Source organism: Dermacentor albipictus, chromosome 4 (assembly GCF_038994185.2).
Source record: "Dermacentor albipictus isolate Rhodes 1998 colony chromosome 4, USDA_Dalb.pri_finalv2, whole genome shotgun sequence".
Lineage (NCBI taxonomy): Eukaryota > Metazoa > Arthropoda > Arachnida > Ixodida > Ixodidae > Dermacentor > Dermacentor albipictus.
Genome location: NC_091824.1, coordinates 101,116,160 through 101,260,338, shown reverse-complemented (window position 1 = coordinate 101,260,338; position 144,179 = coordinate 101,116,160). Strand labels below are relative to the sequence as shown.

At 45.2% G+C, this 144,179-nt stretch overlaps 3 protein-coding genes and 1 long non-coding RNA gene across 8 annotated transcripts in view; 1 reads left to right on the top strand and 3 right to left on the bottom strand.

Moving 5' to 3' along the window:
• Positions 1 to 16,610, bottom strand: part of LOC135904602 (uncharacterized) — a 250,725-nt gene extending 234,115 nt beyond the window's left edge. For all 3 annotated transcript variants that reach the window (XR_010565168.1, XR_011514301.1, XR_010565167.2), the window contains exon 1: positions 16,390 to 16,610. This is a non-coding gene — a long non-coding RNA (uncharacterized lncRNA). The remainder of the gene's footprint in view (positions 1 to 16,389) is intronic.
• Positions 16,611 to 31,009: 14,399 nt separating this feature from the next.
• On the bottom strand, positions 31,010 to 94,871 carry Med (Smad/Smad4 homolog Medea). 2 transcript variants are annotated; one of them, XM_065435443.2, is made up of 13 exons: positions 94,471 to 94,871; positions 94,211 to 94,385; positions 93,879 to 93,908; positions 90,857 to 91,036; positions 80,009 to 80,278; positions 60,038 to 60,106; positions 57,201 to 57,296; positions 55,835 to 55,984; positions 50,865 to 50,927; positions 47,368 to 47,551; positions 37,839 to 38,007; positions 37,044 to 37,182; positions 31,010 to 31,300 (listed from the first exon to the last, which is right to left on the bottom strand). In XM_065435443.2, the coding sequence occupies exons 1-13, from the start codon at positions 94,714 to 94,716 to the stop codon at positions 31,089 to 31,091; spliced, it is 1,983 nt and encodes a 660-aa protein (XP_065291515.1). In that variant the 5' UTR covers positions 94,717 to 94,871; the 3' UTR covers positions 31,010 to 31,088. The 2 variants fall into 2 exon arrangements, with proteins under 2 accessions (XP_065291515.1, XP_065291516.1); XM_065435444.2 differs by lacking the exon at positions 60,038 to 60,106.
• Positions 94,872 to 94,973: 102 nt separating this feature from the next.
• Positions 94,974 to 139,615, top strand: Adar (Adenosine deaminase acting on RNA). Of its 2 annotated transcripts, XM_065435441.2 has the most exons (6): positions 94,974 to 95,370; positions 96,365 to 97,556; positions 99,015 to 99,182; positions 107,036 to 107,336; positions 128,378 to 128,398; positions 136,149 to 139,615. In XM_065435441.2, exons 1-6 carry the CDS (start codon positions 95,295 to 95,297, stop codon positions 136,479 to 136,481), a joined length of 2,091 nt encoding a protein of 696 aa, XP_065291513.1. In that variant the 5' UTR covers positions 94,974 to 95,294; the 3' UTR covers positions 136,482 to 139,615. The 2 variants fall into 2 exon arrangements, with proteins under 2 accessions (XP_065291513.1, XP_065291514.1); XM_065435442.2 differs by lacking the exon at positions 128,378 to 128,398.
• On the bottom strand, positions 113,157 to 114,869 carry LOC135904580 (uncharacterized). The gene has a single exon (XM_065435430.2). It carries the CDS (start codon positions 114,867 to 114,869, stop codon positions 114,012 to 114,014), a length of 858 nt encoding a protein of 285 aa, XP_065291502.1. The 3' UTR covers positions 113,157 to 114,011.
• Positions 139,616 to 144,179: the final 4,564 nt, after the last annotated feature.

Sequence of the window (144,179 nt, the reverse complement as noted above, 5' to 3'; positions counted from 1 at the left end):
GCAAATATTTGCCTTAAGTCGCGTGCTGGAACCTTGTCAAAGGAACCAACTGAAGGATGAGGGCTGCTGCAAACACGCTCCGCTGCTGCATTTTTATTGCATTTATAGGCTTCGCCAACACGCTGCGATTGGAATCACATCATCCTACTTCAATGCCTTTCGTAAGAAAAATATTGAAAGCATCCTTCAGAAATACTCAGGCCAAAGCATATTAAATTTCTTGCTCTTTCTCTGTCTCTCGGTCCTTCAATTTCTCTTTTTTTTTTATCGCTTTAACTATTTTTCAGGAGATGAAAGAAGATACACGTATGGCTTTTACAATTTCTGCAGAATCCTATAAGGCTCCTTTGATATCATATGAAATGCGCACGAATTCTCACTCTTGTGGATGTTAGTACACTATCAGAAGTTCAGAAAAGTCAATAAATAAAACGATGGGCTCCCAGAATACCTTGCGATGTATTATTAATTTCGCGATTAAGCAAGATGCATATGAATTTTTGCCGCCTATGGCACGACTACGCGCTCTCTTCCCTTCCGAGGTTCAGTAACTTTGAATAAGAGAGAAATACGTGTGCCATGGTTTTCTCTGGCATTTTGTACGAGAAAAATGAAGTTGCAATGAAAGTTGTGCGGCGCGTTTCTCAAACCGCCAACCCCTTTATGGTCAGTATCTGGGAATGGCTCGTACTAGGGAGGAACGACGATGTTGGCCAACGCAACATACATGACAAAAGCATGGCAGTTGTGAGCTCTGACTGCAGTTCCGTAGACAGGCACTGCATTTCGTTAAAGCGCCATGTTGGCAAGGGACAGGTACTGCCTCGGCGTTGTCGCGTCGCTACTATGAGATTCCTATAGCCCTGTCCCCCTTTCCCCTATTCTCTCTACCTGCATTACCGTATATCATGCATGTCTGACTCTTTCTTCATGGGGTCTTAAACTCATTTCTTTTGCCCGTGTCGGGCGCGTTTCGAGCACATCCTCTCGACGAACAGACCTGACACAAACGTGTAAAATGTCGCTCGTCATGCAAGTACTAAAGACAAATCGCGTTCACGTTTTATCCCAGTAGTATACGCACGAATTAATATATACAGGAGAGCTGACTCTGGCACTCACCAATGCGTTTGCTTGGTTCCCTTAACCATCCTGCGAGCCCACTCACCCTCCGCACGCGCAGCACGACGCTGTGCTTTCTGCCTCTGCTGCTGACCCTCTCAACAACAGGCCTTCGCTAGTGCTTCTCCACTCCTCCTCTTCTCCAGGCTGCTAGCACAAGCACAGCAGTCTAGACTAGTATACTAGCAGCACAGCAGTATATTGTTAAAGGAAGGAAGGGAAGAACTGTACGTCTATTTACAGATGGCTTTTAATGGCGAAGTCAACATGCGTAGAGAAGCAAAAAAACCTAAACTCTTCTTCGTCGTCTCCTAAGCCACCATCAGCGTCCTCTCCTTCCCATATCACAAACTGTGAAATCACCCCCGTCGGAAAAAGCACCTTGTTGGTGCGGCTCATTGGTCCGAGGAAGGTACGGCTTGAGGCGGATGACGTGGATGATGTCAGAGAGAGGTGAAGGCACGGTGGCATCCAGTAGAGGCACTTCGTGTGTGACAGAGGTCACCTGGCGGAGGATACGGTAAGGGCCGAAGTATCGCGGGAGGAGTTTCTCCGAAAGACCAACATGCCCAATCGAAGACCAAACCAACACAAGAGCACCTGCTTCGTATTGCACGTCGTGATGGCGTTGGTCGTATAACGGCACTTCTGGCGTGTCTGTGAAGCAGAAAGACGAATGCGGGCAATCTGGCGTACTTGGGTGGCTGTGGCTATGCCATCCCGAGTGTACTCTGTCAGCGAGTCGAGTGTGGTCGAAGGGAGAGTCTCGAAAGGCAAAGTTGGCTCGCGGCCGAAGAGGAGTTAGAAGGGTGAGTAGCCAGCACTGTCATGGCGCAAGGAATTGTAAGCGAACGTGACAAATGGTATAGCAGGGCCCCAGTGGCGATGATTGGAGGAAACAAACATTGCTAGCATGTCGGTTAATGTGCGGTTCAGGCGTTCGGTAAGACCGTTAGTTTGAGGACGGTAAGCGGTAGTAAGCTTGTGTTTAGTAGCACATGATCGAAGTAAATCGTCGATGACTTTGGCAAGAAGGTATCTTTCGCGATCGGTGAGAAGTTGACGAGGTGCACCATGGTGTAAGATAACATTGTGAAGCAAGAAGTCAATGACGTTTGTAGCGCAAGTGGTCGGTAGGGCTCTAGTAAGGGCTGTATAGTCCGTAGCGGCGGCAATCCACCTATTTCCGTCATTTGATATTGGGAATGGTCCGAGAAGGTCGCCCACGCGAAAAAAGGGTCGGTCGGTAAATACAAACACTGCAGCAGATCAGCAGGATGCATAGCTGGTCTTTTGCGGCGTTGACATGACTCACACCCGGCAACATAGCGCCGGACGGAGCGGTTGAGACGGGACCAGAAAAACCGTCACCAAATTCAGTCATAGGTCCGAGAGACGCCAAGGTGTCTAGTGGTGGGAACGTCGTACAGTTGCTGGGATAGTCTGTCGAAGATGAGATGGAATGATGGATATAGGAGCTCGGACCCATCGGGGTGCGTATTGCGGCAATACATGGTGTCATTCTGTAGCACGAACATGTGAAGGGATGGGTCAGACGGATCAGAGAGCAGACGTGCGATAAGCTGCTGGAACGATCACTGCTGGTTGCTGAATCAACCACTAACCACGAAGAAACCTTGAGGCCAGCGCTACAAAATGATAAATCTAACACCGAATGAAATTGATCTGCAGCAAACGTTACGTATCCTGTGTTCTCACATGAAAGGTGACTATTAGTAGTCCACTCCCATAATCGCTTACCACGCAAATCTGTTCTTAGGCCCCAAGACAAGTGATGCGAATTGGAGTCCCTTGCAAGGAAAATTTCCTTTCTATGAAATGCCACAGCCCTCTCAAGTTGACGCGTACTTTGGAAACCGGTGGGGAAATAATCATTCATAACTGAAAACAGATGATACCCTGAGGGACATAAATCTACCGACGAAATTTTCCAGTCGGGATTCACTAGTTCAAAAAAGAATGTTTTCCCTGTGACAAGTCTTATTTGAAACAAGTATTAATAAACCTCGACCTCGCAATTGTCAATCTAATCGGAAAGACCGAAAATCTTTCAAATGAAAATCTTGGTTAACTTGGTTATATAGGTAAAACAAATCTGTTAAAGCTGGGAATATATAGCGGCAGTTCCACTACTATACTTTCAACTCTTTAATGGTGTTAATCGCACAGCAGAAGCAACTGCCGCCTTTAGGATACTTTTCTTAAGCATGGTTGACTCTTTCTTCATTTTGTTTTCATAATCGTAGAAATTGAAGATCTCATGCGTTTGGGAGCTCCAGCGTCAAGTTCATTACCAGTGACACTAATTGGGAGTCTGAATGAGAGGACTCATGCTCGCCTGGTTGGACTGGCCGAGTAGTGTTTGTCGAATCTTCTACAAATGTAGAAGGCGTCTTTGCCTCGTTGCTAGGCATCCGGGGTGTGGTGTTGGGTACTGAAGATTTCAGCGGTGCCTTAGTGGCCTGCACTATTTGTATAATGTGACTGGAAACGATTTGCGCCAAGCATTCGGATAGGCTGGATATCAATTTATCCACAGCTTTAGCTATTGCTTTTTCCTCGGCAGAGTCGACTGCTTCGGAGAGATTAATATCCGCGCTTGGAGTGTTGCGTGCTGCTGCAGCAGAGTATCTGAAGGCCCTGTCTTTAACTGCAATTCCATCTTTTTGGAAGCAGTGACGGCGGTCGATTACATCCATAGTATTTATTTCTTGAGCACGAGCTCAGCAGTTTGAATAGTCTGCTGGGTGTGTTCCCCGAAAGACGCAGCACTTTTGAGATTATCTGGAACATTCACTTGAAGGATGACAATCTGCACAGGCGCAGCCACGCGAGCTCGACTTGCGTCCTCCTGCGCTGTACCCAAATATCCAGCGACTTTTACGTTTGATTGGACGTGACGCGAGTGATTCTACTCAGACGATAACAGGCAACATCTTTATTTTTGACGGACATGACGTCCCCGCAAACGTGGCAATGACCGATTCAGTCGAAATCCCCTCGTTAGTTACAAGACGATTGCAACGGTAGACAGCAATGACGCCTGCTGCGGAGAGCTCGTCCACGGTTTCAACAGGATTTAAGCGGGAGTCTCCGCCCTGTATGAGACACTTGGTGCACGCAAGGTGAGGCGGGTTCAACGCGCTCACCGGGGCGGAATCGAATGGCACGCATTTCAGTAATGTTCAAACCAGGTTTGGTCTGGTAACCTAGACGCTATACATCCCCGTCCGAACGCCCACACGTCAGTGATGGTCTGGAAGTGGTTGGAGATGGTCTGAAGTTTCTTTTGGATAGCCGGTGGGTTCGTGAGCCTGATAGAACCGTACAGTGGTAGGCACGAGCGCAAAAGTAATTGTGCTGACGCCACTGCGAAAAAAATAAGTCTAAAGGCAATTGATTAGGTGGCAGGGATGCTGACCAGGCCGATCACGCCTGGCCAAGAAATTGGCTGACATCAGAGCAAAACGACTGATAATGAAAAATGCAAATAAGTTAGAGACTAAAGTAAGGTTACTTAGAAACCTGAAACCACCCGATACTTAGCCAAAACGCCACTGCAGTTCATCGAAGCTTCAAGTAACACCAAATGAGCCGAGGCGTCCTCAGTCCTTTCGTGGGTTCGTCTTCTGAAAGAATGCGTGGGTTCTGACCAGCGTCATGTAGATGTAGAGCCTTTGCGTTAGTACCACATACCCATCCTGGGGGATTGGCCAAGAATTTTGTTTGCAGTTATTTTACAATTCTTTCTCCTTGTTGTTATGTGGAACTACCTGGTTCATGATCAGTGCCATGTCTTTCTTCTCCGTCTTCTTTGTCTTCTTCTACTTGCTCTTCCTCTTACCCTTTTTTTTTCTTTCTATACATACCCGTTCGGTCGAACCTACCTTCCTGCCGTTGGTACTGTTCAAATCAAAATCTGTTTTACTTGCACACGTTTCGTCTTAACCTGTTTAAATAATTCCTGTGAAATCACATGCCTCCTCGTTGCTTAGTTATTGAGCCTTGTAGCGCCGAACGACTGCGACAAACTCGAAAGAAAATGCGCTTTGTTCTCGTCTAAACGCGTCACTGATTTGTGCAGGCGAAAACTTTCAGCTGCAGCCGTGATACGCTCTTTTTCATTATCACTCATTTTCTTCCTTACTCCCCCGAGACGTGATCTTTAAAGATTTGCTCCCTTGTTCCCTGTTAGTGCTTTATATTCTCTTTCGCGAGCCCTCAGGGCCGAGCCCGACTCATTTGCTTTGCAAACGCCTATGCTCCCTTGCAATTCCTCTCTCCCTTCAACTCGTTCTTTCCCTTCCTTTCCTGGTTTCCTCTTCAAACTTTCTAACACATACCAACTTCGCCATGATCCCACTCTGCAGTTTTCTTTTTTCCTTTCCCAAACAGAAGCACTTCCGCAGAGCCGCTTGGTGAAGTTCGGCGATCGTAACGTGCCATGCGCAGGGCGACATGCGACCCCTATTGGCAGCTTTCCCCAAACTCAATCCCAGCCCCCTTCCCACCCTTCTCTTTTCCTGTCTAGTCGTCCTTTGATCAATTAGAGGCCTTACCAGGCGTTGAAGATTTGAATCGGGATTAAGCAGCCCCGGGCGACCGCGCGGGAGGGAGAAAACAGGTGGAAGACTCCTCCGATCCTTTTCTGGCGTTGATATGTATAGTTAGTTATGCGGGAGCACTGGTGGAACTTTGAAAAAGAATTTAACCTGAGAAATTGATTTCTGCGGCAGCTTCGTTTCGAAAATCTTTAGAAGGAGGAGCGGTGGCATATTGATTCTGCTTTTTTCACGTTGCCCTCCTGAAGACTGAGAAGAATTGACGGAGGGCCATGAAGACTAATCCTTTCGTTGAGGTCTCTTTGCGATTCTCGGAGTCCTTGCTTCTCATATTTAGTTGAATAGAAGTTCCTATTCAGGCAACCATGTCTTTTTTTTTATTGAAGTGAAATGTTAGGAGAGGTTGGCGCCTTTATGGTGGCACCGGCTACTCCTTGTCACTTGGCAAACGAAACAAATTTACGTAAAAAGGGTGAATAGTGACACAAAATATAACACTCAGTAGAACACTGTGTGAATAAAAACTATACGGTCCAACAGTACATGAGTCGCAAAGTTCTGTGCATAAGTTCAGTCCACGTACACATATATAAAGACAGATGTTTTGAACAGCCAAAACACACAGCACATGTAATACACTGCAAGTACAAAACAGAATCATACATATCGCGTAAAAGTTGCGATCATCACATAAACCAATTATGGACCACGAACAACATTTATGTAACTCATTTAGCGTATTCGAATATCGGGTACCTAATATTTTCCCAAAATGTTGGTGTCCTCCAAAAACGTTTTCAGAGCAAGAAGTGCTCTTTTTTGAAGGCCCGCAGTTGGCCATGGGCCAAGTATCTTTTTAAGAGTGAATGGTCTTCTGTCTAATATACACAAATTAGCTTGCAGTACCGTTCTTTGTGTAGCGTATTTCGTGCATTCGAGGAGAAGATGATGCGCATCTTCGTCTGGGTGGCCACAAGAACACTGCGGACTAGAGGCACGTTTTATTCTGCACAAGAAGTGTTTCGTAAATGCAGTACCAAGACGCAGTCGGTGTACCAATGTTTCAAATTTTCTGTTGTCTCTTAGAGTTTCCGGCATTGATAAGTTTATACAAGGGTCTATAGAGTATAATTCCGAGTTTTTAGTTTGCTGGTCAAACCAGGTAGTTTTACTGAGGCGACAGGAAATCTGTCTCAGGATCAGACGGACTTCACTACGCAATAGGGGAAGATTGGTTGTCTCTGCGTTATTGTGCGCTCTATTCGCAGCTGCGTCCGCTGCAGTATTACCGGGAACATTGCAGTGCCCAGGTATCCATTGAAATGCAATTACGTGGTTCATTGCGTTTGCTTTAGTAAGTTCTTTGAGCGTCTCATACAATAGCGAAGTGTTCAAGGAATTTTTCTTATTGCTCTGTAGTAATGTGAGAGCGGCTTGCGAATCGCTAAAGATAACCCATTTTTGCGAATGTTTTTCTGATGTTATGAAACGCAAAGCACACAGGATTGCAAATAGTTCTGCCATGGTGGAAGATGTCTCCCGGGATAATTTGAATGTTTGCTCTAGCGCTAAATGTGGAATGACGAATGCTGAAGTCGAAGAATTTTTATGACACGAACCATCTGTATAAACGTGGATGTACTGGGGATATAATGAGTAAATTTGGAAGAGTGCTAGTTTCTGTGCGGCTACTATGAACATGTCTCTCTTTGATATAATCCCGTCAACCGATAATTCTATTTTAGGGCATGTTAACATCCAGGGAGGGTAGCGAACATCCACTTTGCATAACTCAAATCTTGGTAACAATGCTCTATGTTCTCGAACAACATCGTGAATTTTGCTTTTGTTTCTTTCGGTGAGCGCGAGGTTTAATGGATGCTTCTCATGTTGGGTTAAGATGCGATAAATATGTCGGCATGTTTCAACCGTTCGTATGACTGGAAATGGAGGGTGACGAGCTTCAGCAATTACTAAAGAACTCGAGGTAGCCTGCGGAACCCCAAGACACACTCGTAGCCCCCTTGCTAGTAAACGTTGAAGACGTTCCTCGGAAGTTTGCGATAATCCATGGAGAATAGGGGCCGAGTAAGCATTTTTTTGTTTTATGAGTGCATTATGAACTTGTAGTAGCGAAGAGACTGATCCTCCCCACGTTGTGCCAGCGAGTCGCCGAAGTACGTTTATTACTGCGTTGGTCTGCTTTTCAATTGCGCGGATGTGTGATGCCCATGTTAGCTGGCGGTCAAGAATAACTCCAAGAAATTTATGCTCTTTCACAAACATCAAACTTTGCCCGTTAAGCGTAAGTTGGAAATTATTCAGCTGTCGTCTAGTGAAAGGAAGTACGGCTGTCTTTGCGTATGAAAGACTCATGCCTCTTTCTTTTAAAAAGGTGTCGATACTATCAAGACCCTCTTGCAGCGTTCTTTGAATGTCTTGTATATGAGATCCAGAGGCCCATATGCAGATGTCATCTGCGTACAGAGAATACTGTAGACCAGACGGTAGTTTTTGTGGCAAGGCTGCCATGACACAGTTGAATAAAAACGGACTGAGAACGCTACCCTGCGGAACACCCTGCGTGATGCTGTGATAATTACTTTCTCCTTCAATTGTTTCCATAAATATTTTTCTATCTTTCAAGAAATTTGATACCCAGTGCAGCGTTCGACCGTGTAGGCCAAGCTCTAACATACCAGCAAGGACGTGTATGTGACTTACAGTGTCGAATGCTCTTTGAATGTCTAAGAATACTGCTATTGTCACATTTCCGCAACTTCGTTCATGTTCGACGCATGTGGCGATGTCTAATACTGCATCCATTGTACCTCGATTTTGTCGAAATCCGGTCATGTGGTCGGAAAACACATTTGTGTGTTCACACCACCATTGCAATCGACTGTCTATCATCTTCTCCATTAGTTTGGAAAAGCAGCTTGTGAGACTGACGGGTCGGTAGGAGTCAAGGCAAAGTGGGGTCTTTCCTGGTTTTAGCACTGGAATTACCCGAGCTAATTTCCATGAATCCGGGAGGGTCTCTTTTATCCAGATATCATTAAATATCTCCAAAAGAGTCATATTTCCTACTGGACCTAGGTTCTTTAGCATCACATACGTAACACCATCTGGGCCTGCGGTTTTCTTTGTACGGCATGACGAAAGAGCACTTTTCAATTCATTTAAACTAAACTCACAGTCAAGTTGAGGATGTTGTGACATAAAGCATGCACGAACCTTCTGGTCTGCTAGTGTTGTTGAACTTGCGAATTGTAGGCAAGTATATGAAATTCCTGGTCTGGATATAAGTTGACAGAATTCGTCAGCAACAAATGTTTCCGGAGTGCTTCGAGCTACGGCAAGGACTCGGAAGGGATGTCTCTGGGTAACTGGACCACTAAAAGATCGCACAACGGACCATATTCTGGGAACTGGAGTAAACGGAGACAACGACGCGCAGTATTCTCGCCATCTTCTCGTTCCTAATTTTTGTAAGCGTCTGCGCGAATTTGACTGAATTTTCTGTGCCATCTTGTAGTCATCTAGCTTTCCACTGCGGCGGTAAGCCCGTTCTGCGCGTCTTCGAATTGCCCTTAGGCATTCATGTTCCCCGTCGACTGCAGCGTATTCATTCGGAACAATGACTTGCTTTGTGCACATCTTGTAAGACTCACACAATATATTTGCAAAACTTTGAAAGTTCGGGTTTTCACCCAATGAGTTACTTAACTGGTGCCGAAAACTTTGCCAATTAGTATATTTTGAGTAGCGCCGGGTCCCCTCACTCCTTATGAGGCGATGTTTTACCAGGATCGGAAAATGATCACTGCCGTGCGTTTCTATGTCTGTTGACCATTCAACTCCATCAAGAAGGTCTTGTGAGCAGAGTGTGACATCTATACAGCTTGAGTAACGAAACCCCCGCAAGAACGTTGGAGAGCTGTCATTTAACACGACAAGATTACTTTTTTCTGCGGCAGACTCTATGATGCTTCCACGGGAATCGTTATATTCACTACCCCAGATGACGTTATGTGCGTTGAAGTCTCCACAAACCATCACATGTGAGTTCGCGATACCAAACACGTTCACCAAGCTGTTTACTGATATTTTGCTAGAACATTGCAGATAAAGACTAATCACTGTGACGCTTGTATTTCTAAAAGATATCTTGCATGCTACGAACTCCGGTATATTTATATCGCTCGACTGTATTAAATAGGACGGTAGGTCTTTTATCACGCATAACATCGCTCTGCTACTTCCAGCAATGCGCGATGATTTATATATAACATAGTTCGAAAGACGAAAGTCATCTCGTACGCCTGCCTCCTGTATACATAAAACAGGAAAGTTATGTTGAGCTAGTAGTTTGCGGAAATCAGCTGACTTATTTCGAAGGCTATTAGCATTCCACTGAAATATGAAAACATTGTTATAGCGATTATTCATTGTAGGCCTGCAGTGGAGCTGTTGGTGGTTGTGGAAGCACCAACGATTCCATAGAAAGCAGTGCTTTTACCTCTGGAAGGTTGTTTGCGTGTGGAATGGCGCTGAGAATTGCACGCAGAGCTGTGAATAGCATGGGCAGGATCATCTGTGTCACGGGTAAAGACGCGTAATCACCAAACGACGCTGAAGCTCCATGTGTGCTCGAAGCAGGTCGCTGAAGAGCGGACTGAGATGGTCGCTGAGATGACAGGTGTGGTTGAGGCGAATGTTGAGGTAGTTGTTCAGATGTTAGGTGAGGTTGCCGTGTCACTGGCAGAGGGCGTTGTTTAGAAGGTCGCCGAAGGTCACTCGAAGCCTGGGCAAGATGAGTAGTGTTCGCTGGTGGTGGATCGTGTCGCTCGCTGTCGGAGCGTTGTCGACCTGAGTGCTTTAGAGCTGCAGAATAGTTCATGTTGACCACTTGTTCTTGTTCTCTGTTGGCAGTTGGAGGCGCGCATCTTACAGCATCAAGGTTGGGTGGTGGCGCATTACGAGGAGGTAGCCTTCCGTATTTCAACTCATGTCTGCGCAACCTTGAGGCAGCTCTGCTCTGAGGGCACCCGGAGAAGGAAGCTGTATGGTTTCCGCCACAGTTGGCACACTTTGGCTGACACACAGACTTGCACTCTGAATGGTCGTGGTCTTCGGAGCATATCTTGCAGCGACGTGGACTGCGACAGTTCTTCGATAAATGTCCAAATCTCTGGCAGTTGTAGCATCTCAGAGCAGGGCCGTGATATTCTTCTACGGGATGACTCGTGAAACCTAAATGCACTCGTTGCGGCATTGGTTTGTCTTCTCTGAAATGGAGAATGACAGTTCTCAGAGGGCGTGATTCTACCGCTCCGTCTTCTTGGCGATTGTAGCGTGCCTGACGACGGGCAGATGTCACGCCAAAATCCTTCAGGAAGTCAACCAGTTGTTCTTCTGTATACTCAATTGGCACATGGCGTATCTTGCCAACATTCTTGGTATAAGATGCCGGAATGAATGGTTTGACTCCCAAACCAGCCACATCGCTCATCGACAGCAGATGTCTTGCAGATGAGACTGAAGTAACGTTGACAGAAAAACTTCCATCTCTATTCACGCGGAATGACTGTACTTTTTCCTTTGCCGCGGCGACAATTTCCGACGCAGCGCGGTTTGGATTCACTTGCCAGAAGTTGCGTCCTTCCTGTGAGGGTCGAAAAACAACTGGAATTCCCTCAGGCCGCTTCTTTTTATATGTTACCAAGGAGAACGGCGTTTCATCGCAGTCTATGTCTTCATCATCACTTAGCTCATAGGTAGATGTCTTGTCGTCGTCAACCCGTGGTTTCTTGGCTTCACTTTCGCCTGTCTCAGCCATGTTCACTGAAGGTGCGCTTGAAGGTAGGGCAGCGTTGAAAACTAGCGTCACCGGCTTGATGACATTGGGCGCGTGTTGAGGCACTTCGGAGTGCGGCGCCGATTCTGCGGCACTCATGCGCCTAGGAACGCGCTGTCGGACATATGGCTCGTGCCGGTGTTCTTTGCTGCCCACCGTCGTGGCAGGCGTAGATGCGCTGCGGAGCGCAGCCAAACCACGCGATATTGTGCGTGATTTTTAGCACACAGGAATCCTACGGGATGTGTGTTCTCCCTGGACAACAGTGAAGTCTCAACACAGCACTGATTCTTCGACGAAAACAGAAAATAATATCTCACCGAAGAAGCAGCGGCCGCTCGGAGGGACTTCTTCTTCTTCTTCAACCATGTCTTCTTCTGCGGGAAGTTCAGTACCCGGCTCCCAGTATTGTTCGCTAAATTTTCTAACAATTTTGCTTACGTATATAGCATTTATAAACATCAAAGAAGGAATAAAGCTTTGTATTCTTCATCCTCAATGTGCCAATTGTTTTCATTGTCTCGGTCTTGCATTTCGGGCTGTTGATGTTCATATTGATATGGTCAGTCGCGCATTTCTTCGTATTCTTTTATTCTCTTACTTTTCCTAGACATTTGAGAAAAAGGGTCGGGGTGCGGAGGGGGAGGGGGGAGAGGAGATTACACAAACTAAGAACTGTCGCAGCACACCAATAGCGTAGTATGACGACTGTGACCTTCAGTGACAGTTATTTCTATCGTGCACAGTAGACAGAGAGACCCAAGACCCTTATTATGATTGCGCTTTTTATGGCTAACGATTACAGGCAGTGTTCCTGAAAGGTAGACGCCACAGGCGGTTTATGCACAGACGCTACTCGAGCTCTTGAGTGCCAACATTTATGAAGTGACATCAGCTCATGATACTACCATCACTCTTGAAATTATTTTTGTAATACCTACCCGAACACTACCAAGCTTCTTTACCTTGCCGAATTCTCGATACCTCGCAGAATGATCATTTGAGTCATCTCCAGATCAACGCTATAATAGCGACAAATGCATCACAGAATAATACAAAGGCAGGTGTTAGAATAGTGCACCGTCTCTAGATTGTTCCTTTTCGATCAGACTGCCTGATTTGACTCCTATCTGTGTAGCGGAAATCTTGGGCGCAGTTTTAGCACAACACAAGTTGCTCTAATAGTTTTCATCAGTAGCTATATTCACTCGAGCGGCCAGTCGCGCGGCAATATTGCGTGTATTCGCAGGCTTCTTTCACGCTCCTAAAAACACTTTTATGTAGCACGTATTGAGCAATGGAAAATTGTATCTGGAGTGTTTCATGTCGCTGCACAGTGTTCTCATTAAGACTTTTAATCTAATGATAATATTTGAGAAGTTGATTAACTAATTTAGACTGATTATGTAATTAGGTGAAATGCAGAAAAGAATCTCAGTATCTCCAAGCGACGGCAAACAACATTATCTTTGTTCTGTCCAGCTACGTGGCATTTGCATATATTTAATGTTTGGCTCAAATTACGTGAATCACCCTGTATATATTTATGTTAGTTATCTATTTTATTTATGGTACCCTCAAGGCCCGAGGGCATTACAGAGGGGAGTGATAAAACGGGAAGCATAACAATGAAATACTAAAAATAAACAATGTAGCATATTAGTAACTCCTAATTATACATTGTTAAGTAATGTCTTGCCTAATAGTTTGCAAGTACAAAAATATTGTAAACAAAATAGCATCTTGATAATTCTTGTTAATACAACGTTAACTAGTGTCGTCCTTAGTCGTTTGATAGCACGGCAAGTAAACGAAATAACATGTTAATAATTCCTAATTATAAAATGTTAGCTAATGTCGTACGAAAGAGTTTTTGTCGATGGTAGAGACAATTTCACAGGGAAGGTAGTTCCACTGCCTTAATGACCTGGGACAAAAATGATGACTGAAAGTATTAGTATTGCCTGTTTAAAACCCGACCTTACGGCGTTGATCGATGCGGCTCGACAGGTAATGAGGCTGAAAAATGAAGTTACTGTGAAGGAAGGCATACTAACTAAATTAACAAGCTTGGTGTCACGCGTGCACAAGCAAACATGAACACATCTCACTCGATGAACGCGGAAACTCGCTCTCAGGACGCTGCAATGAAGAAACGCGGCAGTAGCAACGAGCGAACTGACCTTCGTGCTGCGCCTCCTATCAATGCGAACTAAGCCGAGAAAACACATCGCGCGGCGGAGTCAGTACCGTCGCTGATGGCTTTCAAGATACAGCGGCCCGGTGCAGAGCGCCGCCCCTCCCTACACCCCCCTCCCTCGAGCCTTGCGCGCGACAGAAGACGGCGCGCTTCCTCCCCGCTTTCCTCCCTTTTGTGCGCAAGATTAAGCCGCGATCGCCGGCTCCCCCTCGCATGCTTTCACTTGCAGATACAGCATACGGCGCGCGGCAACAATTTTATTGCCATTGGACTTATATGGAACCTCGCGGTGACGCCAACGTCGACTGCAAAATGAGCTTGGTGTGTCTATAAGGTTACTATGGTAATAGGATGCCAGACGTCAACACGGAGGGCGTGCTTCCGCCGTGCAACTCCGCGGAAGGTAGACGGGACAGCGACAGAGACAAGTGCGTGCGTGCGTGCGTGCGTGCGTGGGGTGGGGAGGGAATGACGGCAAAATGCAAGACCTCTCGTGTATTTAGGTTTATCTTTTGCGAAATAAATGAAATCACTAGGGGTGTGCGTATATTGAAATTTTCGAATACGAATCGAATACGAATAAGGCGAAAAACTGTCTTCGAATATCGAATCGAATATCGAATATATGTGTAGTATTAAAATATTGCAAAACGAGGTAACAATAGCTTTATTACCCTTTTAAAAATAATATTGCATTTTACGAGGTTGCTTCAGGTTAAAGAGGCACTCATTATAGGTAATGCACTCAGGTAATGCCAGGTAATGCTCTGTCAGGTAAACGCTTGTTAGAGATTATCGCGAAGGAAAATTGACTGCTCAACGTGTTCACAAAGTAAGGGCTCTCAATGCACTGTGACAACATTTGTGCAGGTAACATTTTCTAGGTGGATATTTTATTGCGCATACTTACAAAGCCCGAAAGTACATCATATATTGTTATGAAAGAGCCCTGGAATAAAGCTTGGTAAAAAAAATTGAAACTGATCATGTCTCACGGGCCTGATGCAGATAGACTGGAACAGAGCGTACACATCCATAGTAAGGTTCGTTACAGCACTTAAGATCACAGTGCTGTAACGCTGTGTCGTCGTTTGGTACCTTCTTTTGTCCTTGTTTTGTGTTGCGCTGTAACGAACCTTACTATGAATCCCAACCAACTGGCCCAATTTGCCATCTTGATGCAGAGCATACAGATCATGAGCGGATCATGTGAAGCTCTCAGTGAATAAACATGTTCTTAGGAGAATGTGGAGCAAGCATATAATTCGTTACTTGCTAAATTATTCACAGTCTGTCCGAATATTCGCCGTTTCGACCATTATTCGGCCGTCCTCGAATATTCGGGAATTTACGAATATGCATTTCTCGAATCGAATACGCTTCGAATAAGGAAAATATTCGATTCGTATTCGAAATTTCGAATATTCGCACACCCCTAGAAATCACCTACTACGGCGTACATCACAATCAAATCATGGTTTGCCACGTAAAACCCCAGAACTTAACTTTAATGTGACCCGGCCGCTAGGCTGTCTCGGCAACTCGTTATACAGCACTCTAGCTGAGCACATTTCGAAAAGCACTTTCAGCCGCCTCTCGTTAGCACGTGGCCGGTGTGCTCGAACGTTATTTGCCACAATTTTATTTTGTTTGAGCCTCTACCTCGTCTTTTTGGCAGCTTACAGGTACAGCGTATATTGAAGATGACGTAAAATGGCCGGGAGGCAAATGCTCCAGGGGCTGCTTCAACACGTTGTCGGTCTCACTGACACCTAGCTTGTGTAGATTTATGTTAAGAGCAGCAAAATTTTCAAGCCAACCACAAACGCTTCGCGACCTTTCGAAGAAACGCGCCGCAACCGCCGCCCCTCAGTCTAAAGTCGCTGGCTGTACTGTGTCCTTGCTTGCACAGATCGAGCATCGTCCTTTGTGCAGGGCGAACTAACGTACGGCTGCATCAGTTCTTTTTTCGCTGTATTCACCTGCCACGCCCAGCAATCATGCACCCCTGTAGTGACGTTTTGTTATAGCCCTCAATCGACGCTGGCAATGGCAAGTTATTCTTGCTGCCGGAGATGGCCAAAATATGACTAAAAAAAGAAAGAGTTTCTAGCAGTTATGGCTGTGCCTCATAAACCTCCCATCTCATCATTTGGCTCTTATGAAATCCGTGAGCTACACAACTCAGCGTTGGTTCTACTTTTGTGCATATATCAACTAATAGCTTGAACTTTCCTCTTAAACTTACGTAACTGCATATCATATCGACCACAAATAAAGACGGGGACAGCGGAAGAGAACACAAAAATGACACGGGCGGACACGGGCGTAACTATCACTTGGCACGTGTCAGGCGCTTGATGTATTATATCTTCCATAACTGAACGTCATGGCCCCAGTACAACTGTTCAAATATTCAGCATGGTAAACAGCAGCAAGTAAACAGTGTAGAAACCGCAATGACTGATCGGAGCGAGCATTATTGCTCAAGCAGCCGGGATCCGATCGTCGTCGCCTGCAGTTTTAGCAGCGTTACAGAACACTAAATATAGCTTGGAAATGAAGTTCGAAGGTGTTCGGTAACCGCGTCCCGTAAAATGTATGAACATTCTCAACTTACATACCATGTGTGCGTACCGTTCCACGAACCGCCACCTTGATCTTGGACACTTGCTCTGGTAGCATTCGAATCTAGCTAAGAAACAAGTACAATTCAAATACGGCGCAGATTCTTAAGGCCGTCGTTTCCAGCGTGCCAGGCAACGACCGGCGAAGTTACGTTACGCCGTCGACTCCAGGATTGCCGAAAATTTGCGCCTTGCATAGTTCGGTGCATTGAACGTGGCCTGCAGTAGCGCGGCAGCATCGCGATCAGCTTTTGCCGCAGCGCATGCGCAAAGGTGCGCCGTGAGCGTGCGCCTTTGAGTTTGGCTGGTGCGCCAACTGAACGCAGCCTCTTCGGTGCACCCGAACTGCATGCCAGCATGCTGCAGGCTAGCCAAGATAGCGCGCCATGCATTCTGGTCTAGAGGCTCCGGCGTGAAATAGGACATGCTCTATTCCCGCGCTGGTCACGCCAAAGCGCGCCAAACGTCGCCACACACGCTGCATGGCGGCGCGGTGACGCTATGCTCTAGAGCGTCCACTTCGCGCCAGCGTAGCGTAACTGCGACGCGCCTTTGATTAAAGATCGACTGTACCTCGCAGGCGACGTACACGGTTCTCTGATCACCCTGTGGAACATTGTCATCGGATCTATACTGCAGGGTCAGTATTAGTCATGAAGTGTCCTTCTTCTTTCCTTATCTCAACTACGGCGCCTGAGGCCGCCCTGAACTTTCACTTGAGTTGCACATATACGTAGCCCATTGGGTTGGTAGAACGCGCTCAGACATGCATCACTGATCCCTCAAAGTTGCATCACATGTCTATCTTCTGTCAATGCTAATAACAGAGCAGGAAACTGCAGCGTATTCAAATCTTCGGACCCTGTCGTAACACGAGTTCATTACGCTTCCCCTATTCCATATTCTACTTAGCAGGGGCGGCCGATTGGGCCACCTGGCGACCCATTATCGCGTGGGTACAGCGCGAACTTCAATCGGTAGTCAGCGCTTGTCCTTGCCTTGTCTACGTCCACGTTGAACCTTTCCGCTGCAACTCTCACCATGTTTTACTCAAAGCTTCTTCTCACTGCCATTTTTTTCGTTTTGTTTTCGTTTCGTTTCGCCTTTTTTTTTTTATGTCCAGCGCGGTATCTATGCGGTGTGCCAGGCGTCTCGAGAAAAGCGTCAGCACAGACCAGTCCCGACCGTAGGACATGCAGTATAGGACGAGCATATGGTTATCGAATAGACGGCAGTATGGCTGTAAGAAAGGTTTCGAAAGGCCAATATTGGTTATCGATCGTCCTTTCTATCGCTTTTTAGTCGTAAGAGGCTGCATACTTCTTTTGCCAATACAGCCGTCCCCACCTTCCTCATTCTGCAGTGACGCTAAAGCAACTAATCAATACACTCGTGAGAAACACTAGATCAGATCACAGTGACACATTATGTTTCGAAGATCCATGTACATCGATTTAGCGTGAAAGGATGTGTTTGTAGAGGGAAAAATTAACGCTAAACTTTTAACTTCCTTTTGAACTTCCTTTAGAACACGCTGAACTCTATTATTCCATGTAACCGAAAGCATAATTGCGCTGTGTGATGCACTTTCCCTTCGTTTCAAACGAATAAATATTAACAAGCATGATCATTTGAAGTATTTCTATGCCCTTTTTCTCTATCTGATCCTGTGCGGGCTTCGTCTTTGTTCTGGTGTTTCTGAAACGCGCTCTGACTCATAACTACTGCACGAGCTTTGTCTTCACCCCGTCCTAAATTACTTTATATTTGGTACTTAAGTACACCAATCGGGATCGTCTCACTCCCTTTAAAATACGCGCTTCATGTCTTCATACCTTTTACTTCCTCCATTCTATGCCAGTACCTATTACTATTCGCCCATGACATCGCTCAAAGTTGGCAAAATTCGCGTGAGGTTACGTTGCGTGTAAATTTCTTAGACAAACCCCCTTTTCTATGACTGTGTATCGCAATAAAACAGCTAGAATGCCGAAGACCGCTAATGAAGCTGGATATATAACCATTCTGCTACCTAACTCCTGTTTCGTTCGTTCTCGAATTTTGCTCTGAGCGCTTGGCTTTGCGCAATGCCAACGTACGTTGGAGTACCTGCACGCATTGACCCCCCCCCCCCCTTTCCTTCCTTTCAACGGAAAAGCTACTTAGGGAAGCGGACACAAGGTAGTGCACGGCAGAAAAGAACGGTGGCGGCTTCTATCGCCTAAACGGCGAAACAGTCTCAAAAAGATATATATATATATCGAAAAGTAGCGGCACTTTCGATTTCCCAGCAACATAGTGCGCTGCTAAGTCATACATCTTTGGTCAGACCTTCTTCCAAACTACGGCACATCTAGCATTAAAACGCTAAGGAGGCAAATAAGAAAAACCTATGGGGGCACCTAAGCACGCCTTATGCTGTGTAAACGCGAGAGCATTGCTCGTCTCTGAGTGGGTCACTGAGTTTAGCGCTGCGGCGAAATGGTGATGAGTTTATTGCTGTTGCGCTATGTTCCCGAGTGTAAACCCGACACCGGTTTCGGTCTGCCGACTTTCGGCGACGGCGTTTTTTTTTTGTTGTTGTTGTTGTTTTTTTTTTTTTCGTGTCGGCGCCTTTGCCTCTCTGTACCGACCCCGAGCTCTCCGTCAACCATCGGCAGATTGTCGGCGTCAGTCCAGTGTGACAGAGGCGCCGACACGAAGGAAAAAAACACTCTCGCCGACTGTCGGCAGACCGAAATCGGTGTCGCATCGGCCTAGTTGAGTCTTTACGAGGTCGCAACAACGCAAGACGACGAACCAGTCATGTTGTGATCTCTCAGCTTAGTTTTATTTGCGGAGTTCTCATTAAAGTAGTGCTTCACGCGCATTGCGTTGTGTTCTTTCTCGATGACGCCACTTTTCAGCACGATGACACCACTTTGTCAAACGATGACGGCACCTTTCCTGGCAGCACCATGGTGTTGATACTACATTTCATCACCGCGGGTTTGTAGGTGAACTGACCAACTCCACCTCATACTCCGGGGGGACGTCGTAGTTTAGTTTAGCAAGCGTTACGTAGCAAATGAGCATTTAAAACAACTACGTGATCAAAAGATGACAAAGTGACTCTAACGCAATTTTGAACCTCTAGACATCAATTTACATAAGTTTCAAGATAAATCATTCATGCACATAGCCATACACAAATATACAGACCCTTGTGCATTTAAAAACAGTGGGATTGCAAGAATTTTGCTCAACAAGAAAGCAGAAAACTAGTATAACTGCTAAGAGCATGCATTAACAGTCCTATAGAAACAAAACCAATAAGGTCTATGGTTTACTGGTAAGAAGATAACAATATCTGACCATATTTGCGAGAGTTCTACGTTTTTGTGGAGTATGTTTAATGTGCTTGCGCCAGATCAGAAGCAACGTACTCAACTGTGTGATAAACTTAACTCTTAAATGAAGTTTAGGAGTTAAAGAATATGACACAAACAGATACTGCGGACAGGCCAGCACTCCCATAATTCCAGAACGCAACCATCACTTGTTACGCAGTGGTAAATATGACCAGGTGTCTAACAACTGACAGTAAAAAATAATTCTCAAGCAGAATCTTATTCCAAGAACAGGTAAGCAGACAATCCGGACATTCCATGCCTTTTCAGTCAAGTTATCGGTAATCTATAGATCATTTTCGCAGCGTTTCATCGGCCATTCCTCCAAAAAGCATTATATCTTCGCAGTTACGGTGCTAAACTATATTGTATAGCAGTAGTTATTTATAGATGACCACGTTCCCCCATTTTTTTAACAGAGTGGTAGCTTGATCTGCATGGGTGGGCAATTTTCTCATACCAAAGACAGATACACTTGCTAGAAATGCACACATTTTGCTTCCCTGCTTTTGAGATTATCTGATATCAGGCGTTGCTTTAATTCAGGTTTGTCAACTTGTCTATCGACAATGATTGTTCGTTTCTTTTGCTCTTCTACAGCATTTCGAATTCACAACTGCGTATCACACAAAACAATTTCTTGTGCTTCTTATAATTTACTATTCAGTTTACGGCTGCACTTGTTATGCCTGTACTTTTTCTTTCAATATCTATCTATCTATCTATCTATCTATCTATCTATCTATCTATCTATCTATCTATCTATCTATCTATCTATCTATCTATCTATCTATCTATCTATCTATCTATCTATCTATCTATCTATCTATCTATCTATCTATCTATCTATCTATCTATCTATCTATCCCTTAGGTACTTGCTGCTTGCCTCACAGACCAGCCCTCGTGACCTCCTCTTGTATTTAACATGTTTGCGTATTTTCACAGTGAAACTGTTACCCGCAACGGTTTTTATGCTGCGGCGTATGTGTGACAGTGTGGTCGGCATCAAACGTAAATGCAACGCAATATGTGTCGGAGCGCTGAATTTGCTTTGAAAAGTAATGATTGTAAAATAAAGCTTACCGTGCGTAATATCTAATTCGAATATACAGCAACTTATATGCGTGGTTCGTTATTTTTTGTTTTCGTTTTTTTTTTAACAAGTGATCCGTAATTTTTGTTTCCTTACGTCGCGTTGTACCGCGGCTCCACGTTGGAGGCCAACCAAGAATTTGCACGGAAGAGAATAGAAAACTAGGCCAGTTGGTACTGGTTTCATGGCTAATGACCAAAGCGCACTGAAAACGAAAACGAAGAAAGGCGTAGACACAAGCCCTGTCTTTCAACTGCATCTTCATTTTCAGTGCGCTGTTGTTACTATACATGACTTTGTACGGATTCGGAATAGTTGCTACGATCGAGCAAAGCCGCAAGCCAGCAAAAAGACCCCTATAGTACACTCCTTTATAATGTTTAATTCGTATACACACAGACTTGTCGTGTGTATAGGTAGTGTGGATGTAAGCATATAGTATATGTGTCTTTCCGCGCACTTGCCAGGAACACGGATCAAGATGGACTGGTCGAAATGCAGGTGCATTCGGCATCATCGCTCAATCATCATTCCTCATCTCCCTCTACTTTCCTGTTGCTGCTGTTTTTTCCCTTCCCTTTAACCGCAGGGGGGAGTAACAGGCCTGATACACCTTCCTACGGCCAACCTCTCCATTTTTCTTCTCATTAAACCGTGTCTCTCTCAACCTATAACTTTTCCAGGGTGTGAGAACTCGCTTATACAGCTTTGCTGCCCTTTATGTTCCAGTTGTCAGACTGGCATACATCTTTGCAAGACTTCATTTTTCTGATTAATAACACGCTATGAATTCTAGCGAAAATAATATCGACGTCAAAACAGCCCAAATTTAAAGGGACACCTTTGTCCTGCGGCGGCCATTTAAAGAGCACGAACACCCGATTCGTAATACCGGACCGGCAACGTCGCTTCCGTACAATATGGGAGGCGAGAAAACGGTATGCAAGACACTAAATGTTACGTCACCAAGCTGAACTGCACGCGACACAATTCTCCCTCAATTTTTTTTTTTTCCTTTTTCCAGAGGCCATCATGATCATTAGTCTGGTTTGAATTTCACATTTTAGGAGATGCAGTCGAAAGCAGGCCCCGAGGCCAATATTTGAACGTTTACACCACCACGTGCCACCTTAGGCGAGCACTTGCAGGCTGCAATGCCGACGGAAATACCGAGGGTCGACCACCGTCGATCGCCGACGAGTCTGCCTGAAGTGTGCACGAAGCTTGAGGATGATATAGGAGCCCATATATGTCACCTATTGTGAATAAGTGTCCTATGATAATGGCGGCGGGACATCGGAACCACTGAGCGTGTCGGACATCGTCGCCTATCTCAACACGGCTGACGATGGTGTAAGCGAAGAGGAGGTGGACAAACACAAGCGGTCGTCCCATACCTACGCACGTTTGCGGACGCTGTCGAGGCGTTTCGATACCTCGCAAGGCTACTGCTGTATATACACGTCGGCGCGGGAACTGAAGAGGGGCTGCGAATGCTCGGAAACAGTTTTCTTTTTTTATTATTATTATCGAACGCTCGATCTGAGCGACAGATAACAGCCACAAGCTTTATTTAGGGTAAATAATGGCTCAACCGTAAACACACACAATTTCTTTTTTACATTCAATCTGCCCGCGAGGCAGCAATAGCGAACTTTACTGAGCGGGTTTTCTAGTTTGTAGGCTTTCTATTCAACTTCAGATAATTTTTTGTGTAAGCGTATGTTTCTGCAGTAGCTATGGTACTGCCATAATGGAATGTTTTATCGGATGCTGCGTGTTAACGGATCATGCGTTCTTTCCCCGCGATTCGTTAAAGAACGTGCCAACTGGGTTCAGCTATACGTGATATCACACACGCACGCATACACACACACGCACGCACGACGCACGGGAACACATTGAACACATAGACCCGACACGGCAGACATGGAAAACTGCGAGAGGGTAGGCGACAGCATGCTGGTAAGTAGATGGAAGGAGCCCGATGAGCTCTGTGATCGATTGCTTTCGCCGTGTGCTAATCTGGACGGCTGCTAAAATGACCTCTCTCGACGCCGACAACATGACGCCAAGAGCGTACGCACTTGCAACTCTGCACCCGAGAGAGAAAGCGCGCTGGCGATATCCAAGCAGCCTAATTCAGCCATCATTCATATGCATCGCGTCCACAAGGCCGACCGACTGCTGCAGCACGCCACTCCGTCTTCGCGAGGCCCGCCTCATCCTTCTTGGCCTGTCATAGGCTTCGGAAGAATTACGATCGTATATATACTCACTAACCAGGCGCGTGTGGAGAAACTTATTGTGTCCCCCTCCCCCCTAATCTACCCAGGCAGGCCAACATACGTGATGAGCCGCACCACGTGATCAGCTGGAACGGGCATGTAGCTTGTACGACACAGCGTGCTCTCCTGCATATGCAAACACAGTTCTTCGGTGCAAGCTTCCGCTGTCTTCACTTGCCCTTCCGCCAGCAAATTAGGGGCGTGCGTGCATCAGCACCAAACTTTAATTAGTTCAGTGGGCAAGTCGGTGCGTATATACGAAGCTTCCGCAACAAGGGAACTACGTACAATTGAATCTCAATAATACTAACCCCGTATTTACGAATTTCGGGGTGATACGAATTTTGGAAAAATCCAGACCAGAATGCAATAAGCAAAATGATCGACTTCTGTTCCGAGATGCGTCGAAAGCTCCAAAGGGCCGTAGCGGATTATACACATTTCTGACCCGCCATTAATACTTACAGTGTTCGTTTTGCACGACCGCGACACACAGTTGGGAAGTAGGCCTAGGAAACCTTCTGTCTTACACAACTGCATACTACACAACACAAAAATAAGTCAACACTGGCAAGGCAGATGAAAAAAAAAGGTCCATGCGTTCCACAATCAAAGGTCCCCTCGTTTGAGTGGGAACGAAGTTCCAGAAAGTCTTATTCAACCGACAGTAGTCCCCATAAAGAAACAAGAGTATCGTACCTTCGCTTTGATGCTGTTATTGTGTAGTTTATAAATCACACGAATATTTCCGCAATTAGCATCATTTCATACTTCAAAGGATTGGCATTATCTAGATATTTTACTGCATAGGACTGTAAACAATCAAGGGAAACGAACATTTTATATTTGCCAAACCGCGGACTTTAAAATTTGTGAAGAATTCCTCAGACACGACAAGAGAAAGGAAAGGGAGCCATGGAAGGGGGAAGGAGGGGGTTCAGGTTCGACGTGAGCACACAACTTTAGCGTGATACTTACGTGCTTTATTGACTGCGAAATATCTTTATTAGCAGGCCACAAGCAGCTTCAAGCTTGCTATAGCAGAGATTGGCGTGCAACACATAGTTTTTAGATTACGGTGATTTTTTTCGACAACTTTGCTGTTGCCGATTTTGCCTGCTCCAGGAACCTGTTTCAATAAACTTGTTCTAAGCAAGAACACCTCTGGCATATGGGGTCTTGCTCACCCATAAAAAGACGGCGCAACTGCCATCACATTTTTTTTTTGAACTTTTGTTTTTGAAGTCTTGCACCACGTCATCTTTCAATACCTTGCCAACTTGTCGCAAACAGAATTTATTTTTCGATAAATTTGACGCCACGGACACTCGTAAAATCATAGAATGAGCTCGAAATCGTAAACATTACGAAAAACCCGGGAGAGTTGGCATGTATGCGGATTACCTTTTGATTGTGTTCCCTACAAGTGGGCTTAAAATTTCCCCCTTCCTACAGGAAGTAATATAGCAACGAAAGTTCGGCAAGTTCACGGCAGATGGATCGAATTCGTTCTCTATATAAACTCTTGAAAAAGATTACACCGTTCGAGGCATATTTTATCCCCCAACAATAATCGTCATCTGTCTTGCCCGCATTTCCTTTCTTTAGCGCTGCGAGCCCGGTACTTCCAAGTCACGAACGGCATGCGCGTTATCAGCGCGACATAGCATTCTTGACAGGAAAGTAGCGAGCGCAGAATTTTTAACAAAGAAAACGCAAGCAACGCAGATGACGATTACACTCTAAAAACAGTTGCACCCATTGGGGCGTATACTTGCCACACAACGATAATCGTCATCTGTCTTGCCCGCATTTCCTTTCTTTAACGCTGCGAGCACGGTACTTCCAAGTCACGAACGCATGCGCGTTATCATCGCGACATAGCATTCTTGACAGGAATGTAGCGAGCGCAGAATTTTTAACAAAGAAGACTCAAGCAACGCAGATGACGATTACGCTCTTCACTCCTAAGCAAAATTACACCCTTTTGTCACACAACGATAATCGTCATCTGTCTTGTCCGCATTTCCTTTCTTTAACGCGGCGAGCCGGGTACTTTCAGTAACGAACGGCACGCGCGTTATCAGCACGACATAGCATTCCCTATAGGAACGTAGCGGGCGCGGCGTTTTCAAGAAAGGAAACGCAATCAAGGCAGATGACGATTGTGGTTGTGTGGCAGAGATAGACCCCAAAGGGTGTAACTTTACCTAAGAGTGTATGCTCTTATGCATGACATAGCATTCGCGACAAGAAAGTATACAGCGGACGCGGCGTTTTCAAGAAAGGAAACGCAAGCAAGGCAAGCAAAGGCAGATGACGATTATGGTTGTGTGGCAGAGACACACCCCAAAGGGTGTAACTTTGCATAAGAGTGTACACTCTTGAATCTTGAAGATGTCGAAACTATATATTGACATAGCTCTAGCTGCTTCTAGCCTGCTCAAGCTGTATCAAGCTAGCTAGCAGCCAACTTGTACTTCAAGGAGTCCTCGTTTAAACTCTGTCACCACTACTCAACCACTCGTTGTAAAAACATCACTGTATTGCATTATAGGAAAAAAGAAAATGCTACTTGTCCAGTTGTATACCATTTTTAGAAAAAGAAATGATGGCTCTCTTGTAATACAGAGTAGATGTAAGCATGAAATGGCTATTGGCAAAGCAGACTGGTTGGAGAAGATACTAGCCACAATCTTAATATGGGTGTAATGCATGCTCGCAATGGCACACCCCACCACACTGCCCCACTCCATACTGTGCGCTAGTCCATACACGCTGCCCAGCTAGAAGAAAACTGGCTGAAGCCGCACGACAGTTAGCGAAAGACGCCAGGGAGGCAGAGCTCACTGCCCAGCTGGAAGAAGAAAAGCGCCTGAAGCTGCGTGGCGTCATCTCTCGAGGCGACGCAAAACCCACGCCGTAGAACTCACGGACTGCTGGCGTTCAAAAGAGCACAAGCAACCCTCGCTCATCACCAAAAAGGTGACAATGAAATTTATGGTGCCCTGTATTCACCTTTTGAACGTCGCTATTGGAAATGACAAACTTCAGCGTACTAGAAGTTACAGCCTGAGTGATATTGTAAACAAACATTAAGAATTCGGAAGCGATATCTTTTGTAACTTGTTTGGGCAGTAACTGGCGTATGTAATGCGTTCCTGCACAAAACGTTGGGGCCCAGAGGCTGCATTTTCTTAAGTTTTGACTGGTTGGCCGGATAATCTCATTTTGTTCTCGCAACGATGACCGCGGACACCATGCCCGCGGATAAGGGCTCTGGCTTTTGACTCATTGTCACTTGAAGGTCGCCGACGACGGGAGCTAAAAGCATTTCATGCTTAAAAGAACCGGTAGAAATTACCCTTGACAACGACGCGGGCTGTTGAAAAGTTTCGTTTTCGCTCGACTCTGCTCCGTCCGCGCTTTCGCGTTTCATAGTTTCGTTATCGTGTATTGCTGCGCTGGTTTTGCTGGTTCGCGAAACTCGCACAAACTGCAAGTAGCTGGGAATTCCACTTCCATGTGATGTCACGGGACGCCCGAACGGTCCATGCCACTTGACTAAAAGCAGCTGCAGCGGCGAATCCCCCGCTCTCTCGTAGTTCGGTTTCTCCATGGCCCGGCGTTTGCGTTCTGTGCAAGAACACCGTACCACCGTGTGTCGGGTGTCGTTTTACTCAACGACGGCAGCAAAGAGCAGTGATAGCGTATGCAACGTCAACACTCCCCGGTTGGGTAGGGGGAGATTTGAATTGCGATAGAGGCATTCGGACCCTTGAGATGCAATTTTCTCGCAAACTAAGCAATGGAGCGAAACAAGCGTTGCGAGGCTTCTGGAATATTTAAACCGCCCACATCGAGTTAGTATTTGCTTTTAGTGTCCCTTTAACGTAGACGCCACTACCGATTTTGGAGCCTACGACGCGCTAAGCGTAACCCAAACGCGGTTGTCCTCAATGGGGATGTTCGATTAATTTTAAGCATGAAATGCTTTTAGCTCCCAATGACGACGACCTTCAAGTGACCTTGAGCCGAAAGCCAGAGCCGTTATCCGGGCACTCAAACAAGAACCCCCGGGCAAGTTGCGAGTACAAAACGAGTTCGTTCGGGCAACCAGACAAGACCGCATTCCATACGCTGGTTCTCAAACAAATTACAAAAAATATATTGCTTCCGAGTTCTTCCCGTTTGTTAATTCACAATATCACTTAAACTGTAACTTCTAGTACCCTTAATGTTTATCTGTCATTTCCAATAGCGATGTTCAAAATGCAGACACAGGGCACTATATACTTGATTGTCATTTTTTGGCGCTGAGCGCTCTTTTCAACAACAGTGGTCCGCGAGTACCGCGGCGCGTTCGACAGCCTCCGGCGGCCCGCGAATGGCTGTTTGACCGAGACGAAATTTGTAACGAGGTTCTGTCTGCGACAGGGAACTATTGCGTCCACATGGAGCAGTGCCCGGTATAAGGCGTGGTGCGGTGTGGCTATGTGTGACGTTGCGAACATGCACTAAGATTGTGGCTAGTGTCATCTCCAACCAATCTGCTTTCCCAGTAGTCATTTCATGCTTACATTTACTCTCGATTACGCGAGAGCCAGGATTTTTTTTTTTTGTATTCGATTAACGACTAATCATTATCGATCCCTTTCGATGCAGGTTTTTTCAACGATTAATTGATCCATCAAGATTTCTTCCGGGCATTTTTTCAAAGGTTGAAACACAGTTATCTACTTTTGTAGGTCCCTATTTTAATGTTTGAAAGGTAGAACCAAGTTTGAAACAGAAGTGTATAAAAATTTGACAAAGGACAATCTTTATAACTCACTAAATACTAAATATAGCTGGCTCTAGTGGCTTTTGAAGATATCAATGATATATGTTATAAAATGGCCCTTAGTGCAGAATTAAATAAGATCATGGCACTAGTGAATCTCTGCACAGTATCGTTAAACACGAACTAAGAAACATGACAAAAGTGAAAGGTGAAGCCCAACTGAATTATGCAAGGAGGAGAAGGAAATAAAGAGAGAACGCAGGGATGTTAACCAGAAATGCGCCTGCTTGGCTACCCTTAGGGAGACGGGAAAGAGGGAATAGAAAGATAAGATAGAGAGAGGGAGGGGAGGGCGAGTAAAGGCCGCGGTGAGCTCGCGCACGCACGCGGAGGGTCTGAGCGAGCCAAAGACATTCACATAGGCCAGTCGCCTTCAAAGCTTTGGGAAAAGGCACAGGGGAAGAGAAAATTACTGGTTCCAGATTTTAAACCACACGCTCTTTTCTACAGTGCGTAGTAATTTCAATTGGCTGGGACATTTGGGTGAAAGCGACAGCCTTTTTGAATTGGCCCCATAACCACCCTGCGAGAGAGATGCTCGTATGCTGTAGATTTGCTGCAACGTACATGAGCTCAGTCATTATGTCGACTGCATGCTCCAAATCGCGACAGAAGGTAAGGAATGCATACACGGACAGAAGATAAGAAAACGATACAACACAAATGCTGGCATGTTTGTCATCTCATTCTCTTCTGTCCGTGTCTACATGGCTTACGTTGCCACACTGAATCCCTGCCAACTAGCTCAACATGCTTTGTTACTAAGCACCAGACTGGCGTGCATGCTGTGCCACGTTTTTAGTGCACTGGGAATGGCGCAACGATCAACGACTTGGTTCCTATAGTATGTCTTGAAATGCGAGGTCATTTGAAGCCCCCGGCTTCGGGCAGCATGGTGGCATGTGTGGTGCGTGGGAAGGAGTGGGGAAGCATTCGGCTCGGCATCACTCAGGACTCGGGAAAAACTGTCGACAGTCGCTGTACCAGAGTTGCACGGCACTACTCCCGCGCCATTTGTCATATCTGGATAACCTTGATTGTTGCGTGACTGTTATTACCTCAATACTGACCCTGCAACTGATTTCTGCAACTGTAATTATTTTGTCATATCTTTTTCGTTCTTGTTATTATCTTGTATAATCACGTAATCAAATTGTTATATGCCCAAATTCTGTATTGTATAAGATTTAGTATGTAACACCTTATAACATGTTCCTATGTATCACATACAGCCCTTCCTGTTACAATCCCTGATGGGATTCACAGTATCAATAATTTAAATCAATATTCTCGAAAACGATTAATCGAACAGGTGCCATTGATTAAAGTCGATTAAATGAAAGGTGGACATCACTGAAGATTAGTAGTTTTGCAGGATACATTTAATCGATTATTCACTTATCAATATTACCAACCCTAGGCTCCCTAGTCCTCAGCGAGCCACAGTGCGCTTAGCCAGTGGACTCGTCCCGGCACCCTGCGGCAGCCACGGTATCTATGCTGTGTAGCAGATCGCAGCTACGTGCAAACTGTAGTGCGTATGTGCAGCGTTTGTGCATGACAGAGCTTGAGTGTAGGCCTGCGATCATATGTTCCTCTGACCGTGCTAGGTGGTGCGGACTGGGGCCGTATTATGAAACATTCGCCTTCCGCGAGTTTCGCCGCCGATAGTCCCGTTCGATAAATCAAGCGACTGCTTACCCGTAACATCAGCATGCACTACCAACACGCGCTCTCGAACACTTCAGATCATGTGAGAGGGTGCACCTCGCGAGTGCAGAGCCGCTCGGGTGTGTTGTTTTCGAGTGCAGTGGCTGCAGTACAGGTTCTTCACACTGACTGCAGTTGGCTACAGCCGCTTCAGCTAAAATAAATTGAGAAAGGAAGTGTGAAACGTTTTATTTTAAATGAATCAACAACTATCGCCGCCAAACACGTTTAACACGCCACCAGAAAGACTACTATAAACCACCTACCAAACATTAAAAGATGTGTTCGTTGGTTCAATATATGTTGAGAACACCCATCGACATCATGACATTAAAATGTAATAAGGCGGAACTACTAGACGACGCTGTTTTCCAGTTTTGCTAAAACAGCCGATCAGCATGCACCGTTAACGGAGGCGTGGCCTAGGCGTTAGTTTCGCAGAAGGCGAACGTTTCAGAATACGGGACCAGCGTTTCACTTTTACCAGCTTGACCAATGAATAGTAGCCGCATCTAACTTGAACAACTTGAAGCAATATCAATAAGTCTGCCAAGGCATCTAACCAGAAGTGGCCAGAGTGACATATCAATAAGTCTGCCAAGGCATCTAACCAGAAGTGGCCAGAGTGACATGTGCTGGCAAGCATGCATGCGGTCTGGCCTTATGTTTCGTGGGCTTCAAGGCTAGTTGAGCAGTCAAAGCTAGTTGAAACTAGCGAGACGTGGTGGCTACGGCACCAATAAGCAGCATGACCCATGGGTGGCCAAAGTTTAATTGCTATGCAGGCAGCCGGAACTGAGTGTCAGCAGACAACAGTTGGCCTTTTCTGGAAGAACGTAATTATTATTGAAATTCGAAAGCAGATTTTTGCTTACTTCAGCCTGTTTATGAAACTTCGAGAATAAATATACACAGTAACAATAGGAAGAAGCGCACTGATCCAAACATTCTTCATGACTATGTCAGCTGTTGGCCAATACGTAGCAGCTGTGTATGGGAATCTGCTATATTACGAAACAAAGCGTTCAGAAAAGAGTGAGGAGCAGACTTCTGTTGAAAAGAGAGTGCTTGAGAGAAAGGTCACTTTGCACTCCAGTTGTCAGCTCCATGCACTGCGCACGACTGCAAAATTTGGCTGAGATGTTCACAGCAGCATACGCTATCCATGGAGTATGTCTTTTCACCAAGCCCGAGGGGTGGCTCAAGACCACTTTAAGCAATGTTTTCCCTCTCCATCATGTGATTACAATGAGAATGTGAAAGGGCATCCACACATTTGTATTCTTCACAGTCGCTTTTATTTTGATTGAAAATTTGGGGACACAGGGAGGATGGGATGCAGGAGGTGAAGGGGAGGGTGGGGTAAGGAGGCTAGTCATGTGGTCTTGGGTCGTGGATGGGCATGGAGTGGAGCACTTCATCAAGCAGTTGCAGCGAGCGGTGCAGGTGCACCTCAATCCAGCACGGCGTCTCCTTGATGCTCTGTCGTGGGTAGTCAGGGCCCCAGCCCTTGACGAAGCTCAGCCGCAGAATGCACAGCCGTCGGAGGTCATCTACACCGATGCCTGCTGCCGCAGACAGACCTGCACACAACACATCCGTATGGTGCAGCATGAACCAGTCATCTTTATTAACGTGGCACAACTGAAATATCTTGTTTGTCAGAAAATAAGTGACCTTACTTCACAACTGGCCAAAAAAAGTTTGTGAATGCATTGCTTCACACATACAGGTTAGACTGATGGCCGTTGAAGCAGCGTTCAGGTCCGCAGGCAATGAGCCGGCAACTACAGCGAGCACACATACCCAGGTTAGCTCGCATGTGGGCAGAGAACTCCAAACTGTGCGAATCTGTGAGCTTGAATGCCTGTATCCGATACGATCTGCATGCCTTCTGGTGGCTAACTGGCCCTACCTTTGCACCTGCTTTCGTGCTTTTCATACTCGCTGTTTTCGCTGTTCCTTGCGTTTGCATCACAATTGTTTCGATCAGTCCCATTGATGTGGTCAAACCTTGTACCCCTAGAGTTCGCGCGCTGTGAGAGTGCTGCACACATCAAGGCACTGACCATGAACGAGGCTTTAAAAAAAAAGTTGAAATCCATGATAACGAAACCCCACAACAACAAAATTCTCGTCACCACAAAATATTTTCATATCCCGGGTGAACGCCCATAGGATTCAATGCATTTCGTACCTCTCGATAACGAAATGTCACTGTACTACAATCCCGTATCAACAAAATTTGCTGGTACGTAACCCCGCATGTTACCTGTTTGCACAAGGCTAGCAGGCTCCAAAATGTGCTCAAGTGCAATTTCTTTGCACTAAAATTGCGTAAAGTACTCCCACATTACACTTGCGTGGGTGCCGCCATTTTCATTTACAAAAACAACCAAGCGCCAGAAGCGATCACGTGCGCCTGAAACACATCATGGCCACCATTCTTGTTTCATGATTGCCCGTTCGAAGTGGCACGCATGCTGCTACTGGCATGTGACAACGGTTTTTGCACATCTAGTTCAGTGCTTAATGGGCACACTCGATGACCAAAATGCAGCAATAAACATAAAAAAAAGTCCACGTTCCATAAACGTGGAATTGTTTATGGCACTTGAGATGGCGATCACAGCATGAAGTGCCACGCATTGGGCCGTGATAAGCGATCGTCCGGGAACATGCATCCCTTGTTTCAAGGACGCTAGTTTCGGCGCCACCCGATGGGCATCACGTGCAGATTCGACACCAGACATAAATTTGCGCGAAGGAGCTGTAATCTCAATCGATTGCCTTCGGATATACGAGATATGATCACTTTCGTGCTTGGCACCGGACGTATCGGTGTCTACGGGCGACAGCGTGCGCTGGAGAAATGCGGCTGCTTACGTGGAGCCCTGTTGCTCTGCGTCCGGCGCCAAGTTATGCAAAATCTCGCAAAAGTGATAGTATCTCCGAAAGAAATCGACCGAGAATACTGCTCCACGGCAGTGCTGCCCACTGCTGATTGATGCATGCAGCACACTTTGTACTGTCGACAGTGCAGTTCTATATCCTCGAGCAAAGCTTGCCAAGGTAGGCTAATGAAATTTTGACAGTAAAGTTTCGTTCTGCAACGCATTACCTATCTGTACTGTCTCATTTCGCAACAACGAAATTCTCGCAAAAGCGAATTTCTTAATGTTCCCCGTCGATTTCGTTATTGCAAGGGTCAACTGTAGTAGGTATTTGATTGACAAATGAAATTATTAGAATATTGGCTATTCGATTTGTATTTGTATATTCAAGTATTTGAAAACCCCTACTTTTTTTACTCAGTCCAGTAGCACCAGACGGTAGGGCAGGCAGAGTCTGGTTCGCCAAGCATGTCTGAATTATTTGATTACAAAATTACTGGTTGGTAACTGTACTTGCAGCTTGTGACTGTTGCTATCATCGCTGCACAGCAGAGACAACCTGACAAGGACTACAGGCTGTAATTTTAAATTCCAGACTGTCTACCCTAGGATTTGTACACAACAAGGTTTTTTGTGGACTCGGTACCCTGTAAGCTTTTGACGCTGCCAATATGTGTGACAACCACACTATTTTTTCCAACTTTACTTTTCTTTTTTTCAATTCAGGACCATAGCCTGCACCTTAAATCAGTACGGCTTTGTAGACATTTAATCAGAGTGCTTTAAGATACGAACCCAAAATCCATCCTATTCACCTGCTCCAGTGAGTCCGCTTTTATGCTTATGTTGTAACTCCTGGGGGACAGACTGCACACCATATTATTCTAACACATTCGCTAGACTTTCCTGTCCCAAAATATACTGCATTTTACTGACCTGGCTTTCATGTTAGAAGCTTTGTCAATCAAAGTTTCCATGGATAAAAATTGATGCCGACGAAAAAGTAAATCTTGCAACTGCCTTACAGACCCCATGAAAATCAAAAGCAACAGCAACAAAAACTCTCTACTTAAAAAAGGAAAAGAGGTAGTGTAAACAGTGCCTGAGAAGAATTAAGGATAACAAGAAAGCAATATGATATAAACTTAACAAAACCATATACAGTTGATGCCAGTGATAAGGAAAGCCTAACACAAGGAGATAGTCTAGCTGCAACTAAATATTTTTGTTTCCTCATCAAACTCCCATTGGAGTCAATGAATATCATATACTAGCTCTAAAATGAAACACCACTCAACTGCAATCTCATGAACGAAATCTGACAGAACATTGGTCTCCATATTACAGTAAAACCTTGTTAAACCGTACCCGCTTAAACAGTAGTTTCGTTTTAAAAGTAGTAAAGTCAAATCCCCGACTCAGCGACCATGGAACATAATGTGTTTTGTATCCGCATAAACCGCACCAGCTTATTGCGTATGCATCGGTTAAAACGTAGCGTTTCAACTTTTCGTCGCGCAAACACGGCGGCGCGCCGTCTCCATCGGGCGGCCCGACAGAACAACAAGCCTCAGAGATCAGAACGGCCTCCAAGTGCCCTGTGCGTTTGCGCGTGAAGCCACATCAACATAAACATCATTTCGACGCTGCGACAGTGAGCGTTATGGCATCGTGCAAGCGACGACTCGCGTCATTCCGAAGCTCGGATAAAAAAGACGTCAGGTGCTCAGCATAGAATAAAAATTAGACATCGTCCGTGCTATCAAACGTGACACGAAGAAGTCTGCGCTGGCACGTGACAGGGACCTACAGTTGACTACAGTGTGTGGCATTTGGAATGCGAAGAAGTTGCTCGGCAACGCTGCTGCGACCGCGAAGACACGTCGGCTACAAGGTTTGACTTTTCGCCATCGTTGCCTGTGTTGCTGTTGAAGTGTCGACTAGCGACAGTGATGAGGACGACACAGAAAGCGACATAACGGGCGATTCAGGCCTAACAGTGGCATAAGCTGCGCGTTACGTCAGCCTCGTGAATGCGATCGTCGCAACGAGAACAGGGGCGCGATAGCGTAACTCTATTCCAAATGAAAAGTATTCTAAACTCCGGCACCCGGCAATGATAAAGGCGCCCCTGGGACTTCTGCAGCACTACTGCGCACGTGCACGGAGAATAAGTAACGCCAACGAGGAATCTGCCATGTGAGTGTTTGCTGAGAAGATGGGGCTGGCTGAAAAGCTGGCACGCAGCTTCAGTAAGTTTGAGGCCACTGTCGTCGTAGTGCTAGGCCGCCGCGACATCAAACGAAAATAACGTTTTTGTCGCGCGAAGTGAATAAATACTGCACGTTCTTTTCCTCTTTCATCACACTCTCTCCGAGTTCCGTTTTCGACAGGTAAGTGGGCGATCTCGTGCTATTTCGGTGAACTCAAACAGTACTACCGTTTAGTACGTACTTTTTCCGAGCTCCGGCCAAATACGGTTTAACGAGGTTTCACTGTATCTTACTGTGTTCAGAAATTTTGTATTGAATTGAATTATGGGGTTCTACGTGCCAAAACCGCGATTTGATTATGAGGCACACTATAGTGGAGGGCTTTTCTTTAATTTTGACCACCAGGGGATATTTAACATGGCCTCAATGCGTTTTTTCATTTTCTGCACTTCGCACCCATCAAAACGCAGCTGCCGCGGCCGCATTTTGATCCCGTGACCTTTAGAGTCTAGAATAGTATCTACGAAGTCTGGAAAAATGCTCAAATGCATTTCTTTACAAGATCAGCAAAGTGCCTGAAGCAATCGCTGGTGCCGAACGTGCTATGGCCACCATCTTATTTGACAATTGTCCATTTCAAGTGGCACAGCCGCATAGCCATCGACCAGTACTGAGGACGATTTGCATACCACATCCAGTGCGTGCACACTCTGTGGCTCAATGTGCATTGATCTGTGGTATGCAGAAAAAAACAAAACAAAGTGCAATGAAAACGAAGTCCATGTCCCATCGATGTGGAATTTCTTTAACGCTAGCACTTCAGATGGTGGCCGCTGAGCGGGCTGCCACCCCTCTGGCTGTGACTGAAAAGAGTGACCGTTTTGTGTCCCCAAAAGTGATCATCCGAGAAAGAATATGTCCTGTGAATGTGAATCAAGCATGCTTCAGTACCGTCTAGCAGGCATCACATATGAACCTGGCGATTTGCCAGAAGATGCGCATATTTTTGGTACATCCCTGTCAGTGATACGAACAATTTTATGAGGTATCACACATTGGCATCAGAAATGTCGGTGTCTACAAGCGAGTACCACATACACAGGAAACAAGCATTCCTGGTGCCAAGATGGCATGCTTAGCACTGCAGGATTGCTGCTGCTTTAAGACGCTGACACGTCCAATGCTGAATCATGCAAACTCTTGCTAAAGCGATCACATCCTCAAAGGTCATTGATAAAACTTCATGCTAGTGTCGCCATCTCTGACGGAGGCATTGGATACACTTTGGGCTGTCGGGAATGTGACCCTGGATAGCCTCGAGCAAAACTCGCTAAAGTAGGCTAACAAAATTTTGACAGTGACTTTCGTTTTTAAGCACATTTTCTATCTGTACAGTCTTATTTTGGAACAATGATATTCTCACAAAAGCACATTTTTTCGCTAGCCCTGCTAGCCCGCTAGATTTTGTTATTGTAGGTTTTGACTGTAACACACATAATGAGTTAATGGAAATTGACTGTACGCAAACATCCTCTACTTGCCACAGAGAGTGGGTTTCAAGAAAGTTATAAACAGGAAAACATATTGTTGAATATGGTACACTTTGCATCAGAAAAAATTTTAAAGATCCTTCCCAGATGTATGCCAATTTGAGCAATTGGTACATAAGAGACAGTGAAGCTATATAAGTGAATTATAATTACTACTAGGGGTCTCTTTGCTGGATTTTCTTAGTGATGATTCATCACCCAACACCCCGGTCATACCCATATGGGGCTCCCACGCAGGTAGCGTTGATGACCATGCCATCAGTTTCTACTGCTGTAGCCGTACAGACTCTAGCTGTCCTCCAACAGTGAGATGGTAAAATGCAATGTGACAATAAAAAATTATACATTAATGGCTAAATGGAAATGCTACAAAAAAATTTCTTGTCTACTTGAGTGAGGTATACGCAAGGTAACCTACGTATTTATTTTATAATCTTTGATTCACTGTTTCAAAGCAAAAAATCGGGACTTTCGTGCAGGTTGTGTTGCTACTGGCTGATACCGAGCATGCTGCCGCATGCCAGCCTTAACCGCACGAAAACGGCTGCGAAACTCTCCTCAACAGCTGTGGTGAAAAACTTGTAGCAAAGTTTCGATGCGTAAATAACTAAAATTTCCACCAGATGGGGCCAAGTGGTGCCATCCTAAAAACTATCAGGGTAAACTCACTAATGGCAGGGGCAATGCCGCCCACTGACGCAGGCCCTGGGATGTGGCCAGCCACCGCTGCGGCCTGGGCAGCCGCTGCTGCCTGCGCAGTCTGTGCCTGCTGCTGCATTTGGCCATGGCACTGCCGAAGGTCAAAAACCTGCACAAAAGACCAAGGTGACATGGTGAAACAGACCTCAGTCACATGTTTCGATTCAGCATGTGCAACATTATTCTTATACATTTGATTTCCATTCTGCGGGTAGGCTGGGTTCAGTCATCCGGGCCACCAATTCGTGGATTGACAATTTGCATGGCTGGGCTCGGTCGTTCGGGCCACCAATTTGTGGGAGGCAGCGCGAAGAAATAGTCACCGTGGCCATGGTTTATTTGGGCCGGCCCACCCAAGGTGCAGTGGGACCTTGGGAATGGCTGACACTGCGGCCCTTCAAGTCGAGCTCGCTAGCGCGTTCTATTCTTGTGCTACCTGCACACGAGCTCATCTTCACCTTCTTCGGTGGCAATAGTCGCGCCGCTACAAGTTCGACCCTGAGGGGACCAACGAAATTCATCTAATTTTCCAGTGGGAAGTAAACAAGATGCAGAACAAATGCCAGCACACACCACTGATTCCTTTGGATGCAGTTGAACCTCTATATAATGAATGAAGTATTTACCTTTTTATAACTTATTGCCCATAGAACACTACATACTTAGAACCACAATATAACGAAGTGCATTTATAAACAATTTTGATGTGTTAAATATGCTCTCCACTCTGTGAACTGCCTGCGGTTAGGCAAAAACAGTATGGACCTTGATGTAGGCACTTGGGTAGATCTTGTGCACGGCATCTCCGGGCGCCCTGCCAGCCTCCCGGTCTAGGTAGTAGCTCTGCACAAAGACACTGTGATCGCTGAGGCAGCGCAACCAGACGTCCCCTTCACCACGCAGGTCTAGCTGCACTCCTTTGCCAATGTGCAACCTGGGGAAAGAGAATGCATGAGGCACTGTCAGTCTCACGCAAGTAGGCACTGGAGGCTTGCTGGTGCCAATTTCACTAAACTACTGGTTTCCATGGTTGAAAAAAAAAAATAAGAGGCAAATTGAGAGGGGGAAGACTGAGATGACACTGCGATGTAATGAAAAGAGATGCGAGTGATGTTGGCAAGATGGCAATGACAGACTGTTTTCCCAACTGACGTGCGTGTTTCTCCTCTCCACAGTGTACTTCCTTTCCGAACTGGAAGCGGCCGTGATTACCATGTGAACAGATTAAAACTGTGCATTTTTTGCTAGTGAACGTGATTTTGCCACAGGAACCACATTAACAAGTTATAAAACAATAGCTGATGCACACAATACTGTCTATTTGAAAACTGGCTGTGCTCTCATTACCTTAGTAAACTACATTATATAGGGGACTAAAACTCTAGTTTTCAAAGTGAACCGCGATCAGTCTAACAAGCCACGAAAGGAAGTTTTCAACATTAAGACACTGAGTGATTCATAAAACAAAATGGAGTAGTCGTAAATATGGGACTTCGTAAATAATTGGGTCCTACAGTTAAACCTCGATATAACGAAATTCAATATAACTAAATTCTTATTATAATGAAGTATTTAACTTTTCATTGCTGTTTGTCCATAGAACATCATGTAATTAAACCTCAATACAACGAACTGTATTTGAATGCGATTTCAATACAGCAAAACCTCGTTAAACCATACCCGCCTAAGCAGTAGTTTCGCTTTAAAAGTAGTAGTCAAATCCCCGACTCAGCGGCCATTGAACCGAATGTGTTTTCTACCCACATACACCGTATCAGGTTATTGCGTACGTATCGGTTAACACGTAGTGTTTCCACTTTTCGTCGCGCAATCACAGCGGCGCGTCGTCTCCATCGGGCCGCCCGGCAGAACAACAAGCCTCAGAGATCAGAACGCCTCCAAGCCTCCAAGCGCCCTGTGCATTTGCGTGTGAAGCCACATCAACATCATTTCTCCGCCTTGCCAGAAAATAACACTTTTGTCGCGCGAAGTGAATAAATACTGCATGGTTTTCTTTTCCTTTCATAGCACACTCTCCGAGTTCCGTTTTTGACAGGTAAGTGGGCGATCTCATGCTATTTCGGTTAAGCAGTACTACCGTTTAGCACATACTTTTTACGAGCTCGGGCCAACTACGGTTTAACAAGGTTTCACTGTATAACGAAATTTCACTTCTGCAGCAAAGAAATGCCGAGACAATAAATGGAAACTTCCATGGCCGCACATGGTCAAATGATTGAACTACAAGCAAACGCACCTCTCAAACCGCACGCAGCGCAACAAGAGCGACAGCCATCATGTTCCGTATAAAGTCCAAGTACGTTAAATGGCTCTTCACCAGGCCCCGTTGCAAATTTTGGTTATATGCTGAAAGTTGTCAGCTGTCCTCTAGGGAGCGTTCTGCCACAAAAATTTGTCAAATCGGCTAATTAATAGCCGAGACAGAAATATTTCAGTGCCGCGAACCCATGATTTTAGGAGGTGAGCACCACTGCATAGAGAGACACTCCCTCCACTCGCCCTGTCTAGCCTAGGCAAGCAAAAATTCTTTCCCTGCATTCTCCCATACCGTACCTCGAGGATCGCGTAACGCATACGTCATGGGCCCCACCTTCATTTTTTTTTTCTCCTTGCCCTTTTTTTTTTTCCGGTGCTGCACGTGAACTGTTGCAACTGTCTGCTTTTGTGCAGCGCACAATTTTGTGTGCTGTGGACAAGGACACATGACTAGCGGTATAATTCAGTGCTACACAAATACTGAGGCAGAACATGTGGATCGCAGAGCATGACCACACGCCGGAACACGATACCAAATTGCATAGTTTCGGTACCTGTGCACGTGACTGCATGACCGTATGAACAAGCAGACGAAGCGGAAGTACATCTCTCTTGCTTCGGTGCGAAGTAAAACAAAAAACACGCAAACATTCCACTTGTGTGTTATGCGAAGCATACTAGCCGCACAACCACGCTCTTCCTTGCTGCGCCGCGCACGGCCGCGTAGCTACCATATGACGTCATAACAGCTGCAAAGCGGACGCTTAAGCTTCACCTTCAAGAGTGGAACGCGACAGCGTTCGCGTCGACCCGCCAAGGGTTGTAAGACAATGGACTACGGCGCAGCGACTATGCACCCCGGATCGGACGCGGTGAGCGTCGAGCAACGCAGCGTTCGGCGCAACAACAAAATGTGCGCCTGAGCAAGCGACGCACGCCTGAGCCTTAGAAACAGCTTGTTTCTAAGGCAACATCACATTCACTAGAGGCGCTTTTGTACCGCTTTGAAGCATCGAATTCGTGGCTCAGTGGTAACGTCTCCGTCTCACACTCCGGAGACCCTGGTTCGATTCCCACCCAGCCCATCTTGCAAGTTGTTTGTTATTCATGAAGTGCCTGCTGGGATTTATCGCTCACGGCCAACGCCACAGACGCCGACGCCGACGACACCGGCTTTTCTGCGACACGAGCTCCTTAACGCTGTCGCATTAAAATAAAGGCTAGTATGCTTCGCATCCTGGGCTTAACCTTAGCTAAGCCACAGCCATTTTTTTATTATTTCTCTAAACTTCAGTCTATCAATTCAAGCAACAGATGTTGCCTTGAATAATTATCGAAGTCACGTGTCACCACAAGCGATGTCACACTGCGGACCCAACTAGATAGGCGTAGGCATGCAACTACGTCACCGTCCAACTTGGAGCGCAGTCGCCGAGAAAGGAAGGGAAGGCAATGTTCAGATTGAAATTTCAGACCTTTCCGCGGTGCGTAGCAATGTAATTCTTAGCAAACGCGATCGTTAGCGCGCATCGTATGCTGCGTGCTTGTCAGCTCAAAATGGCCAGACCTGGTGAGGGGCCCTTTAAGATCCTATTGTGGCCCACATACTTTGCGCTTTAAGTGCGAGTGAAAGTGCATGAGGGTGAGAAAGAAAGATGGTGGCTTCTCGCACCAGTGCCGTCTCCCCATGTGACCAAAGGGAAAGAGGGGGAGGGAAGCGAGCTCGCGGTAATGTGATCAAGCGCGTGTGAGGGGCCAGGGGGGTAATTGGCATGGATCGCGATTGCTGGCGCACTCATACGCAGCCGCACGCCTTGCTTTAAGACCACATGTACACTTGCAGACGTGTGCCCACGCATGCGCAGACAGTACAGTATGGCTCGTACATGTCAAAAGGCGGTGCGACCTGGGTGAACAGCTCCTCTCTGCTATCACACGCTTCGGCTGCCTCGCATCAGTGCACCTACCTAAGCAGCTACGGCATGGTATATTCAACTCTCAGCAAAGCAGACGTATGTCATGCAAGATCGTGCTTAACCTTTCCTTTTTGTGCTGATCTAACAGCTCTAAAAAAATAACAATTACTTTTTATATATATTGAAGCATTTTGAAACACTGTCGATAACAAAGCACGAAGTGGCGTCTTCCAAGGCATCTGTGAAGGAGCCCAGTGAGCGCACACTGTCGTGCATATTTGCGTCGTGCAAACCACGATTCCTTGCGAGGCACGGCAGGTGCAAGGCATGTAGACGTGAACTAGTGTGCGTCCACATGTGTGCGTGTGGTCTCGGCTTTAGAGGTAATCTGTCACGTATGCAAAGAGTGGCCATGGCACAGTGTAAGTTGTCTTCCAGTGTGTTTACTATTGAAGGTTGCGTAATCTCGAGTTTTGGTGACCCGTTGGAGCGAGAGGCAGACAAAACATTCACTCCCTGCTACTAACGCTTTTCATAATGCCGTCGTCCCAGTGCCCCAGCCCATTCTTATTCTTCTGATTACTGTATTTCAGTCTCGTGATCCGGATCTGCTGTCACTACCTGGCCTAAGTAGATGTATTCCTTACTACTTCCAGTGCCTTGCTACCTATCGTAAACTGCTGTTCTCTTCCGAGACTGTTAAACATTACTTTAGTTTTCTGCAGATTAATTTTTAGGCCCACTCTTCTGCTTTACCTCTCCAGGTCAGTGAGCATGCATTGCAATTGGTCCCCTGAGTTACTAAGCAAGGCAGTACCATCAGCGAATCGCAATTTACTAAGGTATTCTCCATTAACTCTTATCCCCAATTCTTCCCTATCCAGGTCTGAATACCTCCTGTAAACACGCTGTGAATAGCATTGGAGAGATCGTATCTCCCTGCCTGACTCTCGAGTTTTGGTGACCCGTTGGAGCGAGAGGCAGACAAAACATTCACTCCCTGCTACTAACGCTTTTCATAATGCCGTCGTCCCAGTGCGGGTGACGCTATCACAGCCGCAGGGGTGGAGTGCGCGCGAAAGCATGGCTGGCTTCGCTTAATTTGTACCGCCTATGTGAAGATATTGTCGACGTGGCATGAAACCATATCATTCATCGCCGACTCCCAAATTCATCAAAATGAATTGTTTTCTCATTCAAATTTATTAGCTGAGTAAATTCTGCGATCCCTTTCTGTGTAAGAACAATTGATCGGTGACTGTACGTATTTGCATAAAAGGTTGAATTTCTATACAACAAAATTTTATTATAACGAAGCAAATTGCCGCTTTTTACCTACTTCGAGTTTTTTTTTTTACCTATATCGAGGTTTTACTGTATTACGTGCATTGAAACAGTTTCTTCAATATCAGTAATGAATAACATAGCTAATATCGGCAAGTCAGTGGCACTAACGTAGCCATGTCCACTTTGAGGGGACAGAAACAGAGATGCGTGCGCTTAGCTGCCAGTGACACAGAAACACATGGCAGGTAGGCTGTGGAAACTGCGGCATTTATCTTCACTACTATCCTAATACGGCACGTTTCCACTAAGGGTGAGCGAATATCTTAGCTGTGTTACAAGCGTCGATGTGTGGATAGGGTACACTATCAGTGTAAACATGGCTACTATCGTCGCCGCTCACGATATGTTGCGTGCCCATGAGTGCAGACGAAAACCGAAAGGCGCGCCTTTTTTGTTGTTGCTGTTAACCACAACCATTACAAAGCCTACAAATAATAAAGCTGAGACAAGTTTGGTTGTAGCTTTTTTTTTTTTCCGTGGCAGTGTGGAAAGTGATGAAAGGAATGGAATGGGGCATCTGCTTAAGGGTGTTGGGTGCGTGCAGACCACTTGGTATGTCTTTGCGAGTCGTTCGCGTAGCATTTGACAGGATTCGATGTGATCATCATTAGCTAGACTTGGCACACAACATATCGCTGTGACAAGTTCGGGGTGCGATCATTACACGGAAAAGACAAAAAAAAAAACTAATTTTGGCAAGAAAATTCAGGGGTGCAATCATTATCCAAGTAAATATGGTAACGACTCGGCACTGTTTATATAGCACATTTTAAAAAATGCTGGATCGTCCCTAAACAGCTAGAAGCTACAGAATATTCTGGTGCGCTAAGCTGCTGCCAGAACAGAACTTTTCAGAAGAATTTTGAATCTGTAAGCTTATCAAGAATCAAAAGATTCTTTCATCAACCTACGAAATTGCGTGTGTCATCTTTACTTAGACCTGCATCTCCACGGGTGAAGGGCAAATGATGTGTAGCCCTCACTGGATATTTTTTTTTCAACATTGGCATAACTTATCAAGTAACTGTGCAACAATATCGAAATGTGCAAGTAAGAGGAAGAGCTTGTCAAACAAAAAGCCTTACAAAATGAAGGCTTTAAGGGGGGACGCGGGTCTTGAAATCGCGAAAAATGGTCAAAAATGGCAATTTTCAAAAATTGCGTTTTTGAAGTCTTTAATGTCCCAACTATGCCTCTACAAAATATTATGGCGCAATTCCTACTCGAAGTATAAAATAAACGGCAATTTATAAACGTCGGTGAGCCGAAATTGAACGCCAAGCGCGAAGATTTGCCTCATTTTCAAGCTGCCGTAGCTCCGCGCGACACGAACCGATCGGCGCCATCTTGGTCTCGTTTGAAAGCTGGTTTCCCCCTCTCCATTCTGGCGCCCCTCGGCACGCTGTAGACCCTCGTGCAGCGGAGGGATTGGCACCCGTTCTCAAGCGGGAAATCGTCGCGAGACAGCCGCTGATTGGGTGAACCGGGCGCCTCCTCGAGGCGCAGCCCTCTGATTGGCCGTGACGTATGCTTCGCCTTCCGCGGCCGCGTTGTTCGACTCCTTCACGTCGTCTGCTTTCGCCTGCGCGCACGTCATTTTTCGAGCTCCTCTTTGTTTCCTAGTATTTTTCGTTCTGCCTTTTTCTTTATCGTTCTTCTAGATATTTTGGCTATTGGGTCGCTTCTTTTAACCACGAATTTCTTGCTTTTGCGTGCCTGGTGGCTTTGTTCCGCGTGTCACGATGGCGCGAGACGCGCGCTTGAAAGCAAGCACGCGAAAAGCAGTCGGCAAAAAGAGACGCGCATGGAATAAGAACAGCGCTACATCGTCGAGAACTACAGCTTCGGTGATGCCGCAAGCTGCTGTGCCCTTGGTGGATGCGGCAGGACTGAGCTCGCCAACAACAGCTTCGCCGGTGGACGCGGCTGAACAAACCCCGTCGACGCTAGCTTCGCCTGTGGACGCGGCTGGACAGTGCCGATCAGTGTCAACTTCGTTACCGCAAGTCTGTGCAGTGCCGGTGGATGCGCCTGGACTAAGCCCGTCGAAAATGCCAACTTTTGAGACGCTGCAAGTCGCTTCGGATTCCGTGTCGTCGGAAGCGGCCGAGCCGGCTGACCTAAGCCTAACGTTGACTTCGGCGTTTCCGCACGCCGCTTCGGTGCCGGCGGACGCGGCTGAACCGAGCTCGCGTGCTCAACGCTTCGACACAGTGTTTTTCACGGAGGCGGAGTGCGCGGGGCGCGAAAATTACGCAGACAACATTAAAACTTCATTGGCGAAGCAGTCCGCGACTTCCCGCAAGTTCGAGCTAATGAACGTCGGCACAGCAAGTGAAGATGACGATCGCGGCACAGAGTACATCATCGTTGATCTCTCAGTGCTAAAGAAGATGTTTGTGTCCACAAGCTGCAGCAAGTGTGGGATGACCACTCTCCAACTCGCAAAGTGCAGTGAGAGAGAATACGGCCTAGCAGTGAAGTTGGAGCTCACATGCTCAAATTGCGATTTCGCCGAGCGGCACTTCTCGTCGCCACGAGTGCCCGGGAAATCCAACATCACGCCCTTTGAAGTCAATTTGCGGGCAATGAAGGGAATTCAAAGTATAGGCAAGGGAGCGACTGCCCTAGCAGATTTTTGTGCCACCATGAACCTCTCTCACCAAGGACTTCACCACAAGACTTTCAGGGGGCATATGGACACCATGGTGAAAGCTTGCCAGGCAGTAGCTACTGCTACAGAAGCAGCAAGCGTCAAAGTGGTGAAGGACATGTACAAGAACTTCCTGAATCCACCAGGAAATGTAGATGTCATATTTGATGGCACATGGAAAACACGTGGTCACAATTCAAATATTGCAGTAGGCTGCATCATAGAGCTATACACTGGCCTAGTACTGGACCATGTTGTGCTCTCGAGGTACTGTCGTGGGTGCCAAGGGGCACCTGATCCCAGTGATGATGGGTACGGTGACTGGGCTGTGAACCACAAGTGCATGAAAAACATCGACTGCAATGCCGGCCGGATGGAGACTGAAGCAGCTATCATTTTGTTCAACAGGTCTCTGGAAAAAAATGGGTTGCGGTACACAACTATACTTTCTGATGGTGATAGCCGCACCTTTCATGCATTGACCTCAGGAGAAGTGTATGGATATATATCCATTGAAAAGAAAGACTGCTTGAACCATGTCCACAAGCGGATGGGGACGGCTCTTCGCAACTTGGTGGAGAAGAAAAAGGCACAAGGAGAATCTCTTGGCGGAAAGGGCAACCTCACCCAAGATAAGATAAAGAAAATTGCAAACTACTATGGGTATGCCTTGCGGAGCCACAGCCACGACGTTGCAGGCATGAAAAAGGCAGTGCATGCCACGCTGTTGCACATGACCTCGACAGATGAAGCCCCAGACCACAGTTGCTGTCCTCAAGGGGTTGATTCGTGGTGTGCCTTCAATCGTGCTTTGGCGAACCAAGTGGAGCCGTCACCACACAAAAACCCTCTGCCAGGCCACGTTCGCACTGCTCTTGAGCCAATCTTTGCAAGGCTGGGCGACGAGGCCCTCTTGGAGCGCTGCAAAGATGGCATGACACAGAACGCCATTGAGTGCCTACACTCTGTCATTTGGAGCCAAAGCTCCAAGAACACGCATGACTCTTTGCTGGCTGATGAAAGAGCTGTTGTAGAAGCAGTTTCTCGCTTCAACCAAGGAATGGCAGCAACCAGCAGAGCTGTTGCAGCACAGCTTGGTTACAGTCCTGGGAGCTGCCTCATTCGTAGGAGCCTTGAGAAAGATAAGCAGAGGCTGTGCAGGTCTGATAAAAGTCACACCAACGCTGAAAAGGTGAAGAAGAGGATGGCCAAGAAACACAAGCCTGACAGAACCCAGGACTACTGCCCAGGACTTTTGTGAATGTGTGGCAGATTCATAGAAAATAGCAGGTGACTTTTTGAGCTTTTTTTTGGTCAAAGGCCAACGCAATACAGAAGTTTTCACAATCTTTACATGAACAGATTTCTGTGAGTTTGGTGTTATTGTGTTCAGTAATGACTGGGCTGCATGCTAAAGCATTAAATTTTTCCATGTGATAGGTAAACAAAAGTGGCAGAGTAAGCAAAACTTTGAATGCAATTTTCTCAGCTTTGCTTTTTCGATCAAATGCCTTTGCCTTACGGAACTTTTCATAATGTTTGCATCAACTGATTTTATTGAATTAGGTATCATTTTTTTCAGTGAAACCTCAGCTGCATCCTAAAGCTTTCCATTTTTCATTAAACCAAATAGACTAGCAATTAGGTCAGGTGTAAGCTAATTACTCCTGCATTGTTTTTTTCTTCCTACTTTGATATTCATTCATGACCTATATGATGACTTTTAAAAAATTTCTTTAGCTTTAGGATGTGCAGTAGGTCCTTGGAAATGACAGCTATTCTTTAAAACTAGTTTTTTTAATTAAGAAATTACCATAATGGCCCGTAACAAAAGACCTATGTGGGATAAGTTATTTTGCGATATCTTCATTTCTAAATGAGATATATCAAATCTGAATATATATTTGGAATCAGCATTGAAAGATATATCTGCATGCGAATTTTCAGGAAGATACGTTAAGAAATAAAAAAAAAGTTTTCAAGAAAAGGAACGTGTTCTAGGTAAAATGTTCTTGTCACATAAAACGTTGTGCCGCAACAAAACAAAAGCAGCTTTATGCTAGAGCAAACAGAAGAGACAACCATGACTGCATGAGATTACCTCGCTTTCTCGCTCTTCTCTGTTCTATGAACATTGGAGAGGGCACCGAGGCAGAAGCGGTTTCCACCGGATGGGTCAACGTAGCCGTCAATGATGACACCGGAAAAGGTTGATGGCACCTTGAATGTCTCACCAACTTGCTGGTCAAGCTCAAAATAGGCGATTGAGCACCAGTACTCGGGAGCTGCACATACACAAAGAATGTAATCAACAGTTTGACAAAAGACCATCTGGTCGGGAGGACACATTGTAAGTATGGGTGTGCGAATACTTGGATATTCAGTTTCACATCGAATAATGAATGTTCAAATAATTCATTTCGCCAATCGAACATCTAATGTTCAATCTCTCGAATATTCAACTTTTCGTATGTCCATACCTTTGGTGAATGGTTCTGCCGCGTCAGTGCCTTGACGCATGCACCATTCCTACGGCTGTGATCTCTATTAGACAAGGTACAAGGTTCATCCAGGTTTATGATACCGATCAAAACAATTTAAGGCGACTTGGACATAGGGAACTACCACACTGGCGTAGATGGAAAGCACAAGAGCATGTGTGAAGAACGGTCTGATTAGCCGCCAGAAGGCACGCTGACCACACCGAATACACGAGGTCACTGTTCACACATGCCGATTTGCGCAACTGGGAGCGCTCTGCCCGCACGCAAGCGCACATATGAACTTGACACGCGTGCTCGCGGTAGTTGCTGGCTGGTCGACCGCGGCCCTGAACGCCACTTCAACGGCCATCAATCTAACCCGTATGCGTGACTTCGTGACCGATCACTGATCAGCCACACATAGGAACATATAAGTGACAAGCTTTCCGTGATGATTTGCGGCCCGTTACCACATCAGCCGGCGGCAGATTTTTGTCACGGCCACATGATTAACCACACTGTCTAGCTCGTTAGGCCTAATCAGTGCGGCAGCATCGGATGCCGGCAACTAAAGTTGGGTGATTCCATGAGAGATCAACACGGGTCAAAAAACTCATATTTTAGATCGCATTGAATATTTTATATTTCATGCGCATATCACTAGGTAGCCCGAAAGTGAATGCGACTTCTTTGTCAAATGAATATTTTAGGAGGAAAAAAATTGCTAAATTCTTCAGTGTGGAGGCGCCTATTTCATGCATAAGGCATTCTCGCAAATTCAAAACAATGTGAAATACAATATATATTATAGCTACAAATAATATATTTTTGTCTGTAAAAAGTAGACGTAGAGAAGGGTTAGCTAGCGCTGTTTGAAGCTTCCGTGTAAAATGGGAGTGTTTTAGAATAACTGCTTAATTTGTGACAATTTTCAAAAGTTGCTATATTTATGATTTTTTATCAACTATACCAATCCATGTAGTGTTTTAAAATTTGGTGTACTGTGAGACCTCAACCTATTCAACAATTGTGCTGAAATCCCACGGGTATTTAAGACAACTTTGCTGTCCCCTTCAGCTTCAGAGGGAAAAAAACGCATACATATTCCATTGATAAAAGATATTTTCCAGACATTCGTATATGAACTGAGTTGTTATAAGTGCAGGCATACCAATTTGGTGTCCCCTTTAATAAGAGTAGACCGTACTATATGCATCTCGATTCATACCTACATAAATTCCTGATAGCTAGCAAGATTCTTGTTAAGTAATGTGATTAGCCTACTGAGTACGTGCAGAACCGCGTTTTTGCCCAAAATTTGGAAGTATAATGTTTGTGTTAAATTTTCTAATATTCAATATTCGACCCTCTTTTCTTGATTCGATTCAATATTCGATTTGAAATCTACTATTCGGTAGTCGCACACCCCTAATTGTAAGTACTTGAAAGTTGGACACCGACCATAATTAGAAACAAAAATATATTTCAATTGTGAACAAAGCTCCCATGCAGGAGCTGAAATGGCTTATTATAAATTTTTATGATTGGCGTGCAACTTTCAACTGTACTTGCAAAGAAGAGTGCCACGAAGCTAGTAGACACCACCACATTAGTCCAACCAAGGATTGTAACAATCAGTAATATAGTAAAATAAATAAGTAAAGACAGATGGCAGTTTACTCCCTTTGAAAAGTGATCCCACTACCCATAACCAAACCAGCCAGTCTTCTGATCATACTCGGTAAATCACTGCAACATGTACAGTAAAATTTTGCTTAATTCTGTGTGCACTATTTTTGATGCAAACGCACATGCACCATTGTGTACTTAACCAGTGAGAGAACTAATCACAACCATTAGGACTTCTTAAAATACGTCCAAAACAAGGAATGCTCTCAAAACTTAGCATACCCTACTGAGCAGATTTTTGTGCCCTAAGTCTTTCCCTCTTACTCTTCTGCTACAACTGTCTCCACACTGCATTCCTAATGTCCAGAACATTGTACTTCACACTGAGCAACCTGCTTCGCTACTTAGTGTCCCGTGCCGCTTTCTGCTTCTCATCAAATTGGTTAGTCCAAAGCAAGAACAATGAACCTCGGCATATTTTCATTCGTGTGACACTTCTGTGCAACCTCAGCATGAGGTGAGCTGCACTCCTCCATTCATCACTGCCACGCATTTTCTGCTTCTCTAATGATGCTTCGCCAGATGTGTCTTGGCTAGTGAGCACACATACAATGTCTAGCACTTAAATTTAGCCGCATGTTCAGTTATGCACACTAAAATGTTCTGGCCCTCGGCATCCTTACTAATAAGGTTCCTGAACTACATTAAAATTCAAGTATCTACTAATGTACGTAAATGGCATGAGCAGAAAAGGTCTTTAGGTTAGGGCAGAGCTCAGGTCTGTTACCAGCAACTAGTGAGTGCATTGTCAACAGTGTTACCATTCCAACTGCCTCCTGACGACTTTCAGCGCTTAGTGGTGAGTGCGCGAACAAGCCCTGCGAAAACTAGACAGCAGCTTTTGCACTTTGTTCATCTTAGGAAGAGCATCTGTTATGGCTGTCATGTGCTACTCAATACCAGGATGTGGGGGCACTCACTGATGATGCCATGCCGTACCATTTCTGTTAACTGTATTGGTCAGCGCTCAACACTTAGGATGGAATCATAACGCATGGAAGCAGCGACATCACAGATTTCACAGTCTTTACTGAATTGAGCATCTAAGCTCCAGCGCTGCTGAAATCGTTGTGACTTGTAAAAAAATGTATCATCCATATTGTGTTATTTATGAAAAACAAAGGTCATAAAAGTTGCCCCGCTAAGTTCTTGTTTGCACTTTTAAGGGAATACGATCCTCTCTTAGAGCTGCAATGATGCAGCAAGCAGAGGTCGCTAACATCTGACACCGCACGTCACTGGTGTGGAATTTCCAAGAAAGTTCGATACCTACCTTCTGTATTTATCTCTTTCCTAGAATGTACCAACCAGCTGTTCATGCTATAACTGGGACCATTAGCGACTGCAAAAGTGTAATCTACTAACCTATGTTTACTGAACATTTCTCATTAGAGCGAGCCCCTTTAAAAAGAATCTATTTCTTTACCGGGTTGGTTTGAAAGAGTTCCTTGCACTGGTATGTCCTGCTGCATCATGGAGTGGTGCTGCCCTGAAAAAGAATGACAAAAAAATTGGAACACCATTTAGCAGGGTGTGCAAACAGGGCTTTAAGGTGCACTGACATGACAGTTTTGATTCATTTTTTTTTGCATTAGATGAAGGTTTAGGACCTTTAAACCCTAAGTAAATATACTGGCACACCTCTAAGTGCCTTAAACAATATAATATCTTCTCTACAGCTACTTTCAGTATTGTTTCCAGCCTAGGCTTATACAAATATTCAATATTATTGAATATTCAATTGAATGTTATACTATTCCATATTCGCTGCTGCTCGAATGGGAAAATCTGAAGTACTGAAAAGAAGCGAATATAAAGTTAAGAAGATGTAAAATAAAGTTCCAGTTGCAATGAGCAAGCTTCATTGCTAAACATGGCTCACAGCCAAGACAAGTCAGACAAGAATTTGTTTAATATTTGAACCGACTAGAATATGGTTCAACCTCAATATAACGAAGTAGGTAAAATCAGCAACTTACTTTATTACATCGAAATTTCGTTGTATTGAAATTCGACCTTTTATGCAAATAAGTAGAGTCGCCAATCGGTTTTTCTGACACCGAAAGGGGATGCAGAATTTTCCGGGTTATCAGGCAATCGAAAAAAAGCAAATCTGAATGAGAAAATTCATTTTGATGAATTTGGGACTAGCTACGCTTTAACGTGCATTCTGTCCTCATGGCTGATAGCATCGCCCGCACTGGGATGACGCTATCATGAAAAGAGCTGGCAGCGGCGCGCGAATGCTTCGTCTGCCTCTTGCTCCAACGAGTCACTGAAACATGAGATTATGCGACCTTCAATACTAAATGCGTGGGAAGACAGCTTACACGATGCCATGTTCACTATTTGTACACGTGAAAGATGACCTCTAAAACAGAGCGCACGACTGCCTATACTCTCAGCCGCGCTTGCATCTAAGGAGATGAAAGAGAACGAGAACATAGCTTTATTTTTTTATGCTTGAAATGGGCAAGAGCTGGCAGCCTGCCGAAGGAGTGTAATGGGGTTGGGTGGGGAGGTGGCGTTAAGGCGAGAATGATTTTCCAATGACCTTCAATCCAAAAAGTGCCCTTTGATTATAATGCGTGTTCGAAGAGGTCACCATCTGCTGCAATGCACATTTGGCATCTCATAGGCACATTTTCTGAGGCGTACTTGATCATGCTATCAGGGATGAAGTTGCAGACTTGTATTTTTTCTTTTAGGTTCTCTGAGGTTGTGGTTGGCGTTCGGTATACTTGATCCTTGACGTAGCCTCCCCCCCCCCCCCCCCCCGAGAAAGAAATTGAGGGGAGTTAAATCTGCATTTGCACCGTCACGCGATAAAAGCCGCATGCCCAGATACCTCAATAAGCATAATGCCCTGTCGCAGGCCAGTCTCGCTGCAGCCGACCTTGTTCATCCATCGCACGCTTGAGAGCAGCACTATAACAGTGCACGATCGCCCCATCACGAGGTATTTTTTCATATTTCGCAGGCTTTCTATGGGACGTGGAAAAAGGACCACGTGAGATATATCGTGTTGGAAACAATGTATGGAGAGGTTTCTCAACGTGCTCTACAACTTTGAATATAACACTTGAGGTCTGCATCCAATGCCTAAAAAGTTGATTAATGAAACATAACTAACCCGTTAGCTTTACGGGGAAAATAAAAAACAGCCTGAGTAACTTTTGGCAGGTGCCAACATTATGCATTCGTTTCAACTCGCGTCCAGAGTGCCTCTCATTTTTAAAAGCTTGGCTCAAGTTATGTGGGACAACCTGTATATCTACAGTGGATTCTCAATAAATGGAAATCTTTAAATGGAACTGCCCTTAAACGGAACACCATCCTCATGGTTGGTTGATTTTGTGCAGTCGACTCTCGTTACAACAGACCCTAATAATCTGACAAAAAAGCTTCTGTTTTATCCAAAGTTTGCAATATCCGAAACGCCTCACTTCCAAAACTTTCGAATAACTTTCGAAACAATTTTAATGCAAAGAGTGAGCGACAAATGTGCAAAGCAAAAAACAAACAAAAAAGTCGCAATTTCGCCCGAAGCACGAATGCACCGATTGCAATAGCAAATTAAGCAAGATAAGCGCGGCATCAGCGACGAGCGAATTGACCTTCGTGCTGTGTCTCACTTCCACGCGAGCTAAACATAGAAAGCACAGCACGTACGAAGCTACCTGCACTGGGCACACTTTTTGCACATCACAAATCGTTTTAAATATGAGGCCTGCGCGGGTGTGCACTTCATCCGCATCTCAGATCGATTTCAAGATACGGTGGCCGCGCCATAAGCAGCAGCCGCCAAAACAGAACTCCGTGTGCCTTGCGTGCAAACAAAGACGGCGCATTTCTACCCCACCTTCCTTCATCATGCATGCGATATTGAACCCCGATATCAGCTGACCCTTGCAAGTCAGTTGTCAACCCATGTTGACACGGCAAAAGTACGTTTTACACAGCCAATTTTGAAAAAAATTTCCACTAATTTCGTCCGCTGTAGCCGATGGTCTGTTGTAGCGTGGTTCAATAAAAGCAAACTTCGTTAGATTAATAATGTAGGTTGAACAGACAAAGCTGAAATATGGTCCATTATATCGAAAAGTCTGCTGTACGCGGGTCCGTTGTATGAGTGTAGACTGTATTCATGTGATTTTATTTAGCTTTGTCTCTCGGTAAATGGAACTCCTGATAAACAGAACCAATTTTCCTGGTCCCTTGAGGTTTTGTTTAAAGAGGGTCCACTGTATATACATATATGCATCATATACCCAAATGTTATGTTCCCATGTATAATACAGACCAGCACTTTTATAAATGCTGTCTCTGAAATTGCGGATCACTGAGCGAGTGTGGCTAATTCCAAATGGAAATGCAAAGAGAAGGATAAGTGCGCTGGTGTGCCTTGTGAACTATATGCCTATCAGATGGCACCACAGCGTTTACCACTCACCCTACGTTGGCGATGTAGAATGCCTTAAAGTCTAATTTGTCACAGCACCAATAATTTGCTTACCCACTGAAGCACAGCATGTGATAACAGTATGCTAAAATGTTGATTGCACGGTAGTTTATCTTGGTTCTGTGAAGATAAGATGCATGCACTGTGGGCCTAACGTATCATGCAAAGCTAGAAGGCTGAATTTCTGCTGTACATGTCGCTATGGTGGCTAGTGACTCACTAGACCTTGGCTTTAGTTTGAATAGCGACCTATGGAAGTGAGAACTTTTTTTTTTATATAGCAGTTGTGCAATTATAGGAGTTCTAATTTGAGGGAGTTTTTCCCTATTCAAATAGATGCAACTGTGCTGGGATTAACAGATTACCAGTAGCCAGAATGAAAGATTTCAAATGACAGAGATTTAAATGCTGTAGTAGTAATAATTAAAGCTAACACTCTGAGCACATTAAAAGACTGCACATCAAGAGAGCTCTTTCATAGTGCTGACAATGGATTGACATTTTTGCTTCAAAGAAAAAAAAAGACACCATAAAAAAAGTACAAAATGGAGAAAACTATGTGAAAAGTAAAACAAGTTCGGTAATTTCATGAGTGGTAATCCTCTCAAACTGCCATGACCTAACCTTTCCTTTCAATGTAGGGAGGGAGACGAGGGGGAGGGCATGTTGGTGTTGCCATGAAGCAGGTGCCTGTCAATAAATGTATCACTAGGTTTATGTATTTGTGTGTGTGCGTGTGTGTGTGTGTGCGCGCGTGCGTGTGTGCGTGCGTGTGTTTGCTTTTCAGCCATGAGGATTGTGAGCACCTTTTCGCAAACATTGAACAAAGTCCACGTTTGACAAAAAAAGTTAGAGTCATAAAGAGAGGTCCGCCACAATCATGTAGAGGTTCTATGAAAACTTTTTTTGAAATAGTTTTTCTACGAAGAGCCATAGGAACACCAAACACCACTTCACATATATAAAATTAAAACAACTTGTTCACATTTATTTCTGGCGATGGATTTTATATTGTTATCAAGAAAATAGTGAAATCATGATTGTTTAAAGTTAATTATACAGTAATTAATCAATTGATTAGTAACTGATTTGCTGAGCTATCCATAATTTGGATCCATACTTTGGGAGAAAACATCCTCCACAATATCAAATACATTAGTAGGGGTTTTGCGTTGGGTTCCCAGGTTTTTAGGTGTATCAGAGTATCAACAATGATACAATGAGCTTTGTGAGCTTAAATATTGCATCCATAGGTTCTAGAACTATCTGGTGTCTTTCACGCTTCTTAAGCTTATCTTTTCATAAACCAAACAGCATGCCCTCACGTTCATCTAAGGAAGGAGCGGACTCTGCAAGAAAAACAGGAAGCTTAGCCACAATTAATACAACATCTATGACAGCTGTCAGGTTTCCATCGAGGGGGAAAGATTGAGCACAATGAGCCCTTTGAGGTATAAACAGCGCATGATGAGAATCCAACACACACCCCATCAAAATAGATGGACGGTTCTCTCCTCCCCCTTACCCTGTAGGGAAAAAAAATATACTCGTCTGACAAGATTTTGCCTGTCTGTATGACGAGCAGATCAATTAGCCAATGCAGAAGATAAAGTATACTTACAATACAAATTAAAACAAAGCTAAGGTCCCATGCAATAGAAGAACACCCACGGACAGCTGCCAATTTTCTCTCAGGTGGCAAATACCAGAAGAATGACGTGCCAATGGAGATACAAACAAATCACAAAGTGAACCCGACACCTGCCCCATCGAGAAAAAGAGACAAAAAAAAAAAAATTAAGAGAGAACTAATCAGGCAAGGTCCCAACAATTGTCTCTCTGGGGTATATTAAATTAAACGACCAATGAAACTTGGAACAACGACGAGAATACAAGCCCTGCGAGGGAGACAGGAATACAGGAACACAACGTACAGAAAGCCGGATGTTGTTGCTGCTGTTGCTGTTGCTGCTGTTGTTGCTGCTGCTGTTGCTGCTGCTGCCGTAATGAGTTGTCTGTGCCAGCGGGGGGAACCATCGTCTGCGTGTACGACAGGGTGCTGTTCCCCGTCCACGTTCCCCCACCTGGTGAAGCGAACAAATGTAGGCAAACAGGGTGTCGCCTTCTCAGACACTCGCAGCCATTCAGGCGCACACAGACACGCAGGGATAGGGGGAGGGGGGGGGGGGCGCAACCAGATTCAAAGCAGTGTCAGCACACACCTGCCTGCCCTTTCGCACCTCCGTCTGGCGGGAGAAACCCAGACATGCTAACCACCCTCTCCCTTTAGTCTGGGGCGGCAGCTCAGTAGACAGAGCAGCGTGACGCATCGAGAGTGTGCGCAGTTCAAGACGTGCACGGGCATTGTTGTCTGGTTGTCGGCCATGAGCGATGCGTCAAGATGGGAGACAGACAATACGCGCCACCGACCTACACCTTGCCACATATGGCTTAGTGGGCACAGGCGAGATTAATTCCCCGTACTTTTTGTGCAATTATTCTTTTTTTCTCAGTGAGCACACCTATGCCTGCCCCTCCAATACTCTATTAGAAGCTGTAAACTTCGATTAAAAATTTATTATTATATCTAAAAAAATAATTTAAAGCGATGCAGTCACTGTTCCCATCACATACGCTTCTTGCACTGTAAGGAATACGTTGCCAGACAGTTTTCTTTTCCTCGCACATTCACTGTGCCTACATTGTGAGCTCCAACGAACATCATTGGCCATACTAAACCAGAAGAAATTCAGCCTGTCAGCAGCAACTGACGAACACACTGGCAGGATGCCAGGTCTCAATGAATAATTTTTTTACTGCTAACACTGACCAGTACACTCCACCAACAATGCTGAGGCAAGTGGACAGTTACATTTTGCTTTCTCCAGCATATGTCCTAGGATCAATTATTTCCCAGTTAGCCTGCACAACAAATCCGAGCAATGGCAGTAGTTTTTATGTGTGTCCCCAGTGAAGCTGCATGTACTGAAGGAAAGAACAACTGCACTAACTTTACAAAACGGCCCGCCTCAACACTGCGACACTTGAGCTGGTTACGAATGGCCATATTTAATGTGCCTTCATCAATACACCTTTCATAATTTATATCTTCCAGTTGTTGAAAGCAATAAGCTACAATGACATTCACAACTGCAACATTGGTTGCACCTATTGCTACTAATATATAAATTATTATGCAACAACACAAAAGCAGGCATTCATTTTGGAGACACACAAAGCAACGTTCTTGGTCAGCCAGAATGCAATGGTCAACAGAATGAAGAAGAAAAAAGTGTTAACCTGTGCTTGAAAATGGCTGCATTGACTGCTGCTGGTTCATTCCATTCATTCCATTTTGAGGTAAGTGTGGGGAGAGAGGGGCAATGGCTGTGTCCACTAAAAGAGAGGGGGAGAGAGAGAGAGAAATGAAAGAGCGACCATCTTTTTTACATCTGTTATAGCATAAAGTACACACACCATGTGAAGCAGATGCAACATTTAAATAATGCAGGAATACAGACTCTGCAATCGTGGCATTTTCAGACAAGAGAAACCCTTCGTAAAACCTTGGAAGCCTTTAAATTCAGCTAATTCCATAACCTTTAATGTTCAGCTCCTAGAGTTTCTGGGCAAACAGCCTTTCCAGCAAGGAATCTCAAGCAAAATATATTATTTGGCCAAGCATTTTATTGCTTTGGTCGTTTCTACAGGTTGCAGATTTCATACACGTGTTCAAGCTATCAGAGTTAGGTAATGCAGTTGTGAGTGTCTTTGAAGAACACACAGCATGTGGAAACTATGCGCCAGAAAATTTCAGTAGCATGGCTTTCTGCAATCATAGGCTCACTCACTGAGCCTTGCATCTTAGAGCAAGTAAAACACCAAGTTTAGCAGTGGAGAATGAAATTATGCATGTGGTTAAAAAGAAATTAGGGTTGCAGAACAAAAAGGCTTCGACATACCAGTCACATGACATCCGCTAAACATCATCCTATACAAGCTTGTGGGCTTCAATGAAATTCCATAAAGCTTGCATCTCTATCACAGACAATCAGAAGTGGACGCATTTTAAATAATTTCATATAATGTCTTTTAAATGAGTACAATTCAAGGAAGACAAAACAGAAAGAGTAGGTTGGTTTAGACTGGTACAATAACTATTTAAAAACTGTTTCAATTTCCCTGGCAGATGGTGTGATTAGTAATGAGTGAATTGAGCAACAACTTTCTCTTTTTAATTGTGAGCCTGAAAGGCAACGCCAATGACTTTACTACGATAGTATCAATTTATGATAGCAAAATTTCACAGAGACTGTGAAAATGAGCCCTTGTTTGTTTACGAGTGCAATGTGATCATTTATCACAGGATGCTGGCATAGAAAGCTTAAGATGGAACTAATTTAACTCATATTCTTGGGAGCCTAACCTAAAGGTCTAGGCAACATTTGTCTATCGTATGCCTTTAATATCACTGCATTTCAGCTTTTATCTGCTTCACATAGCCCAAATGCCGTATGCATGGGATGTGACAGGGTATAAGGGTATTTACAGGTAGCTTATGTGGATGCCAATTGTACAATCACCGAAGAAAATGAACAGGGTAGGCTTGTCGACAACCCTTCATTGCAATGGTTGTTTGGAAATGGCACAATTAAAGAAAAAATGTAACAATTTTCCACTGTTATACAGCATCTGAACCATGTTTAATGATTACATCACTTACACATAAGGATAAAACTCAGCAGATTGTCTTTATGGCAAACTTGATCAAGCTGGACTGTTTAACAAACAAGATGAACTGTTCAGAAATTTTTGTTTAGCCCTGCCACAGATTCAGAACACTTCTTTTAAGCTGAATCTTTCATAACATCGATACCTTCAAGGCCGTTCATGAAGTTTGTCATTGAGAGTCAAGCAGATATAGATTCTGGCAAGAGTAAAGTCAAATGAACAAAAATTGCTTACCCTGCCAGGTTTGCTATATCACAAGGTATGGTAACAAAACAACAAAGAACTGTGTGAACATTAAATGGGGCAGATAACGGAAATTACGCTGCACATTAAGCTGACTACATCAAATCTTTAGGAGGTCATTAGAAAATATGAAACCAAGAACCAACGCTGCATACAACTTTTAAAAGTGCTCAAACACAGAGTTCAGTTAGTCTGTTTTCAATGCAAGAAACAAAAAATAACAATACTGCGACATTATGACAAGCTGTGAAGTGTTAATGGGGTTCCTTTAAGCTTCAGATAAAATGCACTAATTTCTCGTTAAACAGAACAGCCAAAGAACAAAGATACTATAATCTGTTTCATACATAGCAGGCAACAGGCTACAAATAGAGAGACTTCTCTCGCTGCTTGCATTTGCAACAAAAAGATAATGAATCACCGTACGGAAGAAAGATACAGGTGGACATCATGTAATTCATTGTAATTATAACATGGAAGGTGTCACAGATCTGAGTCAATTTACCATCAAACAAGCAGAGTGACAAACTTCTGCGAACAACAGCCGCAGTGCATCACTTGCGGTCGTGACCAAAACATCACAAGTCACCTACTGGAAGCAAGAAAGCGCACAAGTATAGGTGATCTGACGTAACGTGACTTCCACAAGTTGTAGCTCTAATTTATAAAGTAGCGCCATAGAAAGAGTTGCAGATAAAAATAAAGTGCAGTGCAAAACATGAAGAGCAAGACTTCTACAAAAAACTGTATTTACGTGGCCTCTGCAGTGTTGCCTGCTAAGTACAAAATGGAGTACTATAACAAAGAAAGAAAGCAGGCAGAAAGGAATACAGAAATGCTGAAGTAAAACAGGATGTGCAGGCTTTGTCAGGAGTTTCAATGTAATCATGTGCATGACTGTACAGCCTTAGCCACATTGCTCCAAAGCCCTGGAGAGTTAGAAGGACAGCGCTCCTCTCTCTCCCTGCTGAGGTGATGACATGCTACAGGAGCCAAGGCACAGGGCTGGCATTATACGTTGTCACCCTTGGAATGGATATAAAACTTTTGACCAAGACTGCACAAGAAAACCACATTTGACAAGAAGCAAGCACACCTAAAGACATGCACAACACCACACACAAAACAGGAGGGCAGCGACAGGTTGCATTGTGTGGACGTACCTGAAGACGTGGACGGGGCGTCACGAGAACTAAACGTATCTATGCTTGTGGAGCTCGCAGGTGCTTGGACTGCCAGAGATAAAAGATACACACACAGACACAGGACTACTGACCACATGAAGACATACAGCATGAAACAAGCACAATAGAGACACCTAGCATGCTAGAGTGTATGCTAAATGTTTGTGAAGAAAGCATTGCTGCCTTTCCTTCTAAGTAGCAACCACAATAAAGGGGCCCTTTCCTACGAACACACTGAATACACACAGTTTGCTCATCAAGGATTGGTTTTGTTTGTCCTCAGGTTGCATTTTCTGCTTGAGGCAGAAGACAATTTAGGCATCCATGGGGGCAATGAAATCCGAACTTATCGTGATTTAGTTTGCCTGAGTTATCCTTTTAAGTGGCACTGACAGTGCTAGCTTGCAACTATAACATTCTGTGCCGGCATGTAAGATATGAAGTGTCACTAGAGACAGCCTACCAGAGATTAGGTGCAAACATGCGTTCACATTAATCTTTAACAGTATGTAAAAGCAAGTCTTGCGACTCCTCCGATTGGGGCATGCAGTGATTGCCAATAATAAACTTTGACTACAACTTTGTTCACATTTAATTATGTTTCATGTCATAGGATGTAATCTTGGTTTGAAATTTTCAACACTACAAAAACTATAGTAGGGCCCCTCTGCACACACACCAAACAGACAGTACAGTGAGAGAACAACAAAGTGAGAAGTCCTACACATTCACTACGCTCGGAAGCAGCATCAAGACATTTTAGTCCTAACTAGTAGGCGTGCACCATGACAAGCAATGGGGAACCAGCGCTGGAGTTTTCACAACGCCTCCAGCGCCACCCTGGCGGTCAGAATGTGCGCAATGCAGCCACTCTCGCGGACGAAAATTGCTACTGGTAGTGGCGTTGCATGCCCCGAAAGTTGAAGAAAAACAAAAGAATGTAGACGATACTGTTGCGTATACAAGTGCCACAACTACGTCGGGATGAGGGAGGATGTAACCTTCTGCGTCTTTCCATCTGAACCCTAAGAACAAGAACGGAGGCAGCGTTGGATCCAAGCAGTCAGGCAAGCGGAGTAAGTTCCCGTTTTGTCGCCCTGTCAAGCCGTGTCGGGCTGGTTTCTGAATCGAATTTCACGTGTGTGCTTGGTTTATTCGACGGTCAGCCATGGCAGACAGTACCAAACAGCAGAATCCGCAGTCGGCATTTCGTCGGAAACAAAATGAGCAATAGCATGCACCATCCGGCATATGTACCAACCATTTTTCCTTCGCAATACCACCTACAAGCCCCTTACAACGCCACCGCACCAAGCGAACAATACGAAAGGTAAATATTATCCATTAATTGCCAAGAATTATGTGGTAGGGAAGCTGCTTTGTAATACGAGTTGTGTGCGCATACTGCCTGCACACGCGTGACTAAGCCGCCTATGTGTTTCTAAAGATGCGCATGCGGATGAGGACTCGGCGCTGAGCTGCCCTCTGGTAAATTTATGGAATTAGTGCTAAATGTAGCTAGAATTGTTATGAATCCAGCAGTGGAGCACTCAAACCTTTGCTTGCGCGAGTTAGCTGATGCGATAAAGCTTTCTTCTCCATTGACTTCTGTGGCAAAGTAACATCAGAATATTTTATGTCTAGCCAGAGAAATATGGAATGTCTTCAGGCCAACTAATACTTCCGAAGCCATAGCGCAGCATGACCGGAGCCATAGCTGCTAGATTTGCGAAACAGGCTGCCACGCAAGCATGGCAACGGACCACGGCACAACCGTTAAAGAAACACACGTGCTCGCCGCGACACACTGTGAAAAATATATAAAGCTTGAAAAGCTTCTTTCGTCATTTCTTCACTTGATGGCGCTAGCTTCTTTACGAAAACTGTCCACTTGAAGCGGTGCGAAAACGGAAACATACGAACTATAATACGGCCGCACACGTGCATGTCGTCTGGTCAAGAGGCTGGAATATGTCGTGTTTCATCGCCAGGGCGGCGTGCAATGCACTCTTTTCGACGCGCCGCCTATCCAGCGCTGGTTTCCCATATTCCCAAGGACTTCACCAGGTTTTATACCATACATACACACTTTCATCAGAATGTTACTCTCATTCTCTAATGAAGGCACAAACCACAGTAACTGCAGGTGGCTAATATATTGTGTGTCCCAGCTAACATGGGCCAAGCTGTTCAGAGAAAGGGCTATGGGATACGACGACAGGACCAACAGTGTTATGTTAACAATCATCAGATTTTTGTGTAAAAAAGCAAATGAGAAAATTGATAAATCGACATTAAAACAGTGATTACTATAGAGTGCAAGTGATGCAACTAAAATGACACTTGCGAGGTGCTTTTAATTTTTAGAAGTGCAACAGCAGCAAGATCATTTAACAGCCTCGAACACAATTTGGGAGTTTCTCTTTATATCATTCAACCATGTGAACCAGGAACCCAGCATAAGGTGACTACTGTTATTAAAATATTGCATTTACAGTCTGTGCTAATAAACAACAGCAGTATCTGCCGCAATCCCCTTCCCACCTCCCCAAATTGAGTATAGCAACCGCTCACAAGAGAATTGCTTATCACTAAAGAAGCACACCACTTTGTGATTTAATCCCCAATTTCACATTCTTGCTAGTGTTCCATTTTATGTGAACGGTACTAACTCACTATGATGATTAAACTAACATAGCTACAACTTGAAAGAAAATGGGTGTAAGAGGAAACCAGAGGCAATGTAAATTCATGAGTTTGCTGCCAGTTATAGTTCAGCAGAATGGCTCTATGTCATTTTAACGTGATAGCGTTAAGGAGCTTGTGTTGCAAAAAAGCCGGTGTCGTCGGCGTCGGGTGTCGGCGTCCGCGGCGTTGACCGCGAGCGATAAATCACGGCAGGCACTTCATAAATAAAAAGCAACTTCCAAGATGGGCTGGGTGGGAATCGAACCAGGGTCTCCGGAGTGTGAGACGGAGACGCTATCACTCAGCCACGAGTTTGATGCTTGCAAGCAGTACAAACGCGCCTCTAGTGAATGCGGTGTTGCCTTCGAAACGAGCCATAGAAAGTTATACTGCAGTTTATATCGGTAATTATGAACATGTAACTTACAGAAGTCGCAATTACACGAGTAGCGAAGTGCGTTTCCGCTGCATTTCTTCTGCGCTTTCCGCACACGCAGAGCCATCTTGCGGCAAACACAGAAGACCCCCTCCTCTCCATGTAGGGCGCTGCCTCGACAGATGGCGCGCCACGCGCGCATTGGAGCTGTGGAAGGACCGGTGCGAGGGGGGTCATTGCCCGGACTCTCTCTCCCCTGACAACGCTTCGCCTTGCTCCGTCTGCAGAATCAAGCGTCCTTCCTTTCTTTAGATCACTATCTGTCTATCTCTCTGCCCGTGCCGATCACGACGTTTGGCTGGCGTGCATCATTTCCCCCTCCGAGATACCGAGTTCTTTGGTTCGTTCCGCTTGCTCAGGCGCACGTTTCGTTGCTGCGCCGAACGCCGCGTTGCTCGACCATATGGCTCGACGCTCACCGCGTCCGATGCGGGGCGCCTCGTAAGTGATGGCTGCCCTGTCTTACACCCCTTAGCGGGTCGACGGGAACGCTCTCGCGTTCCACTCTTGAAGGCGAAGCTTAAGCGTCCTCCAATTTTTTTGACAAGATTTGGTGCGCTGACATTTTATTCCTAACAAGTAGGTGTGCACCATGATAAGCATATTCCCAAAGACTTTACCCGGTTTTCTACCATACGTACTCACTTCAATCAGAATGTTACTCTCATTCTTTAATGAAGGCACACACCACAGTAAGCGTAGGTGGCTACTAATATATCGTGTGTACCAGCTAACACGGGCCAAGCTGTTTAAACAAAGGGCTATGGGATACAACGACAGGACGAACTGTTACGTTAACAATTGCCTTGCTCACACTGGTGAATTTTTCGTCATCACTGATTAGATAAGTTTTCAAAATTAATCTTAATTCATAAATTTATTATTAATTCTTTAATCGCATAAGCTTGAGTGTCAAATTGTGCACCACATTCAAAAACATCACATTCAACAGTTTCTATCCCATTATATTTTCCCCATTTAGATTATTGCGATAGCAATTACAGTGGAATCTTTGTAAATGGAAATCGCTTATATGGAACTGCCACTTATATGGAACACCGTCCTCATGGTTGGCTAGTTTATATTCACACAACCCTTCAGCATTGTTATATGGAACTGCCACTTATACGAAACACCATCCTTATGGTTGGTTGGGTTGTACTCATACAATTCTTTAGCATTGTCTCTCAGTAAATAAAACTCCTGGTAAACCAGGGAAAAAAATTTCCGTGGTTTCTTGAGGTTCTATTTAAAGAGAGCCCAATGTATATGGAGACTCCAGACGAATTTCCGCCATCCGCCATCCGAATTTCCGCCAAGTGCCATAAAATCATGGCTGCACACTGCGTTAGGTGTGAGCGAAAGCTCGCGAGGGTGAACCAAGAGGTGTGGCTTGATGCTGCAGTGTCTCCATGTGCTCGTAAGGAAGGAAGTTCGGGAGGATGCACACTGTATTCTGTGCGCAAAGGGGGCACAGCGGGGAGATGTGTGTGCACTAGGAGGGGAGCGGGTGGGGGAAGGTTAGTGCACATCTCCTCTTCTACTCCAGCTGTGGCGCCCGAGTGCTGCAGTAGGCATTCTATCTTGGAGGCAATCTGCGCTGGCTCGACAGCTAGCTGGCCGTACAGCTGATGCCTTCATGGTGCTGTGTTCTCGCGTGCATAGTGTGCAGTGAGAGGCCGCAACGAAGGGGAATTCACTCTCCACTGCTGCTGCTCTTCATCATGCCAGCATTTTTAAGTTAGTAGACGGAAGAGATAAGATGAGAATACTAAAAAATTGCAGCAAGCTTACAGGTACCAACTACAGCATCTCGGAGCATTTCTCACCACGCGTTCAGGCAATCTAGAGGAAGCTGTGAGTGAACACAAAGGAAAACAGAGATAAGGGTGAAAAAATTGCTCTTCTTTTTGACAAACTAAAAATGTATACCAAACAATTCAAATGGGATGATGGAAGCGACATGATGATCCCATTATGCTCTGAATGACAGAATTTTTCCATGTATAATGATGAAGTGCCTCAAAAGAACAACATGACTACCACTGTCACCATACACTTTCCGGAACACGTTTTCTGTGATGAATGTGAACGCGAGGAGCATTTTGCATAAATCCGACGATCTCGAGGGCCTTCATTTTGCATATAACCCAGACGTGACAGTGATTTCTCAGACGTGGCTTCACGATAAGATATCTGATGAGGACACAGTACCTTCTTCACATGAAATTGTTCGTCACGATCGGCAAGCTAGGGGCGGTGGCGTCGCAGTTGTGCTGAAGAAAAGCATCGAGTATACGGTGATACCTCACAATACCGACATTGAAATGTTATGGATTCATGTTCGCCTGTGCCACTGTAATGTTCTACTTGGTGCACTTTACAGATTGGCCTGATGCCGATCTTTCAGTTCTGGAGGAACTGCATGACTTCATGCATGAGCACTGTAAACGAAATGATAATATCAGCCTGTGCGGCGATTTCAATCTGCCGAAAATTAACTGGAATCTACTGAGTGTTTCGTCGTCTTGTCAGCATTCTGAGTTGTTACTTGATATTGCTTTTCGTTTTCTCTGAAGCAACTTGTGGATCAGCCCACACAAGTAACAGCTACCTCTAGCACACTTCTTGACGTTTCTTTTTTGTTTCAGATAATATTAGTAACCTAAACTATGACATGTCCTATTTCCCTGGAATGTCAAATCACAACATTGTCCTTTTTACTGGCCACATGCGAGTCTTGCAAGCTGAAAGCGAAAAAGTCATTAAAAAGTTTCGCGACTTTAATCGAGCTCAAGACGAAAGTATGCTGGACCTCTTGGAACAAGACAGATATTTTTGAGCATGGGCATGCTGCCAGAAATTTTACTGTCGATGACTTGTGGGTTCACTTCAGGGCTACTGTGAATGAATGCATTAGCAAATATGTTCCCACTAGACAAAAAAAAAGGGAAACCGTGAGAATCTTAGGATCTCACGTAGATAATACAATTGAAATGCCGTGTCAACGCCTATCACACTGTGCTGCGAACAGAGGTGTAGTTTCACTACAGCTGCTGCGCGATGAATTGCACACAAAGGTAAAGCTGTCCAAGTTCAATTTTTTTTAACGTGGAAATGCACATTTTTTTTTTAACAACCTGAAAAAGTTCTGGTTACACCTAAAAAGGAAAAACAAAACTATTAGCAATTTGAGACTTGACGACGCTGTCACTAATGATATTAACCGTGCAGCCAACGCATTCAACGATTACTTTTCGTCTGTGTTTCTTCGTGCCACGACTCAGCCCACATCTTTTCAGAAAACCAGTTTTGCTATCCCGGATCTAGACAAAAATGAAATGGGCATTTTTTGGGCTCTACTTGAATTAGACATCAAAAACGCTATCAGTCCGGGTGGCATACCAAATGTGTTCATGCTAGATAGACTGAGTGGTGTGCAAAGGATCTACGTATAATTTTCAAAGAACGCTTAAGGAAAGTGGAACTACCTTTGGAATGGAAAACAGCCAAAGTGGTGCCAAATTATAAATCGGGTGACAAACTTAAAGTAACCAGCTATAGACTGGTATCACTGCTGTGCAGTTGTGCAGCAAAGTTTTGGAGCACTCTGTTTTCAAGCACCATTCTTCTGCCTTAGAAGACAACAATATTTTTTTTTTCAAGCAGCCAGCATGGGCTTCGGCGCAGCTTATCAACTATGACACAGCTCATTCAAACTACAAGTGATCTAATGGCAATAATAGACAGAAGCAGACAGGTTGATATGGTTTTCCTTGACTTTGGGAAAGTTTTAACCGTGTGTTAGATGCCAATTTACTGTTGAAGGTCCGGTGCCTACAAGACAACCATCAAATTGTACAGTGGCTCGACACGTATCTCACAGAGCGCAAGCCATTATAGGCACCTAAAACTCAAAATTTGTATCCATTCTTTCAGGCATTCCCCAAGGAACGGTGCTCGGGCTACTACTTTTTTCGATTTATATTAATGATTTCCCAATTCTCCAGTGTGTTGTCGTTTATTTGCTGACGATTGTGTTGCATACATGCACATTGAGTCAGATGAAGATCAACAAATACTAAGCAACTTCTGATCAGAAATTAACTAGTGATTACTACGGCAAATCCGACTAAACGTTTCCAGATGTGTTCAGATGACGGCTACACGCAAAAAGATACTGCTCGTCTACATCTATAACATCAACAATGTTCCATTAATTGCTGTAGACAAATTTAAATATCTGGTATAATACTTAAACTCTACAGTAACCTGGAACAGTCATGTGAAATACATAGTTTCATTGGCTTTGACGAAGCGTTACATGCTAAGAAACCGTCTAAAACATTGCACTTCTAGAACTAAGCTTGTGGCCTACACGACATTAGACCGTTATTGGAATATGCAGATGCTGTTTGGGATCTGCACACCAGATATGATATTAATTACATTGAACATGCCCAGAAAAAAGCGCTAAGATTCAACTTTAACGTCTATGGCAGGCATGTGTCCGTTACTGACCTCAAGCAACTAAGCGGCCTTCCTACTTTAGAATCACATAGAAAACTACACCGACTACATATACGCTTTAATATTGTAAGCAGTAGAACAAAGATGGAATTCATCAGTTACATGCAGTATAACAGCGCAAGGCCAACGAGATGGAAACACAGCAAGACAATTCTAATGCCATGAGCAAAAACAAATGCATGCCGTTTTTTTTCCCCCTTGGACCATAGCTGAATGGAACTTGTGACGTGGTTGAGTTATCATCAGCCGATACGTTCACATCTCCCATGCAACCTTACCTGTGATATCTATCGGAAATGTTTGTTTTTTTCCATTCATTGTGCATATAGCTTTTATCGTATGCATGTCACTAATGTTTATTCCCTAGGCACTTCTCTGCTACTATTCAGGAAAAGGTTCTGGGAATCTAACCCTATACTCATGTATTACTTTCTGGTAAGCTATTGTTTGTTTACCCTTCTTCTAGATCTCCTTTGTTGATGGTTTCAGCTAACTTCGGGAGTCCTGTTTATTATCTTCATTGTGAACAGCCCTTTAGTGTCTTAGATTATGGCTACAAACAGACACATGTTTTCACACTTCTTATTTGGTGCTCTTTTACCTGCAGTATTGTCTCAGAAAAAATACCATTTCATGAAAGTATGAGCTTAGTGCAGCACTAATGATTTAGTACCTTTTCTTGTTCGCACCTCCAGTCGTTGTTTAGTCACATTTGCGTTCTCAGTATTCGTATGCAATACTATTATTGTTATCAATTTTGTCGACTTGAATGGCTACAGCGTACAATTTATTCTTTATAATATCAATGCACCCACTCCTGCTATGGCTTCCAAAAGGTAGCTGGCAGTATCTGACACATAAATAAATAAATTCTGACAGCGAGTGTCCACAGTCATTGAGCAAGATGTGTTTATGTATGCCTGTGCATGCGTGACAATGTGCTTGTTAATTTAGTTCGTAAGCAAAGGTTTGCAGCAGTTTATGCAGCTGATAAAATGACTAACCTTACCTTGTACGTATAGCTGTTTAATAATTTGCTGTTGCAATCATTGCTTTGCCTGTCAGGCGAAACTGACTTTCCTTTTTTTCGCATTTCAAAGATGTGGTGCAAAATGCAAAAAAGGATGGGAAGTGCATTTCACCTGCACGACAGCAGTGCTCTCAAAAGGGGTTTGAAAAATCAGCATTACTCAATGACCGACTTTGTGATCGGGAAAAAGTGACAAGTCAAAGGTGTAGCAGTTGGCTGTTGCTATAGTAAGCAGTCGCTTCACGTTGTTTACTAAAGCATTGCACACCAGCTTAGAGCAGTGATAAGAAATAAGATTGAAGCGAAGCAAGAAAAACAAGAAACAAAAAGCAAGCAGCAGTTACGTGCAAGGGGCAGCCAACAGCTATGCAGTTACTTTTTCGCTTCTATGCAAATCACCAAGCCATTGAGTAGTGTTGGTTCCTTGAAACAGCTTTTGAGAGTGATGTTGAAGTGTGCAAAATTTGCAGGCCCTCCTTCACTTGGCTTTCTTTTTTTCCCCCCTACCAACTTGTTCCAACTTTCAGTCATTCTAAGCGATAGCAGAAAGGTGAAGAGGAATCCTGTAACAGTGTGCAGGTCAGTTGCAAGAAGTCAATAAACAACACAATAAAACGGGGCCAAAGCATGGACGTCAGGTGGACATCATGTACTTCAATGTAATTATAAGATGGAAGTGTGAAAAAGGAAAAAGTTAAAAAAGTAATGTTGAGCAGAACAATTAAAGCAAGCTTACGCTTATGCTGGCTAGATAACACACAGTGAAACAACGCTTTACAGTCATTACCAGTGAGGAACATAGTTAACATTTCACCCAGAAGGGCGAAGCGAAGTGCACACTTGTTTATAAATGGGAAGCTTGGCATCATCAATTTGCACTGATGAGACAGCTTCAGAACCAGACTGTATCCCTTGCAGTTGCAAATAACTATTTTGAGAAGCAATTCCTGTAAGACAAATTCGGTTCAGTGTGCACTGTGTGCGACAGGCTCTTGTTTCCATCAGATTTGTCTGCGGAGTTGGAGCACAAGTTTACGTTAAGTGAGGCAAGGTGTTTCCTGGTGAATGTGTGTCAACTTCATTGTCTTCTATACTTGCAAATGCTCACTAAACAAGAACAGCATGCCTCGCAAATGTCTTGTCCAGACAAGATTGCCCAGACAAGATAGCTAGATAACAAGACAAAATTGTCTTGCTAACTTGTCTGGGCAACCTCAAAGATTTTTCAAGGTCGTCGTATGTCAATGAAGTTTGCTGGATACAGTCGAACCCACTTATTTTTTTTTTCTTTCACTTTCCACGTTACATCTTGTGGGGATGCGTGATTCTCACGCCTCCCCTGAGATCTAGTTTTCCTGCATAGCTCGTTTCCTGCAGGGCGGCTTCGCCCGCCGCGTGGCCTGGCGCCTGCGGCGATGGGAGTGGTTGAAGCGCCGTACGAGAGATGGCGCGAGTGTTGTGCTGCTGATGCTGCGGGGCTTGGGCACGGGAAAGGAAGGCTCGCGCTCTTGAGCGGCAGACTGCCAACGCGGCAGACGTCCCGCACGTGCGCCGATCCATGCTTCGTCGAGACTGTCTCGCGTGGCCGCCTTCGAGCGCGCCACCGTTCGCGTGACAATACGTGCGAACGACCAGGTGTTATTCGCTCGCTATCCGGTTGCGGTGAGTCGGACTTCTAGATTTGTCGCGCGCCCATTGGCATGTTTTGTGGATAGCAACTCGGCTAGCAGGCATTAATCTATGAAAGGTGCAATAAATTCCCTTGCGATTGTTTGCACTACTGTGTAGTCGTTCGTTTGTCCCAAGAGTATGGTGTGAGAACCCAACAATCTTGGAGGCTGCGCTCTCTCTCTACGAGGTGTTCTGCCAAGAACTGGCACCACGTAATGACTGAAGCATGGCGGCCATGACATTTATCAATGCTCGCAGTACAATAAAGCATAGCCTTTGAGATTCATGACTATTACTCAAAGGAAAGCATCGCTAGGATACGTGTTTGGACGCCACCTATACGTATAGTGGAACCCAGCAGCGTAAGGGCGGCACAGCTACAAAAGTACAATGTAGACCAACGATGCAGGAGGTTGTCGTGCGCTTCGCAAGTGCATTTTAGAGTGTAGCACTTTTTCCTGCAGCGAGCGTCAATGGTGCAAAGGCGTGTTTCTGGTCCGACAATTTCGGCATGCGTCACTTGTGCTGCGCCAGCCAAAATGACATCCTCTCTAGACTTCGACACATGCGTGCCATTGGCTGCTTTATTCGGAGCATGCGCAGAACGACCCCCAACCCGCGCGCTGCTTTGAACAGCTCTCTGCGACCATCGGCGAAGCAGCGTGGGCGCCTTTTTCTCCGCGCCATGCATTGTGGGTCGGCGCAGTCAGCATGACGAATGCACGGATGGAGCAAGAGCCACCTCGACATCGGGCACGTTGGATTGCAGTGGCTGCGCAAGTGCTTCGAACTATAGACACTGTTGTTCTAGCCAACGTGATGTAGCTTGTGCGCGTGCGCCGTCACGCTTTGTCTGACTATATACAAATTTTAACTGAGCGAGTTTTTTTCTCTGACTTTTATTAGTTCGAATCTTGTATAATTCGAATTTTCATAGCATCCCTGCAAAATTCAAATTAACGAGCTTTTACTGTATTGTATTACCTGATGTCACAGGAGTGGAAGGAAATTTTTTGTCACATTTATTGCATTCCCTCCCTTGACATCGATGTGACGGAAAGACTGTGCTTGTAAGTGCAAAATAATGCCCTGGGGGCCAGACTAATACTTACAGGGGGTTTTAACCTGCCTGATGTGAACTAGCAAACATTTCAACACCACACGGCAAGTGCCGTTATACTTTTTGATGTCGTGCTTTTACTGAATCTCAGCCAAATTGTAACAGAAACCGTATGTTTTCCAAGACCTACTTCCAACACATTAGATTTAGGTTTTCTGAGCCATCATTTCTCCTTAGACCAAACAAAGCTTGAATTCATCGAAGGACTATCTGATCTTAAGATTACTTAATGTGTTGCACCAGCTCAGAACACTACACTTTCTACTCAACCACGCATCACTTACTTGGACTTTAGTAGAGCGGACGATACCAGTATTATTGACTACTTAGGTTAACGAACCACCTTTGAAGAACTTTCCTTATGTCCCACCACAAACATGGAAATGTTGAGGCATAGTTTAAAGGTTACCACGTTTCACTGTTTCCAAATATGTAAAGAAACAAAGAAGAACAACCCCTGAATCTCACATGACATCATGCCAAACTTGGGGGCAAGCGCCTAAGAAAATCGATGAAGGTTGCAGTTAAGCCTTCATGTCAAAGTAATCTTATCCTAGCTATTCAAGATATGAAATCTAAAATAAAGACAGCCAAGTCAAACTTTTACTCAAAAACACTTCAAGTGCTCATAGGAAACTCACAGAGCAAGTTACAGAACTAGTACCTTAAACCTAAGGCATAGAGTGATCCCTTAGTGTCACCTGAAACTAACAGAGATAGTACTAATCCACAAAATAACCATTTTTCATCTATCGTCACAACTAACAATGGGAAACTACCTCAAATTGACATCACCATTAATGGCAGACTAATACCCCTGTCACACTGGGAGCTTTAATGAACGGCATTCGGTGCAACGAATGTCATTCGCCCGCGGAGGTGCTACACTAAAAAAATTAATGTCATTTGATGGCGATATCAACGGCGATCATTCCGAAAGAAATGTGGGAACTAAAGTAGAGCAAGGTAGGTATGAAGTGCTTGCATAAGCAATCCATATACTTATTTTTGGGACGTCACTTCACTGCAAAAAAAAAATGTATATATATATATTTTAGTAATGCATATAAAAAAGTTCTATTTCAGACTATGTGGCCACTATAAGCCAGAACAAGGCTTAGCCACCAGAGTAGCCAATAAATTGAAAACAAACAAAATGGCTGACATGGCGACGCTGGACGACGACACTGAGTTGCAGGAGGTGAAGCAATTAGTTGCTACGTACTTTGCATTATGAGCAAGGCGTAATAATCAGAGGAAGCAATTAGACGTTCCATGGCCGACGAGCAGAGGGATGGCGGCATGGGCAGCAGCCAGATGCTGCTGAGCCGGAGAGTAACAACAGTTTGCGACAGCCTGCCACACAGAGTAACAAGTTCATTGAGACATGCAAACATTATTATTTCTATACGAGTATGGTTTTCAATTTGCAAATGTTCTGTCCTGTTTTGCTTTGTTTCTGGGGTTGAGAGTACACAGTAGCTTCAAGTGCGAAGCCGAATGAGTTTCTCGAACTCATTCAATTGCGGAAGTCATTCGGTGCTAATGGCATTAAATATCGCTGTGTAGCAACCGATAATTTCATTCAATGCTAATGCCATTCAGTTCGAATGACATTAAAACGCCCAGTGTGACAGGGGTATAAGCCCTCATGTGGTCACTGAGGTCATAGTACTGAACCTTTATTTATACCTGGACACAAGAGAAAGGACCAGGCCCGGACAAAATACCAAACAATCTTTGAAATGATCTGCAGAATAGACGGCGAAATACCTTATTATAATATTTAACAAGTCATTATCATCATCTGTTTTTCCAAAGGATTGGAAATCTACAAAAGTTGTCCCAGTACATAAATCAGGCAGAAAAGATGACCTGTCCAACTTTCAGCCAATTTCACTAAAGAGCACTGCATGCAAACTTTTTGGACACATCATAAAGCATAGAACCATTTTTCTAGAACGGGCACCTAAGAGCTGTGCTGTAAAAACTAGAAGGTTTACAAAAGAAAGCACCAGGGTATACAGTATAAGCTGGTTACAACGGACCTGTGTACAACAGAGTTTCGGATATAACGGGTCATATTTCAGCCTTAGTTTGTTCTACCTATTTCATTAACCTTTTCAGTGTCGACATTTTTCGTCATATGCAACCGCCCAGGATGAATTTTTTTTATTGCAGATTTAAATTCTTCAGAGACATTAAATTACCGTAATTTTTCCGTAATTACGGTTTTTCCCATATTACCTTAATTTTTCTAGGATGATCGTAAAGTGAGAAAAAAATATTTTGCTTTGGTATATATGTACTGTTTATTCATGAATAATAACAATAAAAATGGGGAATAAACATATATAAGAATAAAAAAATTGATCAATTATTACACACATATTTCAAAGGCAGAAAAATGTGCACATGCGAATATTTTGCAAGTCTCAAATGTCCCTGCTCTAACACTAATATTTAAATCCGTAGCGTAATCGAACTGCGTAGGTAAACACACTCAAGAAAACTGTGGTTGTGTGCCCGTCAGAAAAGAAAAACATGTGACAAACTTCCACTCATGCTTCACCTTATTTCCAACCAGAGGCAATTAGTCCTCGCGAGTCTCCAAAAAAAGGAAATGCGTCTTCGTATGTGCACCCCTGTGAGCAATAAACGAGCGACTAACAGGCGGTCACTCTTTGAGCGTTTAGTAATGAGATGGCCATCAGTGTTGTGAGCACACGAAGCCGAAACCGCATTCGGAACGAAACCCAACTAATCTCTGAGCGCCCGTGTGCGCTTCAATGCGTGAGCGATAGTAAACGGCCAGAGCAAACAAGCCATGCAACGAAAACCGAGAGAAAGAGTTGTGAGAAAAAAATTCCCCGTATTCCTGCGCAGTGGCAGCACATGCCAGGCAAGAAAATGTTTGGAAGTTGGCACGCTTTTCAATGTACAGACGGCACCGTAAATATACAGCATCGACCATTTTGGACTTGTTCACGGTGCCGTATATTTAAGTCATTGACCCTGGAAGTGTTAATGCAATGAAGTTCGCTTTTAACGGACCACGTTACAACGGATTATCCGCTACAGCAGATGAAATTAGCGACAATTTTTGTCAAAATCAGCATATAAAACGAACTTCTGCAATGTTGACACGGGCTGGCCACTCACGTGCGCGGGTCAGCCGATGATCACGGCTCAATATCTTGCATGCGAGGGAGGAGGAAGGAAAGCAGGGTGGACGTGTGCCGTATCTTGAAAGCAATCTGCGATGTGAACAAAGTGCGTGTCCGCTCGGGCCTCTTTTTCAAAGTCATCTGCGATCTGGACAAAGTGCACCCAGTGCCGGCAGCTTCGTATGTGCTATGCTCTCATTGTTTAGTTCACGTTGAAGCGAAAGAGCATGAAGGACAATTTGCTCGCTGCTGCTGCCGTACTTATCTTGCTTAATTTGCTATCGCAATCTATGCTTTGCCTTTCGGGCGAAACTGCGATTTCTTGTTGGTTTTTTAGGCTGGAAGTTCATCACTCACTCTTTGCAATAAAGTTGTTAGACATCATGCGAAATTTTTGGAAGTGAGGCATTTCGGATATTACAGACTTTCGATAAAACGGACGTTTTCTTGATGGATTATCAGGATCTGTTGTAACGAGAGTCAACTGTATATACAATAAACTCAAGTGTCACTCCAATTAAAGCAAACTTATCCCTTCAAGCATTATGTAACTGTAGAACAATCACACTGTTATGTCTGACACACATACATTCAGAGCGTAACACAACACAAATTGCCTCTTGTAACTCCTCTATGTACTTCTAGGTGTCTTCATAATGATTTCAGCCTAAGCGAATGATTGGTAGAACCAAAGCTATTAATTCCTCAGGATTGTCACAAGCCATTGCACTCTGGAATATCTTCCTTATAGCCTTGCCTCCATCACTAACCATGAAACATTCTGCGAGAATTCATACACTTCTTGTAAAGTAGTGTTTCTTCCTGTTTATGCTTTATGTAATTTTGTTGTACTTCCTCCCACGTCGCTCAATGTTCCTATTGGAACCTGTGGCGTAGTTATAAATAAATAAATAAACATAAACTAAGATTTGCCCACCAAAGTACTTAACATTGCCAGAGTCTGAAAACTACAAAACCGAGCAGTACTAGCTCATTTGAAGCTTATGTACCCGCTTATGTAGAGCCTCGCACACGTAATGCGAGGACGTGGGATTGTTCCCCACCTGTGGCAAGTTGTTTTTTCATCCACTTTCATTTCCATTACCTTATAATTTCTGCAGTCCATTTAGGAAGTACAAGTAATTTCCCTATGTTGCCCTTGGTGTCAATGTTTGTCGGCTTCTTATGACATGATTAATAAAAATTGGGCCCCTTGGTTAATCCCCTTTCTTTTAGCTTCTACACAACCAGTTTAACATTGACACCTCTAGATACATCTCCAGAACTGAAACACAGTGAACGCGACATAAAAACACACAAACACTCAATGAGCATTCTTTCTGTAGCAAGTGCTTTAGGAATTCATTCATTCCTTTAGCGATAAGAGACTGGAATAATCTGAGTGAGTCCACTAGTAACAGCTCCTCATTAGCTAGACTTGATAGTTCAGTGTAAAAACATCTGCTCGCCTTACAGCTTTGATTTATTCACCTACTGTGCTTTGTTACTGATCGTCACATGCTAACACTTTATAAGAGCATTTTTACCCCCCCTGAGGTTTTGTATGACGCATTATATGCATGACTGCATCCTGCTTAGCATGTTCTCCACGTATTTCATGTCAAATTGCAAAGAATACAACAAATAAAGCATTATTATGATTAAAGAAACGTGTTTACTAGTTCTTTTCTTGAATTGGTTTATTTTTTCAGAATCTTCTAGGTTATCGTAAACAGGACCCATGCTCTGAATCTGAATATTTACATTGCAGTGGGGAACATTGTAGTAAATTATTTTACCATGGAACATGCATATACATTCATGGTATGAGAGCTGCTCATTATTACACCAGGCTATTGTTAAAACTGGTAATGTTTGAATGTTTTTCCCCTATGGTTTTTACCCTATACTAGAGGCAGCACGAAGCGTATGCTCCCTGCTGCCAGCGCTCTTCACCACTCCAGCATTGTTACAGCGAGTGTTCATGGTCATTGAGTGAGATTGTTCATGTTTGTCTTACGCACGACACCATGCTTGTTAACTTAATCAGTAAGCGAATGTTTACTGCAATTACAGTTGCCTACTGATTTTTCGGACATGCTCGATTATTCGGTCTGCTTCGCGGCACCGCCATTCTTCCCATAGACCATAATGTATAACAACTGCTGAAAGTTCGGGCACCTTGCAACCTCTTGTCAGATTTTTCGGACACTCTTTGAGCCAACTCGATCGAAAGCACCATGTACCGACTCTGACAGGTGCATGGTTCGACTTGCTAACGGCATTTTTGTTTGGAACGGAGCCTCCTTGCTGCCCCACGAAGTGGCGCTGCAGCAAATCCCCGCTCATCATCATCGTTTCTGCCTGGTTCGACAGAGTGGCTACAGCAGTTCCAGTCTCAGCCTAATAAGCCATGTCAAGACAATCCAGCAGCTGATTTGTTTCCTTTTTTGTGCACGACACTGCGAGTAGGCCACGTTTTTTGTTTGTGCGACTGCTGTCGGCGTGACAGCGTGGTAGTGTTTGTTTTGTGTGCTGTGTCGAGGTTGCGGTGATCCAACGCGGCATCCGGAAACATAGCGTTAAGTGTCTAATGGCACCGAAAGTGCCTACGCAGACTGCGCTGGGGAATGCCGGCAAGCAGGTGCCGGGAGGCCAAGGATTTGTCGCCTTCCGATGTGCTCCCTACTGATGCCAAAAATGTTCTGCCGAGACTTGCACATTGGTTGCATAGCGATTCCGGACACCGCCTCATTTGACAGTTTCACATGTGCTGACACTGCTGTACTGACATGCACAGAACTCGACGACAGTGAGACCATTCGTCAGGTTTCTGCTGCACCAGTTGACGATGACTCCCGAGTCGGAAGATGACGCACCATGTGCTATGCTGCCGTCACATGTGGAGTGTGTACAAGAAGTGACTGTGCTTTCAGCCGCCTATAGTGACCGTATGACCCTCTCCCAGATTCAGGCTTATCTGACTGAACGCAAAAGGAACAGCATGCAACGGCGCATTCACGATTTTTTCAAGCCTACTGCCAAGCCCGAATAAGTGTGGAAATAAAGGATTTCTTAATTTTTTCTTAATCTAGTTTTTCGGACACCTGTTTATTCAGACATTTCCACAGTCCCTGTGAGGTCCCAATAAACGGTCGGCAACTGTATATACAGCTGATAAAACTATGAACCTTACTTCATATAGTCGTCTAATATATTACTTTGCTATCGCCATCAATGGTTCGCCTTTCGAGCAGAACTGCGACTTTTATTTTTTCTCTCAGGAAGGACGAATCTCCGTATTTTCTTAGACTTTTGTTTTGAATTTGTAGGCACCATCTGAAAACGGCTACACACACAATGAGTGTGGTCAACCATAGCGTCCAACATTTACAGCATTGCGTGAAGTGCCACATGCAAATCTCGGACGCTATTAGCCATGCTAATGCATTTCTCTCGGCACAATCTGCACCACACATGCCGGCACTCGTAATCACGCAATGATGACGCAACCTTCTTGCAGTAATTTGTTTATAATTGCTGACTAACGAGGTGCTAATGCTCCAGTAAAGTGTCAAATTATTTTTACTGCTGAAATATTAAAGCCTCGGCCAAACAAACAAAGATTTACAGTAGACTCGCAATAACTTAAACCCTGATAAATGTAACATTCAGTAAACTCAAACAAATTTTGGTTGGCCAGCTATGTTTTAATGTATTTTAAAACCACTTAATTCAAACTTTTTGCTTGTCCGCACCGGAAAATATCAGCTGCCTTTGTAGCTTTTAGCTGAACATATACATTCTTATATATTACAAACAGTCGTAAATAAAGATGATTCTCTGCCTACACATGTCAAAGCGGACAAATTAGCCAGACCGTGCACACCAACAATCACAAGTGGATTAAGGAAGAAAGAAAAAAAAACAGAGATGGGAGGTGTGGCATGCACGAAAATGACACGTATGACTCTCAGCTAACTCTTCTTTTCTCGGTGCGTGCATATGCCAAAGCGGCCAAACTGCGTGCTCCAAACGGAATCGCATGTTGACAGAGAGAAGGAAAGAAAAAAAATCCAGGCCACCGAGGAGCCTGAGCATGCTGTATGCTCTATGTGCAAGTGAAAACGTGCGAAGGTGAGCCAGTGATCGCAGCTCAATCTCACGGGTGCAAGAGAAGGAAGTGAGAAGGAAGCAGGGAGGAAGCGCGCAGTCTTCCATTGTGCACAAGGCTCCGTGGGGAGGGTAGGAAGGGGGGGGGAGGTGTCTACTCCGCATGGCAGGTAGGTGTGCCCGCCCACCGAGGCCACTGCATCTTGAAAGCCATCCGAAACGACGACTGAGTACGCCACATGGTGTGTTTTCATGACTCAGTTCACGCTGACGCGAGACACAGCACAAAGGTCAATTCACTTGCTGCTGCTGGTGCACTTTCTCACTCCAGCGTCTTGACAGCAAGTTCCCGCGGTCATTGAGTGAGGTGTGTTCATGTTTTCTTGCGCGTGCACGACATTATGTTTGCAAATCCTTGACCACTGTGGAAAACTTTCGCAAAGAACTGGCTGCCCTTGCTAGCATATAAAATTTTGTTTTGAAGACTCATGCAGCAACAAAGCAATCATCCAATCGTGATTTTTTTTCTCCAAAATGTGCATAGTATTTAAATGTGTGTGATTGTTATGTTATTGAATATATGTGAATGTTTCATTACAATACAAGTTGGTATGTTGCCCTGAGTCATATTTATGTGGTAATTCAAACAAAATCCTGGGGTCCCCTCGAGTTTGAATTATCGAGAGCCTACAGTAATTACATTTATTAAAGGTTTTTCGCTGCAAGTACGACTTCGTTATAATGAGGCTTAACTCTTTTAGATAATGATAGCTTCATATTTACTGTCCATTCCACTTCGACCAGTGCACAAACACAGCAACTCAACAAGAACACGTAGCGTGCTTATGGTGTACCTGTATACAATGCTCATGCCAGCAGCAAAAGGCAGAACAATGTCGTGGCTTTGCCACCGAGCCGACTGAGCGAAGCGTTGACCGTGCACCCACTTTGTTTTGATGTCTTTGCAGACAAGTGCAGACCGCACCTCTGGAAACTTTCTAAACCTTCGTATGCGACCCGCACATGCGTTGTCGAAAGCAGGACAGGACAGCAGCAGTGCCACCAAAGTGAGAATGCGCCTCGGGCACCCGTATAATTGATATCACACTAAAAGTGGTATCTGGCATGACAAAAGATATGTGTAGCTAAGTGGTTACCAAAACACGTCACACAAGAAATGGAATGTTGTGCTTACTCAAAGATGGGCTGTCCAAGACAGATGCAAAATATCCCTGCTGGGCTGTGCTCCCTTGTGCTGAACTGGACGGCGGCTGCGTGACAGGGTTGGCAGTTCCAGCCTGTGGTGGCGGTTGCTGTTGGGAAGGTGCAGTTGCCACTACCCCTGGGACTGGCTGCTGAGGAAGCACGGCAGAAGGGGAAGCTTGTGGCACAGCCGCAGCCGGATTAATGGCCGACTGGCTTGACTGACTTGTGAGGCTGCCATTTGGAGATGCGGCTCCAGGCCCTGCAAAAGGGCACATAAAGAAAATGGAACATCTTCTCAGACATTAAGTTCTCACACATGCAAGAAATACTCACATTGCTCGTACTCCCAATGCACGGCAAGAAAAAATTTGCCCTGTGCATCAGCTTGCATGTTTTGCTTAGCTTTGTCCTCAGCTCACTACGCTTTCTGCTCTCACATAAACAAAACCAAATAGCAACAATGAGCTTCTTGTATGGACTGGTATACAGTGACGATTCCTTTCCCCTTGTTCTATTACTTTCTCAAAATTAAAAATTAGATTCTGGGTTTTTACATGCCAAAACTGCTAATTATGAGGCACACCGTAGTAGGGGACTCCGGATCGCTTTGATTACCTGAGGATCTTTAACGTGCCCCCAATGAACGGGACATGTGCGTTTTTGCATTCCCCCCCCATCAAAACGCAACTAGGGCAGCTGGGATTTGATCCCCCGACCTCGTGCTTAGCAGCACAACACCATAGCTGCTAAGCCACCACGGCAGGTCTACTAATTTCTTATTACCCGCTGCTCACAACCAGCCGAGCCTGGTGATAATGGACGTGGTGTGGAGTTGAAACCAACAACAAAGTGTAAAAATGAATGGAGTTTGGTGTAGAATCATTGCATAATTGCTGCCTTGGTAGATACAGGTAGGGGCTAACCGAAATCTATGGTTGAGGTCTTTGTGTAGTAGAATACTTAACTGCTAATTTTAACAATTTTATAGTAGAATACTTAATTTTCAAAGTTTGCTTGCGATTGTTGTATTGACACTAATAATTTTCCAAGTGTGTAAGGTTAGGGCAAAACAGATTTCAAGAGAATACAAATACAGTCGCTGAGTGATTTTTTATAGCCCAATTTTCCGGACTTCTTAATTACAGTAGAACCCCACTGATGTGTTCCTTAGGAGGCCATAGAAAAATACTATATGATCTGGGAAAGCATCCCATCCCATTATGCATGCAGAAGCAGTACAAATCAGAAAAAAGCTTCTCTCATACAAAACTTTATTTACAGTTTATGGAAAGCCAACAAACTATTCAAAACTTGGTAAATAAAGCTTGCTATCGCTGCCTGGTGGTTAGACTGAACATTAAAATCTTTTTGGAGTGGTTGAGGCAGTGAATCACAGTAAACGAAGGCTGCGATCTTCATTTGGCATTTGAGTTGAATTTATTTGATAATGATAGCCTCTCTTTGAGCACTTATGGTCTTTTTTCACTTTCTGTGAAAACGCGTGTATGGAAGAACTGGTATCGAAGGTATCGAAGGCCATAACAACATTTACAAATGGGGGTGTGGATCAGCCACTTACACCTTTGCCTCTTTTTTACATTCGATTTTGTCAGCCGTGCTGAGCTCGGCGACAGTCAGTGGTTACAATGTCCTGATGTCTGTCGCAAAACATGTGTTCACAATAAGTGACATGGGCTCCTATTAAAGGGGCCCTTAAACACTTTAACTAATCATAGAATGGCCTCACTAAAAAAAGGAGACATCTCACGAATCTCTTGTCGCAAATATTTTCTCAATCGTCTAACTATAAGTGCCGTTGTCACACCAATACCCAGCTTTCTCTCTCTTTTCATACCTCTAGTATGCTGGAAGCTACACAACAAAGCCAAGCGGGCAAAGCTCCAGCAAAAAGTTGAGTGTCGCTATGTAAGGGATGGAAGCAGGCAAGGAATTTCTGGATTAGCTCTGGGAGTGGCAAATTTGGCACATTGGAGCAGGTTTGGAGCATGCTAGGCAATGCTGAACGTGAGTGAAATACAGACGAATCAAGAAAAGATGTTTTATATTTGACATTGCAGAGCACCAATAGGTTATGGCAAATCAGTTCTTCAGAAGCCCACAAGGTGAAGGAAAGTTCACTACAGGAAAAAAATGTCATACACCTGGCAAAGGAAACCTATATATACGTTCCTTGGAAACCACTATTAAAGGGAAGCTGTAGAGTCTGTCGAATTCAATAAGACGCTCATATATGGATGCGGGAACCTTATAAACCATGCAGGCAAAATTTGGGGGGGGATTTTTCACTTAGGAGCAACGCAATCGTCAGTTATAATTGCACTGTAGCTACACCCCCCGTCGAGCGCCGCGCGCTGCTGCTGACGCTGACGATACGAGCGGAGACCTGAAACCGCGGCATAGTGACGTCAGCACTGGTGTTCCGTTCCTTCGCAGCCTCCGCGACCGTGCCTGACTGGGCTTATTTCTGCGTGCGTGCCGTCCTAATCTGCTTCGCTCGACCCAACATTCCTTTTTTGTGTGTATATAGGAGTGGTAGCTGACGTGCACAGCATCAATTGAACTAGTAGGCCGATCATGGCGGCATTCTGTGCAGCCTAAACTTGCACGAACACAAGCGGCCGCGACGATGTTCCGATGTTCCATTAGTTCCTGCAAGACAAGAAGCTTTCAGCTAAGTGGGAGGCTGCTGTGAAGCGAAACAACTTCAAGCACTCAAGAACAACAGTGTTGTGCTCTAACCACTTCCGTGACGATTACTACCGGGGTTTATCAATAATGCGCGCTTTGGGTTCTCCTTCGTGTTAGCACGCTGAATGAACAACACCCATCAACGTACAGCGTATGCCATTCGCATTATGGCCTCAGTTATCTTATTACTTCTTGGCGACATTCAGTTGGCATAGCACAGTATCACAGAATAAATGCGAAGTTACTTTGTTGGTCATTGCATTTTTAATGGTATTCCACATAACTTGGCGAGAAGAAAAAAAAACTGAAATTTAAGAAAAGAATAACTAGAAAACAGCGTTCAGTGGCTTTACAATTGGCGTCACCTAACAACATTTTGCACAAGTTCGATTATTAGAGCTGCCGTATAAAGTCAATGTAAAGACCAACGGGAGCTACCACTTAATTACAAGTTTATGTTTGCTCTATGGCCTTACCCATTGCTTTTCGCTATTCCGGGTGTTTGTTCGCTTTTCGGAAGGGTTTTTCAACATTTTGAGAGTTTTACAGTGCGTGCCACACTCATGGGGGGGGGTCGATAGTTAATGGAATCGCTGCTATTCCATTCGCGGCGGCACTTGCAGGGAGTATCGGTAGTTCATGGAAGAGCAGACACCGCTCATGGGTCACGGGTTTCTCTTTCCCTGTTGCACTTAGCTTTCCCTATAGTATGACCAAAGGCACTGGTTTGACGCGTTCGACTTGACTGCCGGCTGCATGCTACTTCCATGCTTCCTCAGTCGTCATGAGTGCTCCAGGCCCACTAATCATTCGGCACTTGTTAACAGCAGCATTCAAGAGGGCTGCCATCCTTTACACTGAAGAAACAAATCACTGTGCAGCGGGCCGCAAGTGCGAATTTCCCACATGCCGAAATCTGAACGCTTTCCGGAGCTGTAGGCCAAGCTTGCAGCTTACCGTAAGAACCGGAATGTAGGTCGCACTTTTTTTTAAAAAACCATTGCGAAAAGTCGACCCTCGTCTTATATATCGCACATTGGTAAAAAAACTGCGGAAATCTTGCAACAATGGGCGGATGAAGTAAAGAAGCGCCTTCGTTATCGCCATCAGCAGCAGCGCGTCGTGGCCATCACTACTAGTTGCGTTGTGGCGACATTGTGGCACTGCCAATTTGCATTTACACTGTCACAAAGTTATACTGGTTAAAGGCTGCTTTTTCACATTTTGTTTCAAAATGAGCGGAAGCCGACGACAAGTTACCGTCGCCTTCAAGAAAAAGGCGATTGAGTGTGCGAATTTGGAGTATCCGAAAATAGTATTCGGTACTGGCGGAGACAGAAGCAGCAAACCAACAGAAAACGCCATTTCGTGGGCAAACTGCAGCGGACTGCACAACTGGAAGACAAGGTTGCGGAGTTCGTCCGGGAGCTGCGTGTAAGATCGCTGCCTGTCACAGCCGAATGCATCCGTTTGAAAGCGGTAGAGATCACGCGCGCGCCTCTGGACTGGGCAGCGAGAAGCACTCGTCATCCGACACTAGTTCGGACCACTCTGATTAAAGGCGTTGCTCTGATTCGGAGTAGCGCTTCCGCTCTTTGTGCCCTTCTGCGTACTGTACACCCGGCCAATTTTTAACAGTATCGTGTGACCCGCGTGTTTGTCAGCACCTTATCATCACGGCACGGAGTGGCAAAATAGTGAAAGTAAGCACACATGTATACATGTGCGTATCTCATTTGTTTCGCCACTCAGCGCCGTTAATAAGCTGCTGACAAGCACGCGGGTCGATGGTTGCGCGATACTGTTAAAAATTGGCCTGGTGCACATGCGAGCAGCATTTAAATAAATACTGTCACTATTGTGCACGAGTCGCATTTGATTTAAGGTAAGGGTGTCTTTCGGCACTTGTGCCATTGAAAAAGATTTTTTTCATTTTTAGAATTCGCTAGTTGGGGGATCGACCTATATTCCGGTCCGACCTATAGTCCGGTTGTTACGGTATGTCGCTGAAATGCGTGGTCGGTCCCTGCCAGTAAAGTGCGACATGGTCATGAAACAAGCCCAGATCTTCGCCTTTTAAGGGTCTGCTCCACCGTGAGTACAAAGAGTGGCTGGCGGCAGAAGACTGCGAACTTACGCCAACAGGACCTGTCAAAAGAGCCTCCCTGACGGCTGCGTGTGGTTGGGTGCATTCGGCGTGGGATGCTCATTTTTTTTTCCCTGTCATACAATACAGGGGGGTCTACTTACAGTCGTGTAAATATGGTAGTTTGTTCGCATACTCTAGATTGAGTGCAAATGATCGCTGTTAGCTGTAATATCCTGGCTCCCATAACGACATAGTGTGCTCTTCTAGTATGCAAGTTCTTGAGTTTACTATGGCTATGTACAGTCGCCGACCGATTTTCCGGACTCCAAAAATTCGGACATGCCCGATTATTCGGTCAGCTTTGCGGCACCACCATTATCCCCATAGACCATAATGTATAACAACTGCCGAAAGTTCGAACACCTTGCAACCTCTCGTCTGATTTTTCGGACACTCCTTGAGCCAACTCGATCGAGAGCACCATGCACCGACTCTGACCGGCACATGGTGACTTGCTGAACGCCATTTTTCTTTTGAACGGAGCCTCCTTGCTGCCCCACGAAGTGGCGCTACTGGAAATCCCCGCTCATCATCATCGTTTCTACTGGTTTGATAGAGTGGCTCTACAGCAGTTCCGGTTTCAGCTTAGTAAGCCATGTCAAGACAATGCAGTAGCTGCTTTGTTTCTTCGCACACGATGCTGCGAGTAGGCCGCGTTTTTCGTTTGTGTGACTGGTTTTGGCACGGTGGTGTTTGCTTTGTGCGCTGTGTCGAGGTTTCGGTGATCCAACGCGGCATACGGAAACATCGCGTCAAGTGTCTAATGGCGCCAACAGTGCCCGTGCAGACTGCGCTGGGGAATGCTGGCAAGTGGGTGCCGGGAGGCCTAAGATTTGTCGCCTTCCAATGTGCTCCCTACTGACGCGGAAAATGTTCTGCCGAGACCTGCGCAGTGGTTGCACTGCGATTCCAGACACCGTCTCATTTGACAGTTTCACAGGTGCTGACACTGCTGTACTAACATGCGCAGAACTCGACGACGGCAAGATCATTCGTCAGACTTCTGCTGCACCGCCAGACGATGACTCTGAGTTGGAAGATGACGCACCATGTGCTATGCTGCCATTGCATGCGGAGCGTGTACAAGCAGTGACTGTGCTTTCAGCCGCCGTACGACCCTCACCGAGATTCAGGCTTACCTGATTGCGCGTAAACGGAACGGCGTGCAACGGCGCATTCACAATTTTTTCAAGCCTACTGCCAAGCCTGAATACGTGCGTGGAAATAAAGGATTTCATTTTTTTCCACTTAATCTGCTTTTTCGGACATTTTCACAGTCTCCGTGAGGTCCGAATAAACGGTCGGCGACTGTACTATGTTCTATATACTATGGCTATGATCCAAGTTTACTATGGCTGATCCAGGATAAAATATGCCCGACTTTCAACCTAATATTGTATCTTAGCATGCACAGTTGGCAATTTCAAATATTCAGGAATCATCCGAAAAATATATCCATTTACAAATACAGTCGAACCCACTTATAACAATATTCAATTGTCCCAAAAATTCCATTGTTATAATCGATAAATGCTATAACCGGGTAGCATGAAAAAAATCAGAATAGGGGAATGGCAGAGCCGTTGTGAGAAAACTATAATGGCGAGGAGGCCAGTGCCCCTCCTTATCACCTTCCTCCATCTGGCTGCCTACTGCGTTCACTCGTTTAACTGCTTCCTGTGCGCTCTGTTTGTATGTAACAAGCCGCGGCTGTTGGCGTTAGGAATTGCACTGTTATAATAACTGCAAAGAGGGGCCACAGGTGGCAAGCGATACGCAAGCTCCGCCGAGGCATATCATTGGTGGCCCCAAAAGGGGCCTTTTAAAAAAGGTAGTGACTACAGTGACGGGGCCCGGCACATTAACATCTGCACTACAGTGACGGGGCCCGGTACTTTAACATCCACACTACGGTGACGGGGCCCGTCGCTTTAACAACAACACTACACCGACGGGGCCGTCACTATAAAGATGTCGGTATTGGGGGCGAGGACCATAGAGTTTCCTAGAGTTTCATAGAGTCTGTCGGAAGCGCCTCACATGCATCGGCGTTAAATAAAGGCTAAATAAACATACTACGCGGCAGCCCTCCTGAACAATGTTGCAAGTACTCTCGAAATGGCAGTATTTTAACTTTAAATTAATCATGTTGGACAAACAGAAAGCACAGGATGGTTTACAAATGCTATCTCTTTGCCTACTACGTACAGTAAGCTGGGACACTGCGAGCGGTCGCCGCAATCGATCCCACCGAACCGGTTTGCGTGAAACGTAAGCAATCGCTGAGAAAACTATGTGAAATATGTTCTTATAGTGGGATGGCTGTCTGTGTAACTAAATATAGCATAACAGAATGAAGCTGCAATGCAGCGATCGCACGGGTTCGCGGTGACCGACTTCGCGTCTGCATGCATGTCGATCGCTTTCACTCTGAGCACGTTTTCGCACCGTGCCGTGAGCTTTATGCCGCAGCATATGAACATTTGAGAGTACGCAAGCAACCATTGTTGCATGGACACTATCGGAGCTGTTCAAAAATAATTTCGTTATAGCTAGGGTCTTCCGACGCCTACAGCGACTTGTGATATGTTCCGTCGCGATGATTCAGTCTTAATTTTCTTTTTCTTTTCTTCTAAAGTCTTGGAAGTTTCAATATCATTATTTCTCAAGTTTCATCTAACTGCATCTTTATCGGTCTTCTAAGCGAGCAATTACCCGCTGCTTCTTTTTCTTAATTCAGTAGAATATTCATTGTCTGGTGCTACACAAGGAGGAACATGTGCCGTGCCTTTTTTAATGTGTTTTTACCGTTCTCCTTCCATTAGAGTGAACTTTCTTTCTTTATTATAATCATCATAGGTGTTACAGTGCATACGCAAAAGATTGTACATTCATGGACAAGTACCCATTGCGGTCGTTCGATCCGTATGTGCGTAATCAATGTATTCCATTACTGCACGGAAGTTGCTGACAGTACTGGAATAAAATACTGCGGTCCGTGAAGTGCTTGGCATCCCCATAGGCGCCAGCACCGAGAAACTCATGCAGCTGGGGGTCCACAACACCTTCGATGAGCTTGGGTCACAAAAGTTAGTCCAGGTTGTCAGGCTCGCTTCCTCGCCTGCGGGGAGGCGGATCCTGGAGGCGCTGGACTTTAACCTGTCAGGGAAAGGCGGTGCGTGCTCGACGCGTGGTCGCGGGAGGCCGTCACGGTCTCGCCGTTCCCGCGCAACGCAATGTAGGCACACGCCGGGCCCGAGCGGCCGCACTTCTCGGATCCGTCGCCGACGATCCACGATCGGTCGCGTTCGTCGACGTCGCCCAATATGGTTCGTCCGACCGGTTTGCAGCAGCCGTGGTGGATCACAGGGGCAACCTAACGCCGCGTCCGTGCTGGGCAGGTTTGCGGAGATCCATTCTGCACTTTAGAACACATGCTCTGGCGGTGTCCCTCGTTACGGGACCACGGTCATCTCACCACGGAAGAAGAGTGGGAGGAGGCGGTCAGACACGGCCTGCCCGTCCCAACGTCGGAACGGCTCGCGGCGGCCCCCTCCCTCTTAAGGGGGTTTCGGAGTCGCTCCTCAGGACCTTAATAAAGTCTGCCGTGAAGTGCTCGAAGTTGTTTGCATAGAATGTTTGAAAGAAGTGCGGCCATTGACGTCGCTACAGTGTTGACGTAAAGTGCCGGTCCCGTCTGTGGTTAAGGAGACGGGCCCCGTCACTGCAGGGCTGAGGTTAAAGCGCCGGGCCCCGTCACTGTAGTGTATATGTTAAAGTGCCGGGCCCCGTCACTGTAGTGCATATGTTAAAGTACCGGGCCCCGTCACTGTAGTACAGATGTTAAAGTGCCGGGCCCCGTCACTGTAGTCACTACCTTTAAAAAATGCAAAAAAGTTGTCATGGCAGCCTGTCAGCTTGAGAAATCCAGAAGAAATGCTTAGGCGAGATCTCCACAAGCATCTCGCCACATACTTTTCACTGGCTTGTACGAGAAAACCCTATGTCCGTCAGCCTTGCATGCATTACACAAAGCTTGCCGACATCCTTCTCCAAGGCATCCAGGTGCTCCAAGTAGTGCAGCAGAAGGCTCCTCGTGAAAATAAAGCACGAGAAGAACTGAATAATCTGCCGGGCCTCCTGTGAGGACAACGTTGTGGCAGCCTGCCTTACCGCATCATTGCTGCCATCATCGTTGTCGCTATCCAATGCAAGCATGTTTCGCAACAATCGCCTCATTGGTTAGAAGCACTTTTGCAAATCTATAGCTGTGCGCTTCCTTTTCGCCAGCAATGTCATGCATTGCCAATATTCAGCGGGCGAACCAGCTACATTCCATTTCAATGGTGAGTCAAACGAGGCTGAAAAACCACGGAGCCAGGAACAATTTTGACGCAGACGAACGCAAGAGATTAAGCTGTTTGCAGAAGTGCGGTGAATGAGGAGCCAGTGAGCAGTGCAGTTGGCGCTATCCATTCGTGTCTCAGAGGGTGCGGCGGCGTAGAGTCATGGGCACAGCCCATTCCTGTTCGGAGGGGTGGTAGGGTGACGGGGGAGAGGCGTGCAGAAAAGGCTGCAAAATGAACGTGCTGCGGGGCAACGGACTATTGTTCCGCGGCTCAGATTTCTCGTTTTCTTTTTAAGGTTTTCGCATTTCACTACCTTTCGGCACAGACACCTAGCAGCCAGACTTCATCGTCACAAGCGATAATGCGGCATCAGGGCATTGTAGTAAGTGGGTTATTTCACCATGGAAAACATACAAAAGTTGACGGTGCAGCAGCTTCTCATTGTTATGTAAGTGATATACTATTGTTAAAACCGGTATCATTATAAGTGCGTTCGACTGTAGTGACTATTCAATTCATTATTCAAGATGTTCAAATATTTACACACCTCTGGAATAAAGCATCCCACCAAGCGATTCTTAGATTTTATTATTACACAACTGTTTCACAAATAAACCCAACGAAAATTTCAGTTTGTCTGTGATGCAGATCATTCTCGCTTTAGTGAAAGCAAAGGCACTGTTTACAGTGTCCATACAAAACAAAGCTTTTGTTTTTAATAGACAGCTCACATCTTCCATAAACAAGTTGAGTAGAACTTGTTGCTGGGCGAGTTGGTTGAGATCTAATGAATATATTGTTGTGCTAACAGGAAAATAAAGACTTCAGAAGACAAACAAGAAGCAATAGGTCGTTTCTAATTTGTTTTCCTAAGTCTTTATTTTCCTGTTAGCACAACAACGTATTCATTAGTTCAATAAGGAATTCTTAATATTATTCACCAGATTCCAGTATTTTTTTACTTCCAACTTTACTATCTTTCATAGTCCCAAGTTACCAGGTCTGTACCTCGTATTTACAATCAGGCACTGACAGAGATATTTACTGCATTTTAATAAAGCACCTAAGTGATATTTAGGATAAGAACTCATAAACCGGCTATAGACTGGACAATCTAAGCATCTGCATGGCTCGGAAACTTGTGTGATGTACCAGTTTCTTTCAAAAAACACAGACACCTCTTGCATAAACAACACTTGCGTTCGAATTTTTGGGAATGCCAAAGGGCCTTGAACACAGTGGTAAGCCTGGCTGATTGCCACTCGCGTGTCCCCACATCATTTGGCAGCTTGTTACTACACCACTCAGCGTCGTCATCTGCTCCCTGTGCCATGCAATGTTTTAGAATTTGGTACCTCCCTCTTTGATGCCTATGTGCAGGTTGAAACCGGAATCAACATAGCTACTGCCCTTTGGGCAGGGCAAAGTAGCTGCCTTTTGTCCCAACCTAGGACACTCCAAGATGTTTGCAAATGGGTGTGTAGACTCTACTCAAATATGCAGTGTGTAAATCAATTTGACATCTAGAATGAGTTCAGAATATGATTAATACAGCAGATGAGAACAGATTTTACGATACTAGAGGTGCATTAGAAGAGGAGCACAGAAGCCTTTGCTTGGTAGTTCTCACCTGTACTTGAAGGAGACAGCAGCATCGGCCGTCCATAGGGATCTGTCGATGACGCCTGCGAAGACGTCTGTGAGGGATGATGCTGGATGGTCTGTGGTACATGCTGCAGGCCACTGGGGCCACAATCCAGGTCTCCATATTCGTTTTTGACATAATGGCCATCACCACCACCAAATACATCTGCAAGAAATTAAAGGATAGAGGAGACAAAACAGAGCACAGTAACCATGCATCATTAATCAGTTATTTACATTAAATATCTCAGTAGATGGAACACTGCAGAATTTCATGGGACATTGTAAACTGATATTAATGAAATATGGAAACACTGTACCCAAGGCTACTACTGACCTATCACAGTCATTTTCATGCAACTTTCATATGTAATACTGCTGTTGAACAGCCAGCCAAAATATGCTTCAACCTACAGGTGTACAAGGTCTTGCAAGGGATATACACTGGAAGGCAGTAGCTGCCATTCCACAAGGTCTGTCATTAGGTATTAGCTGGACACTGTGAACACTGAACACCATGTGTAAAGAAAAGTCACTGTAAACACTATGCACATGGCCGCTATAGTGATCATGATCACTGAAGCCTGCATAAAATGATGTAGACAGAACTTAGTTTTGTTGATTACTTCATATCAATCTACTGGTTTCAAATTGTACTGCGGCAGAAGTTAACGCTGCAGACGAATAAACTTACTTTTTGTAAGCAGTAGTTGACAAAATTATGCAAATATGAGCATAAAGAAATCAGAGATAAAAGAGCAAGCAGAACGTCAAAATGGACAGAACTTGCTGATCATTTAACATGGACCAACTGTAGACTTTTAAGGAACCAACTTTTTTTTCTTTCTCTCTCTCTGAATGAAGCCAAAAGCTTACTATCTACAGTGCCCAATACCTCAGCAGTTACACGAGAAACACTCAAGAAAAGATTCTTAGGAAAATGCTTCTTTTAAATACCATGTGGTAACATGTAGACTTGTACTGAAAACTGTGATAAGACAGCACAATAGGTTTAAATTATGGGTTTCACAAACAAATGACAAAATCCAGCCTTCGAAAATGTGCACACAAGAGAGAAAAAGACAACTGGGGGGGTTTTATGTGCCAAAACCACGATCTGATTATGAGACATGCTGTAGTGGGGGAATTCCAGAATAATTTTAACCACCTGGGATTCTTTAATGTGCACCTAAATTTAAGCAAACGGGTGTTTTCGCATTTTGCCCCCACTGAAATGCAACCACCAGGGTCGGGATTTGATCCAGCGACCTTATGCTAAGCAGCCCAACACCAAAGCCACTAAGCAACCACAGCGGGTAAGCCAGCACAATAGTGATTGCATGGCGGCATAAATAAGAAGTCGAAAACAAGTGCACCTAAGCCATGCACATTAGCCTTCTCATTATCGAGGCAATCATCCCATTCTGCATGCCTTCAGTATAATGATATAAACAATAATATAAACATGCTCTTTTCATGTCCATTCAATGTGCCTTTGACAGTCTGGTGTCCATTACTTAGGGAAGACCTTCAAGCACAAAATGACTTTTTCACGTAACTATGGTCACTACACGAGCAGTGCTGACACTCCTTCAGCCAGAATGAGGCGTTAACCTATTGTAGCATGCAGGAAGGCCACAGCCCACTGAGAAACTAGGAAAATTTACACACAAACAAAAGCACTTGTACATGCTACCATGCAACGATGGTTGTCACAGTGCCATGACAATTTTTGATGCGGAAGGCATCTATTAACTCTTCACATCACATATAATTACCTAAACCATATATTTATTTGCTACCTAAATGTGCAAAACAAATAGAGAATAAGCATAATCAACAAAAAGAACAATATTTCGCAGAAACTTTTTCACCAATAGGAGGGAAACTCTAGGCAGACTACTGGAAGTGGGCTTCACCCCAAGCCATCTATGACTTCGTTTGGAACTTTTAGACAGCTCTTGTCATGTGTGCACTACAAGGCGTACATGCAATTTGCTTTACATCATATACGGGACGCCAGAGAGGCCAGAGAGCTTGCATCGGTCCGTCTCCTCTGATTGTGCTTTCAAAAGAAAGCGAGTTGCATGCCAAACTTCTTCCTCATCCTCTTTTCCTGCTCTAAACCAACAAATAATACTTGCTGCCTATCATTCAGTGTTGGCCAAAGACATTTAGTCAGAAAATTTATACTCAATACCAAAACTCAGCAAGAATGTTTTTTTTTTTCTGGTATGTTGCCTCTACGTGACACTCGTCAATAAAAAGTTAAGTCATAATACCCACTGAAAAGAGGGCAAGTGCTAAAATACGATGGATGCCCTTTTAAAAAATTGGCACAATGTGTTTAATGGTGGCTAAGTTATGTGCATTGCCTAGCGATCATGTGAGGAGACAGCAAGGTTAGTACCGAACCCTTACTGTGGAGTGTCAAGTCTCATTTTATGCTGCTTTCTGTGCAGATTCAAGAACTAGAATTTCTCATCTAACTGCTAATATTTTGTTTGACTCAATCAACAATACTACAATCTAGTACTATCCTTCAAAAGTTTGCAACATATTTTTGTGAATTGCTAGTGGCCCTCTTAAAGTGCACAAAACAGGGGACACAAAGAGCTGTATGTCGTCTTTACTGCTAAGCCAATACCTCGATGTAGTACACTTGCACCAAAGTTGACTTCTAAATAATTTGCTTACAACAGTGCTTTACAGGGTCAACTTGTGTTAAACTCTTTTAAAAATTATTTTGGCTGGCTGTGCTATTGTTACTGCACGTAACTGTTTCCCATGTATTATGACTGAGGCTGTTTATAGCCCAGTGCGCATTCTATTTAAAGCATTTGCAGATATGTGTAAATGCACCAATGCAAAAATGAAACAAGAGTTGGTAGCGTAGCAATAATATCAACAAACACACACTTCTTAAACTTCTTGGCCAAGATTTCTGATTCACTACCCTGCCTGATACACATTAAGCTGTGCACACACACGAACGCAAAATGTCATACCTGAATGCTGGAGAGTCAGCCCAGAGAGATCTGCAGATCAGAAAGAAAAGGATTAGTACAGGCTCAGTTCACATACGTACACTACACACATGCTTTTGAGAACACGACCTAAAAGATGACAGCTCTTGCCGCTTTACTGTACCACCAGAACACGAAATCGCCGGACAAATGTGACTACGCAATATGAACCGGGCGTCACACGCGACGCATATGTCACGGCAAAGGCGTGACTACCGTTTTACGGCATGCTCCGCGCGTTGAATAGCGTGGCGACTAATGCTTAGTTTGAAACCTGTATACATGCAGCATACTGAAGAAAGAAACAACCATACCGATGCCAGGAGATACGACCCTTTCGTAATGGTATGGGTTGACGCAGACACTGTCACACTTCAGGTCAAATGCGTACTGACAGTACTTCACATGCTTCAGCTCGTTCTTGTGGAGATCAGGCCACCTCCAGATGCGAGCATAAATAACGTGCGGAAAACCTTTTCTTCCTGCGACCTGCATAAGATATGTGACACAGCATTCCATGCTCTGCTTAGTGGTTCGCAGTTCAGCACGCTCGATGTTGTGTAGTACTACATACCTGAAGCCTACCATCTAAAGTTCGCTGAATGGTCACACATTTGCTCGGATGGGCACCATTTGTCGTGATAGCTGTGATGAGGCTGTCAAGTTCGTCCCTTTTCTCCTTAAGCTTCTTGACCAAGCTTTCGATGGCGCGTTTGGCAAAGCTTTCAGATTCACCACCCTGCCTGTGACACATTAGGCTGTGCACGATGCTCAGGCAGGCATCCGCGGACGTCGGTGCGGCCGTGGATATCGTTGCCATTGCTGCGAAACGCGCAACGTAAGTCAGAGGTCTTGGAAGGGCCACTTGGCCCTGACTAATACACGACTAAAACACAAACACAACACATCGGGTCTACTAATCCCATTGATGAACAATAACGCCGCAGCGATCACCGCTCCACTAGCTCCACTCAGCTTGTCGACACAACGACACTCTAGCGGCGAGATACTTCGAGAATTTGATGAGGATGGACGAGCGCATTTCCTACGATCTGGGGGTTTGAAGGTACTTTCTTAAAATTAATCCGAACTGAAACTTGCTTTGTGTTTGAATACGTACACCAGTAGGTAAAAGTGAATAGCCTGCTACCAGTTTAAATTGCACTTTCTTTAGTAATTTATTAAAGGCAACTTGGTTGCTTGGCTTTTCTATGTATGATGTAATTATTTTATCCCACGGCGTGTAAATCGAGCAAGTCTGGCTACGCTGTTAGCTGCTTTGCCAGCTTCAGTTTTCCTTGGCGTTTGCCTTGTGCATTATAAGGATCCAATAATTTGTGGATACCGAGTCGAAGTCAATTTAGTGAAAACGCCGCTTACTTCGTGTATTTGCTCTAAATGTCGACGGTAACGGCGAGCTCCAAAGAAGACGTAACAATGGTCCAGACTCCCCAGAAGACAAAAGATGGGCACGGTACGTTGGCTGCGCGCTGTTGTGTGTTTGTGCTTGTTTAGTACGGTTTATCGTTTGAATAGTGAATAGGACAGTCATTAAAGCCGTGCATGCGAAAGCAGTCGGTAATTTACGTTGAGTGTGTCTGTGAAGATCAGCGTGCTTAATCCGTTACCGGCTTTAGGCCTAGCTTCAACACACTTGCGAGCTTGCGATCGTTTGCCCCTACCGCGACCTGTAAACAAATCATTTTTTACCATACTGTTTCCCGGATACCTCATCTTGGACGTGTGCGAAAATATTTATTTGTGAGAGGATACTGCTGATTATATTTGTGTGTGTGTGTGTGTGGAGCGTGCAATGCAGAGCGAGTTAACTGCGCGCAGTCGGAAGCATGCGGCAGTCGGGGCTGCAGTGTTGTGCGTAAAGTTGCGTGTAATGCGGTTTAACTGTACGCGCCGATCGCTTGCAGAATCGATGAGCCGAAGCAGGCTTAGATGACCTCTCTCTCTTTCCCTGCGTGGAAATTTGTCGTTGCGTGTGGCGAAATTCGCCTGAATTAACTGCTGGTGCAGTTTTCATCACACTTGGCTTCCTATGAGATCGCATTCATCGCTTTTGGTGACGTTGCCGTTTTAATCGTTTCGTTTTCTACATGCACGAGAAAGCTATCATGCCCCATTGTTTGGGTGACATGTATTGTCTGTTTTTAAACCGAATTCAGAAAGCTGGGGAGAGTGGGGTAAGACTTAAATAGAGAGAGAGAAAAAAAAAAAAGCTTGCATACGATGTTTATACTGATATATGAACGGCGAGGCAGCTTTGTGCTTTTTCTGTGTTTCATATGTTGTGTTACTATGTGATTTCAATTCAGTAATGTTTTAGGAAATAGCTGCACTCACAGTTACAGGAATGCAACTGAAACTTGACATTTGTCAGGTGTGTAGTGCACATCCCCTCAGCGTCTGTTGCACAGCAGTTGCTTGTCTTAAATAGTTGCTGCCTGTTGTTACAGGGCAAGAGCCAAATGGCAAAGCAGAAGAGGGGGATGAAAGCATCACGCCAGGAACTAAGCGCAAATCGGGGAGCTCGCAGGGCAGTGCCCGCAAAAAGCAGAAAAAGAACAGCATTTCACCTAAAATGGTGCAGCCGAAAAATGCGCTCATGCAGCTGAATGAGCTCAAACCAGGCCTGAAGTACTCCGTAGACTCTCAAGAAGGGCCAGCTCACCAGCCCAGCTTTGTTGTCTCTGTTGAGGTTGACGGCCAGCGATTCACGGGCCGTGGCCAGTCCAAGCAGTTGGCAAAGCATGCAGCAGCACAGGCTGCTTTGAAGTCTTTCGTGCAATTCCGTAATGTGCCCGAAGCTTACTGGGCCATGAGCCGCTCAATGGTCCATTCTGGGGACTTCACCAGTGATGACGTAGAACAAGACGAAAGCAGTGGCATCTTCAGTGGATTCACTGCTGAAAACCCCATTGAAGAATTTCACCGAGACCAGCTGAAGCGTTTCTCGGGTGGCAAGGACGGAGATGCAGAGAAGAAGGCTACAAAAGCTGCCGAAGAGGCAGACAAGAAAAACCCAGTGATGCTGCTCAATGAGCTGCAGCCAGGCCTAGAGTACACGCTCGTGTCGGAGAATGCAGCAGTGCCCACACAGCGCTTTACCATGGCAGTTACAACAACCAATGGCGATGTTTACGAAGGATGCGGGTCCAACAAGAGGCTGGCCAAGGCAGCGGCAGCACGTGCAGCACTGCTCAAGTTGTACAACATCATGGCCCATCCCTCCGGAGCACTCAAGCGCGACGAAAAAGGTCCAATTGTAGACACCCTGCCCCAGGCTCTGGCTGATCGACTGGGCAACACAGTCAATGAGACATTGCAGAAGGTGATGGCTGACCGGGCAGAGAGCGCCAAATGGAAAGTGCTGGCAGGCATCATCATGACCATGCCGGCATCTGAGAAAGACAAGGAGGATGATGTAAAGGTCTTGACAGTGGCCACGGGCACAAAGTGCATCAACGGGGAGTACATCAGCATGAATGGGGCAGTGCTGCAGGACTGCCACGCCGAGGTTGTGTCCCGACGTTGTTTCAAGGACTTCCTGTATGGGCAGCTCGAGCTCTGGAAGAATGGCAAAGGAGAAGAATCCATCCTTGAGCAGAGGCCAGACAAGCAAGGGTTCCGTGTGAAGCCAGACATCAAGTAAGGCAGACTTGCTTTTTTTACTTGTCACAGGAAGCAACAGTGAAGTCTCATTGCTTAAAGGGGCCTTGAACCACATTTTACCAAAGTTGATAAATGCATTTGAAATTAAAATAGATTATTTCAAAAATACTTTTATGCAAAAAGCACTTCAATGCATTCAGCAATAGGGGAGGTATTGGCAATCAATGGTCACGTAGGATCCCCTTTGTGGTGCTCCTGTCCTTTCTTCAATGCCTTGCACTGCAAAGGCTGTGGCAGAGTGGGGTGTGTCAACTGCGCTACTAATGCCTGCTGAATGTCACCGTGGCACACACTTCAAATTTGATTTTGGATGTTCACTAGGTGCACTACTTGCAATTTTGGCGCCTATGATGGGCCAAATGCGGTTGACCTCAGCGAGCCACAGTGTGCTCATCCAGCGGTCTCGTCGCGGCAGCTGCAATGTCTACTCTACGTAACAGACTGCAGTCACATGCAACTGTAGTGTGTATGCAAGTGTTTGTTTTGTGCATGATGGTGTTTGATTGTGTACTTGTGCTCATATGCTCCAGTCTGGCAGTGCTGTGTGGTGTGGACCGGCTTTGTTCTGTACCAGCTCGATCGACGAATACATAGTAGCCACATCCAACTTACGTATTTTGACTCACTATCAATAGCTCAATACGAAGCGAAGTCTGCCAAGGTGTATAACAAGAGTGGCTAGGAGTGAGGGCAGAGGGGCACGCATGTGTGTGGTCTGACCTTAAGTTACGCGTGGTTTTGATGCTAGTTGAGTGTTCAGAACTAGTTGAAATTAGTGGGACCAGACTTCTACAGCACCGATAAGCAAGATGGCCAAAGTTTAATGCCTACGAAAGCAGCCGTGACCGAGTGTGAGCAGACGACGCTCCCTTTCTTCTGAAAGTATGCAATATTTATCACAATATGAAAGCAGATTTTAACTTACTTCAGCCCGGTTATTAAACTGGATCAATATATATACACAGTAATATATAGTATAACATATTTATTGATAGACACATCGCCTGCCTGCTGTGCCTATCTGCTTCAGAACATAGTTCTTGGGAGGTGCCAATAATGAAAAGAGTGTGTCTATGCTGCAATGTCACAGAAATAATTTTCAGTGAATAAAGAAGACTTCAATTTATTCCTAAATTATATCATGTTAAAGCTACTGTTTACGAACAAAATAGTTGTGCATAATTCAGCCTGTGGTTATGCACGTTTCTTTAGCATTGCATAAATGTGTCAATTTGACACTGCTTTGCATAATTATTTTTAAGTGTCCTTTTTTTTCTATTGCATTGCAGATAATACTAATTTTCCATTTTCTGATAATCTAGATATGTATTGCACTTCAGTAATAATTAGAAATTACACTATTGAACACTTTCAGTTCTTTCTCAATGCACTAAGGTTATACTAACATAAGTGTTTTTTGCCTCCTGCCTGCAGGTTTCACTTGTACATAAGTACGTCGCCTTGTGGAGATGGTCGCATTTTTTCCCCTCATGAGCTGATGGCCGACTCTGCATCCCTGAATGCTGACAAACACCCAAACCGTCGAGTGCGAGGGCTGCTGAGAACGAAGATTGAAGCTGGGGAAGGGACCATCCCACTGAGGTTGGTCACAATTTTGTAGGCCAATGAAAACTCACATACGGGACCTTCATTGTTATTGTAGATAACAGCAGTTTATTCTCTTTTGCATTTTTGGTGTTCTGGCAGAAGTGTCGCAAGGGCAGCCAACTTCGCATTATGGCTTAGCACATTATCACATGGTGTGTAAAAATTATGAGAGTACGATTCTCGATGACACAACTGTCTGCAAAGCTTCATCTGATTGAGTGCAGGCGTTACATCATGATGGCAATGTTGCTGTTGACGACTGTTCGCTGTAGTGCAGGCCACTGCATGCTTAAGTCTCAACGAACGCTCATCTCACTGGTGTTGGGAGCATAGGCAAAATTGGACGTTTGCTGTTTTTATATTCTTTTCACTTCTGCCATTTTGTTCTCCGAGAGCAAGTCACATGTTCAGCTTGCATGCTTGTGCTCTGCCTCCTAGTTCAAGGAATGCCAGATGCTCACGGCTTTGTGTTGAAAGGTGGAGACGACTATCAGACGAGATTGTCTGAATAATATATGATGCTGGTTAGCTCCTGTCCAACACCAGACACACCTTTAATTTTTTTTTTCTTTCATTTATTTAACAGAGGCATGTGCCTAGTGTCACATACCTATGACCCAAGTAGGCATGAAAGTGCATGCTGTATTTTTGCGCTCATAACCTGCCACTGTGTATAATCTGCACCCCGAATACAACAAACCAGAAAGAAACAAAAATATCCCCGTATATAATCCACGGAAGTAACTGCATACAACACTGCTCAGATCTTTCCCAAAGCAGTTTCCATTCACAGATGCGCAACTTGCTACATCGTATCTTCAGCCAGCGGCTCTGTCCCCCCATTCTTCGGCGATGCTGACAAAGCTAGATTCACACGCCCGACGTTATTGCGGACGAATCAGTCACATGATATGTGATGTGAATTGGATCACTTCGCAGCTAGCACTCACACAAATGAGGATAATGGCATAGATGAAAAAAGCCCTCTCAAAGGCAATGGAGTAAACGCGACCAAGCTGAAAATCCGAACAACAATTTGACTCACTGCCATGTCGCGAAGCGCTTTGTGCAGAATGAGGGAGCATCATGGGAACGGGTGACATTTTAGTTTGTCTTCACCGCGTGCTCTCTTCGCTTACTACTAAACGCAAAGTGACAACTCGCAAAGCGAAGGAAAATGGGCAACTGGGAAAGAGGGGAAGAGAGAAGGTTGGGTTCCCTAGGAGATAACAAAACTTTGAATGGCAAAGAATCTTGCCTTGAGGTGTGGCTTCACGGCAGTGTGCGCAGCACTGCCATGAAGCTTTATTTCAAGGCGAAGTTCGCATATAATTCACGCCCCCACTTTACTGTTAGATTTTTGAAATTTTGGTGCAGGTTATACGTGCAAAAATACGGTATGCAGTGGCCCATATCCATTAATCCAAGTTGGCATGAAAGTGGTTCATTAAAGAGCGGCACATAACCAGTGACCCAAGTTTACCTGAAAGAGGTTAGATACACACATGCATACCACAAACTGGGTGAAGTTCCTAAAGAATGCCAATAGTATTAAAACATTTCCGGCGATTGGTTTCAATCCTGATTCCCTCAGCAAGCAGCCTGATATGCTGTCCATTAGACCATGGACTACCTAGTAACCCAAGCTGGCATGAAATAGGTTAGATGCAGAGAGACATACCTCAAACTGGGTAAAGCTACCAAAGAATGCTAATCACATTAACCCCTTTCATGCTATGCTGCTGTCTAAAATTCTGACTAAAAAATGGCGAAATTTTTTTGTTTTGGAATTTTTTACAAAGAACACTGCAGACAATGCTCTAAGTGATTCATTTTTCATAATCCAAACAAAACTCGCAAAACTGAAGCTTACCAGTGCTGTACCATATACCGTATGACAGGTATATTAAGTGAACATGAAACTCCATGTTCACCGGTAGGGTACACTTTGAAATACTCCCAATGTGTCCTCCACATCAAACATATTGAAGAGCTTTTGCTGCTATGATTTACAGCTCATAAAAATTTTGTTTACAGAAATTTAGTACCCTGAAACTGGGTAAGTTTCGCATTTTGCAGTGAGTGTAGTAGATACGTGTATTATTTCATTATGCAGACCGAGTTATATTCCAATCTTTCCTTTGAAATTTGCGAAGGGGGGGGGGGGGAGGAATTACAGTCGCCGACCGTTTATTCAGACCTCACGGGGACTGCGGAAATGTCCGAATTTACAGGTGTCCGAAAAAGCAAATTAAGAAAAAAAAAAGGTCCTTTATTTCCATGCACTTATTCGGGCTCAACAGTAGTCTTGAAGTCGTGAATACCCACCGTAGTTGCTCAGTGGCTATGGTGTTGGGCTGCTGAGCACGAGGTCGCGGGATTGAATCCCGGCCACGGCAGCCACATATAGATGGGGGCGAAATGCAAAAACACCCGTGTGCTTAGATTTAGGTGCACGTTAAAGAACCCCAGGTGGTCGACATTTCCGGAGTCCTCCACTACGTGATGCCTCATACTAATCAGAAAGTGGTTTTGGCACGTAAAACCCCACAATTTTTTAGGAAGTCGTGAATGCGCCATTGCACGCCGTTCCGCTTACGCGCAATCAGATAAGCCTGAATCTCGGAAAGGGTTGTACGGTGACTATAGGCGGCTGAAAGCACAGTCACTGCTTGTACTCGGAGTCATTGGAGCCGACTCAGAATCGCCGTCATCGAGTTCTGCACATGTCAGTACAGCAGTGTCAGCACCTGTGAAGCTGTCAAACGAGACGCTGTCCGGAATCGCAATGCAACCATTGCGCAGGTCTTGGCAGAACATTTTCAGCGTCAGTAGGGAGCACATCGGAAGGCGACAAATCCTATATCTCCCGGCACCCGCTTGCCGGCATTCCCCAGCGCAGTTTGCGCGGGCGCTCTCGGCATCATTAGACACTTGATGCAATGTTTCCGTATGCCACGTTGGATGACCACATCCTTGACACAACACGCAAAGCAAACACCACCACGCCATCACGCTGACACCAGTCGCACAAACAAAAAACGGGGCCATTCACAGCGTCGTGCACGAAGAAACAAATCAGCTGCTGGATTGTCTTGACGTGGCTTACTAAGCTGAGACAGGAACTGCAGTAGCCACTCTATCGAACCAGGCAGAAACGATGATGATGAGCTGGGATTTGCAGTAGCGCCACTTCGTGGGGCAGCAAGGAAGCTCCGTTCAAAACAAAAATGGTGTTAGCAAGTCAAACCATGCACCGGTCAGAGTCTGTGCATGGTGCTCTTGATTAAGTTGGCTCAAGGAGTATCCGAAAAATCAGACGAGAGGCTGCAAGGTGTCTGAACTTTTGGCACTTGTTATACAGTGAAACCTCATTAAACCGTAGTTGGCCGGAGTTCGGAAAAAGTACGTACTAAACGGTCGTACTGTTTAACCGAATTAGCATGAGATCGCCTACTTACCCGTCGAAAAGGGAACTCAGAGAGTGTGCAATGAAAGGGGAAAAAACATGCAGTATTTTTTCACTTCGCGCGACAGAAGTGTTACTTCCATTTGATGCCGCGACGGCCTAGCACGATGATAGCGGCCTCAAACTTACTGAAACTGCGTGCCAGCTTTTCAGCCAGCCCCCTCTTCTCGGCAAACACTCGCATGGTGGATTCCTCGTTGGCATTACGTATTCTCCGTGCAAGCGCACAGTAGTGCTGCAGAAGTCCCGGGGCGCCTCTTTCATTGCCGGTTGCCGGAGTTCGGAATACTTTTCGTTTGGAATAGTTACGTTATCGCGCCCTGTTCTTGTCGCGACGATTGCATTCATGAGGCTGACGTAACGAGCAGCTTCTGCCACTGTAGGGCGTGAATCGCCCGTGGTGTCGCTTTCCGTGTCATCTTCATCACTGTTGCTGGTCGACACTTCGGCAACAACATAGGCAACGATGGCAAAAAGTCGAACCTCGTAGCCGACATCTCTTTGCCGTCGCAGTAGCGCTGCCGAGCAACTCCTTCGCATTCCGAATGCCACACACTGTAGTCAACAGCAGATCCCTGTCGCGTGCCAGCGGCAACTTCTTCATGTCACGTTCGATAGCACAGACGATGTCTAATTCGTCTTCTGTGCTGAGCACCCGGCGTCTTTTTTTATCCAAGCTTTGGCATGACGCGAGTCCTCGCTTGCACGACGCCACAACACTCTCTGGCACGGCGTCAAAATGATGTTGATGTCGCTACACGCGCAAATGCTCAGGGTGCTTGGAGGCCCTTGTTCCGATCTCTAAGTCTTGTTGTTCTGTCGGGCCGCCCGATGGAGACGACGCATTGCCGTGTTTGCGCTATGAAAAGTGGAAACGCTACGTTTTGACGTTGCGTACGCAATAAACTGGTACAGTTTATGCGGATACAAAACATTACGTTCAATGGCCGCTGAGTCGGGGATTTGACTTTACTACTTTTAAAACGAAACTGCTGTTTAAGCAGGTACGGTTTAACGAGGTTTTACTGTACATCATGGTCTATGGGGAGAATAGCGGTGCCGCGAAGCAGACCGAATAATCAAGCATGTCCGAATTTTTGCAGTCTGAGAAATCAGTTGGCGACTGTATACCAATGGACAAGTTATAATTCAGAAAATGCAGTAATATCTTTGCAGATATTTGACCTCTTTGAATATTTTCATCTCAGTGAGTAGTGTGTACACTGCAAGGCATTTCTAAAGATTCATAACTCTCTGTCAGGGACCTTTCAAAGAGAGCCTTTATTAGGAAAAGGTACTCAGTATGTGCAGGAGAAGCACTGACAGCTCTAGAAATGCTTAGCATTATTACAGTGCTTCACTGTCAACACAAGGTCACATGGTTCATGCCAGTTATGTCTATTACAAGATAATGATACCCCAGTAGGTTATCATTTCTCCACTGTTGCAGTCACTGCATCTAGTAAACCAAGGGCCACGGTCAAGGCTGCCCCATTTTGAGGATATCACTTATTACGTGAATTCATGGGATAAGTATGTGGGCAGACTTTAAAGGGAATGATAACCAACTTTCATACTACCTATTTTTCTTAATGCAATGGAGCCAGGGTGTCTAACAACCTGGAAAACTGGAAATACTCGGGGAAAACTCAGGGAATTTGTGCTTCTATCATGGAAAATTAGCTGTCATTTTATTGAAAGCAGACGAAAGTCGTCCTAATGCTGGCTCGAGTATAAAAGCGAGGAATTGTAACGAGTTGTCTTTGATGCCATGTCGTCGGTTGAAGGAGGTGCCAGTGTACAGTCAACGGCCGATTTTCTTAGCGCCCGATTTTTGGGACATGCCCGATAATGCGGACACCACCACGTACCCCGTAGAGTCAATGTATAAGGATGTCTGAAATTTCAGACGCAAGAACCCTTCACCGTTCGATTTTCCAGACGTTTTGCCGCGATTGCAGATCCGAAACTGCACTAATCAACACCAACACCGCCATTCTGATTATCTCGCCACCTCGAACCGGCGCTCTCGCATGCAGATCCGCTGACAGCTGTAACCACCACCGCAGCGACACGAAGCCCAGCTGCTTCGATGTTTGCTATAAAGGTTGTTGCCGTTAGGTGCCGTGTTTTTCATTGAAAGAATTCGCCGCTGTCAGCAATGCAACTCCTTCTTTGTGGTCCTCACGATTAGCTTCGAAGCTTGGAAAGCAAGGTGCATTTAGGTGCAGTTAGCTTCGCCTTAGTACATACTGTAATGTTACGTCGTAAAGCGTAACGAAACTATTGCGGTGAATCGTAACAAGCGTGGGAAGGGGCAATTGTCACGGTACACAGCACGTATTCTCTAATTATACACGCGTGCACCTGCCATCTCCTGTCACAGTACGAGCACAGATATGCCTATTAAGTGTACTGGCAGACCTTCGCAGCTGTTTCAGGCGTGCCTGTGGTAATTTGAGCCCTGAAGGGCAGTAAAAGACATACATTCATTTTTTTCGGACTGCCTGATTTTTTCGGAAGTTCTAGTGGCCCCTAGGGAGCCCAATAAATCGCACATTGACTGTACAACTGATTAAGAAGATGCTTCAAATAGTTCGTGGGGCAAATACATGGCAGAACGAGGGTGAGAACAGAAAGAACCTACGCATTGTAGAATGAACAGGAAAGGAAGCGTACTGCTGCCACTTTGAAGGAGATTGAGTTCAAGAAGGAAAGTGTTGGCTGATGCCGAGTTCCAGCTGACCCTCATCCAAACCAAAATAAACTCTTTAAAGCTGTGAAATGCAACACTGAGGCATTGTGCGTGAGCTGATAGTATGTCAGGACAGTTCAGGTTGACTTTCCAGCTGCTGAGAGAATCTCACCCGTGACAAAGTTATTGCTTCTATATGCATCTCCTTTTATTCGTATTTGAAAATGTTCGACTTTATTTCCGATGGGCGTTACCATTTTCTTTTTTTAACATATCTTATTCGCTGTGCATTTTACTACCCCTCCCTTCAGTTTTCTATTTTGAATAAAATAAACATTACTCCTTACTAATCAAACTGGGTTAAGTCGTTTTTATTTTTTAACGTGCGCACTTAGAGAGTGACAGCATCGTGCAACATGGTGTCAGCCCGTCTTGACATTAAACAAGGTTCTGTGTCGCTCAAGGAATTTTGCAAATGCACTCGGGCAAAACCTGGAAAGCTCAGGGAATTTGGTAATGTCAACTTGGTAGAGACCCTGTGGAGCGCTTGCAGGTCAGGTTGTCTGATCATGAACTGGTAATGTGGAAAACTCCCTGGAACACTTTTTATTAGAATTTTTTTATCTGCAGTGAGGATATAGTCATTCACTAGAATCATGCTAAAACTATAGAACTATAGAATCACTAGAACCATAGGTGAGTGCGATAGTGATTATACGTCAGCATTAGTGGGAGGCCTTACAGGTGCGGCCATAACTGCGAGAAAGTATTATTTTTTTTTATTAGGTCGATGTTCCTGCGATTCATGTTTTCTGAAGTGCTAAAGTATTTGTGTGATAATAGCAACATGTTCTCGTGGTTTCCTGTCCAACTGCTTTGGTATTTAATCAGTCAAAACGAAATTACTTAGATTGAAAAGGAAACAACAGTTTTACACGATACACAGTTCTGAGCATTGCTGTAGGCATGCGTGCGCTTTTTATTTCCAAAGCATAGAATAAAGCGCAAGTGTCCAATAATACAGCAACTGCAGTTTTAAGTAATTATGTTGTACTTACCGGCAACTTACGTACAGCAATCTCATTGACTACTTCCGAAGCACCAAGATTTCACCGCCTGGCCTCAAAACCACTTACTGGTTTTTGAAACTTTCTTTGCCAATTTAAAATTATAATTCATACTTAAATCACTAATAGCTTGCTGGATTCTGTCACCACAAATTATGGTCATTTCATTTTCATCGTCTCACAACATATTCTATCCAGTTGTTAGTCTCTTTAAGCCCCTGATGTCAACATGCCAAGATGTCATGCCAAACGGTGCATCGTGAGGAAGTATCCCGGAAAGTTATTCACATGCTGAAAGAGACTGTGGCTTCACGACACTAGCAGTTCATGGCACAAAGGCAAATTACCAACAACTTGAAGTGTGGATACATGGAGGAACTGAATTCTGCAAAAACTTGGAAGCTGGAGATAGATTCATATTAAAAGAAAGTTTTTCATCACTTGCAAGGCTTTCTTTCTGAGGAAGCTCTACGAGTTTGCCATGTACCTTCAAGCTGCTATGTTTTGGATGCCAGCTGACCTTTTGGCAAACCCTCCTTCACCTCGCTTGTTTCTGTAGAACCGAGTTCATCGGTTCGCTCCACGTTATGTGCCCGTTTGTTCGCCCGCCGTGCAGGCTGGGCCCTGTGCTGCAGACATGGGATGGAGTGCTGCACGGGCAGCAGCGGCTGCTGACCATGTCGTGCTCTGACAAGCTGGCCCGCTGGAACGTGCTGGGCCTGCAGGGTTCGCTCCTCTCGCTCTTTATTGAACCCGTCTACCTGGAGAGCGTGGTGCTGGGCTCCCTGTACCACCCTTGGCACATGCAGCGGGCCATGTGGGGCCGCCTAGAGGGCACCCTGCACCTGGAGGCTGAGAGCCCCTTTCAACTGCACCGGCCTAGGCTTGGCGCCATCTCCAGTCCCGAGTCCCGACAGGTACGTGGAGGTTCCACAGTGAATACCTGTTGAAGACTCATTACGGGGTTTTTACTCCATTTGTGGAGTAAGTTTGTATAAATTTACTTCATTTGTGGAGGGTTTTATTCCATTACTCCGTCTTTGTGCACACGCAGCCAACCTCACTGCCCTTGTTGACACATTTGATAACCGATAAGACAGGGAGCCGTAAAAATGTCATTACAGTGGAATCTGGATGATACGAATTTTTCTTTGGTCCCGGCCGAGCCCCATTACTTTGCAACATGCTAAAGAACGGTTGTTACGAAACAGTTTCCGACCCGCGTCGGTGTTCATACGAAAATTACCGAAGACACTGGAAATTCTGAAGTGTGCTTGGCGAAAGCCAGACGCTGCTGCCGTCTGCGCTCCGCTTTTCTGGCTTTGCTGTTCAGTGAAATGGCCAGTCGCTGCTGCCGTCTGCGGTCCGATTCACTCGCTTTGGTGTTCAGCAATATCGCCTGTAGCTGCTGCCGCTTTCGTTCTGCTTCCCTGCCTTTGATACCCGGCGATCTAATCAGTCGCTGTTGGCGTTTCCATTCTGCCTCGCATGCGCATTCGCTCCTTGTTCTTCTGGCGTTTGGTGTTGGCAGAATCTGGCATCCGCTGCTGCTGCATCCGCGGCGGGCCCGGGCGGGCCCGCGGCACGTTTACACTAAGGGTGGGCGAATACCTTAGCTGTGTTGCAAGCGTCAGCATATGAATAGGGTACACTTCTAACGTATCAGTGTAAACGTGGCTACTATCGTTGCCGTTCACGATTTGTTACGTGCCCACGAGTGTAGACGAGAATAATCGAAAGGCACCTTTTTTGTTGTTGTTGTTGACCACAACCGTTATAAAGCCTACAAATAATAAAGCCAAGGCAAGTTTGATTGTAGCTTTTTTTCATGGAAGTGCAGAAAGTGATGAAAGGAATGAAATGGGGCATCTGCTTAAAGATGCTCGGTGTGTGCAGACCGCTTGGTATGGTCTTAGAGTTGTTTGCATAGCATTTGACAGCATTCGACAGATGCCAAGCACAATTATCATTAGCTAGACTTGGCACACGACATATCGCTGTGACAAGTTGAGGGTGCGATCATTACGTGAGTGTGATCATTATGCAAATAAATGCAGTAGTTTTCTCAGAACAGCTAGGCCATACTCCGTTTTGATTTTTAAAATTTCTCATGCAACCCAGTTGTAACAGTTATTGGTTTAACAGTGGAATTTTCGTGGCACTTGAGTACTGTTATAAGTGGGTTCGACTGCACGCTGCAGTCCACTTATAACAATACCCCCATATAACAATATATTGGTTGCAACAATAAGTCAACTTCAGGGTACAGTCAGACCTTGTTAACACGTAGTCGGCCGAGAACGACGTTTAGGTACGCACTAAGTGCCAATGCCAGTTTAGAAGCCGCTTACTGGCTGGAAAAGAACTACGTCACGATGCTCTCAAATACACACACTCAGACAGGCTTTATTTGTGGTCAGGCAGCAAAAAATCGGCGATCTTCACTTGCCGCCATGGTGGCCTTGCCATGACATCTTCAAACTCGGTAAGGCCGCGAACGAGTTTGTCCACGAGGCCCCGCTTCTCTGCGAAACCTCGCATGACGCTCAAAAGAACACGCCCCGTCAGATAATGAAGGGCTGTCGTCCACTTCCACGTCGTCATCACTTTGCTTGAAGATGGGCGAGGTGCGATGGCGGAAACAGTGTCACTATCCAAGAACTCTGTGGATGTAACAACGTCGATTTCTCGATAACATAAACACGACATGCTGCAGGAAAGACCATTGAACACCACGACTGCAAGCACACTGGTGGAACGAAGAAAAAAAATTCATGCCAGAACTTCTTTGGGAGATGGCTAAGTATGTGTAAGCGTTGTGCCCCTTGCTGATCTCCACGCAGCCTAGTGTCATTATCAGTGTTAGGAAATTTGGTCCGGCCAGTACAAACAAATGAGAGCGCTGCAGCGACACAAACTGGTGTGCATGGTGGCACAAGGTGCATTAATAACGCAAGCTACTGCAGCTGGTGATGCCCAGTACGCTGGTGACATTTCGATCAGTATAAGCCGTTATCGTTCATTAGCGCCTTACCCATCCCCGTTGAACCATTATGAACCGTGATCAAACCTACACTGGCGGCGCCTGCATATACGGCCAAGTAGACCGTATCTTGGAATCGATGTACGATGCGGACAGAGTGTGCTGACTGCTAATAGCTCCGTGTGCTGTGTTTCCGCCGTGGTCGCTGAAGAGAGACGCGCGGGCTCACATCTTGAAAGCGACCTGCGAAAGGGGCAGGGTGCGGCTTGTGCCGAGAGCTTTGTGAGCGCTGTGTTCTCGCCACCTTGTTTGCGTTGAAATGACAAGCAGCATAATGGTACAATCGTTCGCTGCCGTGGGCTTTGTCTTCAAAGCAGTCGACTTATGGGACAGACCGATGGAGAGATTTTTCTTGTTGGGTAAGCATAGAAATGTTTATGCATTTTAAAAAATGCTTCTGCACGGTTGCTACTTGAATTGGATTGGATTTGGTTCGACGGCGACAGCAAATTCGCACCCCCTACCGGCAGCTTCTTCCCGTTACCGGAAGCGAATCTCGAAGGCCATGCTTTTATGTGGTGCAGTCGGTAACAGCTGTATGAGTAGGAACTGCTTCATGGTGGCCATGTTTAAATGTCACTATCTCTAGTGGCTGTCATGCGGGGCAAACGAATGTCTGCACTCATGAGGTTTTGTCGATTTTGTGTCTGTGCATGTAGAACAAGTAAGAAAATAGTACGCACTAACCGTTTGGTGGGCACTGAGCGACTACGGCTTAAAAGGTCAGCCAATACATGGGGTTCAATGGTGATTGGCGGGGGGGGGGGGAATCTTCGTGGCTATGTTTAAACCGCAATTGCACATTAAGCGGGGGTACGTATTAAGGGAGGAAGAGGGGATCAGAACTAACTTTCTTGTTTCTTGACAGAAAGGGCTGAAATTTGGCACACGCACTGCACATTGCAATAAAGAAACAAATCTAAAAGTTCATAAAGATATCTTCATTAGCTTTTGTTTTATAAGAATTTATAAGTTCCTTGCTTGTGGAAAGCCTGGCACAGTAACGAAACACGATAGGGAGCTGGAAATACTTTGCATTGTTGAGCCGTGGTAAACGAGACGGACACACGTCTTTTCGGTAACAAGGTCTAGTTTATTCTGTCAAAAGAGAGAATTGAGCGGGCGCGCGCAGCGCGCCGGAAGTGCGAGGGCTTTAGAGAGCGAGAGGAGAAAAGAGGGAAAAGGAGCATAGAGAAGTGCGGTGCACGGACCTAATGCGAAAGGAAGGCAGTAAACACAGTAACAAGAAAAGGGAGCTCGCGCACGACGTTCGGCACAGTGAGTCGGATCATGTGTCCGTGTGCCTGGCGTCCAACACTCGCGAAGGTCCGCTTACGGGAGGCCCGCGGGACGCCCCGCGGAGTTGTTTATGGCTGCGGGGGTGGTGCGCAGCTCCATCGCCGCGCCGCTACAGATTGCTCCCCCCTTAGAGAGGAAGCTGAAGCGACGAACGATGCTCACAATGCACAAGTGGCAGCCCAGTGAACGCGACGAAGAGGTGACGAACCGCGCACTTGCAAGGAGGAGTCCGCGTGTTCCGGGGAGGCGAGATAATTAAGCGCGGGTGCCTCGCTGAATGCTGGCTTGAGTCGCTCAAGCGCGATTGTATCTCGTGTCCCATTTACGTCGACGACGAAGTTAGAAGGAAAACGTTCTAAAACGGGGAATGGCCCGAGGTAGTGGGGCTGCAGCGAGCCGCGCACAGGGCCGTAACGCACAAAAACATGTGTGGCTGTCTGCAAGTCCGAAGTGATGTACACTGCACGGGGTTTGTTAAAACGCGTAGGCTGCGGACGGAGGTTTCGGAACACATCGCGAAGCTGGTCGACGTACTCGCTTGCTGTTAGAGAGGAAGTGAGGGTGTTTTCTTCGAAGAAGTCGGCTGGCAGGCGAAGCGAGGTGCCGTAAACAAGCTCCGCAGTAGCGCAGGAGAGGTCCTCTTTGAAGGCAGATCGAATTCCGAGAAGCGTGAGCGGAAGTCTGTCAACCCACTTGTTGGGGCAGCCGTGCGCTGTGAGTGCTGCCTTGAGATGGCGATGAAATCTCTCGACGAGGCCATTTGTTTGAGGGTGGTAGGAGGCAGTTCGCAAGCGTGCTGTTCCGAGAAGTTGAAGTAGCTCCGTGAAAAGGGACGATTCGAATTGCCGGCCTCGATCAGTGACAACTTTCGTTGGACAGCCAAATCGGGATACCCAAATGGAAACAAAAGCTGCGGCGACAGTAGCTGCAGACATGTCGGGGATAGGTGTCGCTTCGGGCCAGCGGGTGAAGCGGTCGACACATGTCAGAAGATAGCGATAGCCTTGGCATGGGGGTAGCGGGCCGACAATGTCGACGTGCACAACGGAGAAACGTTCGTCGGGTTGCAAGAAAGGCTTTGTGGGGGGGACAGGGTACCGCTGAACTTTCGCGCGCTGACAAGGTGCGCACGAGCGGACCCAGTCTCTGATATTTGCGTTCATGCCCGGCCAGACGAAGCGTGATGAGATAAGCTTTTGAGATGCGCGAATGCCTGGGTGTGCAAGAGTGTGATATGAGTCAAATATTTGCTTGCGGAATGAGGTGGTTAGGTAAGGCCGAGGTGTGCCCGTGGAGGTGTCGCAAACAATTGGCACATCTTCAAAGGTAACTAATTCAAGCTGAAGAGATGTTGACGCGTCACGTAGGTGACGGAGCTCAGAATCACTAGCTTGTTCTGTAGCCAATTCTCGGAGGTTGAAAGGAAATGATGTTGAGATAGAGCTCTTGGAGCGACTGCGCGTGATAGCATCCACGCGACTGAGGGCGTCAGCTGGTGAGTTGTCAACGCCGCTGACGTGGCGTATGTCAGTTGAAAACTCTGAGATGAAAGCGAGCTGGCGCACCTCACGTGGAGTGTATAATGATTCAGAGCGGCCGATTGAGTAGGTGAGAGGCTTGTGGTCAGTGAAGATTGTGAAAGAGCGGCCTTCAAGTAGGTGTCGGAAATGCCTCACGGCGAGAAACATGGCGAGCAACTCACGGCCGAAAACACTGTAGCGTGTTTGTGCGGGGGTCATGCGTTTTGAGAAAAAGGCAAGGGGCTGCCACCCACCGTTTACTTTTTGTTGCAGTACCGCTCCGACCGCAGAGCTGGAGGCATCCGTCATGAGCGACAATGGATAGTTGGGGTTGGGATGAGCTAGAAGTGTGGCATCGGCCAAAGCGTGCTTGATAGAATTGAAAGCTTCATCTGTTGTGCTGTCCCAGGGCAGTGCGGTTGACGATTGTTTGCCGCAGAGCAAACGCTCGAGGGGTTCCAGCAGCATAGCACAGTTTCTAATGAATCGGCGGTAAAAGTTTACCAGGCCTAGAAACTGGCGCAGCTTAGTGATTGAAGCTGGCTTGGGGAACTCCATGATGGCTTGCACTTTGTGGGGAAGAGGGCGGATGCCGTTGTTATCCAAGCGATGGCCGAGAAAATCAAGTGATGGTACTCCGAACTCGCTCTTGGCAGTGTTGACGACGATACCATTTGCTGATAGGCGCTCAAAGAGCTGATGGAGATGTTGGAGGTGCTCTTCGTGGGATGAGCTTGCCACAAGCAAGTCGTCAACGTAGGCGAAAACGAACGGCAGACCACGTGTGACTGTGTCGATGAACCGCTGTGATGTTTGTGCGGCATTTCGGAGACCAAAAGGCATTCTCAAAAATTCGAAGAGGCCAAATGGGGTAGTAATTGCTGTTTTTGGAATGTCTTCTTGCGCGACAGGAATTTGGTGAAAGGCTCGCACCAGGTCAATTTTGGAAAACACTGTAGTGCCATCCAGTGCCGACGTGAAATCTTGGATGTTAGGCAGTGGGTACCGATCCGGAATGGTTTTTGCGTTCAGGGATCGGTAGTCCCCACACGGCCTCCAGTCACCTGATTTCTTGGGGACCAAATGGAGCGGGGACGCCCAGCTGCTGGACGATGGTCGTACGATTCCAAGTTCTAACATGTGTTCGAACTCTGCTTTGGCAATTTTGAGTTTGTCCGGGGCGAGTCGTCGTGGGCGAGCAAATACAGGCGGACCAGTTGTTATGATGTGATGACGTACATCATGTTGTACGGGCTTTGTCCAGTCTGGTGGTCGCGTGAGGTTGGGGAACTGTTGAAGGAGGCAAGCAAAAGGATCACCAGCAATTGTTGTGGTTGGGGCGACTATAGGCGAGTCACAAGAAACGACGCCATGAACAGAGAGCAACGTAGCAGTGTCCAGCAGGCGTTGGCGTTTCACATCGACCAGCAGTCCATGGTGGTCCAGGAAATCAGCGCCAATAAGAGCACGGCGAACGTCAGCGACGAGGAAAACCCAACGGAACACGCGGCGCAGGCCAAGATTCAGGGTGAGGGACCGCGACTTGTAAACAGGTATCCTGCTACCGTTGACAGCTTGAAGATAGGAGGTCGGCGGTGTAGTTCGGTCGGAACGTTGCGCGGGAATAATGCTGACCTCCGCCCCGGTGTCCACCAGGTATTGCTGGCCTGTGGTTCTGTCCATGACATGAAATAGGCGACTTTTGCTTTGGCCCTGACCGGTTGTCGCCATTAAAGGTCGGCCGGCTGGTTTCCCTGCCATGCACAAGGACGGAGGCAGTGGCGCGCCTCCTGCCCGAAGCGGCGGTGATAAAAGCATACCCGTGGTGGCGTTTGAGACCGGGAGCGTTCTTCTCTTGGACGCCGTGATCTACTCGAGCTGCGGTACCTTCCGTGACGGGGTGAAGTGCGATGACGCTCCGCAGCACAAACTAATTGATCAAGGCGATTGCAGAGCACGTCGATGGGAGAATCGGTGGAGGATGATGTTTGCGGGGCTGAACTCGCAGTGGGGCTTGATGATGTTACGTTGCACACCGCTGGCGTCACCACCTCCATGACTTTGTCCGCCAAGCTGGCAAGGCTGTTGAGGTCCATCACCGTGGCTGTAGCGAGTACCATCTGAACGTTTACTGGAAGGCGCTGCATGAACAGTTCCCGCAGGAGGCGGTCATCGCTTACTGTTGTGTTGTCGCTCATGAGCTGTCGCATACGGCGAAGGAGCTGGCTTGGCCGACGGTCTCCCAAGTCCTCTGCGGAAAGCAACTGTTGCATGCGGGCTCGCTGCGATGTTGTTGTGCGCTCGAGAAGGGCAGCCTTAAGATCGCTGTATGGAGTGGCGGGAGGCGGTCCAGAAAGCAGGTCGGCAACTTCTTCTGCAGCAGTAGGCGACAGTGCCGAAACAACTAGGTGGTACTTGCGTTGTTCCGTGCGAACGCCAGAGAGAATAAATTGCGATTCCGCTTGAAGAAACCAAACTGCAGGGTTGCGGTCCCAGTATGGTGGGAGTCGGATGGAAACTGCAGAGACGTCTTGTTGCTCGGTCGTGCACGTAAGTTCAGTGTCTGGTTGCATCTCGTTGCTGTGCATGGCTCCACAATAACTTCGGCAGTGCCGCGAAGAAAACTACGGGTCACCACTTTGTTGAGCCGTGGTAAACGAGACGGACACACGTCTTTTCGGTAACAAGGTCTAGTTTATTCTGTCAAAAGAGAGAATTGAGCGGGCGCGCGCAGCGCGCCGGAAGTGCGAGGGCTTTAGAGAGCGAGAGGAGAAAAGAGGGAAAAGGAGCATAGAGAAGTGCGGTGCACGGACCTAATGCGAAAGGAAGGCAGTAAACACAGTAACAAGAAAAGGGAGCTCGCGCACGACGTTCGGCACAGTGAGTCGGATCATGTGTCCGTGTGCCTGGTGTCCAACACTCGCGAAGGTCCGCTTACGGGAGGCCCGCGGGACGCCCCGCGGAGTTGTTTATGGCTGCGGGGGTGGTGCGCAGCTCCATCGCCGCGCCGCTACAGCATGTTTGCCCAAATGTCTAATCTGCACCAAGACAGTGTTTGACTTTTTTTTTTTTATGTGCTAATAATGTTTTGCTCAATATAACATGCACATGACTGTGCTTCTCTGCATGGAACCTTGTAGTTATTGTGAAATAATTAAATAATGGAAAGATAAAGAAACATTTCAAAACTGTCTTTAAGTACAGCACAGCTTATGGATCACAGCAAAACAAACTGGACCAAAATCGGTCCAGCCATTGTAGTGCTGCGCTTTCCATGAGCGAGGTGGTTGACAAAAAAAAAAGAAAACCAATTAAGAAAACTGGCTGCAAAGTTTTAAAAGCGCTGCAAATTTATTAAAAAGCACCAGGGCTGTAATGTTTTGAGTAATTGCTGTTAGGCATCTTCTTACACCTTTGCCTCTTTGTTTGGTGGGCTTTGGATGCCTTCTTCAGGCGTTCTTTATCCTTTTCTTGAGCCGTCTGGAGTAGTGCATGACCACCATTTTCACTGCCAGATCGAGCCTGGTATCGCAGTGTACACCCACAGAACGCTGTTGGCATCTTGGGCACAGTGTTCTAGCAATCAAAGAGTTTATCACGGAAACAAGCACAATAATGAACTCACAATCACAAGGGGCCGAAATTTGTTCTTGGCCTTGCTGGTCCACCAAACTGAACTTCTGTTAGTTGTGGACACTGCGCGAAGGGAGTCGCAAATGCTGCATGCCTGCGCTTCTGCAGTCACCGCTGACACAAAACGCAGCTCGAGGCGCGTCTGAATCGTGCGACGATTCGTCTGGTGAGCCTTGAGTCACCGTACAGCATGTAGCTCATCGACGGTTGGGGCTCACTAGCAGGCTGCATGTCCCTGTCGCACTATGCATCGGAAACGTACACTGTCTCTGCCAGCGATGGTGACCTTCGACCCGCGTCGCCTCCAACAACGCGATCTCGGTTGCTGACTCGTGCGGCCATACGCACAGGTGGGAGAGCCTCCGTTGCCACGTCTTCCGGTGGCTTGGTTATCAGCGTCGATGTCACAGGGCGATTGTCGGCTTTGCTGCTGGAATCGCACGGTGCAAGATAACGCGGCACGGTATCCATGTGTTCAGTCGGGTTCTCCGTGTGACCGCCTCTAGCAGACCCGCGCTTCTTTTGTATTTGTGTGTTTGTTACAAGATGGCGGCGACCAAAGAATTCAGAAGCGGAATGGCGAAACTTCGAGCTTTCAAATGATACCAAGATGGCGGCATTCGTGGCGGGAAAGGCAAGTTAGGGCTTCGCGAACTGCGGTGATTTTACGTGATTTAAAGCTGTTTTCTTGCCCTACGCACTGATAAATTATTTATTTTCGGGCAATTTTAGTGCGTTTTCATCCAAACCATTTTGATACAATGTAGATTAGGCATTGCAGATACCGTAACGCGTTGTTGCCAAAAATCGATCTTTTCTTTATTTTCGCAATCTAATCCCCGCGTCCCCCCTTAACCTGCATGCATGATCTCGGAATTGATCACTTATGAGTCCCCCGTACGAACATATTAGCTGCAAGCATTCTGTGGCGACTTACGACCCGTTACCACATTTGCCAGCAGCGAAGTTGCAACGAACACTGCCTAGTCCATTAGGCCTAATCGGCACTGTTTCATTGTGTGTCTGCGACTAAAGTTATGGTTTGGTGCCGAACTTATGCAGATGTATTCACAGAAGCTGCGCAACAATCAGGAAGCAACAAACTGCCTCGCAAATAAAAGCGAGGGTATAGAAATTGTCCACAGCCGCTATCTTTGTGACACACCGTACGGCAGCCTCGTTCCCAATGCCGTTTGTAGATGCACGTTGGTGTCTTGTAGCTTCGGGTACATTACGAGACTAGCTTGGATTTATGCGACAGATGTGAAAGTGTCATGGCAAGTACATGGTGGAAGAACAAGAGAAGTGTGTTGTGGGGGGGGAATGAGCATCATGTGAGCTTGCCCTGACCCTCCAGATTTCAGAACCGTGGATAGGTGGCAAATCACGCCTGACACCTGCCTGCTCTTTACCGTCAGTGCTGGCTATGCACAGAGAGTGGTGATCAAGTTGTGATGCACAGTCATTTCGTCTGTCACACAGATTGGCCTTACGATAACCACCTGCCATAAAGGTAGGGCAGACCTTCTGTATTTTGGAAAATGAGTTAAAAGCAAAACTCTTTATGCAATAAATGAAAGGTTACCACTAAACACAGGTCCGCTATTAAGCTGGGAACCTTATTGGTATTTAGTAAAGCAAAACATCACTAATTCATTAGTCTTGGAGGAAAAATGCACTTGATTCTATGCGTTGGAAGTTCTATTGATGATGCACTTTGCGAGCGCGCTGGCCACGTGCCTTCAGAGCTACATGATCACTCTCCATGATCGTGTCAGTGGCGACCGTGGTTTCGTCCGCGGCGGTTGCAGCAAACTAATTTTGTTTTGACTCGGTGTGATGGCTGCACTTGCAATGTCACAAATGCAGCGGAAGCTATCGAGGATAAAGGGCACCGGCAACATTGCGGAACAATCTGTTGGCAACCAACTCACTTGTGTAAAAATGATTGAAATGTGTGCGCTGTAGTGAAATGCATCGTCTTGGATGAAGTCTTGCGCCGCGGCTGCGCTGTAAAGGAAGTCGTGAGGCAAGGCCTTCGCTGCTATAAGTGCTAATCAGAAACGGGATTTGCCAATTCATTCAGTGTATAAAAGTTTGTTCAAGCCCTAAGCATTTTGTTATTATTTGACACGCTTGATAATTCAGCATTCAATTAATTTTGGATGTATTTTTTTGGTTTCGTGTAATCCGAATTAACTAGGCTTTACTGTACTACTATCTTACTTGAGAAAACAAAGGTGTGGCATTGTAGTGTAGTGCCTCCAGAGGGGACATGTGTGCAGGGTGTCTACCAACCAGGAAAACTGGGAATTCTCAGGGATTTTGAGTAGTCTGGAAAAACTCAGGGATAACTCAGGGAATTTGTGCCTCATTAGGGAAAATTAGCCGTAATTTTATTGAAAGGGTCGAAAGTCGTGGTAATGCTGGCTCGAGTAACAGACAGGAATTGCAATGAATCGTCTTTGACGCCCTGTCGTCGGCCGGAGGAGTTGCCAGGTCAACGACCGACTTTTCGGATTCCCGACAATTTGGACGGCTTCGTGGCACCACCACGTCGTACCCCATAGGTCAATGTATCAGAACGTCTGAAATTTCGGACGCAAGAACTCTTCGCCGTTCGATTTTCCGGACATTTTGCCGTGACCGCAGGTCTGAAACGGCATTAATGAAAGCCACCACCGCTGCCATTTTGATTACCTCGCCGCCTCGAACCGGCGCTCTAGCACGCAGTTCTGCTGGCAACCGTAGCCACCACCGCTGCCATTTTGATTACCTCGCCGCCTCGAACTGGCGCTCTAGCACGCAGTTCTGCTGGCAACCGTAGCCACCACTCCAGCAACGCTAGGCCTAGCTGCTTCGACTTTCGCTATGAAGCTTCTTGCTGTTGGGTGCCGTGTTTTTTTATTGAAAGAATTCGCTGCTGTCAGCAATGGCACGGACTCCGCCTTTGTGGTCCTCGCGATTGACTTAGAAGCTTGGAAAGCGCGGTGCATTGCATAATGCTGGCTCCCGAAAGTCGGCTTTGCCTCTGTACAGAAATGTTACTTGGTGAAGCATGCGCAAAAGTATTGCAGTGAAGCATAACAAGAGTGGGTAGGGACTATTGCCACGGGACACACTATGTATTCCTTAATTATACACGTGCGCACCCTGTATTTCCTGTCACAGTACGAGCACCGATATGCCTAATGCGTGTACCAATAGGCCTTCAGAGCGTGTTCAAATGTGCCTTTGGCAGTTTGAGGCCCTAATGGCAGTAAATGACATTAAATTAATTTTTCCAACTGGCCGATTTTTCGAACATTCTCGCGGCCCCGAAGGAGTATGAAAAATCGGACCTGGACTGTGCAACTGACCAAAAAAAATGCTTCAAATGGTCCGTGGGGCGAACGAGTGACGGGAGGAGAACAAGAACGAAAAGGACCTACGCATTGAGGAATGAACGCGAAATGAAGGGTGATGCCGCCGTTTTGAAGGAGCTTGAGCTCAAAAAACAGTGTTGGCTGACGCCGAGATGCAGGTGTCCCTCATCCAAACCAAAACTCATAAAAGCTGTGAAACAACACTGAGGCGTCGTGCGCGGGTTGAGACTATACCTCAACTGTCCTGACATATATGTCAGGACAGTTGAGGTTGATTTATGAGCTGTTGAGAGAGAATGTCAAATGTGACAAAGTTCGGGCCTCATACCACTGAGCTTGCTATCAGTTGATAGAAATAGTTCCTATTCAAAAATATTTGCTTCTGTATGCATCTCCTTTTTATTCATATTTGAGAATTTCTGACTCCATTTGCAATTTTTTTTCGAAGACATTTTATTTGCTGGGCATTTTACTAACACCCCCCCCCCCCCCCCTTTCTATTCTCTTTTTGAATACCATAAGCACAACTCCTTAGTATTCAAATTGAATTAAGTCGTTTTTTCAAAAAATTTTTCATGTGCTTACTATAGCATGCATGCTTTGTTCGTGCTCGTCTCTCTTTCTTTCTATCTCCCCTTCCACTTTTTATCTTTTATTATCCCCCTTAATCCTTCCCCCCGTGCAGGGTAGCCAACCGGAACTACCTCTGGTTAACCTCCCTGCCTTTCTCTGTATTCTTTTCTCTATCTTTTCTGTCTGCGTGACGTCATTCTCTGTTCAAATTTCATGAAAAACTGGGGCAAATTCATTTAAAGCCTAACATTCGTGCAGTGAACTTTTGTCAGTAAAAGGGAAAATTCTTCATACTGCATAAATTAAAAAGAAAACAAATAATGGCGCCTATCTTGCTGTAGGTTGACAGTAGTGAAGGTACTGTAGCGTGCTAATGTAATGCAATCTATGCTCGTTACAATGGACCCACGTACAACAGCCTTTCGGATATAATAGACCATATTTCAGCCTTAGTTTGTCCTACCGATTTCGTTAATGCGACGAAGTTCACATTTAATGAACCGCACTACAATGGGCGATTGGCTACAACGTACTAAATTAGTGGCAATTCTTGCCAAAATTGGGCAAATAAAACTGACTTTTGCTGTGCCGACACAAGCTGACAACTGACTTGCATCCGACAATCGCGGCTCAATACTGCGTGCGCGAGGGAGAAAAGCAGCGGTCTTTCGCGCGCGAGATGGGGAGGGGTTCTACTCCAGTGGCTGCTGCTTACAGTGCAGCCACCGTATCTCGAAAGCGATCTGCAATGTAGACTAAGTGTGCCCAGTGCCGGTAGCTTTGTATGCGCTGTGCTTTCGATGTTTAGTTCGCATTGAAGCAACAGACAGCACGGGGGTCAATTCGATCGCTGCTGTTGCACGCTTATCTTGCTTAATTTGCTATCGCAATCGATGCTTCACCTTTCAGGTGAAACTGCAATTTTTTTATTTGTTTTTTATTTTAGACGTTCGTCACTCACTTTTTGCAATAATTTTAGACTATGCGACGAAAGTTTCGGACTTCAGGCGTTTCGGATAAAACGGACGTTTTTCTGTAAAATTATCGGGGTTGTTGTAACGAGAGTCAACTGTATACCACGGGAGGCCAGATTGATGAAATCGAAGCAAATTTCACAACGCTGAAAGGATTTCTAAAGGAATCATGGTTGCTGTCAGAAAGAGAAGGATATCGTTAAAAGTCTGCAAACAGAGAAATATCTAGGTTTGGCAGCTCAGAAAAGTTCTGCAGGGCTTGCTCATGGCTTGTTGGTGTTCGTGTTGGTGCAAGTGGAACAAATAATTTTTACTAGTCAGAAGTCGCATACATATAACAATAAGTCCTTGTTTTAATTATTTCTCCTGTAAGTGGTGCAGCCTTGGTAGTGCTGTAGAAGCTCATGTAAACACTCTTTTTGTTAGGATAATTCACATTATCAAAGTAGTGAAACCTCGTCACTACAAACACCAATATAACAAACTTTTCAGAAATCCCCTGCTGAATTCTTATGGTTTCAGTGTGAAATATTTCTGTGCTATGAACTTCAGAATACCAAAGTTTTAAGAATAACGATCTAAGTTCCTGCATCATACTAACAGTGCCTCATACTACAAACTAATATTCAGAAATCAGGGGATTCTTAGCTTTCTGTGTGTTATTCACAGCAGGCGACGCAGTAAGCTAGCAGATGACAAGGTGCAGAAAGTGCACAAGAACACAGAAAGCATCATTTTTTGCAAGCGCATGCTCCGCCCAGGCTAGTGTCGCCTAGCAACAGAAGCGCTTATCTTCCTTTTTTGGCACTTCTTTCTGCGGCCATACTAGCTACGCATGCTGAGAAATGTACCAATCTCTGTACTCGCTGGGATGCCACACGGTCGCACTTTGCACTTTCCAGATGGTGCCGTTTCCACGCACTTGTACTTTAGAATAGTTCAGGTGGTCCGCCTCGAGTGAGAGAATGGCAGTGTCCACGGCAAGGAATGTGAATGACAAACAAACAACACGAAACATTGTGCTTTGGAGGCAGCATGGAGCTTCCTTTTTGTCAGTAGTTTCCTCAGCATCTGCTTTTCGCGCATCATCCTTATTTTACGGTGTTTCGGTAGTGCGTAGCAGCAGAATCTATTTATTCGCAACCGTGTGGGCTGAGCGCCAACAGCGACGTTTTTGTGGAGAGCTCAAACGGTGACAACTTATGATTTGATGGGTTGATAGGTGGAATGGTTCATATTGGGGCTTTCACAACCTTTTGGAATAATGGAACTATTTTCGGCAGTCCCACGTGATTCGTTATATCGAGATTTGACTGATTCAGCTATGCATTAGTAAATTTGAATATGCTTCAGAGTGCTGTAGTGATCATGAGTGATGCAGTTGACCCACACAAAAATTAAGCCAAGTACAAAGGAGGCAGTAATGTACACGATCTGGTAAAGCGACCATAGAAATGTAATTTTTTTCTTCTCACATTAGAGTAGGGGGGGCGCCGACTAGTGCAGACGAGCAAACGTCGGCTCCTGATATCATCAATGATTTCACAAGGTTATTCACCCCAAATCGAAGTGAATTACGTACCAACGAAAGCAGCAAGTTACACGGATTCCGTGAATACCGGATTTATTCCGGTGGATGAACCCTTTCTCAACATTTTCTGCATTCGAATTTTCAACCTTGGTGTGCAAAGGCGGGTAGGCCTAGGGCTAACACCGCAAGTCACTCACTACCGCCATGAAAATCGTCACCAGTGAGACAATATCGCCGGAAGACGCGAATGACCCGGGCTGGATCGCGGCATATAACCGCAAACCACGCAAGGGCAAGGCCAGTCGACACCAAGGAGCAAGTTCGTCAAGTACACGTGGCAGACGAAGGGACGGTGATCGCACTGCTGGACCGAACAGCGCATACCAGCGCCTCATCGCTACCTCGAGACTCCCCCAGCTACCAAGGGACACATTTCGTATCATCGTGAGACTCCGAGACGGTCTCAACGTGGCCAAATCCACACCAGTGCAGGTTGAGCAAGCCCTGGCAATGGCGGCAGCCCTGGCTCCTCAAGACCTCACGGAAGACTCCATATGCCCCAACGTAACTCAGAATATCTTCATCATCAGCACCCCCAGCGAACGTAACGCAAGAGCATACGCCATGGTGCAAACAGATTAGCATGAAAGGCACTATGTTTCGGGTCGCGGTATACCTGGCCCCACCCAATAATACCTGCAAAGGCGTAGTCCAAGGCATTGACCTCGAGCTCAACGACTCACAACTCCCGAGAACTGATCGTCACGAAACGCAACCCCAACGCCTTGGAGGTGGAGAGAATCAAGAACACCACCGCATTACCAAAGGGCCCTCTCTCCAGTGAGCCCGAATGAGAAGAAGCCCTCAAAAGCCCGGACCTCAAACTCCAACTCAAGGCCGTCCAGAGGGCCCAAGAACTGGCGGAGCGTCACCACGTTCCCGTCCCGACTTGGGCGTCGCCTATGGTTTCAGCCCAAGGAGCTCCACGCGTGCAATCTCCAGCGGCTTGAAACTCCTCAGGACTTCAATAAAGTTCTTGACTGACTGGCTGACCTCTCGTATTCTGAGCTCCATACGTATACATTGAACTTTGATCTATCAGACTTTGAGCAAAATCTGCACTATAAGGTTGCTTTTTTTCTCCCTAATGTTAGCTTCGTTGACCTCTATGTAAGTGGAATCTCATCGATATATAACTGGTGGGAATGCAGCATAACTGGGCACTGAACAATAATACACACCAACTGGCAAGTGCAAATTTTTTTTATCTTTACCTGCACTGCCATAAACAAAAAGAATGACATACTACAGTAAATGTTACTTGAAATGCAGACCAAAAGTTTTTTTTTTTTTTTTTCCAATGCAGTGAAATGCAGTTCTTGTTCTTTTGCACGGCCGTGCGGTAGTCTAGAGAGCTGGTGATACTAAGCAGCGTTTCGAGACTTTGGTATGGAGCACAGTTGCATAGCAGACAATGTATCGACTTGTAGAGCTTTCCCTGTTAGTGCATTGGTGTTCATTTGATAATCTAAGTACCTGTTCCGACGTAGCTTTAACCATCCCGTTTGATTTGCATGCCTGCCAACTCTCCCACTTGCGCAGGCACGGCCATGAATCTCCTGAGAAACTTCTCCAGTTTAAAAAAAAAAGTTTTAAAAAATAATTCGTCGTGCAGCACAGCCATATCCTAATCGTCATTACGTGTTAGGAATGAAGTCTGATTTAAATCCAAACCATTTGTGTTAGGCCTGATTCCATTCACTTCAGATCGAGACATATTTTTGAGAAGGGCGCGAAATAGTGTTTCAGCTTTCACAGCTACATTGTTACCAAGGTCTTGTTGAAGCCCAAGAAGAGGTGCTTGCAGGTGTTCTCGAAGGCTTGCATTTCGAGAAGCTTGTGTTTCGTGCCATCCAGGAAAGGCAAGCAGTTCAGATTTTGCATGACTTGTACATATGATGTTAGTGCGGTCCACGGTGGGTAGAGCCAATATAAAACTGCATTTGGCATCAACTAGGCACCAGAACTCTGTTCTGTCACTGAGAAGCAGAGGGCCACGTACAGTTTCTTCACCAATAGCAATCAAGATCATTGTCTGTGCTGAATGCGTTTTCGCTGGATTTCTTATTGAGTACGACTTGCCACTGAGTGTTAGGGATCACGTTGGGCCACTTTTGCACTAGATGTTCCCGAAGTGCAATGGTGTGGAGGGCTACAGATTAGCCGAACCAAGTGCCATTGCAGGAGAAATGGCCACAGAGGTGCAGAGTGTGATGATCGAGAGCCTGAAGTGTTGTGCTTTCATCCTTGCAGTTGACGGTAGCAATGATACCTCCTCGCAACTCTCTATCATGGCAACCTACTATGTAGAGAAATGTGGGTGGGCTGAGAGCAAACTGTTATGATATGCAGACACTTCACTAAGAGGCTACCCGGTGAAAAACTGGCAACCTGTTGCTTTACATGTCTGTATTTTTTTGTTGCCGTGATTTTGTTCAGTGTTCAGTGGTTTTGTTCTCCCTCCCCTCAATTTCCTGCTGTATTGTTTTACAGTTTTCATTGAATGAGGTCCAGCACACGCATATACCTGCAGCCTTTATTACAACCAAAAGAATGCAGAAAAATTGCTTAGCAGTAAAATCGCCAAACAGTAAATTGAGGATTTGCATGCATCCAGTCTTCGCTGACAAGCAGCACATAACGTAGACCGTTTGGTACAGAACATTATGCATTTCTTCTCACCATTTGTTGTGCTATTACGGAAGCTGCACTCTATGTGCCTTTCACGCTTGTGGTTTCGAACATGCCAGCAGCCAGTTTGAACAGGATAGTGTGAGCTGGAAGTGTGCTTATGAGTGCCTCCAGAGCTTCAAGATGAATGCACAGTCTTGATGTGAACATACTATTTTATTCTATTTGCAGACCAATATGGCTAATCGCATTATGATTGTCTTTGCTGCACAAAACAATTCACCAACGGAAACAAACAAAATTGCTGCGAGAATTGGCAGGCCATGCTGATTATGAAACACACAAACATATTACACTACACTATGGCAGCTGTCACTCAAGGTGTTCGTGAAAGTTTCTCCCTTGACATGATCACTCCTGCACAAGCCAGGGCTTTTGATCACATTTTTTGTGCATTCACACATGGTTAAAATTAATCTGAAGCCCTTTACTAGGATATTTCTCAGTCCTTAGATTGCTGAGGACATTTTAGTACCTGTCACCTGTACCTGCCACCTGTCAGTCAAGCCAGTCTGTCTACGTCCGTCATTGGTTAAAAGCCAACTGCAAGAAAATCTTGAGCTCTGTGGAAAGTGTAGTTGGTTAGATATGTAGTGCAGCAGCCTCTGTGCAAAATTTTACGTTGGAAGTACAAGTGGACACGTCATGAAAAGCTTGCTAAAGTGGACATTTTTTATACCAAAACTGAAAGAAGGAAAAAAAAAAACACTGCCATTACCGCTCACCCTAAGTGATGCATAACTCTGAATGCACAGCTCCTCAGCACATCTCCCAAGATTAGATGTTCCCTGCAGCATGCTGAAGATTCTCCAGAGAAGACGTTTTGAGACTTACCTCATATCCTCTAATCACTATGTGTCAACATCGTTTGCTTAATTGCTATTTAAAGCTTGCTAAAAAGAAAATTAGGCAGTTGCGAGCCTTGCAGCTTTGTCAAGAGTGCCTCAGTTGTAATGTATACTGCAAATTTATTACCAATTTGGGCAAATTGAACATTTATTGCAGTTGGCCTTGAAATGTAATCATTGTGGTGTGTCACTGCCTGTTCTTGTGCTCCTGTTAATGCCCCCTGGTGTTATGGTATACAGTCGCTGAACGATTATTCAGACATGCTTTACTTTTCAGACAGCTTTGCAGAACCGGCACCAGCCCCAAAGACGTAATATATGGGGATGGCCAAAATTTCGGGAGTTCTTACTGCATGCTGTTCAATAATTAGGACTCCTCCTGCATGACCGTGTGGCAATTCGGCCACTGAGAAGAGCGGAAAAGCAATGTTCTTGTCTCAATATGTTGGTGGTGCTTCTCCAAAACGAAAAGTAGCAAAGCCTGGCCGATGTTGTACTCACTGACTGCGCCCAAATGACAGGACAAGCAAAGCCGCTAAGTTGTAAAGGCTGCATTTGCATGTTTGTCCTGTGCCTCGCACATTCAGCATTTATTCATCTATGTGTTAATAACTACACAGCATCAGGCAACTTCGTTGACCACTGTTATAAAATTTTCGGTGCTCAGAATCGTAAAATAGCTTCAGATAACACATTTGAACTCTATCCTCAATGGCGGCAGCAATGAGGTTGGCAATAAAACTAAAGAAGTGCCAGGCAATGTTGTAAAGACATTAGTGAGCACTTGGCTGTCAGGGCACTGTTGACCTATTTTAACTGTACCTTTGTGTATCTGTAGTGACAGCAGGAGAAATACAGTAAAACCTTGTTAATACGTTCCCGTTATGTACGTTTTCCCGGTACCAACGTTGGCATTTGAGAACACAAAAATGATCCAATAGAGTTACGCTCATTTTTCATTGGTTCATATGTTCCCAGAAAACACAACTTTTCGGCACCAGCACTCAGTACGTTGCCAAACTGCGATCGTGTGATATGTTTTCTAGCCACTAGATCCCATGTAAACAAGAAAATGAGTGAGGCGCACGCTATCGAGAACAGTCTGTAGCTGCCCGCCGGGGCAGCTTTGCTTCAATACTCGCCCGCTTGCCTCACGTGAAAACCCTGCTGCGCACTCATTTTCTAATTTTGGTACCAGCAAATCTACTCCAGCATCATCGTACACGGCATTCACAGCTTTCACCGCCAATCCTATTGCGATAAGCATCTTCGCCTATCTGTTTTACAGCACATGGTGCCTTCGGAAGCCTAGTGCACACTTTTAATAGGCGATAACCAAAACACGCCACCGTTCCCTGCTGTAGCTGTGATTGTATATGTTTTCTGGCCGCTAGATCCCATCTGAACTAGAAAAGGCGCGAGGCACACGCGATCAAAAGCAGTATATAGGTGCCCGGGTCACATGAAAACGACGGCGTGCACAGTTTCTTATTCCGGTACCAGCCAATCTCCACCCTGGTCATCGCACATAACATTCACAGCTATCGCCGCCAAACCTATTGCGATAAGCATGTTAACCTATCTGTTTTACAGCGCGTGGTGCCTAGTGCCATTGGTAGCGTGCCGCACACTTTGAGTAAGCGATAATCCAAATGCGCGCCGTTCCCTGCAGCAGGCGGCACGATGTGAGCATCCTGTTTCGCTTTGGCACAATCTGGCATCACCCACCAGCTTGATTTCGTTTCGGTTTCCCATCGCACTCTTAGAACACCACGCAATAGAAAACAAAACGTGTCTCGGGCCGCTGGAGCACCGCCAGCTCGACGCGCGTCGGCATCTCGTGCCGCAACGATCTGCGCAAGACTTCACATTACGCAGATGTCAAGAATGGTTAAGTCTGTCAAATTTTTCTAGTTACTTCAGATCGTTTCCAAAACGTATGAGCGAGGTTCTGCTGTGCATACTGGCTTCAGCTTGCATGCAAGCATATATGCGTGCAACAACCTGATGACATGCTTTTTTGACCGCTTCTGGAATAAGAACCTTTCCTTTTTGACGACTCCATTACTTCGGCCTCTTCATTATTATGACCTTTAGGCGGTCTTCACCTAGTCTGAATTATCAGTCAGCAACTGTATGTCTACGCTAATCCCTCTATTGTGTCCAGTATGCTGTACATATTTCTTTTTCAGTTTAACTCAAGTTCTCGAAGCCAAAAAGCTTTTAGATTGTTTCCGAGTGTGGCATGTTTTATGTTTAAGCATTTTAATGCTGCAGTTGCTTGAAAGCACTAAAAGTGTTAGATGTTTTCTGAGCTTCTCTTTCAAGTGCGAAACCTCGAAAATATTTGTGTGTCGTTATAGTAAGCTGCAGCCAGAGTCTGACTGTTTGAACTACATGAGTGGCTATTGGTCTTTACAGGGCAATATTGCTCGTTACAGGGTAAGTACAGCATATCCAACAATGAATGTGTCATTGTAACCCTTTTCTTTTTGTTGTTGTTGCTCGGGGTGAGGGATGTTCACTAAAAGATGAGAGCATCGGCTTTAAAGCTGGGTTTGCTTGCATGCGTATGCACTGCTGTTTTCTGTATCTAGCCCTTTTGGTTATGTTCGCATTATACAGAGGATAGGAAACTGTGTACTTGTTAAAGAAATCTTGTGTGGGTGCAGAAGTTGCAAAGTATAGCATAACAGAAATGTGATCTTCCTTTTCGTATCATGAAATAGACGTAGGCATTAAATGATATTTCATTTGCACTGCTCTCAGTCGTACATTTCTTTTTCTATGTCTCTGTCTGCATCGTGACTGCTTTTCCTCTTTAGGTCCTTGTCCTCAGGAAATCCGGTTACCATATCATCTCTTCCTCATTTGATACAACCAGAATATTTGCTGGCCTGTCTCTTGTTGATTCGCTACTTCTGTTTCACAACCAACGGTCCTGTCATATTTTGTTGAATCTTTGATACCCCCTCTCTTCTTAAGATGCATTGCATGCTCTCTGTACAAATTGCCAACTCAGGCTCAGGGGCAATAGAACAGTGGCAAACACATGCAATGATTTTGTTTCATCTGGGCATATAATCAAGTGAACTACTAGCAACTGACTACATGTTGTTTTTTCTTTTCCCTTTTTTGTTTGTTGTCGCACCTTGATGCATGGCGTGTTGAAAAAATACGCCATTTCGTCAGCATTGTCAGAATCATTGTTTTTTTCTTGCCCTTGCCACATTTGTATATTCAATTTAGATTCCCCAAATGAATTTCACTGATGTCCATTAGTTGTGGATCATACAAACAATAGCTCGAGCAGGGAGCATTTCCTTTTTACCAGTAGCAACGCTTTGTGTAGTCCCTTAAGAGCAAGGCTATATAAATGAATGCTTCTTTGTCATATACTTTAGATTTTCCGTAAGTTTCTGACTGCTATGATTACTTTGCCACTTTTATACTAACGGTTGTAAAGCTTTTTGGAGGAAAAAGCATGCCTGGTGGCAAAAGCTTAGCCATGTAGCACAGTGGTTTGCATACTCCTCCTCATTGACAATCCTGTAGTATTTTTGTCCTTGGAATTCTGCCTCATATTATGTGGCTTCCTTAGGGATGTGCCATCTAAAAATGCTTTGAGGTGCAAGAGCAGTGCATGCTGCGATCTATGTTTTTGTAAAGCAGTATATTCATGATTGGCAATTAAATTTCTTAGAGGTCCGACAAGGATAAAACAGTATGCAGCTGTTCATAGTGCATTAATTTATTTTTTTCTGACTTGTAATCACAATAAGAGGCATTGACTTGGCCGTGCCTCATTTTACTTGTAACTTGGATTTCTTCTATTTTTTATTGTTTGTTTCTTCTTTTCATGTACCATAATTTCACCTCCTTGCGAAATTTCTCCCATTATTCCAAATTGTTATTTTGAGTTCTTTCAGATTAACCTCTTGCAAATTTTCTTGAAGATTTGTCTTGCTTTTTTTTTTTTTTTACAGTGTAGTGTTCATTGCTTTCTCACTGGTGTGGTTCCTACCTTTGGGATCTCATGTGTCGGAAGAAGCATTTGGCCTCATTAGCTGCTGTATCTGTTGTTAAATGTTCCTCAGACTTCTTTATCCTAAACCTTGCTTTTAGAGTGTTCATTCTACCTAGTTTGGCTATTTCATCTGCTATGGATACCGATGTGACATCCTGCTGCTGAGCTTGGTCATGCATTTCATTCCCATTTATGGCAGGTACATTCTATTGGAAGCTGCATGCAAAAGAAAAGGTCATGTATAGTACCCGTACGTATGCTAGGCAACCTCAGGTGGTCAAAATTAATTTGGGTATTCTGCTACTGCACACCTCATTGTCTGGTGCAGCTTCAGGACATCAAACCACATAATATTATTACAGTAGACTTCCGTTAATTCGACTCAGTTATTTCGATCCCGGGCAGAGGTCCTTACAGGCATCCATACATTTCTGTGGGCCCAAACGCGTTATTTCGGTCTCAAAGTTTGCCTTCGACGGATAGTTCGAACTTGACTGGTCAGCTTCACGGCGATAAAGACCTGTTATCTGGGGAAGCATTCCAAGAATGGCAAGGGGCTACTTTCGCGGTACATAATACGCATTTCTTAGTTATACACACGTGCACACACCGTCCTTGGCTACAGTAGGAGCACCTAGACACTTAAGTACGCATACTGGCAGCCATTCAGAGCTGTTTCTGACATTTCTGTGGCGATTTGAGCCCTCATTTCGCCCACCACGCGTGTGTAAGCGAGACCGTCAACGTGGCCTGATATGCATTCCTTAATTACACGTGCGCACACATGCCGTGTGCCAAGAAGTGGATAAAAGCAATGTTTTGGGAAAGCTAGTGGAAAGGAAGACAGTAAGTTGAAAAACCGAAAGTCGAGGGGACGTTTAGGGCCAACATTTAGAGTGGGGGGCTGTCTAAAACTCTGAAGACCTGCCAGTAATATTATTAGGCATCTCGGTGGTTGTACACTGACTACAGAGGGCGCTTGTGCGTGTGTAAATCAAGGAACACGTGCTATGTCCCTTAAAGGGGCCCTGAACCACCCCTCGGGCTTGGTGAAATAACATAGTCCGCGGGTAGCATACGCTGTTGTGAACATATCGGCCAAGTTCTGCTGTCATGCGCGGTCCGTGGAGCTCACAAGTGGAGCGCGAAGTCACCTTTTTCTCAAACACTCTCATTTCAAAAACCCCATGCCCCTCGCTCTTTTCTGTGTGCTCTATTTCGTCATAAAGCACACCCCAATACGCGGCTGCTATTGGTCGCTGCGCTCGGCTACACCGCGGCCGCCGCAAGGTGCCACCACGAGTCCAGTGGCTAAGCGCATGAAACGCTATGGCTAAGTGCACTGCGGCTCTCTGAGGACAGCCGCGTTGGCTTACATTTAGCGCGGCACAGTCACCAAATCGAAAATTTGAACTACGCACCACGGTGACGTCTCCGCCGTAGCCTTTGCAGTGCAAGGCATTGGAGGAGGAAGGGGAGCACACCTGAGGCCGTGTTTGATTGCTGATAGCTCCACTTCTGCTGAACGCAATGAAGTACTTTTTGCGACAAAGTGGTTCTGAAATAGCCTATCTTCACTTCAAATGTCTTTTTCGACTTCGATAAAAAGTGGTTCAGGGCCCCTTTAACAGTGGCACCTTTCCTTCCTTATTATGCTTCTCCGCAAAACGTAGCTGTAGCGTAACAAAACTAACCTTAAAGGCAAACACCGCGAAGTGAATCAACAGCATGTTTCTGTGTTTTTTCTCTCTTTTGTTTCATTCGACCAGTTTCGTCAGTCCTGTCAGGGTCTAATTAACGGTATTCGACTGTATTAATAATTATTATTGCTACATTTATTTTATGCTGTACATCAGGCTTCATAAGTATTTTGGTTCTCTAGGTCATTCGCTACCGTATACTAAGCTGAGACATGTTAATAGGAATGTGTGAATGTGTGGCCAAAGCATAAATTAAAGTACAGTGCACACAATTGGCCAGTCATCTCTAAAGACTGGTATGTACTGCCTGTCCACACTGGCAGGCTGCAAAAATGCTCATTCTACAGCAATAGTATTGCTTCTCTTTTCTATGGTTTTTGTTTTCTCACTTTGAAATCAAAGAAAACAAGCAAAATTATCACAGTGGAGCAAGCATCCTCACACTCTGCCTTCAGTTAAGCTTAGACACGTCTTCACGCATTCCTGTTAACGTATCTGAAGTCAGTACAGTTGACGTTCCAGCTTGGCTGGTACCTAATTGCACAATATCCCTAAAAATTTTCTGCTAAATTAGCACCCAGTGGGCATACAGCTGTTGAAAGCTTCATGACCTTTCTCTTTTAATTATTTTTCTTAAGTTCCCATTATTAACCTTTATGGCTGTAGACACATGTGGAGACCTCTACTAGCTTGTTGATTTGCTGCCACTTTGCAGCATAAAACTTGGTTAAAGGGGTCAATCTTTCTCATTGCACAGACCATATTTTCACTGAAATATAGTACACAGAGCTGTTGCACAAAACTAGGGCAAGTGTTAAACAGCATGCTGCAAAATGCAGTCCATTATTAGTAATAGTATCAGCGAGAGACATTAGCAGACTCTAAAGACACTAGTTTCATGTCCTTTCGTCTTGTGGTATTTCAGTGCCATAGGATTCCCAAGGGGATGTTAAAATTGTTCAATGTAGACAATTTTATATAACCAGGTTTAATATATCTGGGTTCGTGAGTATGCTTCCTAATGTAAATAAGGATGCCTCGGCAATATGCTCAATCACCAAAAAGAGTTGCAAACAATAATAGAGCTTTGTGTTGTTTTGCAATGGCAGAACATAACTTGGCAATAAGAGCTCCATAGAGCAACACTTACTACATAATGGAAGAATGCAAAGCAGGCTTACCTTTAGGTAATTCTATATGTTGCTTGCTGTTCTGCTAGTTGCTAGGGTGCATTCTTTCTCTCTCCATTTTAGTAGCTGCAGGTGTATGCTCAAGGTGTTGGGTAGAATTGTTACTCAGTTTTAACTTTCTAATTTCCCCCATGATGAGTTCTGCTAACCCGTTCAGTGTCATTTGCATACCTGCATTCTGCATTTCTGTCTCACCATGTCACTAATGTACCCGTATGTGCCGGTACATTAGTGGCTGGCCGCATATGCGGTCAGCCATGCAAAGTCGTGGCTGCACTAGAAAAAGACAGGTGTGGCAACCTGCCTCTACCCCTGCCCTTTCCGCTTGCTTGCATGAAAAGACTGCACTCGTAGAGCCACCATCCTTCTTGCCTCAACCTCACATCCTTTCACTTGTACCCAAAGCATACAATGCGTGCCTTATCGCACTTAGATGTTATACAGAATGTAATGCTGTGCCGCTTGAACGGTCGCATGATTTGAGAGGTGCATTTGCAAGCGGCTGCTTGTAATTCAACCGTTTGACCATCTGTGTCAGCGCAAGTTTCCATTTGTCACAGCATCCCTTTGCGGCGGCAGTGAATTTTCATTATATTGAAATCGTGTATAAGCACACTTTGTTACATTGAGGTTCTAAATACAGGGTGTTCTATGGACAAGACGTTATAAAAAGTTAAATACTTTGTTATATCGAGAATTTCATTATATCAAGGTTTGTTATATCAAAGTTTAACTGTATTTGAAAACACAACTATGAGAATATTCATTGCTGTTTGATTTGAGAAGTGACTATTCCAAATTGTGAAATGTTAGTGAATATAAGCTATAGCAACACTTTCGGGTTCTTGAGGGGCTGACAATGCAAAGGAGGCCTGTTGTTAATGGTTTTTTATACAGGAGTATCATGGTTGTTGTGCAAGAAGCACCAGTTCCTGAGTGAACACATGAGCAAAATAACTTCTGCTTAATAATTTCTAGTCATTAAATAATACCGTGCCTTTAGGTGGCCTGTTTGGAAATCTATAGCCCATTTTAAGCAAAGCAATTTATTATTTCGCTAGTCTCACCATATTTTATACCTTTAAGACAGTGTGCCGTGCTGTAATATCACACTTCCCTCTTTTAATGAACAAAATATTCTATGTGCATCAAGTGACGTGCATCAGGTGACACGCAGTTCACATGCTTCATTACTACCATTACTGTCCCTTGTTTCATTATTGTGTACCAGGTAACATGAAGCAGTTTTTTCTCACTTACAAGCTCCTTGGTTGACTGGACAGCCACTTGTGAATGGCATTATGTACATATGAAATAATGCGTCTGATCCCCTATTTTTACTAGATGAACTCCACACAAATGTTATGTTTACTTTTGTTTAGAAATACGAAAATGTTCAATTCGATATTCGAAGGTTGTTTTCCTCTAATATGTAATTTGATTTTAAAATTTTGCTTTTCGAACACCTATTTTCTTGAACATGCATGCCTGATGCTATTTGACAATGGGTGCTAGCACCAAGTACAGTTTCTGCCAAAGTCTCTTTCGCTCCACGTAATCTCTACCACTTGCAGCATTGCTTTTGATTCTGTAATTGCCAAACCTCTCTTGTTGAATTTTTTTTTTCATGAGGGCTTTGTGAGAGGGTGCTTATCTACCTAGAGTTCTGTAGGAACCTGTGAAGCAACTTTTAGTTCTGCTGAACCATAGAAACTTCCACGAAACAAATTGTGTGACTCTACAATGGTTTGCTTGCAAGCATGCCTTCGTTGATCTGAGTGCAAAGGCTCTATGCAAAAAAATATTGTGCCATTTTTTTTGTACATGTTAAGAAGCTCGGGTAGTTGACATGCATCCAAACTCCTCTCAGCAAAATATAACCAAGGGCAGTAGTGCCCTTTCACTCTGTCTTTGTCATGTTGCTCACATTGTGGCTGGAGTTGTGCCACTGAATTTTGGGCAGGGACCAAGAGGGAACTAGCAGTAAACTGTTTTTGGCTAGCTTCAAAGGGAGGTACGCTGACGCTGTTCCTCGGGACCATTAGTAAAGTTCTTTGTCTGTCTGTCTGTCTTCTCGGGCACAGGCATGGAGATTAGCTTATGACTTCACCTTTATTTTGTTTGAAGTAAAAGCTCTCTTGTCATGGACATTATGTTAGCCATTAATCTTTCGTAATTAGTTTGTGTTCACTGTGCAGTATTATGCAAGACTTGAATGTTTTTACAACAAAATGTCTTCAGAAAGAAAGTGGCAGTTAGTTGTAAGCTCCTGTGACAGGCACCTATGTGATGATGCCTTGGTATGGGCTGCCTTGGTACCATGAGACCAGAAGAAAAACAGCTTTTTCAGGCGACCATACCAGTACACCCAAGCACTAACACGTTCATCATGTTGGCATCTAGCATAATGTTGATGTTGGCATGTTGGCATAATGAGAGGTGTTTGAAAACACCTCTCACAAACTCTTTGCAACACTTGGTGCAAGTGTTCTGTATCGCCACATCTTGCCTGTTAACCCCTTTGTGCCTTGGACGAGACGGGTTGGTTTTCACATTCTGGTTAAAATGGCCAATGGCAAGCTGTATCACCACCCCGGAAGCCCCTCAGAGCCACAAGTCGCATCTTTGTGGTACCCTTAGTCAGATTGCAATGCTCACTATCCCTTTTTTCTTTGGAACTTTACATGTCATAAGACTATGTCAGAAGTGCTATTGAAACCATGCTGGTAGTTCAGCACATAACAGGTAGAACATTTAGTAACACACACACACACAAAAAGAGAAACTAAATATAAACGCAAGCCACTCGTAGCAAGCATCAGGAGTGGGCGAGGAAGAGGGGGCAGTGTTTAAATTATTTTTTTATTATTCACTTGTCATCTTACCATGGTGACATTTAAAGGCAGTTTCAACACCGACCCCATCGTTCTTAATTCAAACTGAAGGTCTAAAGATCGGTTAGCAAACATGTGACTTGCTGTGATCAACTCTGGCCAAACAAGGGATATTGCTGGAGCCAATATTTCAACACTTGTCTTTGTCCTGGCATGAACAGGTCCTGTTAGGAGAGTGGTGGCTGCAGCAGTATCCCCTATTCTACCACTGTTGACCACTACCTGCTTCCAACTTCCTGTAATCCTCTGTCTTGATAAGATGAGCGTAGGTCAGTCTAGATTTGTCAGACTGTGGTCCTGGCAGCGGCTGTTGTTTCTTTTTCTTCTTCAGCTATTAACCTCTTCCTCCCTTCCTCTGTTCCTCCTCATTTGCCCATGCAGGTAAACAAGTCTCCAAACTTCAGCATCAACTGGACGGCTGGTTGTGAGGGCCCTGAAGTGGTCAATGCGAGCACAGGCAAGACGGAGGAAGGCCAGGTGTCTCGCCTGTCCAAGCGCTCGCTCTTTGATCGCTTTTGTCATCTGTGGGGCCAAGTGCCCTCCATCGAACATCAGGACCCCAGCCAGAAGCCCCGGCTCTATGCAGAAGCCAAGAAGTCTGCTGGCTTGTACCAGGAGGCGAAGACACGCGTCACCGATGCCTTCAGCGCCGGAGGCCTCGGCACCTGGGTCTCCAAGCCCATTGAGGCCGACGAGTTTGAGCTCGACTTTTAAGCGACGAGGAGGAGTGGCCCATGAAGCAGGTGCCTCGCTGCACATGAAAAACGCTGAGCGTTTTTTTTTTTTTTTCTCCACCCTTTTCTGTTACAGTGTCCATTTTCTCACCTTTTGTTTATTATTTTGGACTCATCTTACACTTGCTTCCTCCGCTTTGGTTTTATCATAGAAGTTTTTTGTGCAGTTGTTTTCCCCTGGTCTGTCTCTTTCTAGCATATTTCTACCATTCTTCTTCCCCCCCGAGTTCTTTTTTTTTTTTCTGCGTCGTCTCAATCGTTCAGTTATATTTTTCTTGTAGGACAGTTCTGGTAGGCATTTTATAGGTTTGACAGTTCACCTTACGGCTAGAGGCATTCACAGCTGGTATAATTTACTCGCAGACAAGGCTAGTGCATCAGTGGCAAGGGCTTCACAAGGTGGGCCCATGCCAGCTGCCACACCTCTGGTGCAAGGAGCCATTGACAAAGTTATTTCTTACTAGGTACAACCTTGGAACATTGAATTACCATGCACCACTCTTTTTCTTTTGCTGTTCAATTGCATACTTCCATTTCCTTTTTTCTTTTCTTGCCTGTGACTTTTCAGGCAACACATGTCACACATTCTCACCACTGTTCTCATGTTTTATGTGGGTTTGTAAGGCTGCCTCATCCATCATCATTGTCGCCTTACGAAGTCCAACTACTTTCTTGGTCATACATACTGCATTTGGTGTTTTGAAACCGTGTTACAGTAGTTTCGATTTATCATTGAACATAACTCTCAATAAGTGGTGGGGGTCAGTCACCTCTTGTAGAAACGTAGATGCCAGGAAAATCTAAGTCTTCAAAAGACTGCTTTCTCACGCACATCCTTGGCTAAGATCTGCATTGCACTTACTGTGCAAGCTTGGTGCGACTGGCTTCCTCGTCGAAAATTTCTTGCCTCCCTGTGCATGAGATTGAGCTGTGAAAATTCGCATACTTGCACGCAGAACCCTTGCAAATGGAGTTTTAGGTTTTATGTATGAAGGGTGTGGCATTGTGAAGTTTATTTCTCTGTGTCTGTTTTTATTTTATGCAGCCATCAATAATGACATTGTAAACTTCCGCACCTTCACAAATTGTCACACAATGCTACAACCTTGGAAGTTTTTCTTTTTTTCCCATTTCCTTTCATTTTTCCAGCACTGATAAAATCATTCCATTCACTACTGCAAGAAAAAGAAGCGGGGTAGGGAGAAACAGTTGAGAGACGCTTATGCTGCGCTTTGTTACGAACTTTTAGCCAGGCTTAACACGCATGATGAAAAATGTACGGGCCAGTGGTTCTGCCCCCCCAAAAAATGAAGTTCTTGCCAACTCAGCCAGACCACCTGAATCTGACGAATTTACTGGAGTGTTTGCAATGCTAAGTCAGAGCTGCGGCCTTCACTTTCAGGTTACATGTCCAGGCATTGAGGGAGTTAAGTATTTTCGCATACCCCTGGGGTGCATACTTTTGAACACAGGTGTGCACTTGGAGTGGCAGCACTGGTTCCAGCATGCTCCAACACTTGTCCTCAGCCTGAATGAATTGCAAACGGTTTTGCGTCGTGCATATGTTCTCGCCAAAGGGGAAAAAAAAAAGAGCCAAAAGGGCTTTCATGGAGATTGTGTCACTGCCAATGGCTCTCTACATCAGCTCCCAAGTAAGCATAGTTAACTGCAGTAAGTAGTTAGTTGGACAGAGTGTCAAAGAGGTCACTGCCACTCTTGTCCACTTTCTACTGTTTTTTTTTTAACTAGCAAAATAAACACATCAGGCTAAATGGTTTGTTTATAAAAGGTTTCCTGTTGCCATCTGTGGCATGTATATTCTGCAGATTTAAAGTATATTTCTTTCTTCTCTGCATGTCAGCAAGGCTCTGTAATGCTTTAGTGTAAAACAAATATTATTGGTATTAACTGCTGGTGTCTTACTGATTCCTCTGATATGTTTGTGTATCACACGGTATGTTTGTGTATCACACGGTCGCTTATCACTTGGTCTAATGTTCCCTGAAGCTTCTTATTTCTGTATTTCTAGTATGTGAAGTGCTAAAGCATATTCGTTCAAGTTTCATTTAAGTGTGTTTGTCTGCTGCTTATATATATCCTAATATTGGCACAGACTGCGTCTTCTGAAAGCTGAACCTTCATGTCTTGGTTATAAAAGCTGCTTCCTTCTATTTTACATGCGTTCATAGAGGAACCCTATTGCATCTAAAACACCTTAATTAAAAGAGGGGTTTGCCCCTAACACATTTCTTTTCTAAAGTGTTGGCAAGGCTGCAGTACAATGATGCCTTTCTCTGATGCGTATAGTCATGATCTTCACATTTGTAGCCTCTATATTTAAAAAAAAAAAACTTACACACGTAAGGTAGCGTAGACCTCTCTCACTCAGCATTTTTCCTGCATTGTTATGAACAGCTGGGGCAAAAAAAATCATTCGCAAGATGTTATTTTTGTTATCATACTATAGTCGCTTGTTTTTGCGCTGTCATAATCTGCCTTGTTAAAGGTGTCTCCGCTATTGAGACTCGTTTACATTATGCACATACATTTTTCCCCCCCTTTGTGGTCATCTGCACAACACAGTGTGTATAGAAAGCAGCACACTGTTGGCTTTGTAGTGTTTGTATTGGGCACAAATTGGAGTATACCTGTTGTTTTTGAGTGCATGTTTTTTGTCCAGTCATTACGACGATGAAGTGGCTTGACCTTTGACTTTTGTGTACATAAGAATGAGCTCAACATGCTTTCTTTTCTTTCCCCCCCCCCCCCTCAAGTTCTTCCTGCATAAGACTGTGTACATATGTACTGCTAAAAGGGTGTGTAAAATTTCATCATAGTGTGCTTGCCTACGTTATTAAAATTGGTTGCGTGGGTTACATGACTGACAGGCAATTTTATAACTTTGAGGAAACACATAATCAAAGCAGTAAACTTCCCAAACTTGTGTGTCGATTCAAAAAAGAAAAGCTGTGAACTGTGGCGCTGGTGCCATGCGTGCACACAGTAATTTTCTGGTCTTATTTTGAAGATATTGGGAATGCTTGGCTGTACTCATGCTGTAAAATTCACTTTATCACATTAGAACCAACGATAAAGTTTCTTCAAGTCATCTAAGCATGTCTCACTGTGGTTGTTGTATTGAATGCCTGTGGTGTGTAAATCCAGTGTGAGATGTTGGCCATGAATCCGGTTAACCCTTTCAGGGTTAATGACGTAAATATACAGCGCCGCGAACAAGTCTGAAATGCTTGAAGCCATATATTTACGGTGCCCTCTGGACGTCTGAAAAGCGCGCCAATTTCCTAACTTCTTTCCTGGCATGATCTGCCACTATGCAAGAATACAGGGAATTTTTTTTTTCGCACCTCCCTCACTCGGTTTTCGTTGCATGGTTTGTTTTAGAGCTAGTATGTTTGCTCCGCCACGTCTATATACTACCGCTCGCGCATTGGCGCATGGGCGGGCAGTGGTTAGTTTGGGTGTTTATCCGCGGGCGGTTTCGGCTTCTTGCGCTCGCAAAACTGATGGCTCTCTCGTTACTAATCGCTCAAAGGTGCTCGTTTATTGCTCACAGGGGTGCGCATACAAAGGATGCCGCTGTGCATGCGTACCCCCTCCACCCCCCCCCCCTTTTTTTTATGAGACTCGCGAAACCTAATCGCCTCTGGTTGGCAATAAGATGAAGATTAGCGGAAGTTTGTCACATGTTTTACTTTTTTGGCGTGCGCACAACCACACAGTTTTCTTGAGTGCGCTCACCTACGCAATTCGATTACGCTATGGATGTAAAAATTAGTGTAAGAGCAGGAATATTTGAGACTTAGGAAATATTCTCGTGTGCGAATTTTCTAAGCCTTGAACTACGCATATAACAATGTATCAAATTTTTAATTCTTTTACGTTTATTTCCTTTCTTTAGTGTTGTTATTCATGAATAAACAGTACGCATATACCAGCGCAAGATATATTTTTCTCACTTTACGGTCACCCCGAGAATAATTACGGTTAAATTTTTTTCGAAACAGATTCCTCTGAAAAATTTAAACATTCAATAAAAAAAATCGGTCGAGGGCGGTTGCATATGGCGAAAAAAATTTACCCTGAAAGTGTTAAAGGGCAACTTTGAGAACTTTTCTATGCCGGTGGATCTGCACCAAATTTACATATGTGTTTGCTTTGGCACTCTCATGATCTGTGCCAAGTGGTATGACCGAAAGTTATCTGGTTCCCTTAACATTAATTTTATAAAGGCTGTCATGCATGCTCCCAACATGAAAATTTATTTCCACCCTATGCTTCCCGACATCAACGCCTACTAGCAGACGATGGTGACCAAACAGCTGTTGGCCAAGTAGTCGTTTTGCGCAAATGCTTGTCATTACAAGGACCATTCTTAAGCCTGCAGCTTTTAATGGAATTTTACGTAACTTCTTAAAGGGGCTCTGAACGACCCCTTGGGCTTGATGAACTAACATAGTCTGCGTGTAGCATACATTGCTGTGCGTGTCTCGGCCAAGTTTTGCTGCCGCACGCAGTGCGCGGAGCTCGCAAGCAGATTGCGAAGTTACCTTTCTCTCAAACGTTCTTTTCAACAGAAGCCTGCCTCCGTACTCTCTAAGGAGGCAGGCTCTTCAGAGTTGCATGGTCTACGCGCTGTCGTGTCACTGACGCCGGCATCTGATCATAAACAGCATCGAGACCCAATCCTTCGCTGTGAAGTTTGTTACATGCACTCCATCTACAAAGGTGGAGTTGTTCACTAACGACTCGGTAGTTAGTGCCTTGTACTTTGAGAAACTGGTTTAAGTCATTATGAAACTGCTGCAACGCCACAAGATCTCTCCCTTAGGCGCACACCCTGTAGTCGTTTCTTAAAGTGCATTGAATGCCATAACAGAGGGACAGCCAGTATGTGCATTTGCTGCTGTGGTTGAAGGATGCACCAGACAAACAGCTCTGCGACAACATGCCTGATTCCGTCACACTCATTGACTTTCTCGCATCACTGGACATCCACAGCTTCAAATAGTTGCAGTGCCAGATTTACGAACACACATTCACATGTTGCAGGAAGGTTCATTTCAAAGTACTGTTCTGGCTTGTGAAAGAGACCTGCATCCTCACAAGGACGCTCAAGGACAGCATTAATGAGCACAACGTAAGAGCATTGCACGATACAAGCAAGCACGGAGGTGCTGCTGTCGAGGCACCCTAAGTTAGCCGCGATGCACCGAAAACTCTAGGAGAGGACGGTCGAGTCAATTGAGTTTTGGGCTCACAGCAGAGTGTGAGGAGAACAGCACTGCCTGTCCCGAAGTTGGGGCTAATCTGACCCAAACGCACTTCTCAGAGAATGTCTGGCGCCAAAGTTTGCAAATCCGTTTGCCTCAGTGCTTTAACCTCTACCCAAACATGCATCTCCATCTCATCGTTGACTCTTACTCATGCGCAGCATAGGTCGTCGACTACGTGAACAAGAGTAGCTGAGGCCTGTCGAATCTTCACCAAAGCCTGATGAAGTTGCAAGAGCCACGACCAGACCTCCTCATTGCCAAGCTCATCGTGGAACTCAGTAACCACTTGCTCAACGGAGTTGAGATATAACAATCAAAGGGCTGCTTGGGTGTTGCTCAGCATGGAAATGTCCCGAGTGCAGCCATCAGATGATCTTGATGCCTGTCATGCACAGAGACAAGATAACGTGAATCCGCAAGATGGCAAAGGCGATGGGGCAGTCTTAAGAGGAGTTGGCGGAAGTGTGGAAAACGAACATAACGGATAGGTACAAAGACAGACCGGATGACTTGGAACACAGGTGTGTCGCCGACTTTGTCGCATGGTACATGATAAAGCAACAGCCACCGAAAGTATATCGTCATTGCAAACAGCCACGTTAAATGGGGCACAATGACGAGACCAATTTTAACAGGGAAATGCTCACCTTCTTCTGTCTCATTCTACATGAAGATAATATCTTGGACGAAATCGATGCGCTATGCGAGATGCAAGTGGAAAGCATCATGACAGAAGTATTATTAGAGACACGTAGAGCGACGTCCTCGATGACATGCATCGCAAACTGCTCAATGTGGACTGTCGTGAACAATGAACAGAAGCAAGCAACAGCAACAACACATAAGATGGAAAGTTGGGGTCCACGTTGAGCAAGTGAACAGAGGTAGTTGACAGGATGTGATGCGCAGTGCTGTACCACATGCGTTGCTGTGAGGGTGTTTGATAATGATGTCATGAGTGTAACTGACTACAGCATTTGTTGTCATGTGTCTGACAGACAGTAGCAATCCCCATACTCAAGTCATTCATCGCACATACTGCCCGACGCCAAACCGTTGCAGGTGTTTCATATTGGACCTGCAGGGCAGTGGCATAGCCCGAATTTTTTTGTGGGTGGAGGGGGCTGGTGAAGCAGCATCCTAGTACGCAGAAATAATGGGGAAGGCAGGTGCTTAATTGCCCCCTCACCCTCCTGCCTTGGCTACACCCATGCTGCAAGGTTTGGCAGAACGTTTACACTTGTGGAATCTCAAGCGTGCTCCTGGGACAAAGGAATGACAACACTCAGTAGTTCAAACGATAAAAGCTCATTTATTGCACTTCCTAATACACTAAGTAGCTAGCCAAATAACGCAACGAATGGGACATGCCAATTGACGCTGACAAATCAAGGAAATTTGATTCACGCAACCAGGATATTGAGCAAAATATGTTTGCCTCATGTTGGAGTCATTCGCGGGTGCAGTCATGCGAACAGAGGCCCGTTTGTGCGATGCAAAGCGTGCCGACGAACGTGCGGACCAACCGTGTGCAGTGCCATTTCCAGGCCAAAGAGGAGGAAGCCACCTTTCTTGCATCTGAATATCCACGCTGTCAGGTAACGCTAGCATCTAGAGAGCCTTAAAGCCCCTAGGGACTTTAGGGAACCTTGATTCCAGGCTTCTCCAGACGGGATGGTGATGTGTCTGGATGCACCGCCATATTGTGTCGAGACATTTAAAGTCGCGCTATGTCTAACAGCGGGAAATTAGGTTGCGTGCTCGATGACATTGTAAACATTTATATTTTTTGCACCTTGTATGCTTACGTGCATTGGAATATTTATATATCAACTTAAAAACGGTGGTCGAACGCTTATAGTAAAGCAATACTAGAATGAGTTTCGAGCCCAGCAGATAACTGGTAATTTTTGCCACAGTTTCGCTTATGCTAACAAATTCGTTTCAAACAAAGTTGATGCATATGGTGTACACCGAATGTTTTAGAGGTGTCTCCGAAAAGATTGAGGCACCTTTTGTCCCTAAAACCTTAGCTGCATCTTGCCGTGAAAAGATATGGGACAGAACAAGGTTAATAAGAACTGCAGTGTTACGAATAGCTGAAATTAGTGTAGTCGTTGAGATACAAGTCGTGCGTGTGAAAGGAAAGAATGATAAAAAGCACGTGGTCCGAAAGTCGTACATTAGCAGAGACACACTATGTGAGTGTCAAAAAGCAAGTTGAAGGTAGCGCTTTCGATCACGACCGTGGCTACCAAATTTCAAAAGTGGCAAAATCCAATGCTTGTGCACTTGTGTTTAGGTGCATGTTGAAGAACTCCAGATGGTAAAATTATTTCGAAGCCCCTCGCTATGCGGAATCGAAACATTGTTTTGGCTTGTAA

Coding starts and splice junctions, on each gene's coding strand:
- Adar (XM_065435441.2), top strand. CDS start 95,295: ATGTCGACGGTAACGGCGAGCTCCAAAGAAGACGTAACAATGGTCCAG. Junction 99,183..107,035: donor GAAGGGACCATCCCACTGAG/GTTGGTCACAAT, acceptor CCCGCCGTGCAG/GCTGGGCCCTGTGCTGCAGA. Junction 107,337..128,377: donor CCAGTCCCGAGTCCCGACAG/GTACGTGGAGGT, acceptor TGGTCTTTACAG/GGCAATATTGCTCGTTACAG.
- LOC135904580 (XM_065435430.2), bottom strand. CDS start 114,869: ATGCACAGCAACGAGATGCAACCAGACACTGAACTTACGTGCACGACC.
- Med (XM_065435443.2), bottom strand. CDS start 94,716: ATGGCAACGATATCCACGGCCGCACCGACGTCCGCGGATGCCTGCCTG. Junction 50,928..55,834: donor GCAACAACATCCGGCTTTCT/GTACGTTGTGTT, acceptor ATTCTTTTTCAG/GGCAGCACCACTCCATGATG. Junction 37,183..37,838: donor ACCCAAGTGCCTACATCAAG/GTCCATACTGTT, acceptor TCTTTTGTGCAG/GTTTTTGACCTTCGGCAGTG.